The sequence below is a fragment of the Peromyscus eremicus genome, chromosome 16_21 (assembly GCF_949786415.1).
Source record: "Peromyscus eremicus chromosome 16_21, PerEre_H2_v1, whole genome shotgun sequence".
Taxonomy (NCBI): domain Eukaryota; kingdom Metazoa; phylum Chordata; class Mammalia; order Rodentia; family Cricetidae; genus Peromyscus; species Peromyscus eremicus.
This window is the reverse complement of record NC_081432.1, coordinates 32,710,757-32,854,935: the sequence shown is the minus strand read 5'-3', so window position 1 is coordinate 32,854,935 and position 144,179 is coordinate 32,710,757. Positions and strand designations below refer to the sequence as shown.

At 41.7% G+C, this 144,179-nt stretch overlaps 3 protein-coding genes across 3 annotated transcripts; all 3 read left to right on the top strand.

The window, feature by feature from the left end:
• The first annotated feature begins 47,195 nt into the window (after positions 1-47,195).
• On the top strand, positions 47,196-63,002 carry Il1rl1 (interleukin 1 receptor like 1). The gene is made up of 10 exons (XM_059282201.1): positions 47,196-47,310; positions 47,825-48,035; positions 49,018-49,192; positions 49,303-49,465; positions 50,920-50,988; positions 52,307-52,448; positions 52,982-53,127; positions 56,639-56,785; positions 58,178-58,345; positions 62,001-63,002. The coding sequence occupies exons 1-10, from the start codon at positions 47,250-47,252 to the stop codon at positions 62,402-62,404; spliced, it is 1,686 nt and encodes a 561-aa protein (XP_059138184.1). The 5' UTR covers positions 47,196-47,249; the 3' UTR covers positions 62,405-63,002.
• Positions 63,003-72,230: 9,228 nt separating this feature from the next.
• Il18r1 (interleukin 18 receptor 1) lies at positions 72,231-92,336 on the top strand. Its single transcript, XM_059282095.1, has 8 exons — positions 72,231-72,312; positions 75,053-75,299; positions 80,081-80,246; positions 82,711-82,855; positions 86,154-86,216; positions 88,662-88,779; positions 90,206-90,345; positions 92,162-92,336. Exons 1-8 carry the CDS (start codon positions 72,255-72,257, stop codon positions 92,332-92,334), a joined length of 1,110 nt encoding a protein of 369 aa, XP_059138078.1. The 5' UTR covers positions 72,231-72,254; the 3' UTR covers positions 92,335-92,336.
• Positions 92,337-116,203: 23,867 nt separating this feature from the next.
• Positions 116,204-141,243, top strand: Il18rap (interleukin 18 receptor accessory protein). The gene is made up of 10 exons (XM_059281294.1): positions 116,204-116,273; positions 116,679-116,997; positions 117,085-117,268; positions 125,820-125,970; positions 130,175-130,240; positions 132,060-132,183; positions 135,417-135,568; positions 136,530-136,667; positions 139,882-140,055; positions 140,783-141,243. The coding sequence occupies exons 1-10, from the start codon at positions 116,204-116,206 to the stop codon at positions 141,241-141,243; spliced, it is 1,839 nt and encodes a 612-aa protein (XP_059137277.1).
• The last annotated feature ends 2,936 nt before the right edge of the window (positions 141,244-144,179 follow it).

The window sequence follows — 144,179 nt, the reverse complement described above, 5'->3', positions numbered from 1 at the left end:
CTTGTTCCTTTAGCACATACCTAAGGTAATTAACTTACAAAACTATTCGGTCACAGTTTTGATGGTTTCACCCATGATACGCTAGTCTCCATTTCTTTGGGCATGTGGCAGTATACCATTGCAGGAGTGTGTCATCCCACAGAATTGCTCACTTCAAGACCAGGAAGTGGAATGGAGGTAATCTAGGTGTCTCATTTGTGGCTGAACACTCCACAGAAACTTGTTCTCTGCACTTTGATCGGTTGTGTGTTTCTGCATTAACCACTGTCTACAGTCCAAAGAAACTTTTTCTGATGAGATCTGAGAGCTGCACTAATCTATGGGTGTCAGGGTGGGGGTGGGGGAGAAAAAATTTAGAGGGCAATTTGATATTATGTTTATTTAGCTACATAATAGTAGGTTCATACCTGGGGCCTGGGAGCTCCTTGACTATGGTTCTCAGACAGTATCATATACTTGCCATTTTGAATTACTCTCCTACTCCCCTGAAAACTGATTTAGGTGGGTTTCACGACAACCATCTCACAAGCTCTGGATCCCCAAAGTTTACCACCATTTCCATGTTGATAAATTCAAAGGTTATTCCAAGTCTGCTTGAATTTCTGGCATTTCCTACTGTGGTTGGCCATCCCTTCCCCTTTATGCTATTCCTTACTTGGTTTCTAGACTCTATACATTACTGGGTTTCTTCCCATCTCAATGGTCTGTCTCTGTTTACATTATTGTTTTCCATCTGAGAGCCCTGGGACCATTTCTGTCACTTTCTCTATCCTGGTGATCTCGTGTAGTTATATGACTTACAGAATCAATATCATAATATCTCCTAAAGTTAGAATTTGGCCCTCCCCACTGACCTCTTGATAGTCAAATCAACATGATCTTTTTAGTACATAAGATTTTAGATCATACTACCCAAATCTCTAAAGGTGCCCATCCAACAGAAACAAAAATTAATACAGTTCTTCTATTAGCCAGCAAGGGCTTCCCTGCTGTACCCATCCCAGATGCAGACACAGTCCTTTTCTCTCCCCAGCTCCTGGTCTAAGGTCTAGTTGGAAACTCAGACAGAGTAGGGTTCACATCTGTAGATTCAAGCCACCACATATTAAAATGCTTAGAACAAAAATCCCTCCATCTTCTGGGGACTCCTTTCTGCACATTGAGCATCCCAGTGACTGTGATGCCAGCCCTCTGCATTTACCACGTATGCCTAAGTGCTTGACCTCATGGACAGTCTAATGTGCTCCTTTACAGTCTTTGGTTCTGCTCAAATATCTCCTTCCTCTTAGGGGCTTTTTCTAGATCCTTTTTTACAAATATGTTATCCTCAGGTTACACATACACACACACACATACACACACACACACACACACACACACACACACACACACACACAAAAGCAAAGGAGCAGATGGTGAGTTAGATGAATAGTTGAGTGGGTGAGTGGAGGGTCAGATGAGTGAATGGATAGGTGCATGGATGGACAGATAAGCGGATAGACAGATACGGAAGGACAGAAAGTGAGTGGGTAGAAAGGACAGATGAGTGGACAGACAGAAGAATGGATGAATAGCAGATCAGTGAATAGAATAGATGGGTGAACTTGTTCCCCTGTTCTAAAGTCTGCACTTAATCACCTGTGTTCTATTTGGAAACCTAGACAGCGACTGCAGGTCTCAAGGCATCCCAGGACCAAATATTTAGAACAAAAATACACCTGGGTCTTAGGGAGATGGCTCAGGGGGTAAAGTGCTTGCCACAAATCCCAAAGACCTGAGTCTGATCGTCTAGACCCATGTAAGAAAAGCTGCATGTTGTGGTTGGTACCTGTAATTCCAGCACTGGGGAGGCAGAGATGGCAGAGTTCCTCGTCAGCCAGTTTAGATGAACCCAGTTTTAGTGAGAGACACAAAATACTGACTTCTGGCCTCTAACTCACATGGACACACAAGCATATGTACCTGTATACACACACACACACACACACACACACACACACACACACACACACACAAATAAACGCTTCTGTACAAAGTCCTTGTCTTGTCATTTTTCCCTAAATAACACAGCACATCATTTTAGAAATACTCTAGAGATGGTTTAAAGTACATCAGGAGATATATATGCTATTTTATACAAGGAACTTGAGAATCCACAGATTTGGGTATCTGTGTAGGTCCCGGAACCACCACCCCCTCAGCCCTGATAATACTGAAGAAAGGTCACTGTGATGGCCTATTGTCACTGTTCACTTGGATGTACTTGGAATCAAATTAGGAGATACATCTCTGGGCAAGTTGGTGATGATATTTGTCCAGAGAGGAGTAATTCCAGGGATAAGATTCTCCCCTGCATGTGTGCTGTTTTCCAGTGGGAGACCCAGGTCTAAAGGGACCCCAGGAAACAGCGGTGTCACCTCAGCCTGCCTTCTCAACTTTCTGAGTGCATGCTTGCCTCATTGCTGTCTCCACCTCTAAAGATACCAGACTCTAGCTTCTTCTACTTTAGACTTGGGCTGAATAACAGCAGCAGTCCAGGAGGCTCTGAGTCTTCAGTGCTGGATTGGGGGTGCTGAGGCATCCAGCTTTGTGAACTGAGAAACTCTGGGGTTCCCATCTTCCTTAGTACACAAATGGACATGTTTGAACTACCCAGTCCTTATTGTGGAAGTCAATCTAATAAACCCCCTTTAATGCACACATATGCACACACACACACACACACACACACACACACACGCACACACTACTAGTTCATTTCTTCTAGAGAGCTCTGTCTAATACTGACTTTGATATCAGCAGTATTTCTAGAGAAACAGAATTTTAAGGATGATTTTTTTTCCTAGTGGGCTTGTAGTATCTGGAGCTGGCCCTCTTATTTACACCTAACAGTTCTTGTAGATTTTCCTGATAATATGGAGACTACTGGTAAGCCATGGTGTGAGCTGTTGAAAGCATTTCACAAGATGAATGCATTCACTACTCTATATAACACTTCTTGAACATTTCTAGAAAACTATGGAATATAATGCTGCTGGATGGTTGCTTCTAGCATCTTTGAGTAAAGTGATAAAGGAAAAGAAAGAATTCAGAGATGCAATTTCCCAGGTGCAGATACCCAGGAACTCCTTAAAATGTCCAAGTGCACTCTGGGAGAGAATCTTTTCTCCTGCCAGCCTCATCATCATGTGCTTGGCTGACTTAACAATGTAATTTAAAACTCAGCCTTAGGGCTTGTCTGCAGTTAAAGTAAGGGCACTGATTGGAAGAACAGGATCCTGTATCTTGGGACATGTTATGGGAGCACCCTGATGATAATGATGATGATGATTACGATGATGATGGTGATAGTGATGACGGTGGTGATAAACTGTGTATTGGTACAGTGGTACCCACCTTTAATCCTATCACTTGGGAAGCAGAGGCAAGTGTATGTTTGTAAGTTCAAGGCTGGTATGTTTGTAAGTTCAAGGCTGGTATGTTTGTAAGTTCAAGGCTGGTCTGATCTACATAGTGAGTTCCAGGCCAGTCAGAACTACATAATGAGACCCTATCTCAAATGAATAAATAAATAAATAAATCTCAGGAAAATTGGAGTGAGTGTGGATCAGTCATGTAAAACCCACTATTGCATCATGGGATGGTCCAGAAAATGTGCCCCTGTCCATCGATAGAAGAAAGAGTTATGAGAACAGCACTAGCACACTTAAAGATCCCTGTTATTGCTTTTCTGTGTGGGCCAATTACAGAGAGCATCACAGTTACTCAATTGGGTGACTTAACTGATGGGTCTAGTTTGATTCACAAGTGACAAGGAGTGAAGGGCAGCTGTTAGTCACTAAAGGAAGGGTGTGATGGTTAATTTTGTCAACTTGACACAAACTGGAGACACCTGGGAAGAAGAAACCTTGACTGAGGAATGCTCTCCATCATAGTGGCCCTTGGTCAAGAAAATGGGGGCATTTCTTGACTAATGATTGATGTGGGAGGACCCTGCTCACTGTGGGCAGTACCATCCTGTGCAGGTGACTTTGGGTATAAGAAAGTCAATTGAGCCAGGTGGTAGTGGTATATGCCTTTAATCCCAGCACTGGAGAGGCAGAGTCAGGTGGATCTCTGTGAGTTCAAGGCCAGCCTGGTCTACAGAGTGAGTATCAGGACATTCAGGGCTGTTACACAGAGAAACCCTGTCTTGGAAAAAAAGAAAAGAAAAAAAGAAAGTCAATTGAACTGTGCAGAGCAAGCCAATAGGCATCATTCATCCATGATCTTTGTTTCAGTTTTTGCCTCCAGGCACCTGCCTTGAGTTCCTGCTCTGGCTTCCTTCCATGATGGACTGTAAGTTGTAAGCCAAATAAAACCATTTCTCCCCCAGGTCAGTCATTGGTTTTGGTCAGCATTTTTACCACAGCAATGAAAAACAGCCACAGTCAAAGGATGAACATGCTTACTGTAATAGCAGAGACAAAGCACTAACCATGAGAGTCTGTAGATCATCAAAGCTGGCTCATCATTCATGATGTTCCCAGAAGTGAAGCAGAGAGGACTAAATTCCCAGAACAATTCAGAACAGGCTATCGGGAACCACAACAGCCGAGAACCATAACATTTCTTTCCAGTTCCAGACTGGAAGCCTTTTAGATGGTTCCTGTTATGCTTCTTTATTATTCATCTTCTGCTCATCTTACCCAAAGGACAGGCAAGAGGGAAATGAGTGACTACAGGCAATTTAGAAATACAGGGAATTATTGGGGAGGCAATGAATAGGATTGAAGACTAGACTAGACCTGTCTGGCCACTCAACATTTCTTTACTGGTGTTTAATGAAAGATATGGTTTACATTTTTCCCTTTCCCTTTCCCTTTTCTTGTATTTTTTCCCATCTCTTCTTCCCCCATCTCCCTGTTTGCCTCCCTCCATCCCTCCATATCTCTTCTCTTCCTCTTTCACTCTCCTTCTCTCTGCATCCCTCCCTCTCTCCCAGAACTTCATAGGTCACATGAAGTAGCTTCAGAACCAACCCCTCTCTGTGCTTTGAGGCTGGGATAGGAGAGAAACAAGATGAGGTTAGAGAGGCCTGGATTCCTGGATTCTAAGGTAGTTTCCAAGGCTTTCCAGTTTCTTTTCATCCAAAATGTTTAGCATGCCCAAGTATACTTTAGGTACTGTTTTCTGATGCCCTCTCATCATCAATGGTAAAGCACATTTAGTGAAACCTGCCATTCCATTCCCCCGGTTTCTATAAAGGCTCTTGATATTCAGTAGTAATTTTTAAAATGGGCATAGGAAGAAAGCTGTACTCTTGTCTTTCATCCGGATAAATTCTCAAGCTACTTTCAATCAATATATTTCAAGTATTGGCCATTAATAAATCCCTGAAACCGACTCTGCTTGTTGAGTGTGAACTAATGTCGGCAAATGTAAAATGGGGACAGTTCAGCTTTCCGTGCCCCAGCTGCTTTCTGCTCTGGAGACAGAGTTCTGCCGTCCCCGTTACTGGTGTCCTCAATCTGACAAGTAGGCTTGCCGGTCTCAAGGTGCTATGCACAAATGAGAGGCCATTGTCCGCCATGGTTGGTTCAGCAATCTGACATTGGTGTAAGGCTGCTGCATAGAGTGCTTGGAATGAAGCTGAAAGTGTGGGAAGGTGCTGTAAAAAGGAGCTCTCCTCAGTGGAACCGGATGGTCCTGCTGTAAAAGGGACCTCTCCTCAGTGGAACCAGATGGTCCTGCTGTAAAAGGGAGCTCTCCTCAGTGGAACCGGATGGTCCTGCACAATCAAATAGTGTGGTGCTTTGAATGCGAAATATTTCCCATAGGCCCACATATTTGAATATTTGGTCCCAGTTGATCGTGCTGTTCTGGGAACTGAAAGTGTAGTTTTGAGAATATATGGCTTCTCCTACCTCCTAGGACTGTTTATTCCTAGGAGAGCTTAGACTATAGTGCTATAGTTTGAGTTCATCTCCAGAAAAACTCCCATTAGACAATTTCTCTCTGTCACGGTACTGAGGTGGTGGGGCCTTTAAGAGAGGTGGTAGATTTTTTTGGAAAAGATCAATGTTTTCTCAAGGGAGTTCTAACTCTTGTGGGACAAGATTCTTGCTGTCAGCACAGGCTGTTATAAGAGAGAATGGCACCTCCTTTGAATCCCTCTGCTGTAGACACTTACCAGTATTGTGCATATTTTTGGACCTCCAAAAATTGAGCTAAATAAATTGCTTGGGCTCAGGTATTTGGATGAAGACTTACTAAAAACATCTCAGGATTAACAGTCTTCCTGTTGCATCAAAAAGGGTAGTTCCTCTTGGTGGCACTTTTCATTATGACCAAACATTTTGCACACATTTCCCCATGTATCACTATGATAATCTTGCAAAGCCATAATGGTGATGTCCATTTTACAGATAAGGAAACAGAGGTTTAGAGAGCTGAAGAACTGAATGAAATAGCTGAAATGACAGCTGAATAGCTGTAAACAGAGATTAAACTTCTGGAAAACCCTGCTGAGATTCTAGCACAGGTCACCTGGCTGACTGGCTTGTTAGCTCCTGCTGAGTGTGGCCAAGAGCTCAAGTTCCCTTAGACTTTCCCGTTCTTTGACATTTCCTGTTCTAATCTGCAGGAGATTCCCTTCTTGCAGGTTAACTCAGAGGTAGGTCAGAGAACTGAAGATGATGTAATAGAATTTGCATAGTTGTGGGCAGCTTAAAGGATATCAGATCTGAAAAGAAAAAAAAAAGCTAAAATAAAATGCTTTGATCGACATCGGTAAAACAGCTACCTTGGGTTTCCAAAAACAACCACAGAAATGTCAGTAGGCGGAGCTAACTGGTGCTTCATCCAGGGTATTGGTACCACTGGGCCCGTACAAACTTGGAGCATCTCCAGATTTTCAAGAGGACATTTTGGTCTACCAAAGGCTTTACTCTATTCTAAGTGGCAGTGACAGAATTTAAGTACATGAGCTCAACTTCTCTAAGTATTTTTTCCAACTGGTGTTGTGAAAGCTGCCTGTACTAAAATGAATCCATAGCAACATGTGTACATTTATCTGTTTCAAGTAAAGTGGAGCTAATGGAACTTGAAGTCCATGTTCCCCGTCATTCCTGTACTTAGAGGAACCAAGAGCATGGCTTAAGGAATTCCTGGTTATGTTTCCTTTTTCAAAAATTTTGTTCCATGCTTTGTTGTTGTTATGTTTTGTGTTTTAGAAAAATATCTACAGTGTTGAAACATATCCACCTTCCTTGGTTTTTTGCTAGATATACAATGTCAAAGGCAACAATCTCACCTTTGTGGTTCAGGGCTGGATGTTTTCCTTGATGCTCGGGGATTTGTTTCTCTTCTCTAGGGGTTTTGAAAATCTTGACAATTTCTGGGCATGTTCAGAGTACATGATCAATTCTGCAGTCTCGGAGAGCATGAAAGCGGATGGAAGACGTGAGAAAGGTTCTATTCCACCCCTTAGGCACGAGATCATTGCAGGTACTATAATCACCTGCTATAGCTTCAAGCAGAAATTTCCCAGACACAGTACGCCGAATCTGTATTTGGTTAAGGAGTGAGTCTCCTGCCATTCTTGGTGTTGTGGTCTTTGCGTGGCAGTCAACTCATGTCTTGCTGGAATCTTCATTTTTCTCTTTCTTCATTGTCGTGGGCACAAGGTCCTGATTAGTTAGGTCTGGTGCATCTTCCTCTATCTTCTATAAAAATTAACCCTCCCCTTTAACAAATTTCACTCCCATCTGTTTTTTTTTAACAGCATATCCATGAGACCTGCATTACTTAAAAAGAAAAATAATTTGTCATGCTATTTATACCTCTACTGACCACAGGGCCATAAGCCATTTTCCAATGCTACCTATTGTTTATTTATTTGTATGTGTGTGTGTCTGTCTATCTATCTATCTATCTATCTATCTATCTATCTATCTATCTATCTATCTATCTATCTCTATCTCTGTCTCTATATCTATATATGCATGTTTGTGTGTTGGTGGGCATGGAGTTGGGTGTACATATCAACATGCATGTGAAAAGCAAAGGACAGCCTCAGGTGTCTTTCATCAGGGGATGTCCATGTTTTTTGATACAGGGTTTCTCATTAGCTTGTAGCCAGTTAACTGGCTAGGCTGGCTGGTCATGAGCGCCAGTGCTCTACATGTCTTTGTCTTTTGAGTTATGGAATTATAAATCTGTGCTAGCAAACCTTTTTTTTTTCTTTTAACATGGGTTCTGGGTATCTAGCTCAGCTCCTTGTACTGGAAAGGCAAGCACCCTACCAGCTGAGCAATGTCACCCACCTTATTTATGGATTTCGACTTTGCTTACCAAGTGCCATTGTTTCTTAGTCTCCGGGCTAGCGATATTCGAAGAAACAGTGCAAGTCCTTTGTGATTTCCTTTAGAGTTCTTGCTGATGTTTTTTTCCTTTTGTATGTTTCTTTTGTTTGACCCCAAAAGATAATTGACTTATTATGCGATAATGTCATCAAACTCTTTATCTGTTCTGAGATAAAAGAACAACCGCCTCCAGGGGCGGAGCCCACAGGTTGGGTTCCTGAAACCAATCTTTACCAGAAATTACGCATTTGGTGGTCTAGAACAACATCGGGTTGTAAGGCAGAGAGCACTCCTCTCAGCAGGACCTTATGTGCAGATACTGAAACCGGAAGCCCTCTCCCAACAGGAAGCCCTCCTTTTCTATTATAAAGAGGCCCATGCTGCCACCCAGCTAGCTCTTGTGGAGGATGGTGATGCCGCCATCCAGCTGGGTCCTGTGGCGGTCCATAGAGAGGCTAGTGAAGGTACCACCATGCACACTTCAGGCGAGGTCCATCAGGATGTCACTAAGCAGTCTCCCATTGAAGTCTGTGAGGCTGCCCGCCCCGCCCAGCAGCACTCTGTGGAGTTCTCTGAGGTGGTTCTTGGCTGGCGTGGGGGTGGGGGTGGGTGAGGGTGGGGGATGGGGGGATGTACCTGGGGAGAGTACCTAGAGTTGTCTAGTGGAGAACCATGAGACTGGAGCCCAGCAGTTTTTGGATTTTAGTATGAGCCTCCAAAGGCTGCCTGGGAACCAGTTACCACCTTATAAAGGTGACTCAGCCAGGATAAATGTACACACCTCTAATCCCAGCACCAGGAGGCAGAGGCAGAGGCAGGGGCAGGGGGTCCCTAGTTCCAGCCTAGTCTGGGATGAGTTGAGGCAGTGATCTTTAATCCCGGCCGAAGTCTCCAGACATCTTTTTCTGATTGTTTTCGCCCTAGAAGTTGGAAGAATGGAGGAGGACCGTTTGTTTTCCCCTTGTGTTCAATGTTTGCAAACACAATTGAAAATATATATTCCAATAAAGAATTGCACCCCCCCCCCAAAAAAAAAGAGGCCCAGAGTATGGGCAGGACACCCAGCACTGCCTGTGCTCATCTCCTGTCCCACCCACCGCCAGGATGGAGCAGAAGGACTGGTGCCCTATGGCACTTACAACAACCCATTCATTAGACCCAGAATAAGAAGAAATTAAATAGGTTCCTGCCCCATGTTTCTCACACTGGTGACCCTAGGTTTTCTCCTATGATTCCTAGGTGGCGGAGCAGGCAACAACATTTTGAGACGCTTGCAGGAAATACATCCTACTGATTTTGGAATGTGTGGTCTCACAGAAAGAAGTTTAAAGGTGACACCCGTGAGGTGTGGATTCCTAGGGGTCCACATACCCAGGCCATGCTGTCTCCAGAAGGTTTTTGTCTCTCCAATGTCTCATTTGTCACTTGTTTGTCAGTTTTGTTTTTTGATTGACATAGTTTATGATCTATATGACTGATAGAGCTTTAAAAGAGCTCTCTGAGTTCAAAGACAAGGCGCACATTTGGACCCATTCTCCCCTCCAGATTGTGGCAAGTGCCATGTCATCATCACCCTCTATAGGAAGGACTTCCCCCGAAAGTGGAGCTCAGAGGCTGATGACAGAGAGTAAGGGTCCCTAACACTGGTGTGTCTTGACAACAAGAGATGGTCACTTTTTCTTAGCGTTTTCTTTCAACGCTCCTTCCCTCGAGTGAACCATTTTTTAGGGCTTTTGGAAGGTGTGCGTTTGGAATGTGTGGGCCCCTGGCTCTGGGGTCTTACACTTGATCCTCTTTATTCATAGCTTCCATATTTACAAGTGTGTAAATTTTATTACAGCCCATAAATCAGGGCTTTCTATGGCTATGCATAGGCAAAGAGAAAGGCAAGCAATTTGAGCTGATCAACTACGCTCGTTCTCGGCCTAGGTTGGGGAAGTTCCTGACCCTTGTTTCAACTTTATGGAGTAAACAACTCCTTCTCATGCCCACTTTGTTTTATTTGTATTTTTTTACTTTATTTGTATTTTTTTTCTGTTGTTGTTGTTGGTGGTGATTTAACTGTTCAAGTAGCATCAAGTGCTGTCTCATGTTCCTAAGCAACAACTGGCCTCATGGAGAGACTACGTAGTCCGGCTGGCTTCAAATCCAATGCTAAGAAATCAACACTATATAAGAACTATAACAGGTGTACACACTGACCACTTAGTCAACATCTGGTGAAGAGGTTCAGAGTCACCTAATACGGCATGCCTCCTTGGTGTTGTGGTACAGCATTCAGTCATTTGGTGCCTATGGCAACTTATGTACACAACTACTGTGACTAACGTCTGGCCTTGACTGGGAGAAGAGTTTTCTAAATTTATTTTCTGACTTCTCTGGAATTGAGTGGGCTTAATGACGTAATGCTTGGGACATCTGGGGAAAACGGAATACACAAAGAATGAGATTGCAGGAAATAACCTTAGCAGGGATAAGATGGACTGAAGACATTCAAGGCTCATCTGGCCGAGTTTCACAATGATACCCAAGGAGGAGAGAACTTTGGTCTTTAAGTCACCTGTAATTTTAATTCAGCCACAACTTTAATTTCCCCTTCATATTTTAATGGTGTAAGACATTTAAGTTGGATTGTCTTAGGGGAATAGGGTAGTATTATACCATCATTGGATTTGTTGCTCAGTTTCTTTTGGTTCATCTGTAGACTGGAATTGAGCACCATTGGAGATTAGAAAGTGATTGGGCTGTCTCAGTTGTAGGGATATAGTTGATTTGTCCTGTGCCAATTGCTAGTTGAGCCATTTGTGGAACAAACCTGGATTCTTCTCTTTTGGAACAGGGGTGGAGCGGGAGCTTCTCTGGCCTCAAAGCAGGAGTATGACTTTCCAATTAGCTGCTGCCTTCCTCTCCCAGGGAGGACAATCACAGCCAAGACAGTGAGAATCTGGGCTAGTAAGCCCAATGAGTAGAGAACTAGCCTTGAAGGACTGTTAGGACCTCATCTCTGTTTCTTCTTGGATCCCACGGAGGCTCCTGTTATTCATGAGACCGGATGAGCATCTCCTTACTGAAGTGGTGGGGCTATTACACTCTTTTTCCTAACTCTCCCCTTGTGAATCTAATCACTCCCATGGATCAGGGAGGGGTTCAGAATTCCAGGCTTGTGTTTAAGGACAGAGGCAGGAAGTTCTGCTCACTTTGTCGACCAGGCTGGTCTCAAACTCAGAGATCTGCCAGCCTCTGCTTCCCGAGTGCTGGGATTAAAGGAGTGCACCACCACTGCCCTGGTGAGCAATGGGTTTTTATTTCCTCTTTTATATGGAGTTCATAAGTGTCATATGTTATGTTATGTTTTATGACATGGCTAACATCCATATCTTATTTCTATATATTTTATGAATCATTTTATATTCAGGAAAATTTTAATTAATAAAACAACTGGGATATTACAGAAAGTAGCAATGGCATGATACTTTGATACATTTCTTGGGTAATAGAAACTTAAAATTTGGGGTCTAAAGTTTTTAGAGGGAGATGAAAATTTGGTCTCTACGTGAACAGCTCAATGGAAAATTAAAACCAAGCAGTGCAGTTCTCCAGCTTGAATGTCACACAGATCAATGGTTGGCACATGACTCTAAGTTGACTTTCAGCTTTCCAAGTCAACATGTAGATATAAAATCAGGCAAAGCACTGGAACAACTAGAAGAAGTATTGGTGGTATCGGTGAATGACAATTGGTTCATAAAGATTAAGATGTTTAGGGTTCCGGCATTCCTTTAAAGAGCTCTTTGTAACAGAAATAACTCTGAAAAGGAACACCAAAATAATAATATACAAAAAAGGAAACATTAACCAGAGTACTTTTTAATACCCATTTGGGAAAATTGTGCGTCATAGAACTCTTGAGATTAGCATGGATGGCATGGCTTTTTCTTTGGAATTAAACCGCAGACCTATTGATAATCCAATTCTGTTCCCAAGGAATGAACTTGACCTACTATTTGGGTTTCTGGTCATTCTTCCTGACATACTGCAAATAGCGCTGGCCAATCATGGTGCTCTGAAGCCACAGATTCCTGAAGCTTTCTCATCACAGTGCTCTAGGCACGAATCCCAGAGCATCATCACCAAGTGATCAGAGTCGGCAACAGTGGGATTGCATTAGTCATTATTTTCTTTAGTCTTCTCTTTCTGTTTGAAGCAACCTACCACACTGTAGTACAGTAACATGAGAAAGTACTACAGGGAGCCTTGCTTGTGGTTCTTAGCATTGCATTATGTGTGACATTGGATGTGGCAACTAAGACCATAGAATAGTAGGGTCATACAGGAAGCTTCCCTGTGTGGGCACACAGGAAAAGAAGCAGGATGGGGGAGTCAGGAAGCAGGGAGGTAACAGGAAGTAGAAGATGACATCAGATTCTGATCTATAGGGAACTAGAAACAGAGAACCCTGGTCAGTGTGCAGGAATGATTTAAGTTAGCATGGGATGTGCTAACTTGCTAGCGCCAGCAGGCAACTGTGTGTGGGATCTTTAAACTAGAAATGGAGGCTTGGGAAGAGGGAGAAGTACCTGGGATGAAGAAGTGCTCAGGACAGTGTCTACCAGGCAGGTGTGAAATTCCAAGGTAAGTGTGGCCATGCCTGGGGCATGTGCAGGAGGGAATGGGGCTGCAGAGTGGATACCAAACTAATGGAACCCCAAGGTTTACTCACAGGTTAACGGAAGGTAGAGGAAAAGCAGGAAATGAAGTGGATGAAAATTGCCTGGGAAATATTTGGTTTGTAGAGACCTATGAAGGGTAAAACAGAGTTACAGTCTTTAGTGAAGGCAGGGTGGGTAAAGTAAGAAGACAGCAGATATAGCACTCAATGGATTTGGCCGAGTTGGGGCCACTGGTTATGAAGTTTCAAACCTGGGACAAAAGGCTGAGTTCCCTATTTAACAACCCAAAGTGGACCTGACCTCCAGGTTCTCCCAGCATCCTCCAGTCTCTCCCTGTTACAAGGTATGGCTGGCATACCCTGCCCTCTACCCTGAACTCTCCAGCCCAGGGGCTGGGCTGCCCTTCCCCTAGAGGTTTTTCCCTATATAATCTAGACATTTTGGTTATCCGCCCCTTTGGGACCTTTGGCCTTCTAGCTGCTGCACCTATTTCTCCCCCTCCCCCCATCCCCACATGGTGCAGCTCAGTCTGGTCCTGTCCACTCAGGACTCTCCCACATGTCCCTGCCTCTGGCCACTCTCTCCCTTTTATGGACAATAAATATCCTCCTCCACCATATGTAAGAGCAGTCATGTCCTTTACTTTTTATTTATTTTTTTCATCCACTGGTCGTCATAGGATGAAAGCGTTGAGTATCTTTCTAGGTCCCCTGCACACAGGCTTCCTCCGTTTCTCACTTGCTATGATATACACATTAAAGGAGCAATGCCGGGGTCACCTCACAACGCTCTATCCTCGGACTTCTCCGGCTGGCTGAGCATCAGCAAGGCAGCGATCTTCTTCTTTAACTGTCTTTCCCTTGGCTTGAGTTGAAATCTAATGCTACCCTTGCTTCTCTCTGAACCCCTTCATCGATCTTTCTGCCACCTCTCGTCTACCTCTCCTCTTCGCCTGCTTCCCTGTGACTGAAAAAGTTGGGCCGAATCTTATGTGTGTTTATTTATTTATTTTTCTCTCCCTTTATATTTTTTCTCTGACACAGTTTTAAACAGCAACGATGCCCACATTGACATCTATAACGCTTAGTTTTGAGGTCCTATGTTCAGCTGCCTACTAGACCTTTGGCTCGGATGTCTTAAACATTTCCATTCAACAGTTCTCAAACAAAGTTCAGACTAGCCTTACCACCAATTACAGTTGGCAAATCAGACCCTATTCCCCATTCTGTAGCACCAAGCATGCCAATCCTTTCTGTAGTTAAAGCCTAGAACACAGGCGTCGTCCATCCTTACCATCCACCCTTTCTCTCTCTGCTATTAACTTAATCAGAAAGTTCTGCTACTTTTATGTACCTAGTACCCTTTCCCAAACTCTGCTACTGCCTGTCTTTGTTCAAGATTCTCTCACTTATTACCATCTCCATGGCAAGGGATTTTATCAACCATTTTATTATTTCAAACAGTGCCTCACGGTCTCGGATGCATTTCCCACTGAATAGTGGTCTGCAGCCCATTTCTCTTGAATCTCAGAGAATCCAAGTGTGCTGACCAAAGAAGCATTATTGAAGTAGCCCCAGGTATCTTTGGAGCAAGGTCACCAAAGCATGGCAGCCTTGCTTTGTTTGCTGGGCTACTCAGGTTGGGCTCCATGACAACCCAGCCATATAGGGGAACAGCGTGTGGACAACCTAGGTGGTAGTTCTAGCCACTGAGTCACCAAGGCACAAGCAGTGAGTGAGACAGTGATTCTATCCTTTAACCAGCCATTCACTCCATTCTTCCTACCTAAAGCTCCTAACCTTATACAGTGGCCCTAAGTCATTCATTCTCTTTTCCTGTGTTCCAGCCCCGAATGCCTGTCTACATCCCAGGAAGATTTACTCCTTTGGCACGATATAAAAAAAAATTACTCTAATCTGGTGACTTTTGGAGGCAGTTTGGTATACAGCAATAGTAACTGACTCGTGGACATATCTCGTTTATTTTCACATATTTTTAACCTACTAGAGTAACCTCCTTATTTAAAACTGCTAAGTCTATCTCACTGCTCTACTGCTCTTGGCTAAGAATCAGAATTCTTTTTCTTTTTTTTCCAGAGACACGGTGTCTTTGTGTAGCCTGGGATGTTCTGGAACTTGCTCTGTAGACCAGGCTGGCCTCGAACTCACAAAGATCTGCCTGCCTCTGCTTCCTGAGTGCTGGGATTAAAGATGTGTGCCACCGCCACCTGGCAGGATCAGAATTCTGAATGTGATACCCAGGACACTGCAATGTGTCTCCACCCTCGTCTTGCAGCATACACACGGCCTTTGCTCAGTTCTCCGGCCACGCCGGCTGCCCTTCAGTTCTCTGAATCGACTCTGTTCCCTTCTGCCCTAACAATTCCTCTGGGTGCCACTCTCCTCATGCCCCTGTGCTCACCTTTCATGACTGTCCACCCAACACAGATCATCCCAGATCAGTCAGGCTTCCACACAGAGGCCCGTTTGACCACACACTCAAGGTCAGACTCCCTGTCGTTTTCCCTCATGGTCCCCTGTGCATTTCCAATATGACTCTTGTCACTGTGGCAGGGACTTTGTACTTCTCCCTGAAGGCTAGAGCAAGGCACAGAATGGCTTGTATTCAACATTTGTTGTATTAATCTAGTGAAAGGATATAAAATGCATTGAATTAAGAATCATGAATACATTTTTACACATTGGGGGTTCTTGCTACTCAGCGTTCTGTTTCTGTGACGAACACCTGAATCATCAGTTCCTAAGGAGGAAATGTCTGTTATTGTGCAAGGGTTTGAGCTATAACTGCCTGGTGCTATTGCTTTTGGACTGTGGTGAGGGAACACATTGTGGTGGGGAGCGTGATGGAGAAGAAGGTACTTAGGTCATGGTGGTTGGTGTTTTCTAGAGAGATGGAACCAATAGAAAGGACATATGTTACAAAGGAGATGGATTTGATTGGCTTATGTGATACAGGCTGAGTAGTTTAATAAGGATGCTCTACAGAGTGGAGATGTAACATACTCAGGAGCCTACCAGGATGGATGACTCATCAGTGCCAATCTGGGGTTGAAGACCTAGAGCAGTGGTTCTCAACTTTCCCAAGGCTGCGACCCTTTAATACAATTCTTCACACTGTGTTGGCTGCCAACCATCAAATTATTTCATTGCTACCTCATAACTGTAGTTTTACTACTGTTATGAATCGTAATGTAAATATCTGATATGCAGAATATCTGATATGTGACCCCAAAGGGATTGAGAGCCACAGGTTGAGAACCACCGACCTAGAGGATTTCTGGAGAGCCAATGGTTTTCCTTTTCCATTGGGAGACCAAAGAAGCTGGGTTCCCATGGCAACAAAGGATGGCAACAACAGCAGTATAGATGGACTGAGTAGTAAGGAGCAAAGGTGAGTTCTTCCCTCGGACCTCTGTATATCTGCTGGAAGGTTCTGTCCATTTTAGGGAAGGACTTCACTTCTCAGTTAATCCTTTCAGGAAATACCATCCCAGATACCATATCCAATAAAACTAACAACTAAAATTAGCCATTGTAAGTTCACTCCCATGTCAGCTTGATACCCAACAACACCATGTGTTTTGCTTAATTTTCAAATGAAAAAAAAATCAGGTCATCATTCTGCCTAATATAATATAATATAATATAATATAATATAATATAATATAATATAATATAATATAATAGAATAGAATAGAATAATATAATATAATATAATATAATATAATATAATATAATATAAACACTACCTGTAACTAAAAGATGCACAATTCTTCTTCTAGAACAGATGACAAAATCTCTTTTAAACACAGTTATTTTTATGTGCATGTGTGTGTGCCTGAGTGTATGGCATGTGCACCACATATGTCCAGGAGCCCAAGAAGGTCAGAAGGGGCATCAGATCCCCTAGAACTGGAGCCACAGATAGCACTGAAACGTAGATACTGGAAACTGAACTTGGGTCCTCTGCAAGAGCAGTAAGCACTGTTAACCACTGAGCTCTCTCTCTAGTCCAGATGGCTCTTGAGGAAATAGACTCATAACAGTTAACTACCGATATCTCAGTTGATGCCACATTACATGATAAAGAACTAGGGGAAAGAAAACACACATTTGCTTAATGTTTGTATAAAAAAAGCACAGATACAACAAAAGGGGTGATCATAATCCTCCTTCCTGTAACTGGACATGTGGCATTAGTTGGTATCTATAATACCCTTCCTCTACTACCTAGTGTGTATTTCTTCCACCTTTAGCAAGCACCTCACGAGATCTTGCTTCTCTGCCTGGAAGAGTGGCTCACACATTCATTCTGGGGAGTCTAGGGCATTTATCATCCTGCCTGGATTGGGTTGTTGTGGTTTTCCTGTTGCTCTTAATCACAGGACATGGAAAAATCCTGAAGAATCTGTTACACTCCAGATATTCTTTTGTGGAGAAGCAGTCCAATTCTCCCCTCCACCTCCCTCCACCAGTAGTTTGAATCAGTCACTCTTGGTAGCAATGTAACTCCTTTCTTAACTGGTTGACTCTTGGCTAGTAGGAGCCTGTAGTGCCTAGAGGAAGTCTGAAGTCTTATCTTTTAGTTCAATGGAATATTTGTTGTACCCCTGACAGGAGTCCCCATCAGCAAAGCATATACCAACAGGAACAGGATGCAAAAGTATTACTCGTGGGTAACTAAGGATGGTGATGGGTTGTATCATTCTCATTTTTACTCCTGGCTGTAGGAGAAACTGCATCATGTGTAGGACGCTGATGTAGAATATACATAGCCTTTTGGGGAATCTGCCCCAGGCCTCCAGGCTTTTGCCACTTGTCAGTACTGTAACTATATCTTTAAAAGTCCACTTCACCATTCTTTCAGACAGTCTGCTCCAGGATGGCCAGTGGATTCTGTGAGCATGGGTCCACTGTTGTACTTCTCTGTGAAACAAGTTCCTTTTTCAGGAGTAATGCTGTATGGAATAGCACTATGGGGGATAAGGCATTCTGTAAAGTCCATGGATGGTTATTTTGGCTGAAGCATTACACACAGGAGAGGCAAAACCGTACCAAGAATAAGTGTGCCGGTGAAGACAAAATATTGCACTTTCCTTGGTGGAAGTAGGCTAAGTTCATCAACCTGACACCAAATTTCTGACAAGGAACTATGTAAAATGCCATATTGGCAGCTGAGTACTGGTCTCTGCTGTTGGTAGATCTGGCTGTAGCCTGGTCAGCCTTGGGAAGTGGAAGTCCATGTTGTTGGTTCTATGTATAACCTCCAACCTTGCCACCATGGCTACTTGTTCATAGGTCCACTGGGAAATGACAGGGATGGTCATTGGGTAGCATTCGTATGAAACGCAAGTAACTTTATATCCTTTGACCATTTGCTAACCTTGGACCTTTCCTCCATATGTATGGCTCATCAATTTTCCAATCATTCTTCTAAGCCACAAACAACTGGTTACAGCTCATGAGTCAGTATATAATCACGCATCTGGCCAGTTTCCTGGGAAACAAAGTAAGAAATGGGTAGTATATCAGCATCTCACAGTTCCATTGGGGGCATGTCTTCCATGATATGACTCCCTCCCTCCAGTCAACACCTTTTAAAAGGTTCTAGTACCTCCTTATCATGCTGCCAGATAACTAGTGACCAAACCTTTAACACATGGCTCTCTGGGGGACCGTTATCTTACAACAGCAGGTGCTTGTTTGTTTGTCTGATTGATTGATTGATTGATTGACGTCTGTTTCCCATATAGGCAGTCAGCATCTCTAGGGAAGAGGCCATGGCTATTTTTGTGTTGTTTCCAGCAATGTTCTTGTTGTAGTGCACGTTACATATAACAGAATGTATTTGTAGGAATAAACAAGCCTTAGCAGCCAACTGAAAGGGCCCTTCCTTAAAAGGACTTCTTAACTAATGGGCTATATTTAGTAGCTTGAGAAATGGGGAAGACGGAAAGACAAAGCAACTATAAGTATCCTCTTGAGGAAATTGCTGTATCGTTGGAGAAATAAGACAAATTTTTAAATAGCCCTCCAGGCTAGCTAAGCTTCCGTTCTGATAGTCACTGTGATGGGCACTTCCACTCTTCTGGTTTGCCCTCCAAATCCCAACCAGACAAGAACTGTTGTAATTCTTTTTCTTTTTCTTTCTTTCTTTTCTTTTTTTCCTTTCTTACTTTCCTTTTTCTTTTTTTTCTTTCTTTTTTCTTTTTTCTTTTTCTTTTCTTCTTTTTTTTTTGATTTTTCAAGACAGGGTTTCTCTGTGTAGTTTTGGTGCCTGTCCTGGATCTCACTCTGTAGACCAGGCTGGCCTCGAACTCACAGAGATCCACCTGGCTCTGTCTCCCGAGTGCTGGGATTAAAGGTGTATGCCACCACCGCCCAGCCTGTAATTCTTATTTTTCAATGGAAGAACTGAGGTTTACAGAGATCAGATAACTAGACCATGATTCTATAGTTACTAAGTGGCTAGGCATGATTTGAACCATGGAATTTTATTGGAATAACTGGCATGAGAACAGGGTGATGTTTTTCACACGCCATGTTTTGGGAAGAGGAGAAGTAGGAAATGAAGCAGGTTAGATTACTATATATATATATATATATATATATATATATATATATATATATATATATACAGGTTGGATTACCTTTTATATATATATTACCTTATATATAAGGTAATATATATATATACCTTTCATAAAATATATATATTTTTTAATGTATTTAAATAGCAAGCTTACAGGAACAGCACAGAAGACAGACAACATTAAAAACATGTACTTGCATGTAGGACAACTCAGGTAGAAAAGTATCGTGAATAGATGGAATCTACTGTATGATAAAAATGCTACAAACACCATTTAGTTGCCATCAATAAGAAATTTATTTATTTTAAAATAATCCAAATGCTGTCATTGTCCAGAAAATTATAACAGGTTTATTTATAATTGTTATAAAGTTGAACTGTTAAAATGTGTTCACTGAAACATTTTGCTTGCATTAATGCTTTACATCTTGCATTTATATTAAAAATCCACACACAAATGAAAATGAAAAAACAGCAATACCTGATTGCGAGTGGAAAAATAGGGGACAGAAATCAGGTATAGGATTACCTTTTCAGGGCTTGCAATTTTCCCTGTTTGTATGCAGTAGTGATCTCCTAAATAATCTTGAGAGTACTGTGATTAAAGTGAAGCCCTTGGCACCTAGAGGAGATCAACTGATATTACATTTGACCTGTTACTGTAAACGTTTGAAAAATGGAATAGGGACGTTCACAGGGTAAGGTAATAGGTAACAAGACAGAGTACTCTAGACCCTGGTGCAGCCATGTCCAAAAGCTTTCAGAGGACCGTGGTGAGTGGTCTTTACTAGACTAAGATGCAAAATGCAAAGAGAACAACAGAATTCAGAAATACAGTAACTCCACATCCAAAATACCCAACATGCAATTTTGATCACCTGACATTCAGAGGCAGGAGAATATGATTCCTAAGTCAAGAGGGGAACTATTAAGTGGAAACAAACACAGATCACAGAGATAATGGAATCAGGAGACAAAAATTGTATATATGTATTTTAATTCTGTTGAAGATTCAAAGAAATGATAATAAGGTTCATGTAAGGCATCTAACGGAAATGGAAGTAAATAAACCCAAAAAACAAATGAAAACTGGCATAACTAAAAAAAAAATACAATATCTATATTGAAAAAGTGAGTGGATTAGGGGAAACAGCAGTGAAACTGAGTAGAAGAAAAATACTAAGGGCCTGGAAGACAGGGTAAGACAACTAACAGTTAGATTACACAGAAGAAAAAACCCAGGGGACTTGAGGATATGGTAATAGAGATTAGGAAGCCATAGTAGAGATAGGGAGAAAGGCTGAAAAACTGAAACAACACAGTCGGGGATTTATGACACAGTACTGAACAGTCTCACATACACGCAGTGGCAGGTGGCCTGAACCTCTGAGAAGAGAGCAAAGTACCTTATAAAAAAGAGGAAGCAGGTAAAGAGGCAATTGAGTTGAAAAATGCAGGGAAATGTGGATTTTTTTTTTTAATCCCATAGAAGCAGATGCAGGCTGGTCCTGCTGATAGGGTGTGGCTTGGTGCTTGAGCTGATAGAAGAAATGTGGATGAGGATTCCATCCAGAGATAAAACAAAGGAGAGTCAGATGTGGTGGCTGGTTAATGGAGATAACCAGTACAAAGCAGCTAAGGCAGAGCCACTAGGAAGGAAGTAGGGCAGGTGGGTCAGCACCCATCCTCCTGCAGATCTCCAAGGACCCACCTTGACACAGGCATTCTGAGAGACTTTAAAACCAGTTGCTACAACTACCCCCAACCTATGCTCTGTGCATAGATAAACCCTAGAGGGCCTGCCAAGATCCCAGGGAGACTTTACTTCATCAAAGAAGAACCCACAGTCCCTTCTGGTTTACCTCTGCCCAGATGAAATGCCTCCCAAAGTGGAGAACACGCAGTTCCTGTGATCAATGATGCTAGAAAGAAGAGATCTGTGGTGTGTACGACTCCCTAGGTCCTGAACCCCACGTATATACCAGTCCAAGCAGGGAAGAGGATGGTGCTTGCCAGTGGCCTGCTATGGGCTGAGGCCTTGGGGGGTTGTGGAAGAAAGTTGGCTGAGCTCAGTGTTTTCTTCAAAGTAACACTGGGGCTGGAAAGTTTGACGCCTCCTCTGGTTGTATTTTGCTTTTGCCACGGATGAGATCTTTCTCTTTCTGGAAATGCTAGTGTGGGACAGGCTTGAGGCAGAGTTGTGGAATAGAAGCTTTTCAGGAAGCTTTTTCTTACACATGATCTCACTTGGCCTGAGAATATTTTGTTGAGCAATACTGCTCCGAGAGTCCATTCCGCCAACACTTCTTTCATCTAGACAAAGAACGTGTCAGGCAGAGCAATTCAGACTAGAATGTGAATGTGAACAGATCCCGATAATATCACAATGCCTAGTTCCATTTGTGCAGGGATGTACCTTCATGTTTGAGGAGCTGGTGAGGTTCCCAAGTGACAGAGGGAAGCACAGCTTGTGCTCTGTGAGGGATGGGGAACTGTTATCTCCAACAGGAAAAGGTTGTTTTGATTAAAGCTCACCTTCTCCCCCCAGTTGTTAAAATACCAGCATTGTTCGTCAATTTTGATTTCTTTCAAGGCAGTGAGGTAGTAGCCACACCCATGACCACACAACTCTAATTTCATAAAGTGTTCTTTGTACAGGGTATCACTACACCTTTCTCCATACTCTTCGGGATACCTCCATCATATTTCTACTGCAAATCCTGGTTTAGAAAGAGTCGTTTGCTCTGCTGTTTGGCATAGCCAGGTCGGCAGCCCCAGTCATTTCTTCTCTGAACTAAGTCTTTCGGTATCTTCTGTTTCCTTGGACTTGGTTACCTACTTGGTGAAACTTCTTCAGACTCATCCTTCCTCCTCCTGCTTTAAGAACCACCATGTTTAACCCACCAGGCATTTTCTCCTCCATAGAGATCATAATCTCAAGTGTTATGCTGTATCTCATGTACCTAGCCAGATTTGTAGTATAGGTTCTAAATTCATGCTGAGAAAGATGACTTTGTTTTTATTGGGGAAAGGTATGACGGAGAGCAACGACAGCTGTTTTTTAGCAACTTTGAAAAAAATGAGATAAGGGATAGAAGAAAGGGAGCCTCCAGTCATTGCAGCTGGAGGGGTGGGGGTGTGTAGGGGATGATAACAGCCATCTAGGAGGGGAGGGAGGAACAGATGTGGTGGGAGAGGAGTTGAGAGCCAGCTTGGGAGCCCAGGTGAGCTGTGGATGGAAACCTTCCAGCAGAGTGGAGTGAGGTACTGCAATCCCCAGGTTACAAAGCCGTGTTTGAGCTGAAGGATTCTAAGCCAACCACTGACTTCTTAGAGGAAGTAGTCCTGTGGTGTGTGCTGCATGGGAAGTGCAATGTGATATCATCAGGGAGAGGCACTTCCTGTCCGTTGAAGCTTCAAGCTTTTCTCTTGGAGGGTTTGGTATCAAAGCCGACCCCTGCTGCTGGATGTGAAGAGCATTTGCTCTGAAATGCAGTGCCTGCCCTCTCTGCAGGGCAATAGGAAATGCTCCACAGGGGCAGAGCCATTGATGGGAGGGGCAAAAAGGCAGAGCTTTGGTGAGTTATGTTTGACTCCATCTTCACAGTGTTGGGAAATGGGGAGCAGACAGACCCTGTGCTTATCCAGGAATTGGACATCGTCTTCTGATCTCTGAGGGTCACTGCACACATGTGGTGCACATACATACATACATACATACATCATACATACATCATACATACATACATACATACATCATACATACATACATACATACATACATACATACATACATCATACATATATACATACATACATACATACATACATACATACTCAGGCACACAATACACATAAATAAGTACATAAATATTGTAAGTTCCTTTGAGGACAGACCTAGAGGTAGAAAACATGGATTTATCTTAGTTTCAACATTAATACTCAAATTTTCAAAGTTAAATTTCAAGCAGAAGATCAGATTAAAATAATATAGCAACTGGGCAGTGGTGGCACACACCTTTAATCCCAGCACTTGGGAGTCAGAGGCAGGCGGATCACTGTGAGTTCGAGGCCAACCTGATCTACAGAGTGAGTTCTAAGACAGCCAGTACTGTTAGACAGAGGAACCCTGTCTCAAAAAAACAAAAATAATAGTAATAATATGACAATTTTAAGTCTAGCACATTTAAAAAAACTTATAACACATGGTTATCCCATTTACAAGTTTATCAGGCCAAACATCTCTAACTAATTTAAACACTACTTATTAATTTAATGTATCTGGTTTTTCCTTCTTAAGTACTTTGACCAAAACCCTCCCAGGTTATGAATTAATTCTTACAAAGTTACTTTTCCTTGGGAATTTCAATGTTACAGATAGGCTTAGAAATTATATATAAAATTAGTAAGGATTTTACTTAAAACTGCAAATCTAATTACACTGTTAAAAAAGGAAGATTTGAAGGAGACAGGGATGGATTTTTCTTGATTTTTTTTCACTGTTGTTATAAAACAAGGCAATTCTGGGATTGTGAGATAGCTCACATGTTGCTTTTCTGGCAAGGAACCCAAATTTAAGTCCCCCCACACACGTGGCGGTTCACAGCCATCTGTAATTCCACTTCCAAGAGGGATTCAGTGCCCTCTCTGGTCTCTGAAGGCCCCTTCTTGTGGTGTCTATAAACTCATGCAGGTTCACACACATAAATAAAAATGAAGCCAGTTAAAAAATAACAAGATAATTCTATTGAAAAACTTCACAAAGTGTACATCGTATTCCCATACTGTTTATTTTTTAGCACATTTTCAGACTTTGTTAGTGGATCCTTTTGAATCCTACATAATAGCTTGAGTTAGAAAAGGTCCAGCTACTGCACTGGGATACTGACTGAGATACTGACTACTATCTTTACTAACTACTGTCTTCAAGGTATTCAGAGATCTTCTGAACACCATGTGACCTTAGAATCAAGATGTTAGCACAGAACAAGCAAAATGAGGTTGCGGACCACCCTCATGCAGCGTGCCTTGGGCTGTTAGAAGCTGAAGTAGCACGGCCCCTAATGTGGTCTTGCAAAGTTTCCACAAAAACCAAGTGCTCACAGAGGTAGCTTGTGTCTGTCCTGGAGGCATTTGCCTGTAACCTCAGCACTCAGGAAGCTGAGGAAGGGGGATCCTGAGTTTGAGGACTGAAGCACATAGCTAAGCCCATCTTCAACGAAGCCAAGTAAAGCAAAACAAAACAACAACAAACCCTCAAACTAGGTGGGAAGGAGAATGAGACATTATGGAATAAATCATTCTTTTCATCTCCTAAGTCGCAATCATTTCCTTTCCTCTAGCACACATAAGTAGGGAGAAGAGTCTAGACAGTGGCTGGGAAAACAGTCCTTCATATTGTCAGTCTTGACCAGCAATCTCAAGTCACTGTGTCTACATGATACTTTGTACATTAGTCTAGGCTGAGAAAGGCAGTGTAAAGCCATTGGCTTAAACAAGATTTCAATCTAACTTCCTCCTCTCAGGCCTGGGTAGGCAGGTAGTTGTGGAATAGTAGATGGAGCTGGATCATGAGGTCACTCAGACTTCTAGGTCCTGCTAGCTCATTGCTCCTCATTCCTTTGGAGTGTGGCCCTTATTGTTGTGGTTGAAACTGGCCTGGCAAGGTCAGTATGTTACAGTGCTCAAGAGGAGAATACATTCAGTAAAGATGTGCTTCTTGTATAGCTCCATGACTAGGACAAAGATTTTTGCTTGCTGAATGAGAAACTATCCTATGCCTGGCCAGAGGTAAGATCCATGTGCTGTTGTTGCACTGGATGCCAAGGGAGCTTTTCCTTAAAATACTCATCTGCATTTCTACCACTAACTGTTCAACTTGCATGTATTCGTTATGTCTCCATCTCCTTGAGCAATGGAAAAGAACAAACACTTATTTTGGCTCATGGGTGTTTGGCCCCATGTGCTTGGGCAGAAAATCATGGTGATAAGAGTATGTGGTAGAGATGCTACTTCACCTCATTCGTAGGAAACAGACAGAGGAGGATACAGGAAAGGCCTCAGGCAAGAAGTAGCTCCAAAGACATACCCCAAGGACCTACTTCCTCCAAAGATGCTGTGTGTGAGTTTTTACCATCTTCCCAATAAGGCCATCATACTATGAATGGACCCAGGATTCAATCGTCAATGAGGCCAGAGTCCTTGTCATTTTACTATTGTTGGGAAGGCCCTCATAGACAGACACACTCTGAGCTGTGCTTCACTAATCTAGGTATTTCTTAGTAATCCAATCAAGTTGACAATCATTAAAAGAGCCTATTTCCCAACGTTTTCCTTTTGTCTTCTGTGGAGGGACCGTAGGGCGTCATTAGCTTGACTCTATAATCTGAGTTTCAGAAAGGTTAGCACACAGTTATTTGGGGCTGATTTCTTATTAAAGGGTCTATTACTGCCCAACATTGTCAGTGCTTGTCACAATGTGATTGCATTCACACCACTTAAACACTTTGTAGATCTTTCTGCAGATAAAGCACCCATGGCATATTTAGAATTTATGTGATTTTCCCCAAAGACTGGACAGAAGTCTTCTGGGTGAAATAGTGGTTCTAGGAGGGAAATGGGTTGAAAGACAAAATGAGCAATTTTATGTAAAGGTCCCTTCTTACCTCTGGGCTGTGTCTGAGTTGCTTGTGAATTGTCTGTGTGGCTTTGGACATGCCCCATCCCGCTTTCTCAGGCATCAGTATCTGCCCTGACGAAATGAAGGAGGTAGAGATGGATGTGCTCTTAAGAGGTTCTTTCCTTTCACGTTTGCCCTTTAGCTCTCTCAACTTTGACTTCTGCGGCAAACGTTGCACGAACTGATCTAACCCTCCTCACCAGCTACCGAGAAACTTATCTGATCTGGCAACACATCGGCTGATTTTCAAAAAGTAAGTATCGTAGTTACTTTTTATCGACAGGATGCTATTTGATACTGACCTTTGGCCTCATGTGCCAGGAGATGTACGGGAAGTATAGACGCTCTTAGCCGGTGGGACTTTGGTGAAGGAGCCTCAGAATTCCTCTCCGATTTCACCTTCTAACCAAATACAGGACCTGGAAAATAAATTCATTTGCTCAGCAGCTGAACATGAAGTCCTTCTGTTTTTTCATCAGTTTGGTAGAAAATGTAGTGAGTCTAAAATGCATTTTTATTATGAGGGTGCAGAGTATACAGAATTTTTATGTGTTTTTGGCCATTTGTGATTTTTATTTTGTATACTGTGTTTTTTATCATTACTTTTTTTATTGACTGACATAAATCTCTTAATTTGTTAGGGGTATTAAAAGTTGACACAGGTCAAGAACTTCTCTCCAGCTGTCATATAAGCTTTAATTTGTGTAAGAATTAATTTGTCATTCTAGGAGGAAGATTTCTATTCGTACGATTTTTATTAACCTACAGAATTTAAAACTATCACGTGGAAAGACTATACGTTTTCTTTGATGATTTCTTGTATATTTTATCACATTTCTTTGTCTAGGTGCCTAGTGCCATGAAGACAGGAATTATGTGCTATTTTCACATCACTATCTTAATCTCAGGCACATGACTTGAAATGCAAAACATGCTTATAACTGTTTCTCAAACTAAAACAGCAAAACACCATCATGGGAGATAGCTCAGTGGTAAAGCAAGCATGGGACCTGAGTTAGCCACCTAGAAATCTGCAAGTAGTAGCCTACTTTTGTCATCCAGTACCGAGGAAGAGAAGTAGGTAGATTCCTGGGCTCACTGGCCAGCCTATCGTAGCCTACTTGGCCAGTTCCAGGCCACAGAGAGACTTTGTCTCAAAACCAACGTGGACAATGTCCTGAGGAACAATATCTGAAGTTGATCTCTGACCTCATCTGGCTTCCATATACATGCATACACACATGTATACACACACACACACACACACACACACACACACACACACACAGAGTTTACAGTATAAAGAGCATGTGGGGAGCAAATGTGCTGATTAGATATTGCATACCCTGATTAACTAATTGGGATCAATGTTCATACCTGCACTCTGCAAATGGAGGCTGGGACCATCTGGGATGCAGACTACCGGTAATGGACAGTCCGTGTTAAAGTTACACCGAAACACTGGAGATCACATCTATGGAATTCTCATAAATGGTCATAAGACATTGCCAGGGAAAGCACTTCTGTCTCAGGAAGAATAGATGTTTCAGCTTGTACTGAGGCACACATTATGCCATTGTTCTTCTCCATGTCTCTTTAAAGATCCAGAGTCACTGAATTACACTAAATGTTACTAAGGAAAAAGATTGGCCAGGAATACAGTACATGCCTGTGACCCCATCACTCAAGAGGCAGAGCTAGATAAACCTGTCAGTCCCTGGAATTATCTGGAACATGGCTATCTGTTCACCTTGAAATCCTGGAGCCAAATTTAGAATCTTGTCAATAATAAGTCTCACTGAGCCTGTCTCAAAAATCTCTCTTCTCCCTCTCTCTGTCTCTCTGTCAGTCCTTCTCTGTCTCTCTCTGTCTCTGTCTCTCTCTTTGTCTCTGTCAATGTCTGTCTCTGTGCTTCTGTTCCTCTGTCTCTCTGTTTGTCTCTGTCTCTCTGTGTCTGTCTGTCTGTCTCGTTCCCTCCCTCTGTCTTATCTCTGGCTTTAGGACATTTGGTTTTGAGTCACTTTTGAAGTCTGTGCTGTTTTTACAGGGATGCATCCTTGCTTTGGATTCCGGGAACGCGCATCAGGGTCTCACACACGCAGCAGCACTCTGCTGCGGAGCATCTCCCCAGACATTCTACTTGAGAAGTGTTAACTGTGGGCTTCTTCTGTGCTCTAGAGTCTGCCTTGATACAGTAATAATGATCTGTTTTTCCACATTGGAGATTGGAAGTGATCATCATTACCATTCTATAGAACTAATATAGCAATGTGAGTGTTATAGCAAATGCCAGCAAATTGATGGCATAAACACATTTGCTGGAATCTATGTTTATACACTGAACATTCCATTTTTGGAAATAGTAAATCCAGAGCAGTGAAATCAAGGGAAAAATCCACCTACCATCTTACCCTTGTAGATGTACATTGCCATCAATTTGGGATTCTTGGTTTTTAGACATTTTCTACCATGTAAGTGTTCATATGCTGTACATATGCATTTGTTGACCTGTGTATGTATTGTATACATTAAGGTCATGGCATAAGCTACTTTTTAAAATATTTGTAGGTTATGCAGCTTTATTGAGATATAACTGACATGATAAGTTGCACATTCTTAAGTTGAACAATCTGGCCAGTTTTGACACAGATATATATTCTTGTGAAACTATCACCACGATGGAGACAAGTTGCTCTGATGTTTCCACATAGTTTTGTGAAGAACTCATTTCCTCTTGTCTCCCACTGAAGCACCTACGTTTGTCATTGTAAGTCAGTAGGGATTTTGCAGAGCTTTATGGAAGGGACCACACCAGCATGTGCTCTGTCTCATTTGGTTCTTTCATTCCCCACCGCTATTTTTTAAATTTACTCAATGTGTTGCACGTATCAGTGTGTCTCTCTGTTCTCTTTACTGTTTGTGGTAGTCTCTTTTCAACACCCCTAGGAACTGAATATTGGCGATGTTTTTCCTCCTGACACGGGACACTTGTGTCTTCCTCCTTTTTTCTCTTCGACCACCGTGGCTAGAGGGGGACTGATCAACTTTCATGATCTCAAAACAAGCCAGTTTTGGACGTCATTGATTTGTATCAATTGTTTTCCTGTGTCCTCTTTGATTTTTTTTTCTGTCCTGATACTACTTCCTTTCTTCTGATGTTTTTGAAATTTCATCATTCACGTTTTTTTTTTTCATGTCTTAGATGGTAATCAGTATCCTTCATTTGCATCCCCCATTCTCTCCTAATCCCAGCAGTCAGTGCTGTGACTTCCTCCTCATTGATCTTGTCATTTTTGATACCTGTGTAGATTTTGTTTCAATTTAATTCAAAATGTATCTTCAATCTCCGAGTTGCATATTGGCTAAAGCTATATTATTTAGTTTGATTAATACTTCCAATTTGTATATACATTTCTGTTACTGATTTTATGATTTGACTATTGCCATGTGACATCTTTTTGCTTATTGGCTAAAGGTATGTTATTTAATTTATGAATATTTCTGTTTGTGTATGCCTTATGTTGCTAATTTTATGACTTAATTTGACTATTGTCACATGACATCTTTTGCAATTATTGTGTGGAAAATTCTTTGTCTGTTTTGTTCTGTCAATGTCAGTTATGCGACCTTGGGTGATAGTGTTTTTAAATCTTCTGTGTTCATACTGGTTTTCTATCTAGTCTATCAACTATTGAAAGAAGAATGTTAAAATGTCTGGCTGTGATTCAAGATTCTTGTATCTTCCTTTGACATTTCGAGTTTTCTACTCCTATTTCAAAGCTCTGAGATTAGGACCAAAATATGTATGTTTATTATAGTCTTAGATAGATTGATTCTTTATCATTATTTAGTAGCTCTCTTTATTCCAGAACACACACACACACACACACACACACACACACACACACACACACACAATCTACTTTGAGAAAAATGAATATAGTATCCAAGTGTGAGGGCTCAAGCTTGCAATTCCAACACTTGGAAGGGTATGGCAGGTGGTAGAGGACACATGATACAATACTTCTTTCCACGATGAAATGAATTTGGTTCTGTCAAATATGTAGAACAAACACGTAACAAGAGCACGCTTTATCTCATCAGAATGGGTCACATGCCTTTGAAGAGGGGTGGAACAACCACCGAGAACGGAAGCCTCTGATAATAGAAACCCCAATGCTGCCAGCTTCCTGAGGCCGCAGATGTCACAAGGCCCGCTGAGTAGAAGTTGAGCTTTTGACCTCGTTTGTCAGGGTAATAGAGCGGGGAAAAAAAAAAAAGCAAGAAGGAAAGAGGAGTCAAGTCATTCCATCCTAGCAGGTACCCTTGGCTTCTACATCCTAGGCCATCCACAAGGAAACCAGCTGTGGGTTTCCATGGTAACAAGGATTCATTACTTGTCTCTTGCAACAGCGTCATCAACTACTTTAAAATGTAGCAGCTTAGACAACAAACATTACTATTTCACACGGTTCCTGAGAGTCTGGAATTAGAGTGAATTAGGTGGTGTTTCTGCCTCAGGGCCCATCTCTGAAGACTTGAGTGGACCCGGAGAATTCACATCTATGCTCATAGAGAAGCTTGTAGCTCAGAAGCTCTTGTACCTGCCTGTCCAAGCACTCCACTGAGATCTCAAGATGGAGCATCTCTGAGAGTGAGTGAGTGCCAGAGGAGAGAGACTAGATGGTGTCGTGTGATTGCTGCAACCCAGCTTTGTGATGGTCAAGCATTTCAGTTCATATTGGTCACACTGATGTACTCTGGTACAGTGTTGGGAGGTGGCTAGAAGGAGTAAACAGGAGAATTCGTCTGGAACCGTCTTAGAGACTTGCTAACACACCTGTTAAAGGCACCTTTCCTGGAGAGCTCGTGCTTAGCTTCCCAAGTGCTCATTCTTTCCTTAATCTAAGAATAGGCAGAGACGAGAATCTTATTAAAATGTGGAAAGATTTTTGCAAGATTCATAGAGACCATTAAACTTGAAGAGGTCCATATGTTTCCTTCCCCTCCCCTCCCCTCCACCCTCTCTCTATCTCCCCATCTCTTTCTGTCTCTCTTCAAGATAGAGGATGTAAAAATAAAAAATTTCAGATTGAGATTATCTTTTTCCAAGTGAGCATGCCCTTTGAGCATGACTCCTATCCTTCAAAACTCACAAGAAATGCCTATGTTAACTCACATTCAACAGGATTTCTTCTGAACTTTGGAGCAGGAGTATGAGCGAAGGGTGGAGCCCTAGATTTCTTGCGGGATTGTAAATTGTAACTCTTTAAAGATGGGGGAAGGAGAGCCTGGCGGTGGTGGCGCACGCCTTTAATCCCAGCACTTGAGAGGCAGAGCCAGGCGGATCTCTGTGAGTTTGAGGCCAGCCTGGACTACCAAGTGAGTTCCAGGAGAGGCGCAAAGCTACACAGAGAAACCCTGTCTCGAAAAACCAAAAAAAAAAAAAAAAAAAAAAGATGGGGGAAGGAGTTACTGCAGAGCATTCTTTCCTCTGAAGATCAGGTTAGCAAACTAGAGTTCAGTAAAGCAAGGAAGGACTCTGTCAAAGGCAAGGAAAGCCAGTTCAAGTCCTGAACACAGGGAGATGTCCCCCTATTGTGGAATTGTAGCAGTTCCAGATAAATTTACTACTACGCTGTAAGCACAAAACGGAGCCGAGGTTTGATTCTCTGTGGAACATTCTTGGAGAGGGTGTCATTAATTGGTGATTTGTTACAGATGCATCTCTGCTTTGCTTTCTTGTGCGTTTTCTCTCCCTCAACTCCCGAAACTCCTGGCTTATCTTTGATGTAAGGATATTTGGTCTTGAGACACTTATTAAGTCTGTGCTTTTTTTTTTTTTTTTGGCCAGGTTGTGTCTTCAATTGTTTGTTTTTGATACTAAGATGGTGTGTGTGTGTGTGTGTGTGTGTGTGTGTGTGTGTGTGTGTGCGCGCCTATGCATGCACACATACAACAGAATACCTAGGGAGACCAGAGGACAGCGTATGGAGGAGTCAGTTCTTTTCTTCCCCCATGTCCATCCTGGGGATATAACTCAGGTTTTCAGGCTTAGGGACAAGTGCCTTCATCCACTGAGCCATCTGACCATCCTCAGAAATGTCTTTGATTGTTTCTGTTTTCATTAAGGAGAGCTAGCTTTAAGAGGTACAGTTTTTTCTACTGGATGGAAAAATGAGGGTATATCAGACTGGGTAGGGGCATCTAAGACCTTCTGGTCTGAGAAAATTTTCCAAGGTAGCTGGGCTAGACCCTCCTTGTGAGGTGGATATGATTCAGCAGTCTCTGAGAGTTACACTTTTCAAAGCCTTTACAAATAGACACATACCAAAGCCACATTAGATTTCTAATATATATTTTTTCCAATATGATCTTTTATTGCTAGTCCTGGGGGACCTCAACATTGTTCTCTCTGGATTTTGATGAGGGCATTTAAAATACCACTACTCATGTAGACAGTACCAAACACGTAAGTGTGAAGGATTAATAAAGACTGTTCTGAAGATAAATGACCACAGCAGAGATGGACCAGGTTTTTAAACACTGTTACTATCATACTCTTATGATAGTAAATGATATAAAGAGACCTAGAACTAGGGTAGAACCATAGGACAACCACATCAGCAGGTGGGGTAAAGTTCCCCTCACGAGGAAAGACTATCATATTAGCTTGCTCTCTGTTGCTGTGGTAAACACCACGGCAAAGAGAATCTTGGGGAGGAAAGGGTTTATTTCATCTTCTACTTCTCTGTCACAGTTCATCACTGAGGAAAGTCAGGACAAGAACTCAATCAGGAGCCTGGAGGCAAGAACTGAAGTAGAGGCCATGGAGAAATGCTGCTTATTGGCTCCCTCTCCGTATTTGCTCAGACTGCTTTCTTATACAACCCAGGACTGCCTGTCTAGGGGTGATGCCACTCACAGTGGCTAGATATTCCCATATCAATCATTAAACAAGAAGATGCCCCAAAGGCTTGTCCACAGGCCACTATGATGAAGGCATTTCTCATTTGAGGTTTCTTCTTTCCAGATGACTCTAGCTTGAGTCAAGTTGAGAAAAACAAAACAAAATAAAAACTATCCAATACAACCATAGTTTTACAACAAGCCATTCTAAATTTTAAAAAGATTTTGGTTGTTGCAAATATCTTAATTGGAATCCTAAATTTTCATACCTATGACATATCCCTCTCCACACACAATTCTATGGTGTTGCATCCTATGAGTCCAAGAATGTGTCTCATCCTTGTGTATCTTTGAATGTCTGGCACAATGTTGGGCATATCAGTTAGTGGGTGGTATGTGGTCAATTGCTTGTGTGTGATTTCTCCATTTCTCTAGCAGTGGAAATGGTAGGTGATACCACAAACGGTCACACTGCACGTGGAGACATGGGGTAAGCAGTCGGGTTCTGCCATCATTCGCTTGCTGCCTTTTCAGCTTTTACTTATGATGCCCTTAACTGCAGAGGTAATTTGGTTGAAATGGGGGTAACTGGTTTCTCCACACAAGGGCAAAAGAATTGAGTGAGATCAAAACTCAGGCTCTACCCCAGACTTGTTACTGACCTGACCAGACGTGACATCTGCTGAGTTTTCAAGAGCTCAGCCTGGTCAAATAAGTTCAAAGGGTTTTTATTTTGTCCATGTGTTTCATTTTGTTAGTTTTTTTTTTTAATGTAGTTGTGCCAAGTGGAATGTACATGTACAAGGCAGAAAATCTTTAGTATTTATTAATGTAGATTACATTTACACAAGTTTTTTAATAGCAACAATACCCTTTGCATAAGAGATTTTTTTGAGAGATAAAAAAGGTCCCCCCCCCCGAATTACACAATAAAGTAAAAGAAAAACCAGATTGTACCTAAAGCTCACATTCTTTCTCCATATGGAGGACTTTGGTTAATTATACATTCCAATGGCTTAAAAGCTACTATTGTTTCAGAAAAAAACAGTTGTCTAGATAATTAAAGTCTGCTTATCCAGTATTCTAGAACCATTAAAGTGAATCCATAAAATCTTTACTACAAGGATTTGAGAGGCCACTTGGGAAAAAGGTGGAACAAGCCCAGGTATGTGGGCTTCAGATTCTGTCTCTGCTTGTGTAAGCCAATGGCCTGGGTAAGATAATTACCCTCTGAGCATCCTGTGGCAATGGCCAGGGATAGCATGAGCCCAGTCAGCTCGCAAAGAGCTGGTTGCACACACCGAAGTTCCATCTGACATGTGCCAGAGTCTTCAAAACCTTGACACAAAAGTGTCAACGGTAAAACCAGCTGCAGAAATGTGCACTGTCACTCTCAGAGCACAACTGTAGGGAATTCGTGTCTATCTACCTGCTCTCGAAGGACATCGAGAGACCTACCACCTAGCAGGAACTGGGCTGGTTTTCCTGAGTCCTCACCAAGGAATGTAAATATACAGTTGAGATGATATGTGAACATTCATGGAGATAAGGTTAAAAGTGGAAGTACATTGGGTCAAATCTCTCTAAAACAGGAGAACCAGCAGGGATGGTAACAGCTATTTCCTAGTTACCGGAGTCAGTTTCTGCCTTTCAGTAACTGGGTTCCTGTATCTTAACTGATAAGAAAACTGGGAGGTTTTAAAAGATAGGGTGGCTACCATATTTGCATAAAGCTACTAGAGAAATTACCTTTTAGAATTGAGACGTTTTGGTGGTGGGAAGCTGAGGAAGAAAGATGTCTAGAATCTCTGGCTAAAGGTGAGTGCCTTGGAGGTGTTTTTTAAAATAAAAAATAGGCTTATCTCAAAGGGAAAAGGTCATTTGCTTGTGAGAAAAACAGTATTATTAATGGAGGGGAACCCCAAGTTACAGAGTAACTTGGTAGAGATCCTGAATTCTAGCATTTGAGATGGGATTTTTGTTCTAAAGTAGCGAAGAGGGCTGGGATGAAGTTGTGAAAGGCTAGGAAACTTTAGAGCACACATCTAGAGTGTGCATGGGTTCCTGAATCACCTCTGGAACCCACATTATTCTAGCAATGAAGTGATGAAGTGTTCCTGTCTGAAAGCATTGTGTGAGAGGCTGTGGGGTAAGGAGGATGGATGTAAGAGGGACAACGAGGGATGGTGAGGAGGTGAGATGGTGTGGACCAGTCTATCTGGGAGTCAGGGAATCACTGAGGAATCCCTTGTGCCTGCTTCGACACCCTGGTTGACAGGCCCCCATCTTGTTTTGCTGAGGTTGTCAGGAAGTGTGTGTACAGAAAAAATATGTCTGAACTGGTCCTAAAACTTTCCCATTGGACATTTATTTTCCATTGTGATTTTTTTCAAACACTAAAAACAAACAAGAAACCAGATAGGAAGTGCACCTCTCTGCAGTCTCTTACCAGATCTTCAAGCCAGACTATGGGCACACCATAGTCCCCCTATGCACATCTGGATCCAACATTATCTATGGATAGTAGCTGAGACAGACACGTATGCCAACCTGCATTTAATCCGTTTTCTTATTTTATTTATTTATTTATTTATTTATTTATTTATTTATTTATTTATTTATTTATTTATGTCTACTATGTGTGTGTATGGGGTAAACCTAGGACCTCATACATGTCGGTCAAGTGCTCTATCACTGAGCCACTCCACACCTCAGTGTTTAACTCCTGTTCTTGTACTTACTTGCTGTAGGACTCTAGGCAACTTGATTCTCTTTGTCAATTCTTGGGTTCCTTCTCTTGAAAGCGAGCATGTTGGTACTAGCACCAAGCTCAGTGGGTGGTTCCTAAAGACAAATTGGGTTTCTAAAGACAAAGAGTCCTTAGTGTTGTGCTAACAGTGAGCAGTAAGTGATGTCAGAATTCATCACTGGTATTTTTTCCCTTTCCTGCTCTGGCCATGTTCATCTATTTGTATAGCCATCTGGGTGCTGGAGCTGCTGATTTGAAGCTATGGATCTCCCAGAGGGGAATGGGCTTCTCCCTATTTCTGATTAAGTTGTTGAGGGGAAGAGTTTGGTCCTAAGGTGTTTTCCTACCTGGGTGCCTACGTTTTTGTGGACCCATAGCTAAACCGAATCTATAGGAAGAGTAATGAGCAGAAGTGGTGTGTCTCTGGTTTTAATTGCCCCAATGATAACAAATATTTATTGACCACACACTAGTAAAAACTAGTACATGATGGATTCTGGTCTTTATAAATGTTTGGATGTGTATCTGCTGTGTTTTCATCGGTTCATTGGTTCGGTTGGTTGGTTCATTCCCTCCTTTCTTCTGTCCTTCCCCTTCTTTCTTTCACTTCTTCCCACTCTCCTTCTCTCTTTCTCCCTCTCTCTCTCTCTCTCTCTCTCTCTCTCTCTCTCTTCCTCCCTCCCTCCCCCCTCTCTCTCTCTTCTTTCATCCACATCTCTCTGTTTCCTTTCCTTTCCTTTTGAGACAGAGCCTTGCTATGTATCCCAGACTGACCTTGAACAGCTGATCCTCTTGCTTCAGCCTCTCAGGTACTAATACCACAGTCCTGGCTCTTTTCTCTTTTATATGCAGCATATTCTTACACAATCTGGGAAGTGGGGATATAGCTCAGTAGTCAAGCACATGCTTATCACATCTGATGACCTGTTCAACTTCCAACATCCCTAAATAAAACCAATTCAAATGCAAACGACAGTCTTTTCTCTTTTTGTTCATCTTTTTTCTAACTAACTGTCAAAGGACAGATTTTCAAAGCAAACCTACATTCCTAAATGTTGATGAGTTGGGTATTGTTCTACATTATTTCCTTTTGCTCCACGAAGCAAATATATTTCCTGCCTCCACACTTACTTCTAACCTTCATCTCGGTGTCCTTAAAAACATCCTCATTATTCGGAATATTCTAGAACCTACATCAAAATGCAAACCTGTGCCTAAAATCTGCTTTGGTTTCCCTCCACTAAATTAGTGTGAACATGCTCAGGAATCAAGAGATTTGATTGACCTTCTTCTTCTTCTTCTTCTTCTTCTTCTTCTTCTTCTTCTTCTTCTTCTTCTTCTTCTTCTTCTTCTTCTTCTTCTTCTCCTTCTTCTTCTCCTTCTTCTTCTCCTTCTTCTTCTCCTTCTTCTTCTCCTTCTTCTTCTCCTTCTTCTTCTCCTTCTTCTTCTCCTTCTTCTTCTCCTTCTTCTTCTTCTTCTTCTTCTCCTTCTTCTCCTTCTTCTTCTCCTTCTTCTCCTTCTTCTCCTTCTTCTCCTTCTTCTCCTTCTTCTCCTTCTTCTTCTTCTTCTTCTTCTTCTTCTTCTTCTTCTTCTTCTTCTTCTTCTTCTTCTCTTTTTGGTGTTTTGAGGCAGGGTTTCTCTGTGTACTTTTGGTGCCTGTCCTGGATCTTGCTTTGGAGACCAGGCTGGCCTGGAACTCACAGAGATCCTCCTGGCTCTGCCTCCCGAGTGCTGGGATTAAAGGCGTGCGCCGCCGCCGCCACCGCCCGGTTTTCTCTGACCTTCTTTTATGTCTCCATCATTCCTTGCTTCACTGGGGCCTCTCTGATTCTCAAGTCTGAGACATTCTTCTTCAGCAGGGCTCCAGGTTGGTCTGGTCCTCCCGTCTGGGCTATGTTTCTGTTGTTTTCTGAAGCACACTTCTCTAGGTAGCTTCTTCTCAGATCATCTGTCTCCAAATTCCACTCCTCTAGCCCTTTCTCTTTCCCCTTAAACGTACCATGAGCTAAATCTTTCATAAGTACCTTTTATTTACTTAGTTGTTTATTATCTCTTTTCTCTAGGGCATAAACTTTATAACAGCGTGAGGTTTTGTATTCCTCTGTTCTGTCTGATACACTGCAGTATCTGAAACAATAACCCGTTTATAACCCCCATAGCAGTCTGAGGTTGAACATGTTGAGGTTGAAAGCTTGTTTGATGTAGAGTTGGTGTATTTCATTGTACAAAAGGCTAAGGTGTGGAAACCCTGACTTACCCCTGAGACACTAGTCCTGCTCAGTCTCTGAATACTCCCCAAGATCCTCCCTTGGGACTACATCAAAATCTGGAAGCTATAGGCATGGCTTGATCTGACTCCCTTATAATGGCTGATATCTCCTTCCATCCCCTATTATCTCATAACATTTATTTCAACATATTTGACTTTTAAATATGTGGAGTCACTAAAAGTGGATGCTTGTTTCCATTAGGACGGGTCTTCTCACTTCAATTAACCCAATTTAGGAAGTATCCAGATTGTACCTCGAGGCTCATCTCTTAGCTAGCTCTAGCTCTTCTAATGTTAGCAGTCATTATTAGCCACCACAATGCTGAGGAGCACAAACATAGGAAGGTAGCATGGTGGAAATAGAGGAGTCACTCTCTTAAACCAGTCATGCCCTATTTAGAGTCACAAATCCCTCGAGTATTGCATCTCCTAAACAAAGTAACTTATAGAAATCAAAGTCAGCCTGGGCTATTGAAATATCAGCATGCATAGAAAATAAGCATATATTCTTTTCAACAGTATAGTATGGAAATGAAAACTTGGAAGAAAATTACATTATTATCAGGTGCTCAAAGTAATTAGTCTATGATTTACCAGTTACATTAATAATCTGAGACCAAACAACTCCAGTCAGATTCGTTTGGTTACTGATACATGTTGTGTTAGTAGTCTCTGGAGCAGCAGAGCTGATAGAAACACATCTGTCTACCTTGCATCGGCCACTTTGTGCCCTCCTTTTCTTTCCAAATTGACTAATATGAATATGGGATCTTGCAAGTACAGAATCCATAAGTCAGTCTGGTGGGCTTCAACCTGAGGAATTGATATGACCATCTTAAATCTGATCCTAAAGAGCAGCAGGTTGGAAAATGAGGCAGGATTCTATCACAGAAAAGGCACAGTGTGTTCTTCAGGAGTCTCATCTGTGCCCGTCTGGGTGTCATCTGATGGATGAGATCTGTCCTTTACCCCGGAGAGTTGTCATTCTGGCTTCTCAGTACTTATCTGGTGGACCTGGTGAGTATTTTAATCAGCAATCTGGCTGATTGCTCTTAATTTTAAGGAGAAAACTGAAAAAAAAAGTAAGAGGAAACTTACCCAAAGGTTTGAAGAGGGAAAATACAGATCAAGAGGGGCTGACGAGATGGCTCCAAAGGTGAGGGCGCTTGTTGTCCCAACCTGATGGCCTGAGTTCAATTCCCAGTCCCCAGGTAAAGGTGGGAAAATAAATTGACTCCATAAAAGTTATCCTTTGATGACCTCCCGTATGCTGTCACATCATATACAACAACAATAATAATCAATTAAAAACATGAGTCAAGAGCATTCATCCACAAACAACTTGTTTGTGGAATTTTTATGCAAAGAGTCACCCCCATTTCCTCCTGAGGCCGTGAGAAGAGGAGGTAAAGTGCTGCTGAGATCACCCGTGGGGTTTTCTCATGCTGTGACAGATCCCAGAAATGACTTCAGTGCTATGACCTCCTGTCACATGTGGAGAAGAATGTCTCCAATCAAGTAAAACACTCAGTTGAATGAAATTTGACCCTGCCTCTATCCACTGAGCTCACATCCAGCACAGCCTATATTTTTTCTTCCCAGGAAACAGACCCTTGTCCCCCACCCTGTGTTCCAGTGAAATGTCCATGTAGCCTCTAGTTTCCATCATAATAATTTGTCATCCTCATTGCTCAGGATCACATAAAGATAACACGTACTATTCTTGGGATAGTACTTGTACTATGCTTGGGATATCTTGAGAAAGAACTCCCCCCCCCCTTTTTTTTACTCTGAAACAATTCCATATTTTTAGAACATGCTGTCTTTTAAGATTCATCAGTTCATCATATCCTTATACCAGTAATTCCTTCCTTCTATTACTGACTATTTATACTTTTCCCTTACCAATTCTGTTGATAGATTTCTGAGTCGTTTTCAGATTTGGTGTTATGGATGGGGCTCATTTGTGGACATGTGATTGCATTTTCTAGGAATTAAAGTACTGAGAAACGTGATAGATGGTTTTGTTAGCAGTATTATCTTGTTCATCTTAGTTCATCTAATATGCAAAGTATATACACTTTACGCTTGAAGTTTGGTAAGTTTCCACAAATGTCTAGCTATGAGCCTCATATCAATTAAGATGTCGCCCCATGTATTTCTCACATCCTCCTTTATAGATAATCAGACCCTCTCATCTCCCACACCACCTAATCTTTTATAGTTTTGAAACACCGTATCCATGGGCTGCACAGCATAGGTGCGGTTTCTTTCATCCAGTATAATGTTTCTTGGATTAATTCATGTTGCACAAGGTGGTGATTTGTTCTTTCTTACTGCTAAGCAGTGTTCCATGAACACAGAAGGTTGCTCATGTACGTATTGGTGGACATTGCTGCGTGTCTGGTATTTGCTATATAAAATCAAGCCACTCTGAGCATTCACAGAGCAGTCTTTTTGTGTGCATACATTTTATTTTTTCTTAGGTCAGTGCATGGGGGGAAATCCTGGGTTCTACAGCAAATGCTTATTCATAGATGACTGAATTGTATCGCAGTCACGGTGTGACTTTACACTCTCATCAGCTAGCTGTACAGGTGCCGCGTCTGAGAGCTGTGATTGCTTCTAGCCTTGCCAACACTTGGTCTTGCCAGTCGTTTTCTTAAATGTTGGACTTGAAATAGAATTATATAGTGTTTTCCTTACATTATGTCTGTAATAACTGACAACTCCGAATACTTGTTTTCAGGAGTTGATTGTCAAATGATGAGGTTTTTCTTTTATTAAATTCACTTTAGATCTTTTTCTCATTTTTGAATTGACTTTTTCATGTTCTTCATATTGGCTTAATTGGCTTAAAAGAGAATTTTATCAATTACAGGGTATACAAGTCCTTCTTTAGATGTGTGGATTTTAATTTATCAGAAACTTTGGGTTACCATATTTAAGTTCAATATCTTTTGAAGAACAGACAATCTAACTTTTGGCGAGGTCCAAGTGACTCATTTTTCTTTCATGATTAGTGAAATCATTTATGTGTCAGTTTAATTTTTTTCTTGTACTAAGTTATGGAGATTTTATGTTATTAATTTTTTTCTTGTACTAAGTTATGGAGATTTTATGTTATAAAATACTATTGATTTTATTTTCTTCATGCAATTTTTCCACATAGCCAATTTTTCCATTGTCACATGTTGGAAAAATTTATTTTTCCCATATACTTATTTGTATACTTTCATCAAATGCCAGTTCACCCTCCACTTGAGTCTATTTCTAGGTGATCCTTGGCTACTATTCTAATTCTGTGCCAACACCACACTGCTACAGTTATTTCAGCTCTTAATGTCAGGTTGTTCATGTTCTCCAACTGTGTTCCTTTTCTTTTGAGACAGTGTTTTAGACATTCTAAATACTTAGACTTTTTATGAAAACCAATTCCCCTAAATACTATAAAAAATAAAAAATCAGTTCAGATGCTGTGAAAAATCAAAGCCATAGTGACCTTTTTTCAAAGGAAGAGACACCTGAACTCGATTAGGGTATGACAAATTCATATCCCGGTAACAGATGGTGAGGGGTATGTGAGGCTTTAACTGCCCTGAGGCCTTCAAGGCTCTTATTTATGTCTTAGTCACTGCACATGTGCAAACACTTAACACTGCTGGTTGTTTTTCACATGACTGCCACCCCAACTCCATTCAATCTACAGAGGTCTTTCTTGCTGATGACACTTCCCTTTGCCAAGATTTCCTGATGGATCTTCCCAGCATGACTCGGGCCTGACCTAACATGAGAGAATAGAAAAGACAGTGTTCCAGGAGAGCTAAGATTGCTGGGCAGACGTACCTATAACTGAACGTTTTCCTGGTCCCATCTGGCTCTTGTGGCCCCACAGTCCTGCAGATGCTCAGACCCAAATGAACACACAGAGGCTTGTATTAATTATGAACTGTATGGCCTAATGGCTCAGGCTTCATGTTAGCTAGCTCTTACATCTTAAATTAACCCATTTCAATAAATCTATACTTGGCCATGTGGCTTGTGGCTTACCAGTATCTTTACATCTTGCTTCTCCTGGCAGCAGCTAGCGGCATCTCCTCTCTGTTCTGTCTTTCTCCTTCCTCTCTCTCTAGTTAGAATGTCCCGCCTAACCTTATTCTGCCTCACCATTGGCCAAACAGCTTTATTTACCAACCAATCAGAGCAACACATATTCACAGCATACAGAATGACATCACCCATCAGGTACCACTTTCCTGCTGTGATCTACACACCGAGGCTTGAGTGCTCAGACCCCAAACTCTCTCTCCTTAGCTATCTTGGTTCAGTTGACTAATATTTTTTTGTGTGACAAACCCTTTTTCACACACACACACACACACACACACACACACACATACACACACACACACCCCACAGTAATGTAAATGTCAAAATACCTTGCCTTCTAGAGCTTATATTCCAGGGGAAGGTAATCAGAAAATGAACCAATACAGCTCATACATGGGTAGTTAGAAAGTGACAAATGCCCCAGAGAAAGTCTAAAGTGGGTCAGGAGATAGGAAATATGAAGGGGATATGACAATTTAAAGTTGGTGGGCCAGGTACTCAAAAGGGCACTGGGTCAATACTTTCAGAGTTTCCACGAAGCAGAAACAGTCCAAATGTCATAACTGGATATATAGGTGATCAAATATGTTACATAAGCCCAGTTGAATGTTATCTATCCATTAAAAGGAATGGCAGCTAATCCATGTTCATCATGGGGGAATCTTGAAATCGTCGTGTTAAGTGGAAAGAAACCAGACAGACAGATGAAGATATATTGTATCACTCTGTTGATGGGAAATATTCAGACTAGTCAAATACATGCAGATACATAAAGGGTCAGTCCTTGTTCTGAAGGATGAGGGGAGAGGGACAGGGAATGACTGTTACAGGTACAAGGCTTACTTGGGAGGAGACGAAAAGGCATTGGAGTTAGTGTTGATGATCGTACAGCACCGTGAGGGCAGTGCCCGGGGGTAGTGCATTTTAAGCACTGCATTTCATGTTATGTGAATCCACCTCAAAATCAGGAGCAACGAAAGAAAAGAAAATTGAAGAGTTAAAAATGCCAGAAGGGTTGGTGAGGTGGCCCAGCAGGGAAAGACTCTTGCTGCCATGCCTGACAACCTGAGCTTGATCCCTAGAATGCACATGTCGGAATGAAAGAATTGACTTCTGGGTGAGGTTCTGTGACTGCCACATGTGTTTCATGGCATTCATGCTTCCTCAAACATGCATGCATGCATACATACATACATTCATGAATGACTAAATAAATACACAAGAAAACTAGAAGCAAAGGAAATGAAGGAAGAACAGAAGAGAAAAGAGAAAAAAAGGGAAGAAATGGAGTCTCTAGGTATACTGGTTAGTTTTTATTGACTTGATACAAACTAGAGTCACCTGGAAAGAAGGAACTTTAATTATGAAATTGCCTCCATCAGACTGGTCTGTGGGATATTTTTATTGCTATTTGATGCAAGAGGGCCCCTACTCACTGTGGGTAGTGCTCTCCCAGGGCAGGTGGGCCCGGACTGTATAAGAATAGCTGAGCAAGCCAGGAAAAGCAAGCCAGTCAGCAGCACTCCTCTATAGACTCTGCTAATGCTTCTGCTTTCAGGTTCCTGCTTTGAGCTTTTTCTGGGGCTTCCCTCAATGATGGATTGTAACCTGTGAGCCAAATAAACCTATTCCTTCCCCCAAGTCAGAGAGTTCCGTTGCTCTGTTGGTCAAGTCAAATGAATAAGCTTTGCATAATATCCCATGACAAAACGTGCCCGTGCCACAGTTTAAATGGAAGGGACTGACTGCTCCCCCAGCAATATCAGAGTGATTTGTTTTAATTGGCTTCATAGCAGAAATGTCAGGGAAGCAGATCACAAACATATGGTTTCAAAACTGTAACCCCAAATCAAGGGAATTAGTGCAAAATTATGTTAGATTTTTTACTAGGTTGATTTTGAAAGCAAGATAGTTTGCAGACTTCGTAAGTGGGCATTTTTTCCCCAGAAAAGTTGACAGATGCTGGACCGATTCTGATGGACTTGGCTACTTGAACTACCCTGTTTGATTTATTGATTGGAGACCCTCCTCATTTACACATGCCTTTGTCCTTGAGCTGCCGTGGAGGCTAACTGGCCTAGACTGTGGGGGCTGACTCAGTGGTCCAGGCTTTCACATTGACCCATGCTCTAGTTCTAAATTGGTGAGGGGTCACAGACAGTAAACAATTGGCTGCACCTAGAGCGGTCAGAGTACATGCAGAAAGGGAGCTACTGCAAGGACTATGTCTTTTGTTCATGGCCCTCCCAAGAACTGCTTCCTCAAATCTCAGGAAACTGAAATTGAGGCTTGATCTCTGAGAGAAGACTGAGCAGCCTGTTATGGCGTCTGCTTGGTCCTTTCAGTACCAAATAATACTGTCTTGGATTTTCCCAGACTCATGGTGCGATCCTGATAATAAGACTCAAGTGTAGCAAAGAGCAGATGAGGTTCAAGGTCAGTCTCCCAGCCAGCAAAAGGCTTGGATCTCCACCTTGCAGAGTGTGTCACCAGTGCCTAAGAGCTGACTGAGCCTCTGGGCAGAGAAGAGAGGTCAGGGGCAGGTAGTTCCAGCCACCAAGATGAACCACAGAAGAGTGACTCATAGCCAACAGCACCTCCACGATCGGCACCCAGCTCAGTTCGATTTGGGTTAATCTAGTCTTTGGAGCCAGCCTGCTTGGGTTTTAATTCTCTTAACACTGTGTTGTTTGGACCCCTTACTTAATCTCAGTGCCTCAGCGTCGTCACTTGAACTGTGTTGAGAACGACAGTGTGGCATTGGCTGCCTTGGGGAATGGAGTTGATGATACAGGCGAGTCACAGAGAGCTGCATAAGGCATAAGCAAGGTTCCATATAAAGATTTGAATTCGTTTTCTATTGGTGGGCTGGTCTGGGGATGGTCCTCTAATCTTTCCTTTGTATGAAGACTTCAAAGGAAGCCTCATAGTAAAGCCAAGGCAATGATGCATAGTAAAAATCAAAATCAACCAGCAATTTTTGTTTTATGTGAAGCCCCTAAAGGTGATGACCTCCTTGAAGTTTGGTTATTTATATCCCAGCTGAGAGTCTGAAATCGGAGGTGCTAGACCATGCCCGAGGTACTCTCTCCGTTATAGAACATTTTCCTTCCTTCCTTCCTTCCTTCCTTCCTTCCTTCCTTCCTTCCTTCCTTCCTTCCTTCCTTCCCTCCTTCCTTCCTTTCCTCCCTCCCTCCCTTCTTTCTCTCTCTCTCTCTTTCTTTCTTTCTTTCTTTCTTTCTTTCTTTCTTTCTTTCTTTCTTTCTTTCTTTCTTTCTTTTGTTCTATGTTCAAGACAAAGTTTCTCTGTGTGTAAGAGCCCCGGCTGTCCTGGAACTTATTTTGTAGACCAGGCTGGCCTCAAGCTCACAGAGATCTATCGGCCACTGCCTCCCAAGTGCCGGAATTAAAGGCATGTGCCACCACTGCCCGGCTCTTTGAGAACATTTCTAAGCACCCATGAAGCAGGAAGTCCTCCTTCATCTCAGGGCTTACCTCCCTGCCCTCCCCTACCTACCACCTGTGGTGGTTTGTGAAATTGCCTATACCACAAAAGCTGACTGTGCCCCCCTGACTGGTGTCAGGCAGAGGTCATGTCAGGGAGTATCTGAAGGACAGTCTGGTGTGTGTGTGTGTCATTTGGACTGAATGTTGAGACATCGAGGAAAGAGACAGCATTGTTTATCTCATCTGGAGCGACCACGCTAGCTAAAACAGGGGGAAGTAATTTAAGCAGTTCTCCTGAAATAGATTATAACGTCCTTACGGTTAAATATTTATGTGGTAAGTTTAAGAATTCTTAGTGAGTGATACAGCAGCAGTTTTGGACAAGTCATGGATTTTGGCTGTAATTCAAATTTCATGGTGGGTGGGGTAGAAAATTACAAGATGTCGGTGTATTTAAAATGGAAGAGGCAGTGTGTCCACATGGGTACTCTACAGAAACGAGACAGGAGAGCTCCAAGGGCTGGGAGGTAGTCTCAGTGCCCTGAACTTACTCTCCCCAGCCCTTCATTTGGGGTAAGGATTGATGACTATCTGAAGTCTGTAAAAGAAAAAGTATCTACCATTCAAAGAAAAGCGCTCTCTTGAAATTACTGAAGATTCTCATATTTATTCCTACCTGTATCCCTCTCCTGGTGTCTGAAGAGAAAAGCTACATTAATTGATTCTTTTGTCCAAAAGCAAAAGCAAGGGGTTTAATTGCTGTTTTTAGACCTCCAGCAAACCTCTGTGGCTCCAGAACAAGCTGGGGCAGTGACAAGTTTTTCAAAGTTTTGGAGGACAGTCTTGGATGGCTTTTTGGCTCAAGTTTTCGTTCAAAGTTTTCCTTTCTTCATGCTTTGGTGATGGCTATCTGTGTGTACTGAAGTGTAAAACAACAGACGTGTGTATGTTGCCTCCAGCCTGCTACATGCCTGTGGTTTTGCATAACACTGTGTTTTCTAGCATCTACTCAATCTTATGGTTCTGATTTTTTTCAAATGTAAAAATTTGTTTTCTTTCCTCTTAATTTAGCTTCTTTCTGGGAATGCTCAAGAGACTGGTAAGATACAATTGTGAAATAATCTAGTCATCATGAGAGCCCCTCTCTTGTTCCAAGTTCAGTAGGAATGAATGTAACACCATATACCTGAAACCTACTCGTATGCATAAGTGAACTTAACAAATATCTGTTAATTGATTCTCCTTTATGGTCTTAAGTAAGTAAAAAACAGGGCAAGATAAATATTTTACTGTGGCTGTATATGATTTCTTTTCAGTAGCTACGCTGACTTCTCTTCTGGACCCTAAGTCAGACAGTCCTCACCAAACACGTCGTGAAGACAGCATTTCCATTCTGTGTCACTGACCCATCCGAGGGACCTCCGCAATCAGTCACCAGCCCGCGATTGAGAAACGGAGAATGGGGCTTTGGGCTTTGGCGATTCTGACAGTTCCCATGTATTTCACAGTAACAAAGAGCAGTAAGTACTGATTCACAGAGAAGTTGTACGTTTTTGAACTTAAGTAATTCTGGGCGCATTTGCTGCATTTCAGTTGCTTGCTTTAGGTCATTTGGGGCTGAATTGTGTGCTCCAAAGTGATTTCCTCTTCATTCAGTCTTTATCATAAATCTCTCAGAAGGAATTCCCTATGGTGAGTGGGTCGTAATATTTGAGTTACATAAATCAAGATTTAACACAGTACCTGCCTGTGGGAAGCTTTATGGGCATTTATTGACTTACAATGTGTTCGGGTGCATATAGGTGCTTTCTTCTTGGAACAAAAGGGAACATAACCTGAAATTGATTCCTTAGTTTATTGTACCATGTAGCACATTTAGTAAAGGCTTTTAATTGTTGACTTATTATTTCTCAAAGCATCACAACAGATGATCTATTTAATAATCTAATCGTGAATGGAAACATTAAGTTGGATAAAGGAACTGTGGTCTTTTCACACGGTCATTTCAGGATCATGTTCATACTTTATCTGTAGGTAAACCATTCTGGGGTCTGGAAAATGAGGCTTTAATTGTGAGATGCCCCGTAAGCAGCGGCTCCCTTTATCCCGTGGAATGGTATTACTTAAATACAAATGAAAGTATTCCTACTCAAAAAAGAAATCGAATCTTTGTCTCAAGAGATCGTCTGAAGTTCCTACCAGCCAGAGTGGAGGACTCTGGGATTTATGCTTGCATTTTCAGAAGGTATTGTGCAGGAAACCATTATCAGCTTTGTGCCTGCTCCCTTTTCATTAATGATTGACAGCCCAGCTGTCCTTGCTTTCTCTCTGCTCTGCCCCTCAGTGGAATGGTTAAATTTATAAAGTGATTTGAACAAGAAAGTACACCAGAGAAGGCCAGCAGCTTGAAAGGAGATGAGCTATTGGATATACCACAGCCAGGGCATATATATATATATATATATCCTAATTAGAAAAATGCCTGGCTTTTCTAGTGACCCAAGAACAAGGAGTAATCGCTAACTGTTGTCTGGGAGTAAGAATAAACCAGCATAACAAATGGAAGCCCGGACATTTGGCATCACAAAGATCTGTGTTGGGTGAAAAGGTGTAGATGCCAGAGCTCAAGACAAAAAGAGGTAGACTGCAGAGACCCAGGGTCTAAGTAAATCCTTCAGTCTGAACTGTAATTGCCCCATGCTTAGATTTCACACCATCTTTGGTACTCACACGGTGTCAAAATAGCCTAGGTATAGTCTGATGCCTAGGTTTGGAGACTAGTTTCCAATTCATACCCTTCTCCCAGTTTGGTGTGTGGTGCTACCATGTGACTTCTCTGTCTCTCAGGGTCTCATCTCTAAAATTCATACAGTTGTATCAGTATGATCCCCAAAACATTGCTATGAGAATAACATGATGAAATCCATGAAGCATGCTTAACTCTGCATGTGGCTCAAGAACACTAACATATATTTGAGTTAGGATCCTAGCATTACAGTAGGTGTGATGCATGAGGACCTGGTGAAGCTGTTTCCAGAGCTTTGCTTCATCTCAAGGGTAACAAAAGCAATCTTTGAAGGCTTGAGATTTTAATGATTATTTTTCAGTAAGAGAAGAACCATATACATCATTTTTGGCCCGAGCAAGACTGTGCAAGGGATAGGGTTGGATGAAACTATCTCACGGTAGTAAGGATCCCTTTCTAAATGCTTGCCTTCTTTCAATAGTCCCAACTTGAATACGACTGGATACATGAATGTCACCATACATAGACAGCCACCAGGCTGCAATATTCCCGATTATTTGATGTACTCAACAGTAGCTGGATCAGAAAAAAATTCCAAGATAACTTGTCCAACGATTAGACTCTATACCAGGACAGCACCTGTTCAATGGTTTAAGGTAAAAGTTTGAAATTTGGGGAGAAGACATAGAATTTGCACAATCGATGTAGTTGAAAGTGAAAAGGTCAGGGGAAGAGGAATGGATTGTTTTTCTTGTCATTGCTTCAGAACTGCAGAGCTCTGCAAGGGCCGAGGTACAGGGCGCATGGAGCATACTTGTTTATTAACAACGTGAGGCAAGATGATGAAGGAGATTACACGTGTAAATTCACACACACTGAGAATGGAACCACTTACGTTGTGACTGCAACCAGATCATTCACAGTGGAAGGTAAGCTCCTGGCTTCAACCAGGTTCAAGATTCAAACAAAAACAAGAAGGAAGAACTGAGTACTTCCTTCCCGTTGCCTTTCCTATCCACTATCCATATTCCACTCCTTTCTGTTTCCCGTCCACATACTCTACTGTGACAGGAAGTTGCTGCTGCACAAAAGATTTGAGAACTCCAGAGAAAGATATGATATTATTGAACCAAAGCCATGGATAGCTATTTTTTTTTTTTTTGAGATTGATTTTCAAGGGCAACCCAGTCTAAATTTTCTTTTTTTTGGGACTGATTTCCAGAATGTGGATGTAACTAAATACTGGATGCTCCAGTTTTACACATTTTCTCAGAAGTTACTCATCTCCTCAGCTCTACCTCATCTCTAGATTGCTGGCAATAACTCGTGTAATGCTGCATAAACAGGTGTACTGCCTGGGAGGGACTAATGACAAGGGGAAGGTTTGCACAACATTTAGCAAAGAAGTGACTAATGTCTATGTATAGCTGGTTGTGTTCACGGGTGTAGAAGCCACAGACAGAGGCCTGAGTGTAACAGGCACAGTGACCTTTATACACGGTGCTGAGTGGATTTCAGTCATGGTTTACGATGCTTTTGATATCATCAGCATCTTTGAAACAGGCCATTTGTTTACAAAAGAACTGTTCCCAAATATATTGTCAGTAGTATAGAAGCCACTTGAGGGGAGGATTTCCTAATCACACCTGAGGGAATTTCCAGAATTGAGGTCTTTTAGGCACAGTTTCCTTTGCAGAGGAGATGAGGGTCTCACCATCCAAGTGGTAATGAACAGGAAAAGGACTAAGCAACACTGAAGAAAACCTTTTGTTTAGAGCCTTTTCAATACTCCATTGCAGGAGCAGAAGGGTCATCAGACCACAGTTGTGTTTGTCTCTCATTGTTTAATGTCTACTCCTGCAATGTTTCTTAATCTCAGCACCCAGAAATAAATGAGCACCCAGGGATGAAGGATTCATCCATGCTCCAAGAGACCTCCTGCTTCCCTCTGTCTCAGCCTCAGTGGTCATAGGAAGGAGACCTCCTGAGGATGAACACTGGTGGAGGGTGGTGAGCAGCAGACCTGTGGGCTCATGAATGTGTCCCTTCCACGAGTCCATTGGCTTCCTCTTCTCAGTACGTTCATGCCTATTCTACAGAATCATGGTTTACACATAATTGTTAAGTCACACAATCAGTGGGTTAGACCAGTATTTGTCTTCATGATATAGAAGACATCAAAAAAGATCATAGCAATCAGAAAAAGTGTTGCTTAAATTATTTGTTTGATTTGCGTGTGCGCGTGCATTGCCAAAGGTTATTTTCAAAACAGTTGACACAATGCCGTGAAACGAAATAGAAATATGAAAAAGGCTAGCTTTATATTGATGACCAATCAATGTATTAATAATACTTATATTCTATTTCTGTTTTTAATTTTAAGACAAAGGCTTTTCTGTGTTTCCAGTAATTACTGCTCCTCCACACAACAAAACAATAGAAGTGGAAATGGGTAAGAAATTTTAAACAACTCCCTGTTAGCCTGGAAAATATTTACTTATGACTTGGGGTCTGGTTTCCTATGGAAGAAGGGTCATGTAATTAGCAGAAGGGAACCTGGGGGTCATGTGAGGTGGCAGTATGGAAACACCTGTCCCCGTCATAGCAAAATGCAACACTGCATTTGTATTGAGTCTTGGAGTTCATGGCTCATGCTTAAACATCTCTTGTTATGGTCACGTCTACCCAACAGGCAGATGTCCTCACTTACTTTTGTGTAACTTAGGTTCAAAGATGCTCAAAGGCACCCCATAGGTTGTAGATGAGTGATAGCAAAAGAATACAGATATCTAAGTCTCTATGTCTCTTCTCTGGTTGGTTCCGTTTGAAGCTGGATACAATGACAGCCACTTGGTGCCTGAAACACCATAATGAGTCATGCCTCTCTCATCACACATCTGTAACCTCTAACTATAAATACCACACTCCTGGCCTCAGTGTATCACTCTCTGATGAGTGATGGTTTCTGCATTCTTCCTTACTATGCCCACACTGGTATTCCTCATTTCTGGAGAGTAAGATCATATAAAACCTCCTGTTTGTAATCCTTCCTGCCACCCTCTTCCTGGCCAAAGAACAACATTTGACTCTGTATCCTCAGCTCAAGTCTTGGCTACTACCATTTCCATCTATAGTGTGGTAGCCTCTAGTCCTTTCTCCTTAGTTTTGCTGTTCCAGAGACTTTTAGGTCCTCATGTCAATTATGTGCATCATTTTAGACAAGCTCCTGGTGGGAACCTGTAGTTCAGGGAGGGAGGGCTGAATGTGTAACTGTGACCAAAATCAGCTCTGATGTTTTCACTTCCGAAAGAACATCTTGAGTTGAAGGGCTTGGGATGGAACACTGGAGAGTACTCTTTGTGAATGTTTACATCCAGGATAATAGTTGGGCTGGGTAGAGCAGTTTTATCTCCAACGGCAGCTCATGGAGAGACCAGGGGAATTCTATAGGAAGAGAAAGACATGGAAGGGACCAGTGGAAAAAAAGAAACTCACATTTCAACTATCAGCAACTCTTTCATGATGATGTGAGGCTGTGAAGGCACAACAAGCTTAGTGTTCCCTGAGGTGAGAGGGTGGTGGGACTATGAGAAAAATGGAGATGCTAGGGGGGGGGGCAGGGGTGGGTAGAGAGCAAAGGAGGAAAGGAGGCACCGGAAGGAGTTGAGGAAGGGAAGTGAGCAGAACTGCAGAAGGTTACTACATTCGGTGAAACTGATGCCACTTGCAGAATTTCATTTTCCTCGTGAATCTCTTCACCTCACATCTAGGAAAAACAGTGAACATCACCTGCTCAGCTTGCTTCGGTAAAGGCTCTCAGTTCTTGACTGATGTCCTGTGGCAGATTAATAAAAGGAATGTTGAAAATTTTGGCGAAGAAAGAATTCAAGAGGAGAAAGAACAAAATCAAAGGTATTTAATCTGTCTATCTATCTATCTATCTATCTATCTATCTATCTATCTATCCATCCATCCATCCATCCACCCACCTACCCATCCATACATCCATCCATCCATCCATCCATCCATCCATCCATCCATCCTCTCATCCATCCATCCATCCATCCATCCATCCATCCACCCATCCTCTCATCCATCCATCCATCCATCCATCCATCCATCCATCATCCATCCATCCATCCATCTATCTATCTATCTATCTATCTATCTATCTATCTATCTATCTATCTATCTATCTATCTATTCATCCATCTATTTATCTATTGAGACAGGATTTTACTATGTAGTTCTGGCTAGCCTGCAGCTTACTGTTTAGACCAGGCTAGCCTCAAACTCACAGAGATCCTTCTGCTTCTTGAAAGATGGGGTTAGAGCTTGTATCACCATGCCCAGATAATTCTATATTGGAATTGAAAATCCCCCGCTCCCTCCTCATGGCTGGCACTTGCCAGGAAAACATTATCAGTAACACACTGCCTTCTCAGTTCCAGCAATGACATGGATTGTTTAACCTCAGTGTTAAGAATAACTGATGTGACAGACAAGGATTTGTCCCTGAAATATGACTGTATGGCCCTGAACCATCATGGCATCATAAGGCACACTGTGAGACTGAGAAGAAAACCGACAAGTAAGGAATGTTGCTCACACTTAGCTGGACTAAATTGCCTGAATCAACTGTAAACTGCGGTTCTCAGAGGACTGTGTGTTGCAGTTTGGTCCTGGAATCCAGGACTAGTTGGCTAGTCTCATGAGATGTGCTTCTCTTGTTGAGGATGCTCTTTAAATCTGGTCTTTCCAGGATGTTTCTGTCTCCCAGGAGGACTCTGGGCCACTGTATTCCCCCTCCTCCTTTTTCTCCCCATAGTCCTCTTTCCTCTCCTCCCCGTTCTTTGCATGTTCTCCCTCCTCTTTCCTCCCCTTCTCTCTAGGCTCCTTTTCACCTGTTAGTGGCTTCCTCAGTCATCCTTTACACAGTCTACAAGGGACACTGGTGCTTCTCTTGGGTTCAAAGGAATAAATCTGTTGTGTTTCTTTGTGTAATCTTGTCACAGAAAACAACTTATAAACTTTTCATCCAGAGCACTTATCAATTTCTTTGCTTGGTCTTTGAGTTTACACCTACAGTCATCCTGATGGGTAGATGACCAGTTTGATTCCTTAAGAGTGGACAGAAAACATTTTTACCCTTATCACTCTCTTTTATGATACTTACCACTCCCTTAATGGTAATACAACTAAGGTAAAAAAAAAAAAATCAAGAGGGTAGGGGAGGGAGAGAGATATTGGCTCTAAGCTCATAGCAATATGTGGAGCATTTGTTTGGATGAATACATTGATTAAAAAGATAGGGTGGGGGTACCAATTTGATATAGTCATGTTGTGTCTCTGCCTGATGGGGTACTTGGGATTTTTGTTGGTTTTCCTATGTAGACCAATCTGGCCTTGGACTCATAGAGTTCTACCTGCCTTTGCCTCCCAAGTGCTGGGATTAAAGATATGTGTCACTGTACTCAATCAGAATTTTTCTTGTTTTGGTTTTGATTTTAGCCTCTGACTTGTAAATTAAAAAAAAAAAAAAGAGTTGTGATTCGTAGGTAACCAGAGTTGTGATGACCAGACTCATAGGTAACTCTTAGTGCTGTCGTGTTCAGCAAGACGTCACGCATCTGCCTCGATAATGGTGCTGCTCAGGATGACCATGGACCATAGCACTGTGTTATAGGGTGGTTGTGGGAACAGTGAATTCCACAGGGAAAGGGAAACCACATCCCTGTCCTCACCCAGCAAGACCTTAGGTCCTTATTGCTCTCCTCTGCTAACAGTATTTTTTGTCTAGATTTCTGAATCTTTTCTAGTTACGTTTCTATTGGAATTATATTTGTACTATCTGGAGTTTTATATTTGTTTTGTTTGTGTGTGATTTTGTACTCTTTAGTTTATTTTTAATTCACCTGTTAACATTCAAATCAACGTGTTTATACTGTTTCGACAACTCAGCATATTAAATAAAAATTGTCTTTATTGTTGTTAAATTATCATATTGGATTCCTTTGTTTCTGAAATTCTGGTATTTCTTAAATTTGAATAACAAAAGCTTAAAAAGCCTCCCTCTGCATATTCCTAAACACTGTTCGGTGCAAATTTAGGGTCTGTGATAACAACAGTACATGCACATATTCAGTGTTTCCTGTGTTCAGGCCGGATCTAATTTCTTTCCCTTGAAGTTATCGTTTATCTTCTCGGCACCACACCTGTACTATCTGTTAACTTCACTCACTAAGTGAGGAAGCGAGGGTAGAGTGACCCTAAGGGATTGCCAAGTATCCTTGACCCAGGACTCAACACAGATGACATTTTCCTGTTTATAAACACTGACAAGAAGCACTTGTGTCTAGTCATTGACGAGAAAATTGATGATGACGTTACAAATTCAGAAGCACTTAGACAGATGTTGAACATCAACTTTCAGGGACATCTTGAATTAAAGGCTTGCCTCTTGTTGAATATGTTCAGGTATCCACATAGATACTTTACCAACAATAGTCCCCGTGAAGATGTAGACTTTCCACCCTTTCTTAGCACCTATCCAGCTGGACTTTTAGACAGTTCTTCCAAATGAGCTCCTTGGGAAGTTCTTACTTAAGTCTAGAGAAATAAATACAGCAACCTCTGGCCTGTTTTGAGCTCTCTCCTCATCTTTGGATCACCAGACTTTGGTGTCTTGAGTTCATTGTCCTGGATACACACAGATGATGAACTAGCAGAGGTGGTAGAGGAAGTGGTAGCTATTAGTAAAGACGTTCATGTCAGATCTTGGAGCCTCTGCGTGGGGACTTACAAATAAGATTAAAAAAAAGAACCACTTACTAGGTCAAACTGGAGATTATTTTCCTAATCAGGTGTAAGTAGCACCACTTCTAATAAGTCTATGAGGATCATAAAGTTAAAACTGCCAAGAGTACCATGAATGGTAACTTGTACATGTGTCTTACAAGTTCCTGAACTTGGAAGCCATGTTGCTTGTGTGTTTTGTGAAACAAGAAATGTGGGACCAAGCTCAGAGATAGCTGAAGGAAGTTCTCAACAGGGGAAGGCCCCAGCATGATAGAACCCAGCCATCTGACTTCTCCATTATTGATACTCAGTGACCTGCAGCCCTCTTTTCTTTTCTTTTTTTTTTCTTTTTTGTTTTTTCGAGACAGGGTTTCTCTGTGTAGTTTTGGTGCCTGTCCTGGATCTCGCTCTGTAGACCAGGCTGGCCTCGAACTCACAGAGATCCTCCTGGCTCTGCCTCCCAAGGGCTGGGATTAAAGGTGTGCGCCACCACTGCCCGGCCTAGCAGCCCTCTTCTCTATATCCCCCACCATCTAGATGCAATAAGCCCCCGACCTGCTGACTCACGCTCCTTAGCATTGCCAATGAATACTGACCTTGCCAGTTCCCTTCTCATTTCATGAGTTCAGATATTCATCTTCCCCTCAGGTACTCACTCTATTGTATTCATTCAATGTACCATCTCTTCCCATAAGAACAAGCCTTCCACTACTATCAGTTTAATCTTGGTAAAAAGAATTTTCATCTTCAACCCTCCATTCCTTCATATTATGACAAATTTCATAGCAAGAGTTTCTGATCAAACACAGGCCTGACCACATCTTTCACTAATTCCCCAAACTGAATTGCTATAGTTCTCAGAACACACACTCCCATCTCTGCATATGTCCTCCGCATCCTCTCTAGTCTAGAGGGGTTTGCCTTTTCTAGATCTTTCTGAATCCTCTCCATCCTTTAGTGATCTCATTCTTCAGGAAGCCTTCTTTACTTATACTAGCATAGAGCAAGCTCGCTTCAAAATGTCTCTGTCAGCTGAAATCCCTTTTTATCTCCTATCTTACTTGGGTTCACAAGTGTCTGTATGTCTCCCTTACACTGTGGTACCGAGCCTCAAGATTTTCACAGAGTATAGGCTAAAAAAATTGATTTGTTGATTTTGAAAGTATTCATGAAAACTCCATGTTGGTTTATTGGGTGAGAATGTCTCGTGATTTCAAGGGATATCAACATTCATGCATCCATCCATTCTATCTTATTTTACTAATACTAATGATAGTTTTTCTCATCTCCCCATCTCTTGATAGCTGATCATCAAAGCACCTACTACATAGTTGCGGGATGTAGTGTATTGCTAATGCTTGTCAATGTCTTGGTGATAGTCTTAAAAGTGTTCTGGATTGAGATTGCTCTGTTCTGGAGGGACATAGCAACACCTTACAAAACTCAAAATGGTGAGTATCAAGTTCAAGATTCTCTTTACAAGAGAAAGTCCCGCAGTGACTGTTATTTGTCTATTGATGTTATGCTGCTTAACCCAATTTCCGTTTTCTTTGTAACCTCATCAGCAAGATCTTGGTGTCTACACAGGTCATTTTCCATGTTTCTCCTGTCACTCCTTGTACTCTTGATAGTCATCTCAAATATTCTTGACATTCATCCTAAATATTCTCCTTGGTAGAATTACTATTCTTAGTGAGTTCCTGATAACAGACTCTGCCGAGACCCAGATAGGTTTCAATGTTTTGGGAAATATGTATTGAGAAAACTTTATGAAAGGACAACAATAAAATCATCCCTGCTTTTCAGATTTGAGCAAGTTATAGATGAGCACAGAGCACATGCTGATTTTCCCATGAATTCCATGCATACACAGTTGCACAAACTTTATACATGCAAAAAGAGTTCTGGTGAAACGGAAACATTTGCCTTCATTTGAACGTTAATACATTAGGTATTTGTGATGAAGCAATCAATTAGCTGGTGGTTGTTTGATTTGTGGGAAATTCAGGCCCCTTTTGAAATTTTACTTCCTTGTCAATATTAGCATGAGCATATGAACTTCTTCTGATGAAGTATTGTCGTTTCCGTATGTCCTTGATTTTGATTTCTGGGGTTTCAGTTACCCACCCACTAGTCAGTGACTATATTAGTTGACAGGTTTACTATTGAAGTACCACAGTGCTTCAGTTGTTTTCCTTTGAGATAAGGGCCATAAAGTGCTAGACCAGTGATTCTGCCAATTTTGTTGTAGTCCATTGTTCCATTTTGGTTACTAGTTATGGCTGTTAAACTCTTACTGTGCCAAGTTTATAAATTAGTCTTAGGTATGTGTGTGTAGGAGACAATGTGGAATAGAGGGCTTAGTACTATCCATGGCTTCGGGTATCCACTGGAGGCCTTTGAACTTGGGCCATGTGCTTAAGTGGGAAATGCTGTGTGGGGAAAATGTAACAGGCACAGGAGGTGCCATCCATGACGATAAATACTTATAGCTTAAAAACAATCTTGAAGTATCCTGAACAGTCTCTCTGTTCTCTATCATTCAAACTAAGATTTTGAAAACCATCCACCCACCCATCCATCCATCCATCCATCCATCCATCCATCCATCCAACCAACCAACCAACCAATCAACCAGACAAACAAACCTTTGGCCCAGGTCTATTATTTCCTGGTCACATTTTATAACTGTGGATTGTTGGTGTCTCTTGATTTTAAGAGTATTTGGGAGAATGAAGCATATTCAGTAACAGCCATAGAACTTGGTGAGAACTGTCTCTCAATAGCCAGATGAGAGCTTTTAGAGCTAGTAACGAAGTGGTACTTCTTGGTTTCATTCTCAGATGGCAAGCTTTATGATGCTTACGTCATTTACCCACGGGTCTTCAGGGGCGGCTCAGCAGGAACCAGCTCTGTGGAGTACTTTGTTCATCACACTCTGCCTGACGTTCTTGAAAATAAATGTGGCTACAAGTTATGCATTTATGGGAGAGACCTGCTGCCCGGACAAGGTAAAGCTGCCACCGCAGGTCAAGGATTGAAACTCACTGAAAATAAAATTCTGGAAAGGAGACCAAGAGAGGGTAATGTTAGGTAGTGAGGAAGGATGCGGGTGGGGAAAAGGGCACATGGAATGGAAAAGAGGAGAAGAACCTGGGACAGCTATAAGGGGTGTGAGAACACAAAGGGGTGGGAGAGACAAGGAAAAGAGAGAGAGCCACAGAAACATACTTTGTTAAAAAATGTTGTTATGGCATTTGACATATTACACAACAGTTTAAAAATTTTAAGTATAAAAAACTATATGATGTATGTAGTGAGAGTTATATGTTTGCATTAACATTTTAATTTATCAGGTGAACTATATGCATCATTTCCTACGCTGCATTTTTAAACTTAGCATTCTGTTTTGAAGATCATTTCATAGTAACGAGAGAGGTAATTCTCATTTTCATAATGTGTAAGTTGTAATAGGGAATTTAGCTTAGACTATTTAGTTTGTAATAAGCAAATACATGAACAAAAAGAATTCATGTAAAGAGACTTGGCCTCCTTGGTGATTGGTGAAGGACTTTCATTGATTGATGAAATATTTTGAGACAAGGTCTTTCCTGGTTCCCCTGGCTGGCCTAGAACTCACCATGTAGCACAGGCTGGCTTCAAACACATGACATGTGTTATGACTTATGAACTACCATGTTTGGCTAAGACAAGAGATATTTATTAATTACATTAATTTTGTGTGTGCCACACATGTGTATGACAGCCAGAGGTCAACTTGCAAAGGGCCAGTTCTAGTTCTCCCTCCTACCATGTGGGTCTTGGGGATCAAACTCGGGTCCTGAGACTTGATGTCAAGCACCTTTACTTACTGAGCTTTTAGACTGTTTCTTGGGAGATGCTCATCATTTCTCTTCTCATCCCAGCCCTCTCCTGACAGTGAGATGTTCGCAGCAGTGTGGATGGAACATGGTGGGATCAGTCAGGGCCTTCACCTGTGCACTAGCTGCCAATGCCCCAGCTTCATTCCTTTGCATTCCACTAGAATAACAGTGAAACTTTCAAAATTGAAACATTACATCATCCCCCTTTTCCTCCTGCCTTCCAATCCTTCCCCCTTGCTCTTTCTTGAAATCATGGCCTTTTTTTCTTTGTTATTGCTGCACACGCACCCATACATACATACACACACACACACACACACACACACACACACACACACACACACACACACACACACACAATAACTCGTCCCGTCCCATTTCATGTTACTTGTATGTAAATGATTTCAGGGTTGACCACTTGGTATAGTATAATCAATCAGAGGGCTCATCCCAAGGAACTTTTCTACTCTCAACATTCCTTAGTTGTCATTTAGGTTTCTCTTTTTGTTTGTTTGTTTTTTGTTTTTGTTTTTGTCTATGGTTGGGGCCCCATGAGATTTCCCCTTCTGTGCTAGCATATCTATTCACGTTGTACATTTTCAGGTCTTGTTTAGGCAGCCATATTGTTGAGGTATCATGGGTGAAGCTGCTTTGTCATTTCTAGAAGACATACCTCACAGCAGCTGACCTGGTCTTTGGGCTCTTACAATCTTTCCACCCCCTCTTCCCTTATATCCCCTGAGCCTTAGGGGAAGGAGTCTTGATGTAGACTTCCAACTGTGGCTTGGTGCCCCACACGTGCTTGCTCTCTGTTTTTTTGACCAGTTGTAATTTCCTATAATGGTCTCCAACTACATTTCTGTGTCCCATGGGCTAGCTAGAGGATCTCTGGCAGGAAGGGTCTGGAGTCTCCAGAGTTATGAAGTGGGGAGAAGGTCACAGTCTTTTACCGTTGGGCACAGCTATCTCTGAAACTTTCTGTTTTCTCTAGGAGACCTAACAAAAAAAATCAAGGAAAAGATTTTGACTCTGATATCCATAGCCTATAGCGAAGATATTTGAAAGAGCTGAGAAAGTCCTGCTGGTTTTCCTCAAGCTGATGAAACAGTTTGCAAATTTGTATTCTCAGGGCAGCGGACCAATGGCTTCTGTTTCTTAGTATTCTTAGCCAATCTCACATACTTTTGATTGTTTTATCACAACACCAGCCATTTCAAGAGATTGTTTATCCCCTCCCTCTATATATGTAGGCCAAGAGTTTTCTAATTTTCCCTGACAACTTTTCTTTGATTCCTCAGAGGTCAACCATGGTTTGGAGTGAGAATGGGGACAGAAAATTGTAAGCATATTGCCTAGTAAAGTTCACATTTACTAACTTTTTAAATTAATGTGTCTACTAAAGGAGAGGAGCTTAAGTACACTAGATTAACAGGCATGTGCACAGAGCAATCTGATTTCTTCTCAAATATCTGATCAATGCTGAAGCTGTTATAAGAGACCTGAAGTTATGAGGGGGCAATCTTAATCTTCTTAGGGGGTCCTCTCTGCTTTGCCAGCTCTGCCTCAGACTGTTGCATGGATAGAAAATAGTGGGCAATGGTCACTAGTGCCCTTTCTGTGTCTCAAATCTGTTCAAGGCTTTGTAGGACCTCTACCTGTCTATGGTGGTATGCCTAGTTGCCAGATCTTCATATCTTCTTTCCTCTTCATCCAGCTAATTTCTATTAACACTTCCTTATCAACCAAACTCAGAAGTTTGGATGCTCTCTGAGGATCTAGCTTGTATTGTTCTTGTCGGATGGCAGCACTGTCCTTTGGATGGTTTGCTCTTCCCCTCCCTCAGTGCATGAACCCTGATCTTTCCTCAACCCAGGGACAGCAAAGCCCACAGAACACCACTCTTCCCTTAGAGAAAGTTAGTAGCTGTCCGGTGCACTGTGCTTAGGTTCTTGCTAGGTATGTTCCACTCTCCTTTGATATCCACTCTGCATCTCTTTCCATCCAGAAAAATTCCAACCAACACAAGGATCCATCTGTCACCATTTCACAACATTTTCTCATTCCAGCTGATTAGAAGTAACCACAGCTCTCTAAGAAGATCTTGAGTTGTTCACAGTTTCACTACTTTCATGTAACTTTCACCCTCTGCAGTGAGTGCTAGGCGGGACTTTTTTTTTTTTTTAAGTCTACTCAGAGCTAACTGCCTCCATCACCTTGGCCTTGGCTCAGGCACAAAGGTTGACTTTGAAAGGAGATACGACTTTTCTTAGGATTATTTTTTAAAGCATGAATTGAATCAGCTCTCCTAACAGAGATCATTGTGGGGTAAAATGACCCAGGACTTCTCTTGTAGCATTGGTCAGTTGAGAGGACCAATGCTTGCTGAGTTTGCACCCTACGGTGTATGAATTAAAATGTTGACCATCTTGACAACATGCCAATAGCCAGCTTAAGATGATAAGAGACTAAGAATTAAATTCTAATGAATGAATTCTAAGCCCCCCATGAAATGGTAGATTAAGGGACCTTCACTTTTCCAGGTAGCTCGGAAGGACTTTATATTAGCATTGGTTTATCTGGCTAAACAGAAGGCCCTTGGACAGATATTCTTGTAGTGAAAATCAGTAATGTCATTTCTGGTTTCTGAATATGACTCCATCAGCTTAGAATCTCCCAACAGATTACAACAAAAAGAACTTTTAAATATCCAGGACGTTCATGATTCAGACATTAAATGTACAAAAGGAATGATAGGAGGTCTCTATCCGTCTCCTGACTGTAGATGCAGCCACTGTAGTGGAAAGCAGTATCCAGAGCAGCAGAAGACAGATATTTGTCCTGGCCCCTCGCATGATGCACAGCAAAGAGTTTGCTTACGAACAGGAGGTTGCCCTGCACAGCGCCCTCATCCAGAACAACTCCAAGGTGATTCTTATTGAAATGGAGCCTCTGGGTAAAGCCAGCCGACTACAGGTTGGGGACCTTCAAGATTCGCTCCAGCACCTTGTGAAAATACAGGGGACCATCAAATGGAGGGAAGACCACGTGGCCAACAAACAGTCTCTAAGCTCCAAATTTTGGAAGCATGTGAGGTACCAAATGCCAGTGCCAACCAGACTCCCCAAGTTGGCATCCGGTGCGGCTCCTCTGCGTGACAAGACATGCTTGGACCTGAAACACTTCTGAGTTGTGGACCTGACCAACCAGAGCTGGGTGTGTCCCAGGAGCAGGCAGCGGAGTGGAGCTGTGAAGACTTGGGATGTCAAGCGTCGCAGCCTCAGGTCCCAGCTAACAGACTACGCTAGTTCATTTTCCTATTTGTGGATGGGACCATACCTCCCTTCTCTGTGCTTTCCTTTGTCCATGTCATCTGTTTGTGGCACAACATCATCCCCTGTGCCTTTTCTTTTCTTTCATTTCTCTTTTTATTCCTTCTTTTTAATCCTCATCAGTAATCTGCTTTCTGAGTATCAAGCTGATGTTCTTGCATAAAATTTTGATTCATTTCAAAGAGCATTCTCATGCCCAGATGGAGAATACCAGCAGTAAATCACATTCCCAACACACCAGAATTCCTTTCTTATCTTTTTTGGCAGTTACACAGTTTTGTCGTGTCAATATTGCCAAATTTGTTAGAATTCCTTGTCCAAATCGCTATTACAATCAAGTTTTTTTTCAGTTGTAAATGTCTTTCATGTGTTTTTATTCTCTTTAGAAATATTTTCTCACTATAAAAGTAATAAAGGTATATTTGAAAACAGAAGGTATGAAAGAAAATATAATAAAAAGCAATTATAACCCTGTCATCTTAAGATTAATTTTGGCAAGTAAGGCTGTATTTTAAAATATGATTAATATACATATATATATATATATATGATTTATATAGCTGGGATTGTACAATACTGACTTTGCATTTTTCCTATTTCTTACCATAATGAAAATCTATGGCACATTACTGAGCTTCTTTAACATCACAGGTATTCAGAATGTCTCATGTTAGCTTGTGCTGCAGACTCCAGCTAAAGTGGCCACTATGAGAAACAAGTCTGCCGTGTTACATGATTGCATCTTTTACCTAACGACTCAAATACGTTTGTCACCATGAGACAACTTACTTTTTGTGATATTTCTATGATATGTGTAGGGAATTTGGACAGAATAGACAATCTGTAGTCAAAGGTTCTCTGGAAAGTCTTCTTCAGGAGAACACACATGCTTTGGGGTCATAGACACCCAGGAGTGGATCCAGAGCCAGGGCAGGTGTCTTATTGGCACCTCGAGTTTTGCTGGTGGAGATGAGCCATGCCTTAGTTGGGTTACTCACTAAGTGATGGGATTCCACACTAAAATGAGAATGAAAACAAAATATATAGACTCTTGAAATGGAGAGCAATTTTGAACTCATGGCCAACATATATTTCAGAGTAATGGCTGCAGAGAAATCATATACCCAGAAGTCTGTGTAAAGGATCTAGAAACCCTTCCTTCTAGGGATCCCGTGCTCTTAATCTGTACTCTTAAGTTGGCTTGCTAGGTAAACATTCCCTAAAGTTCAATTATAAAGGCTGAAGTTTTAGCTGAAGATGATCTGGAATTCAAATTTACCTCTGCATCTATCCTGTGGTTGTCCACTTGCCCTATTGTAGTAGAGTGCTGTGTTCTTACATAGCATTATCTACTTTTATTGACTTGCCCAAACTGACCCATGAAAGGCATGCTTTGTATATAACTAGTTCACACAGTAGAATGTGGGACCAGGAAGAAATCCCTGCTTTGGATAACCAGCTCCATGACTGTGAGTAAGTTCCTTAATGTCCTCAAATAAAAGTTTTCTTAGCTCAGATGAAATGCAATATCACACTAGATTCTTTTGCTAGTAGAAAATAGAAGAACTTGGACTTCAGAAACAATTCAGTAAATACTCATATTTGTAATTATAAAATCTCATTGTACAACATGTGAGTTGACTGTATTCCATGATTTATCTTAATGATGACCTCTAAAAATAAAATCCTCTCCAGTCTCCTACCTGGGAATAGATGATTCATTATCCCTGCTATCTTACCCACCTAAAGTGACCCAAGAAAACTATTGTTTGTTCCTTTTCAAGACTATTCTGACAATTTTAAACTATTTGCATTTTCATATATACATTTTAGAGACATATTCTTAGTTTCTTAGAAAATTCTACCTAAGGTTTGGATATTATTGTATATAGAACCCATAACATAGAGTCTGAAGTGTGTTCTATATCAATTGAACTGTAGGCAATGTTTCTCTGTGTCCAGGCAGTGGGCTCTGTACCACCAGCCAGCTCCCAAATAACTGCACTGAGACTTATTATTAATTATAAATGCTTGGCTAATAGCTTAGGCTTGTTACTATCTCTTACAACTTTAATTAACCCATAATTCTGTTCTACCACGTGACACGGTACCTTATCTCAGTAAGGCAAGTTCATCTTCAAGGACTCCACTCTTCTTCCCAGCATTCTCTCTGCCCTGAAAATCCTGCCTAGCTATTGGCCAGTTACTTCTTTACTAACAATGAGAGCAACACATCTTCGTATTGTACGGAAGGATTATCCCACAACATGGAACCATGAGTTGAAAGTAGATAACCAGACAGAAATGACTTTCAGTCCATGCACTTGGTATCCATCTCCATCTGTGCAGCTTTTTCATTGCTCTCGCATGCTCTTCAGTTGCCCAAGTACAGAGGATGAGTCTTTCGAAGGATTAATGCTTTGTTTCACGCTGCTGTAATTGGCTCCCTTACCAGATTTCCTGCTTCAGTTCGATCACTAATATAGAAACCTATAACTGATATTTCTGAAGTGAACCTGTATCTGACGATTTTGCTAAACTCAAGATAGTAGTTTTATTGAATTGTTTTGATAGGTTTAAAGGGTGACCCACCTAGAAAATAGCTTCTGTGGAAGCCAGTACTTCCATTTCACCCTTTCCTACCCTTATAGTTGCAAAATTTTTCTTCAAAGTGCTTGTGCAGGTGAGAGCAGACATCATTTTCTGGTTACTAGTCACAGGAAAACAAAACATTTCTCCACGCGGCTGCTTGCTAACATCCTTTATCAGATTAGGGAGGGAATAATGACCCTTCCTGTGTCCAATTTGTGTGTCATAGAAGGAGTGTTAAAGTTTGTTAAAGACGTGTTTTCCGTTTATCCCAGCAAAATTATGCTTTTCCTATTTATATATGCTGAATTATTTTTTGATTGGGCAAAAATAATTGTGTCATTGACTCTGTGAGCATTCTCTTCGTGTGTGTTTGAAGAGTTCTAAGGTTATAAAAATCTAGAAATACCGTTCGTTTTACTTTTCTTTTGACCAATTAAAAATTTCTCCATTACGTCCCAATTGTGAATTCCGACTCATTCTGGAGGCTGGGCATCCTGGGCTGGTACTGGTTCCCTGTTGGCTCTGGGAGCCTGGCAGTCTTAAGGACTCTCTTCCAAGGGCCTCCACCCTCTCTTCTTTCCAGGCCTCACCGCCCTCCCTCAGTGCAGAAGTCCTGGGTTTTTAGCGCCCTCTGCCAGAAGGGTGCGGTGTGGTGCACAGGTGATTCTTTTTTGTTTGTTTTGTTTTGTTTTGTTTTGTTTTACAAGACAGGGTTTTTCTGTGTAATAGCTCAGGTTATCCTGGAACTCACTCTGTAGACCAGGCTGACCTCGAACTCACAGAGATCCACCTGCCTCTATCTCCCGAGTGCTGGGATTGAAGGCGTGCTCCGTCACCACCAGGCTATGGACTCTACCACCGGTAGAGAGTAGATGTAGCTGCGCAGGTCCCGGGAAGCTGGAGGTGGTGGCTGAAGGTGGTGGCGATGCGTCTTCGGGAGGTCCGGGGCGGCGGAGAGTCGGTGGAGACCAGGAAGCTCCACGGACTTTCCCACGGCGCCAGGGTCTATCGCCTCGAGGGCTTTAGCTCCGGGAACTGGGGAGCTTACAGGTAGGTGAGCGGAGGCGGAGGTGAGGGGAGAAATCAGCACAGGCTTGGGCGGGGAGCGGGGAGCGCAGGGCATCCCAGACTGGAAACCTCAAGAGCTCCTGAGTGGAGCAGCCCACTTTTGGGAGAGCCCTAGACTTCAGTCCCCAGCTCACAACTCGGAGCCTGGAGCGCCTTCCACCCCGGGCGGTGCCCACCTATAGCCTTAACTTTTCTTTTCACTGTTCTGTTCTTCCCCACCCCCGCATCTTTGTCTTTTTTCCCCCGCACAGCCATCCAGGTCGTTTGATCTCTTTAGTCACGCTCTCCTAGCCCAGCCTCACTGCACACCCGCAACTCCCCCATCTCTTTCTGGCTTCACAGTTGTAGACTGGGAGGGATCACTCTTTCTCACCTGCTGTGTGAGTTCTGCTTCTCAGATATAAGTGAAGGACAGACCACTGCCCAGCCCTGCCTCTGAGACACCTCTCTGAAGGTAAGGACTGGTTCTGATGGCCCTCCTCACTCCTTGCTGCTGCCTGGAGCCAAGGGGAAGGGGCCGCCCACTCTTAGGGGGCAAAGATCCTGAAAACAAGATCAATTGTGAGCCGTGTGTGTGTGTGTGTGTGTGTGTGTGTGTGTGTGTGTGTGTGTGTGTGTGTGTACACGGATAACTAGAGTACAGGTTTATAGTTCCTTTGCAGAGAGATGTGAAGAGCTGAAATACAGCAACAGTTGATTTTATTTAGGGCTTACCCCCCTGCTGACAGTGTACAAAGCCTTTCTTAGGCTGTGTTACAGTTGCTTAATCCTCCTAGGAAAGCAATAAAATAGGCGTCATCATCAGGTTTAATAAATGAGGGCGGTAGAGAGGTTCAGGATTTACCTAAAGGACATCCATCTAGTAATAGATTGGAGATTCACATTATGTTTTCTTGATTCCAAAATCTTTGTGTTTAATCAAGGGGCTTCCAGAGGTGAGAAGTCCCAGCAGGTTATATCACAATTATCACATCAATTAATGACGGGGGTGGGGGGATGAGGGGGGTGAGGGGGAGAGCTGATATATGCAGGCCTTGGGGATAGCAAGCCCATGAATGCATTCATGTGCACACACACACACACACACAAACACACACACACACACACACACACACACACACACACACACACACACCAGGGACCTCTGCAGAAAGTGGAGGTTGGGGGGGGGGGCGCAGGGAGGGAGGGATGGAGATGTCATGAGGTAGGGTAGGCTTGGACTGGCAAATTCCTGGGGAAGCCAAACACTTTGCAAGGACTATAGGGGTCCTGGAGAAGAGGAGGGGTAGGGAACATGGTCTGTATGTCTGGATCCACACTTGGGAAAAGTGTGGAGATAATAGCAGCAGATAATTTTTAGGTCAAGCACTGTGAGGTGGCAGTGATTTTCTGGATGTGTTAAAGATCACGTTTGCTAGTTACACCTAGCTGTTTCGCCTCTTTGTAGATGAAGTCAAACACTTACGCATTTGAAACTATAGAGAAAGGATTGTGTGTTAAAAAAAAAAAAAAATCACAGATAGCCCAGCTCAGTGCTAGAGTGCTTGCCTAGCCTATCTCCAGTTCTCAACGTGGAGAAAATGAAAAACTTCATGGGGCATTGCAACTTCCATCAAGGCACTCTGTGTTAAGGATCTGTCAGTGCTAGGTTGTGCTAAGGAATGGGTGACACTGAGGTAATGTGTTGACCTGTGAGTCAGTGAAACTCACTGTCATGAGCTTGGCTGTTTCCTACTCTGGAAAACAGGTTCTTCACTGGGAAGTTTTGAAGGGGCTTAACATCCATGTATATGATGGACTATTTTTCTAGAATATGGTCCGTTTCCTCATGGTGAGGCCCCAAAAGGGGATGGGACAGAATCAGGAACTCAGCACATGACCATTTTGAAATCCTGAAAGGTTATTCTGAAAGTGCACCCTTGCCTGGGGGTGAGGGGGCAAAGATACTGGTCACCTTGCATCTGGCCTTCATTCTAGGCCATCAGGTCGAATAACTTTTGGAAGAGAACCTCTTTAGTCTAGAGAAAATTTTATATCATTGGGTAATTGAGTTTGTAACTACTCTTTGTATTCATGGGTACACACAAACATACTTGCACATGTATTAACTTTATATTTTCATATTACATTAACTTTGAATGAATGTATCTCTTATGAAATGTACTTTTCTGAGTGAACAGGTAAGTCCTCTAGATGGGTGGCTTTCCATTTGTTTGCACACTGGAATCAGCAGGGAGTGTGGAAGATTCAGGGGCCCAGGCTGTCCCCTGACAGCTGTGTGGAGCCCAGGCTTCTTTATCTTTTTAAAAGCTCCATGCTATGCTTATTGGGCATCACTTGTCAAAACAAACTTTTGAAGATGTCATACTTTAAAATGTAGAAGATGATTCAGGTGTGGAATGAGTTGAATAATCACTCAGGACTCCCATCTATCTGTATTTTATGCATTTGGTTTATTCGCCCATTCAGCAAATAACCCAGCAAGCAGACATAAAGTGGCCCATTCCAATTAGTAGCAATTACTAGGGATAAGCAAAGCGAGAACAGAGAGAAAGTGAGTATGTGCATGCTTGCACACATTTGCCCCTGGGCAAGCATCCTGTGCTGGATTTTTCCCAGATACTCTGAGAGAGCTTGTACACTGTAAGTAGATATCCGCAGACTTCAAGAGAAGTTGGGAACTACTTGACTAGACAGAGAAATAATTCATAGTTATTTTGGAAGTGGAAATTTATTTAGGTTCTATTTTCATGGTAAACAAAATTAATATTTGTAAATTTAAAAATAAGTCAAATGTAAAAATAATAATGAGGCCATAAAAGTGAAGAGAATATCGTTAATCATTTGTTTACCTCTGAGGAAAAAAAAAGGAATGATCATAATAGAAAACACACACACACACACACACACACACACACACGCGCACACACAAGAGTCTTGGCTTGAGTGGACTGATATAAAAAATTTCCAAATGCTCATGTGCTAAAGGAGAAATTAAAGTAAGCTTAACAAGTTGGATAAAATTCCAAACATTTTGCTATGAAAAGATTCATAAGCATGAAATAAAACAGTTAATATTATGTAATTATTTGCTTTGTTTATAAAAATAAAGAAAACACGAATTCAAATAAATAAGAGAGAGGCCCTGTCCCCCTTAAACAGCCGAGTTAGATTTGAAAAATCAAGGCCAGGTGTGCTGTCCTGGGCGTGGTAGAAAGTGCTTTGCATCCTTGAGTGAGGAAATAGAAGCTGCTGAGAGGTTTCTGGAATGTGGTTGGGCAGCATGCATTCTTCTTGCCTTGGACTCTTCCCCTGTCTCACGGTATCACAACACCAATAAAACGACAAGAAATAAAAACAACCAACGGTAACAGCCAACATTTAGATGACACTTACTATTCTCTGGACATTTTGGGTAGGACCACTTAGAGCACCCTGTCAGCCCTGGGAGGTAGAACTGCCATTCCCTTCTGTGGATCAAGGACTCAGAGTACAGCTCTCTCGGTGTTGCCTATGATTGCTAAGCTAGAAAAGGAAAGAGTGAAGATTCAGATCCAGTCAAGCTGGTGCCAGCAGTTGGGCTCCATAAAACTGAGCTATACTGCCTTATGAACAAAGACGGTCACGGCTATTGCGTCATACAGTTCATTCTGGAAGTGATAGGACACACACAGGAGGGAGTCTGAGGTGGCAATGAGAATAGCGAGAACAGAGAAAAGTGTAAGGTAGGAAAAACCTTCAGGGCTTAATTATCAAGAGGAAGTACAAGACGCGAAACTAATTAGACATCGTTTCATGATTGTAAATGTATTACAAAAAGTACCAGAAGAATGTGAAAATATTAGGCATGTTGAGAATAGCTTCTTTTTCCTCAGTCTTTGTTTTGGAAATAGTGTATGTTGGACAGACATTGCTTTGCAAATTAGAAAAAAAGAAACTGATTGAAGAAGGAAGGAAAGATGCCTCAAGGTTACTGGGAAGCAAAACAAACCAAAACAAAACTCAGGAACAAGGGACACGAAAGCTAACAACCCTTAAAATTCCTACGTGCAAGGAATGTAATGTCCCTGCCCACCACATCTGCTCTATCATTGCTCTGCTAGCTGGCCTGTGACAGGACATGACAGCACTCTTCACAATAGCTCTTTATCTGAAAGTGAATTTTGATAGTTAGTAAAACACCAAAGAAGCCATGTAGTGGTGGCACACACCTTTAATCCCAGCACTCGGGAGATAGAGCCAGGTGGATCTCTGTGAGTTCAAGACTAGCCTGGTCAACAGAGCGAGGACAGGCATCAAAACTACACAGAGAAAGTACTATACACTCCTCCACTCACAAAGCTGTGTGGATAGCATCTTTTTTTTTTTTTTTTTAAATACTGAGTTCTTAACTTGACTCACACTGAAAAATCATACCTTATGGGAATGCTGAATAACTATGTGATTTTATTTCTTGTGAGGGCTTAAAATGGAAAAAGAAAAAGAAAAATTAGTTCCTCTTGCAAGTCTGTGATAGCCTTAGTTGCAGAAATGGTATAGAGGAAATCACACATCACATTCCGTTCGAGACAGAAATATTAGACAGTGATAAAAGGCGTGGGAGTGGGTGACTGGAGGTTTGAATTTGACTCTGAATGGTTGGTACTTTCCATGAACAGATATCCTTTTGGTTTTTAGACTATTCAGTATCATCTCTTGCAGATTAGTAGGTGGTTTTGGTAGCTGTATCATAAAAGGCTTCTCCCAGGTTGGCTAGTTAGGATGGGAGGTGAGCGGCACTTGGGGTATTGCTCTAGGTTATGAGGCTGTCATGCCCTCAGAAGTCTTCGTTAGCATTAGGTACTGTGATTCCTCAAGATTCTGGGGGAAACTGGTTTGCCCTTGGTGTTTTGGCAATGAGCTACTTATTTTATTTGCCCAAGGTCCACAGCTCACTGACTGGTATTCTAGTCAGTTTTGTATGCCTCTGGAAAGAAACCAACTTCTTTATGTCCAGCTGTGTTCTGTGTGACCAGTGTTCCTTTGAGGCAGTGGGGTGGAGGCAGTAGGCTTTTCAGTAAACAAGAGATGTGGGATTGTTTGTGAAATGTCTAGACTTAATGCGGGACTCCACCAAGGAAGAGCCTTCTTCCACTCCGCTCTTGTTGCTCATAATCAGAAAGGTAAAGGTTGGGATGTTCTAGGATCAGAGTTCAAAGCAGCAAGATCCGTGACCTGGGGTCACAGTCAGTGTAAGGAGGGTCAGTGTAACTACGGAAGCCTGCCACTTACTTTCTCCATTTCCCTAAAGGAAACACAGCACCAGGGTAGCCGATGCTGACTCATGCCTCAGGTACACACACCTCTTCTTCAATGAAGGTGGTTACTGTGTGCCGGGCATTGTGAGAGCTTTACTGACGGGCAGGAAAACATAGTTCTTAGACTTGTGAGACTTGCCAGAAATCTCTGAAACTGTGAGTCAAAGTGAGGATTTTCTCTTTATGTGGTGATTATCTCACATACTTAGAACAGTTATGGAATTTCTCTCTCTCTCTCTCTCTCTCTCTCTCTCTCTCTCTCTCTCTCTCTCTCTCACACACACACACACACACACACACACATAAGTACACATGAACAAACACACATGCATGCACGCATGCACAAACGTACATGTGCCTGCATAGGTGGAACTGAATTCCTCAATACGCCATGGATTGTTTAATCTGTAGAATCATATTTTTTTTTCTAGATATTTACTTTGACTCCAGGGGCAAGATTTGGTGCATCAAGCTAAATATCAAGGGCTCTATTCTATTAAAAATGTTAAATAATTATGTTTTATGAGAGCTAAAATTTGTTGCCTTAAAATTTATTCACTGTATGGCATTAAAGTCTGGCAAATTGGTGACTATTTTAAGAGATATGAAACATTGCTAGTCTGCTTTTTGTTTATGTGTAGGAGAGTTTTTAAACTTTCTTTTTAAGGTGGAATTGGTTTGTTTGAGGGCTTAAGTTTAAATTTGTATTATTCTTTGTCTAGGGACACCAGTCGAAGCAGAAACCTAACCATGCATCGTGGAGAATTATTCTTGGTATTCTGTGTTCTCACTGTTACAAGTGCCTCAAGTAAGTGATTTATAAACATTTGCAAATAGACTTCATTAGAAAGCTAGAGGGAAATTGTGGAGTTTTTTTTTTTCTTTATAGCTGATATGGTTACTGAAGATGTTGAATTTATTTAACATTTCATGACTTCAAATTTTACTTTGGAAGATTGGGAAATATTTGGTGTTCTTGGGCTAGAGAATGGAAGAATGTCAGGAATGGGCCAAATAAAGGTGTGCAGAGCAGTCTACAGAGAGGCAGGGGCATATCAACAACACTTTAGAAGAAAATTGCTTCATTTCATTTGAAATAAAAGAAGAAAACAATTGTCTTTTTTATGGGTTTTAGGCAATTTTATACATTTTCTCTTTCCTGACAGGATTGAAAGGATTCATTCATCTCTAAAAGGAAATTCAAAAGAGAGTAAATAGAAAAATCCTTCACCAAGTGCTAGAAATATAAGAAAGAGACAGGCTGGATTAGAAGCTACAGCAGGCATCAGAACACGCCGAATGTCAACTTTCACTTATTAGTCGTGGTCCTTTGGTGCTCTTCTCCTCATGGGGAAGGGCTTGAAGGTCCTATTCTTGGAGAGAATTTCCACAGTTGAGGACCATTTGCACAGGACTTGGAGGAGAAAGGGAGCAAGCCAGTTAATTTACTTCAGAATGTTACCCACCAAAGGGAACACTGGGGCCCAGATCCCTTACTTTGGGAACCACTGTGAAAGGAAAACAGAGATTAGCTCTTAAGGCTTTCACATACTACATGTCCAGTCTGGAGGTGTGCTTGTGAACAGACCCAAGTGCTGTTGGAATGCTACCTACCACCCAGTGCAGTGCTACCCAGATGTTGAAGACTGCTCATCCCTCTCTTCTCATATGAAATGATTTGTCAGGGAGTACTGAGAAAAACAGCCAAGTACAGGAAGATGTGTGTCATGTATTCCATGCTCCATAGATAAACGTCACTCGATGCTAATTGCCGTGAAACAACCTTGGCACAAAACCAGCTCTGCAGCCTGTCTGGTCTGAAGCTCAGGTTCTAGCTCCCTGTTCCTCTGAGGGCTTAGAGAACACCTTTCAGGAATGGGAATTGTAGCCATATGCAGCAATATTCATGTGTGGGATTCATCTGACTTGTTGGTGCTGGCCTCACACAGTTGTCTACTTCGGACACTGTAAACCACTAACTTTGGCCAAGGAAGAACTGAACTGTCTGTTCAGAGTCCACACACTTTGACCTCTGTCCATTTATATAACCAAAGACCATTTCTAAAGACCATCATATTAATCAACAAAGCAAGCCTGTAATGCTAAACATAGGAAAAGGCATCTTAAGACATGAGGTTCCTCGTATTTATAGATTTTCAACTCCCCACCACCCATTATTTTGTTTTTCAAACCAAGTTCATCTGAAAGAGGAATTCAATTTATCAATCAAAGCATAAGAAGGTTTTTTTTTTTTTTTTTTTTTTAGTGAATCAACACTTGGACACCTAAAGTAACTTCAAATATCCAATAGATTCTTTTACAATAATCCAAATCCCCAACATGCATAAAATGAATAGTTAGACCACAGCATGGCTGAGCACCACATAAGAATGAGGAAAGAACACATTACTGCTACATGTAGGAAACTACTGAACGGTCATCGTAGACTTGTTGTGCAAAAGGATAGAGACACAAGAGAACAAGCACCGTATGAGCTGTACATTTTATTACACATGACTCTGTAAGGCAGGAAAGTTACTGACATGTTAAGGACTTACTCTTGTTTTGACTGTCAAGGAAAAACTGCATTGGGGAATTGAAATTTAAAATAGACAATGTTACAACCACCAGCAAGAAGCTGTTCTGTATCGTTCATGCGCTTTGCAGTAGATCTGACATTTGAGACACTTCCTCTTTCTGCTGTGGTTAGTGTCATGTTAAAGCCAGAATGTTGCTCAGAGCAATCAACTCTAACTACAGAGACAACATTTTGTATATCGTCTTAAGGAAATATTCCATTTACTTAAGAGATTGTAATTTTCTGAATGAAGATTAAGGGCATTCCAAGCCACGAGGGTATGGGGTTGAGAACTGTTCAACAATTCCAATTTAGAATGGAGGTCCACTCTGTGTAGATGGAAAAAAAAAAGTTAAAATTCTAAAGACCGTACTTGAGCTGAGAAACAGGGAGATGGAAAGAGAAAGAGATCTAGTATCAGGAGTGATCTATGTCAATCAGTTCTTGGTTAGTCACATGGAAACATGTAGGGGCTTCGCTGCCCAGGAGCTCTGTTATGTCTCCCGAACCTTCCTAAAATCGAGTAGACAGACTGGTTGGGCACAAGGGACATGAGGCTTTTTGTGATATAGATGGAGAATGTATATATAGATGTCTTGTCTTTTCTGTGGAGAGTTCACAGTGGTGACATTTGGAGGCAATGTGGTGACGCTAGGACTTCTGTGTCTTTCCTTAACAGTAAGTTGTAAAGCATCATGCTTTTAAGATGTGGCCACAGCGCATTGTCTTGAGTGAGGAAGGCTGGCTACGCTCTCATAGCTAGCTTTTGGTCTAGGGAGGCATCTGTTTTATCTTCATTCCTCTTCTGAAAGTGTCTTATCTCTAGGAAGTCTTCTTTCAGACAAATGCCAGCACAGGCATGTGATGCTGAGATTCCTTGTAGCTTTCTCACTGATCTTACGTTTCCTGGAAGGGTGAAAAATCACATTTGTCCTGTTTTCTCTCTCTTTCCTTGACTAATCTGCTGTAGAAACTTGCATTAACCGCCCCCAAATTCATGCAATGGAGGGAGAACCTTTTTATTTCAAGTTCTGTGGAACATCTTCATCCATGGACAAGAACAAAACAGCCACTATAAAATGGTTCAAAGGCGATGCTTTCCGTGAACATGTGGAGTTGAACACTGAAAGTTCATCCAGAATTACTTTCAATGGTTATGATTTGGAATTCTGGCCAGTTGAGCTGCAGGACAAGGGAACATACTTTTCCCAAGTGGGGTGAGTAAACCATTTTGTTTCAACATATTTCCTAGGCCTCTTGGCTTTGTCTCAGCAACCCAAGTACACATTTGTAAGCTCAGATAACTCATGCATTTTTTTCTCCCCTGCTCTTACTTCAACAGGAAACAAACATTTCATTGCAGAAAAATTGAGCCAATCACTTTGTATTTATCTTCTTAGTGACCTTAGTGAACGATTATATTAATGATTAATCCTTTTAGGGCATCCTAAATAATGATAAGTAGAGATGGGATTCAGGCATGTTTTAAAGTTCTATAGCAAGGATTTCAGGATGATACGGCACTTGAGAAAGGAGCAGCAGGGGCAGCCTCCCACATGGAGTCATCAGACTTTATAGAAAGGGTAGGATTTATGGAATAACCCCAGTCTACTGTTCAGAGGTTACTGGGAAAAAAGAAGCAGGGTTATAGGGGAAAAGGAATCATTGTTACCCAGCCACAAGCTAACAGCCAAAGTGAGCGAGAGACCGAGAGAGAACATGCCTGTACATATTTATGCACATAGAGGCACATGCACACGTGGGATTATTTTTTGAACTCTGGGGATCTTGCAGGAATTCCAGTCGTTAGTAGTGACAATGAGGATGAACAAGATTTTAGTTCAAAGGACAATCTTGTTTCTTCAGTTCATACTGATGATAGTTTGGAAGTAGAGAGAAGAGCCTCTCATCACGAATCAGACAGTGACAATGAAATACAAATTCAAAATAAATTAAAAAAAGACTTTCCTAAACAGTTTGATCAGGTTTCTGTCTTTAAAGCAATACGAAAAGATTTTTGTTTAGTAAGAGAAAACAGCAAAGAGACATTTTCTGGAAAGGAGAAAAATAGAGATGTAACTTATCATGAACGTGAAAAATGGTTGGATAAACCCCATAAAGGTTTGGATTCAAGGTTGAAAAGCAGTTTTTTTGATAAAGCAGCTAATCAAGTTGAAGAAACATTACATACTCATTTACCACAAACTCCAGAAACAAACTTTAGGGACACATTTGCCAATAAAGAATCCATTGGTTCGGAACTGGGGAATTCCTTTGCATCAAATATTAGAATTAAAGAAGAACCTCGGCAGGGCAGGCCTGAGTTGTTTGTAACACTGGCTTTAAGCCAGTAGCTCGAGGTTGGTCCGGCCTGAGGCCAAGCCGACCTGGGCCCGGGCTAGGGAGCCGGCCGCCCTGGCAGGAAACCGGACCTGCCGCCAAGCCAAGTTAAGCGGTTTTTAATGGATTCTTGTCACGTTGGGCGCCAAATGTAGATGTAACCAACCGTCTTATTAAATAAGAAACACAGAACCGATTCAGAGAAGAAAGCCAAGAGGTCAGAACTAAGAGCCTTACCCTTCCTGCTTCAGCAATCCTGCTTCAGCCAAGAGAGCTCTTCGAAAAGGGGCCTACTTCCTGTGTGTATGTCTTTATATAGTCTAGATGTTCTGCCTTCTCATTGGTTGTAAACCTAAACACGTGACTGCCTTGTCACTGCCTGTATGTACCGCCCTCCAGGTCCTTAAAGGCGTGAGCCACCACCGCCATGCACTTGCTATGGCTCTAAAACTCTGACCCCCAGGCAACTTTATTTATTAACATACAATTAAAATCACATTTCAGTACAAGTAAAATACCACCACACAAAGCAGTATGACAAATCTTTTATTTATAAAGATTTGACATTGACCTGTAAAAACTCACTGAGAGCTAGCTGGGTGGTACCCACTGTGCTGTGAGATGTCGAAGATTTCTTTGAGAAAGCTCTCTTTATTCTAGGGTGAGTCCTGATTGTTATCAGTGCGCTTTAGAGAGAGAAGTGAGATTTCGCAGCAAAGCCTCTTTTTCACTCCTGTGGTTTTTCACAAAATGAGGTCATAGATGTTTATGAGACACAGAAGCTTCCTAGCCTCAGAAATAAGTTGTAGAACTGTTGTTGCTGTTTTTAACAGTGCAGTTCATATGCACTGTTTTAAGAGGGATAATTAGAATAAATTGGTGGCAACTGGATCTTTCTAGAGCAAGTTAAAAAGATGGATGGGGAGGCAAAACAACTCATGTCCTCCCTGTTTTAGTTGCATAGACATGACTTAAAGACACGGGCGTCCTGGATAAGGTGGAAGGAGCCATTTGAGGGGAAGAGGCACCTATGGCCATTGTGGGGAGTAGATGGAGACAGAGGGAGTTTGCTCTCCATTTTTCTCATGTGGAGGGCAGAGAGCACAGCCTGAGTTAGGAAGCAACCGAAGGATGAAAGAGCAGCATGGAGACACAAGAAGAGTTCAGAAACAACCCCTGAAGTATGTTGGAAGGTGGTGAGTCAGATGAGCACGACCTCATGACAAGGAAGAGGCTTTGACAATGGCTTTGAGGGTCATCAAGCTTCCGCGTGGAAGCAGGAACCCTTGAGCATCTTCAGATACAGTGCAAGGAGAAGACGAACCCCATGTCTGTGCCATAGTCTAAGGAGGAAATCAGTGCGGAGGAGGCGGCCCGGTGTGTTTGAGAGCACTGGAGGCTGGAGAGAGGGAGCTTCGTGGTTAAGAAAATGCATTGCTGTTGCAGAAGACCTGAGTTCACTTTCCAGCACCCATGTGGGGTGACTCCTAACCACCTGTAACTCCAGATCTAGGCACCAACACCCTCTTCCGGGCTGTGCAGGCACCGATACCTCTATATGCACAGACATACATACTTGCCTCCACACTGAATTTTAAAAATTGAAAGCTTTTAAAAAGGGAGAAAAATCAACTAAGAAGGAAGGTCTTACAGAAGAGAGAATTTTTCTGTGGTAGAGGTGGGGAAATGAAGGAAGGAGCCCAAGGCTGATGCACAAAAAGCCTATCTTGGAGCCAGAGAGAAGAAAATAGCAGTCCTTCCATTTTTATTCCCTCCCTCCCTCCCTTCCTCCCTTCTCTCTCTCTTTCTTTCTCTTCCTCCTTCCCTCTTCTCTTTTATCTCTCCCTCTCCTTTCTTTTCTTCCTTCATCTTGTTTTAGCTTACTGCTGTTGGTACCCAATATTATGTACATGTTAGGCAGGTGTTCTACAACTAAGCAATCAGTCTTTGGGCTCTTTTTTTTTTTTTTTTTTTTTTTGGTTTTTCGAGACAGGGTTTCTCTGTGTAGCTTTGCGCCTTTCCTGGAACTCGCTTTGTAGACCAGGCTGGCCTCGAACTCACAGAGATCCGCCTGCTTGTGGTGGCTCTTTTTTTTTTTTTTAAAACCCACTCAGAACTCAGCCAGAGGGGCCACTGTAATCAGAGTGCCTACAGGGAAGTGGGGATCCTAGATTTTGACTCCCTTGGTCTCAACTTCACTCCAGTCTTGGTGCTCACTCTTTGCCAGCAAGTGCAGAGGGTTGCTTGGTTCTGCATTCCTAAGGGGTTCCCGAACCCAAACCTGGCAGGCACTGTCAAGATTTGCTGAGTGTTAGGAATTGAGAATCACAGAGGTGGAAAACAATGTGGTCTACCAAGAAGAATCTTAAGAAGAGGATTCTGCCAATGGGAATGTGAGCCCCTTTCAAGGCCAAGCTCGGTTATGCTCCATGGCCACCTACTCACTGCTTTTCAGCATGTGACAGTCGGTTACCCTCTCTAGCCCTGGCTGGTTTTCTCTGTGTTCAACACAAGGTAAAGAGCGAGACTGCGTGGAGTGTGAAAATGAAGTATTATGCCAGCCAACCACTCCTGCCCCTTAGGGTTAAACCAATGTAAACCAATGTGCATTTACACCCTTTTCCCATCCAGTATAACACACACACACACACACACACACACACACACACACACACACACCTGTATGACCATGGGCAAGTTATTTGGTTCCTTGAAGACTTGCCTTTCTCATCTGAACATGAGGGAAATGGTCAGTCTCCCCTTTACCCACATTGTAAAATATCTGGGAGTCCGGTGAGCAACAGACTACTTCATTCTCTTCTATCCAGCTTGTCAGAGTTGTAAAGGGGACCTGGGAAAGCTCAGGGGTACATGTTTCCCAGGTCACAGGACACTGTAACAGCATGATAGCTATTTTTAGGATGTGCACTGATATGTCCTATGCATGGTGTGAACAAACATAAAATTGCCAATGTTTTTTACTTTTTAAAACACTGTTGTTTAAAGATAAGCCATTTATCACCATCTTCAAGATGGCTGATTTCTGAGATGAGAACTCAGAGGCAAAAGAGATACTGAAGTTCACCTTTGTTCAGTTGGGCAAGGGCTGTGCCAACCTCCAGTTTATTCAACGGTAAGGAGAAAGACCACAGAATAAACCACCCTGAGAAAAGGAACACACAGTGCCTATGCATACACATTGAGGAGACTAGGTCAGCAGTTCTCTTGAAACTCAGGCTACCCTTCTATCCTGGTTCGTGCGTCTCTGAATTTCTCCAGCACTGAAGATAAAGTTTAAATCATTTGTTGCTCTACTATCCATGTTGTATGGATGGCTGTATGTAGTATGTTTGGTATGTATGTGTGGTGTGTGTATGTCATATGCATATGTGTGTGTGTGTGTGTGTGTGTGTGTGTGTGTGTGTGTGTGTGTATGTGTGTTGTGATGGTGAGTGTATGTCTAGACTGCTCTGGAGTGTAGTCTTTCACCCCATGACAATTGTAAACTTTCTGATCTGAGCTAAGGGGTGGCAGAGAAAAGTTTATGCATCAATGAATAAATCTCTTCATATAGAAATTAGGGTAAAACTAGAAGATTGGAAGTAGCTGCAAAACTTCTCTAGTAATTATAAAGTCCCTCTGTACCTTTGTTTCATAGAAAGGAGTATCAAAATTGGACCCTAACTGTCATCCAAAGAAACGAACACAGCTGTTTTTCTGAAAAACTTGTGACAAATAGAAATGTGGAAGTCAAGAAAGCTTTGCACATATCATGTGAAAATCTTAACTACAGTGAGCTGATCAACCACACATCACTATATAAGGTAACAAGTTGAAAGCACTTCCACTTAAGACTCCATAGGAAAGATAGCAATCCACACGGAGGATAGGAAGACTGCGGACCACTTTGCCCTCATCAAAAGCAAGTGGTCCAACTTCCCACGGCTTACCTGTGTGAGAAACTGTCCCATAAGGTTGCTGTAAAGCGCCAATTTGTACAATGTGTGTAGCATGGTAGCCACCCTGTATTGTAGTAGGTCTTCAGTACACAATCACAGCTTCTTCTCTACGGCTCTTCCTTCATTTTCCTTCTATTAAAAAACCACACACACACATTTCTGGGAATGCTAGTTTAGGGTTTTTCATTTTCTTTTTCCACATCCATTCAAACACAATTGCATATATTTTCTGAATATATGAGTTCATTTTATAAAGCTGGAAGACAGAAAGTGAAAAAAAAAATGAAAAAAGTGAAAAATCACCCCTAATCCCACAGATGTATTTGTTTCCTTACCTAGATAAACATCTTTCCATAAAAGTGACTTGTTTGATGGTCTTTTTTTTCCTGATTGAAATGATGTGGTTATTCACCCATGCCTTTGAACAGCTTTCTTTCAAACAGGGAACTGCATTTTGTATGGATTTGATTTAAACTAACTGATCTGTCTCATTGTTATGAGACGTGTGCGAGTTTCCTGTGTCCTACTGTTATTTGCATATTATAATGAATGATAGTTATATAAATTTTTTGGGTGCTTATTTGATTAACCCTTCATGAAAATCACTAGATGTAGGATTACACGACCAGGGAGAAGTTAATTGATCGGCTTTTGATACACATTACTTAACTCTGCTTCCCCTCTCCCTTATACTATCCCAACATGGGAAATAATACTTTCAGAAAGTTAAAAATCTGACAGCAAACGTTTCAGAAACTCAGCATTTATTCCTGTCATTCTCTTAGAAATGATAAGTGTGTGAACTAAATTATAGTAGGACTTCTTTTGTGGATAGCCTTGTGTGTTTTCTGTTTGCTTCATTGATGGGCCTTTTCCTTACTGGGTTGTAAGAGCTCTTTGAAAAGGTGCCATGGGGGAGCTATTCACACTTGTGTCTCATGTATATCATGTATAAAATTGTGTATGTATTCACATCCATGAACACATGCAACATGATCTATATTGTGTGTGTAGAAGAGAAAATCTGAGCTGCTGACCCCATCAAAAATCTGGACAGGGGAACTCCAGCAAGCTGAGCCATTGAAGATTTCTTTGAAGTGTGCTGGTAGCTCTTGCTGTAACAGTGTTTATGTGTGAGTCGTCAAGGAGACTTCTTATCTGAAATGTTTTCTAAACATATAATTCAGTCTTGGATTGACTTGCCTTCTTTTCCTGTCAAATATACACACTTTGTGGTACATGTAAATTAGGGAGGCTTGGTTGCTGGGTTTGACGAAACCCCAATATACAGATACCTAAATTTAGAAGATGTATGTTCTGGGTCTATTTATGGCTGAACAGCTGACCACAAGACCAAGCATGCTCAGCTTGTGGACTGTCCCTGACCTTATTGAGGGGAATGGTGCAGGACAGGTGAATCAGAAAAGGTCTGATTGGGACTGCAAATGAAAACCTTCTGGCATTTTGTCTACATTGGAAAGAATTTGCTTAGGTTTAGAAGATTCTACTTATATTCAGAAACACTTTGCCAATATGAGGTACACATGGGCACTTTGGAAGACATTTGGCTAATGGCTTGGGCCTAGCTTCGGAGACCACCAGCAGTGACCAGCATGAGGCAAAGTCTGTGGGCACTAGATTCTCCTTGTTAGGCATATGGAGGAACAGAGTCACACGGTCAAAGTTAGCCAGTCAGCTTTCCTGTTCTCACAGTGTCTACACTTGTCAGAATTTACAAGTGGATGACTGAAGGCTAGTTTGTAGACAGTGGCTTTACTATTGTTATTATAGATTACTGTGATATATGTGGAAAGAAATGGAAAGATTGAAGTATGCCTATGGATTTGGTCATCTATGCCCTTAGGTATAGGACATCAAAAATCCAGAGTGGACAACTTCTACTCAGTCCTCTGGGTCATTCTGTCCACATTTCCATGGTCCAACCCCTTAAATACAGAATTGGACCCAAAGTTGTCATGCAGTAGAGTTGCATTTCGTAGACAGCCTTCACCTAAGCAGGACTTCGTTATTCGAGTATTCTGTCTCTGTTTCTGTTTGTCTGTCTCTCTCTTTGTGTGTGAACAATAGATCAAGATAAAACGATAATAGTGGTGGTAAGGCCCCTCTCTTTGTTAGTGGCAATGATGATAACAGAGCACATCACTGCTCCAGTAGAAGGAGGATGAGTTGCTGGGACATGTACTTACGGGTTTCTGGTTTTCTGTTTTGTTTCCCTTTATCTCTAAAGATCTTGGAAATGTGAATGATTTTGACAAGAATACTGCCCTTCCTAACTTAAAGTATTTTTCACTTCCCTTTAAAAAACCAGAACTGCAAGGAAATCATCAATCCCCCAATGATCCAGAAGGATGCTGAATTTGGAGATGCGGGTTATTACTCTTGTGTGTTTTCTGTCCTCCATAATGGGAAACAGTACAACATCACCAAGACCACCAATATAACAGTTATTGAAAGTAAGAGAAAGTTTTTGGAAGAGATAAAGGCATATGAGAAAAGCAGAAGCTTTCTTTCATTGTGAAGTTACTTGGGAATGGAGAGGGTATCTCCTTGGGGTTGAGAATATTGTTGTTTTAACTTTGGCACAGTGGCTGTGCCTCAATCTACTGCTATCTCAGGCAGCAATTACAACTCCATGGTTACCAGCCTGCTTCTCTAGCAGTGGCCTGGCTGCTCAGGTGGCAACCTGGCAAGAATTCTGCTCCTGCAGGCACCGACCCTATCGTTGCTGCTAAAGGTAGCTTTAACTAAATCTCTTTCATTCTACTTATGAATAAGACTTGAGATTTGAAGGCTGGGGTGAAAACCTGTGAGCTCAGAGAGGCTGAGTTGCAACTAGCTAGCTAACCCTCTCTGCTTGCTGGTATCCACAGAAGACCCTTCCTTCCATTTTACCAAACCAGAAAAACCTACACCACTCCAAATCCCATCCTACTATTTCCTGTGTCTCTCTGTCCCTCCCAGATGCCCTCTGAGGCTCTATGATTACTTTCTGTCAACTAGTTGCTAATGAAGCCTCTTGACCCAAGGTTAATTTTGTTTAACTAATGCAAATGCAAACTCAGGGTTCACAGTGTGATTGAATATCCCCCAACAGAATACAACGCTACTTCAGATCTTAGGTTTAAAATCTTTATTGGGCTCCCACCAAACTGGCTAAAAACATATTCTCTTTAGGAGCAGATGAAAGTTTACATGGGTGAACCTTTCGTAAATCAGCTTGTTCTTGTTTAGAATTGGAGTAAACTGTAGAGTCTTGTTAAGCTTACATTTTCGCTTAACAAATATTTATTGTGATTACAAATATTTATTGGTGGCTCTATTCAATAAGCTGTACTTAGTATTCAGGGGCAAAGGACACAAGAAATGTCCTACAGTGATGAATACAGTGTACTTGAGAAGTTTTCTAAGGATCTGGAGAGACAGTAAGCACAAAAGCTGCAACTATACGAAAGAGGTTGTGAGAGAGGGTGAAGGATGCGATGTGTAGTTGAAAGAAAGACAAATGGTGAAGACTTGGCCAGCTCTGGATCTGGAAGGGACAGCATCACGAAGGGGCAGAGCACACAGATGGAACAGCTGTCCCAGGGGCAAAGCAAGGACACAGAGTGGTAGCTGGAGGGGGAGTATTGCATGGAGCCTGATTTGCCCTGAGCCCAGAGACCAAACAAAGAGCTAGAATTCTGTTGTAGCAGTGACCTGAGAAGTAGTTTAATTGAACCACACCCCATGGAGGTATCCTGCAGTGGCACAGACAATAATAACTCAACATCAGTCCCTTCTTGGGAACTTACAGGGAAATTATCAAATCACAGCACGGCTAAGTACAGATTTCAATATCTGAGCGTGGAACAATATTTGTGTTTTTTTTTTTTTCCCTAGAGTCTATTTTGCCTTCTTTAGCTTTTACAGACTGCTTTTCATTTACTGTCAACAACTTCACAGATTATCTGTTCCCTTCCTGTATGAAAGTTCCTCCAGTTGTTCGAAGATCTGTGGTATGACCATGACCATAATTATGACCTTCTCCACCATCATCCCCCTAAACCAGAAAACCAGTGTTGATGACACATTTAACCAGATACACAAGCTCACAGATGCTCCAACATGTCTACTCCAGTGACGTCTTTCTTCAGTACTTCACCTTAAGCTTGCATTGCTGCCCATGTGCTGTGATTACAGCAAACCATCCCAAGACTTAGTGTCCTGAACACACCGTGACTTAGAGTTCTGGAGGTCATGTGTCTGAATAAGTTCACTAGGCTCAAGTCAAGGTTTCAGCAGCATTGTATAGTTTTGGAGATTATGGGGGAGAATATATTCCTCTGCCATTTGCCCATATCCAGAGGCTGCCCATAGCATACTTCATCTTCAAAACCAAACACACACTATCTGCCAGTCTTTCTATTTTTTCCTTCTTCTCATTATTATTTCTTCTTCTCCTTCTTCTCCCCCCACCCCCGCACCCATTCCATCATTACATGCATTTCCCCGAGTCTGACCTTTCTGACTTTCTTTTGAGAACACATTAACAGCCCACTTAGATAGTGCAAGATAATTTCCCCTTCTCCAGGTCCTTAAGCAATCACAGCTACAAAATTCTTTTGGCCATATTCTTCTGCTAGAACAGAGTGCCATGGACTGAGTAAATTAGAAACCATAGAAGTTTATTTGGCTGGCCATTCTGGAAAATCTCAGGTCAAAGGGCCACCTATGAGTGTATATCTATGATGTGCTGTGTGGTTCAGGACACTAGATGTCTTTCTCTATCACCCTGCCCACTGCTTTGAGATAGGATCTTTAGCTAAAGAAGGAGTTTACTAATATGGCTAGACTAACTGGCTGGTGAGCTTCCAAGATCTGCCTGTCTCTTCCCCAAGTGCTGGGCTTACAGGTATCTACACTCACACTCAGCTTGCTGCATGGGTTTTAGAGATTCAAATCCAGGTCCTATTCTAGTGCATTAAGTTCTCCCACCCACTTTTGTTCCTTGAAGAAATGATAAGAATCTTCATCATTAACATGCACACTATCCAGGGACGGCACCTTCTTTCTGCTCTAATAGGAACATCTCATACATTCAGTACGGAAAATGAAGCTGGGTTAATAAAATGTTAATAAAAGCATGGCACAAGTAAATATATAGCAATGATTGCAGTTGCCCACAGATACAACTCCAGACTTAGCAGGTATCTGCCACCATGAGTGGAACCAAACCTGATATATGCTCTGTTCCTGTATACACACAATCCTATAGTAAAATTAAGTTTATAAATTAGACACAAGAGAATAACAACAATAATTAATAATAAAACTTAACAATATGTTGAAACAAAATTGTCAGTATCACTACTTTATTGCTTTGTGGCCTTGATGAAATAGAGTAATTGATATTTGAACCTAAATATCACGATACCATGATAATTGGGCTGATAGTATATAATGAATGAATGTGCTGAACAAGGGGGTAATTCATGGCCCAGTTTGGATGGAGCGGGATGGAAAAACTTAGAATGGCGTACAATTTAAAAATTACAAGTTGATTATTTTAAGTTTTTTTTCTATTTAACATTTTGGGGCCACAGTTGGATTACAGTAACTTAAACTGAAGAAAATATAATCATGGGTAAGTGAGAGGTGCTATGTTGGAATCTTTATCACATGAAATGACCATGTTACAATGTATGTGTGTCCTAGATAAGCTCAACGTAATTCTAATGCTTTTTTCATTTGTTTGTTTTGCTTTGATTTTAGGGAACAGTAAAATAACTCCGGCTATTTTGGGACGAAAGTTTGAGACTGTGGAAGTAGAACTAGGTATGTTTTACAATGTGTGTTTTCTGAATTTGCAAATGGAGCCGTTATTGAATTTACAAAGACCGAATCTGCTCCCTGGTTGATTGATACAGCCCATTATATACCTATTGAAGAATATTACAAAATGAGGAAAAGCATGTCATTGTTTGACTATTGCTACTTTAGACTAGTTAAATTACACTTCTGTTCAAAAGTCAATGGGACTGTCTGTGGTTTGTAGACTAGGGTCTCTGCCATGTCTTTTCTAATTTTCTTTATTGACCTTTCAAGGTAGGAAAATTTTGGGGAGGTATGATTCAAACTTGTTCCATAGTTTGAATATTTGGCCATGGATGGAATTGGCTGTACTTTTAGGATTTGTCTAGGCAACTGGTTCTCAACCTTCCTAATGCCATGACCCTTTAATGCAGGTTCCTCATGTTGTGGTGAGCCCTGAACCATAAAATTGCTTTCATTGTTGCTTCATAACTACAATTTTTCTACTGTTATCTGATGTGCAGGATGGGCCGAAGGAGTCATGACCTATAGATTGAGAACCACTGGTCTAGACAGATCTTAAGAATCAGTGTGCACAATTAGGTAATTTCTTTCAAAAATAAAAGCAAAAAGGAATGAAATAAATTTGCATATGCTAAACCAGATATTGAGCTAAGCGGTTTGAGAATTTTGAGATGCATTCTCCAACCAAGGTAGAGGGATAGTGTCTCCATGGTATGCGTGGAATAACTGACACACAGGTCAAGTACCCATAATTATCTCAGTCTGCTGAGAACTTAGCTGGGGTGGCTGGATATGCTATATCCAATGCACCTTGCATTTAAATAACTGGGCTTGGAGAGAATACTGCAGGTATGTTGGATGCAGACTTGCTTTGCTGCTAGAACACATGAGTTGAGACCACATATGAGACTGTATAAGGGAATGTAGGGGCCCTGAAAATCTTGACAAAAGTAATAGGTTTCTGAACACACAATGGCAGAAAATTTGAAATCAAAGGCATAAAGGAGCCAAGATGTTTCCAGGAGCAATGACCAGAGTTGTCTTGTACAGCTCCACTGCAGCCTCAGCTCTGAACACACAATGTGCACACTGTGCACTGAGCATGCCTTCTTCCCAAGTACCACATGGAAGAGGACTGAAATGCCTTGTCCCAGGTTCAAGCCTTGCATGTGTTAGGAGGCGCAATCTTTTTACTGTGCATATAAAGGTTTCTGGTCTTAATTACAGAAGACAAAAGCCTTTAGTGTTTTCCTCTTGCCATTTCTCAGCTTGTATCAAACTGCTGAACCTTTGGACTATATTGTGTCAGAGTGTTTTGTTTTAAAATTGGCTGTTTGAGTTGCAGACTTGAATTTTATTTAAAAAATTGTTGGAGGAATTTTAAATTTTAGTTTGGGATCAGGATAGAATTGCTGGAATGACCCTAAATATACTTCTGTCATTTTGTATTACATATTTATGTAAAATGGTCTCAGCTTTGATGGTGATAAAATCAAAATTTGAACATTTCAAAATAACGTTGAAGATTTTTCACATCACAAATTACCAATCATTCAGCCAATATTTAATTCCTTACATAAAAACAAAACAAGCATACCATCTCATTAGCATGCTTTTGTCTTTAATAAATGGTAAAATTATATGCATAACAAAGAATCACTTTAAAAAAATTTCCTCATGTCTTATTTTCAGTCAATGCTTAATTTATATACTAGACTTGTACACTCAAGTCACCACAAAAATGTGTTGGCTGCAAGGGAGCAGTGAATGGAGGAAGTTTAGGACATCCTGGTAGAGCAATGCTTGCTCTCCTGTGGTCCATGGGCCCATGGGAAACGTCACCAAGTCTCTGCAGCCTCATGCTAGCCAAGCTCTTCCTGATATTCCTGTGAGCTGTGCAGCTGCTCCCAGACCCTCCAGGACTGGACTATGCTTTATGAGACTGCTGCTCATTTCAGTTCCAAGATACTCCATATAAATACGATAACTGCTCATGTTTACTGACATGGAAGGGATCCTTCTTAATCACACTTTTAGTTTCGACATTTCTCGTTCTTTTCCCTGGGCTACAATCCTTTTCCTTTTTTTAAGTAGTTGGTTTGGATGCTATATCCATTTTGTTTTCTTAGTAGTTCAAGAGAGACATTAGTTTCACACTGTCTACTAAATTGAAGATTGAAAAAAAATCTACTGACCCCCTAAATTTTGATCATTGATCTAATAGTGAATATTTAAGTAGAAGTTAGTTCATTGTTTGATGAAGACTAGTCATTGCTGCATAATTCTTCTCCTTAATTGTAATTTTTAAAAATCTAAAATGAAGCATCTCTTCCATTTTTTTCTGGATGTGGTGGTATTTTTACATTCAATTATCATACATTGACTGTATTTGAAACTTTTAGTGCATTCCTGAATTCGAAACTGAGATTGTCCACTTCTACCTAGGAAAAGATGTGGAACTTAACTGCACTGCTTTACTGAATAAAAATGATATGTTTTATTGGAACATCCTGAACAACAATTCAGATCCTAATGTGCATGAAGATGTGAACAAGACAACTTGGTATGCGTATGTGACATGTAAGAGATGTGGTGGTGCATGCTGTAAAAACTCTCGTGTGCATACAACAGAAGAGAGGCTGGGCTCCTGCGTGGCTGCTGGGATATTTCAATTAGCTTATCATTATCATTACCATGTTACAAGGTGACAGACATTTACTGTTAGGATCTAAGCTTGAAAAAGAAGACTCATGAGAATGTTAGTGAAAATTTTTTAGCATCACTTTATCAAGGTACTGCTTAGTCATGACGTAAGACACCAAACTTCTTCTAAAAGAGCAATCAAATGGGGCCATTGTTTCTTGAACTTTGAAAATGATGTCAAGTGCTTTATTCTTATTAATGTGTCACAAAAGTACAAATGGCACACATGATCAAACTCAGGTCTTCTGTAAGAGCAGTCCCTTCTCTTAGCCACTGAGCAATGCACAGTTGATGTGGTTTGGATGTGATTTGTTATAACTTGAACTCCTTCAGGAGTGTGACCCCCAATGTCTTTCAAATGTATTGAGAATGGAGGATTAAACCAACTGTGTCATTAAGAGGGTGAGTCCTTCAAAATGTAGTTTGACTGGGTTATATAGTTGTCTTAGTGTTTTATTGATGTGAAAAGACACTATGATCGTGAAAACTCATATTTAAAAAACAGCATTTAATTGAGGCTTGCTTACAGTTTCAAAGGCTTAGTCCATTATCTTCATGGCAGGGAGTACAGGGGCATACAGGGAGACATGGTGTTGGAGAAGTAGTTGAAAGTTCTACATCTGGATCCACAGGCAGCAGGAAGAGAGAAACTCTGGGTTTGGAGTGAGCTCTTTGAAACCTAAAAGCCCATCCGCAATGACACACTTCCTCCCACAAGGCCACACCTCCTAATCCTTTCAAATAGTGCCACTCCCTGGTGACCAACTATTCAAATCTATGTATGAGCCCATTGGGACCATTCTTATTTAAACCACCACAACAGTGGAGTTCCTGTGATTGAATTCTGATGGCTTTATAGCATGGGAGAGAGAGAGAGAGAGACCATCCACAAATAGATAGTTGCTGCTGCCATGATATGGTGTAGCTCAGGGGCCCTGCCAAAGTCTGTGTCATAAACCTTTTTTTTTTCATAGAGTCTGGCTGTCCAAGAATTCACTTATAGCAATGAAAGATTCCAAATACAAAACTAGCTGGCCATAGTTAGAAGAGGTGACAGTGTAGGATGAATTCCAAGTAGTTAGGAGGGAGAAACAGAAGGGGCAGGGAGGAGTGCCTTCCTGTGAATTCTGTTGCTCCTAGGGGGACTGGGAAAGCTAATTTTCATTCATAGCAGAAGCAGAAGACACAGCTGATGCTTCCTTTAAATATTTTAGGCATATAAATCTCCTCAGTAGATTTGCAGTCACAAACTAAGCCTGTTGATCAATTATTTTCTTACATTACAGGATTTTTGAAGGCAAACTGCATGCTTTTAAAATATTGAGAATTGGGAATATTACTGAAAAGAATCTCAGTGTTTTATATAATTGCACAGTGGCCAATGAAGAAGCCACGGACACCAAAAGCTTCAGTTTGGTGAGGAAAGGTAAGGGACACATTGCTCTTCTTGACAGCTTCTGCTAGCTCTCTCTTGGATGTCACCCAGTCTCTACAAGAAGCTTTCATGGGTGAAAAAACCCATCCAAGGTCACAAAGCAAGAGAAGGTGATGAATCTCTCAGCTTGTAGGTCTGGACCCACGTGCTTCCTTTTCATGGGGATTGCCTCTGTTGTCCCTCTAGTCACCTGAGTATCAATTATGTGGTCTGTGTGTTTATGAAGCAGAGGCACTCCAACCTGCTGCTTTGGGTATCTGATGCTATGTTTGTATTTCCTGGGCACTGCTCAACACCAGACATCCTTGTGACCAGTCTGTCCCGCCTCTGAAGCTTCTCCCTCCGCCCCCCCCCCCCGCCCCCCGCATTGTCCTTCTTAATTCACAAATGTCACCTGGAGAATGAGATCTCCCTATGTCTGGTGCATCAGGAATCCATAGATCTTTCAAAGATGGAGGACCCCCAGTGCATGGCTTCTAAGAGTTAGCTAATTAAATATACATAATTGCATACTTAATAGAATGGCTGGTTTTACTGGAAAAAAAATGATCTCTTAAAAAGTATACTTCGTAAGAGGGCAAAAGCTTCAGTCATGCTTATACTGTCTGGTGTGGAAATCCCCACATCATTAGTATCCCTTCTTGAAAAGATGCAAAAAAAGAAAAGAAAGAGAAAAAGGAAAAAAGAAAGAAAAAAGGTAGTAAGGTAATGTATATATAGATAGTCACTGTAGCATTGTGTAAACATAAATAATTGGAATCATTATAAAGATGTATATTGTGAATCAGTAAAATGATTTTGGTCTAATGAGGAAATATAGTGTTATTACTATATAATCTCAGTTAAATAAAAATTTCAGGGTCAAAATTGATTGATTTATTTTTGTTTATGTGTATGAGTGGTAAACATGTTCACCATACCTGAGCCTGGTGTCCACAGAAGCCAGACAAGAGAGTCAAATTCCCTGGAACTAGAGTTACAGATGGTTGTGAGCCTCCATGGAGATGTTGGGAACCAAATCCAGGTCTTCTGCAAGAGTACCAAGTCCCCTTAACCACCGAGTCAGCTCTCCAGCCTCCCCAGAAGGTTTTGATACTGTAAGGCCATTACCGCCTTCTTGGAGGGCTGCTAAGAATTATTTTATTCTTTATACTCTTCTGTGGTCTTTCATGTTTATCTATGGTGAACACAAACTGAATCAATCCAGGGGATATACTTGTCTTGAAGGGCGTATTGCCTAGAATTTTTCTAAAACCCTGAGTGTTGTGTACAAAGCACTGGTAAGCACTCTGTGGAGTATCTTGTTCATCAGCAACTGTAAATGAAGCAGGAGGTTCATTTATTATTTTCACTTTGCACAAGAAGATATTAGGAATTAGAAGCCTCAAGGACCTGATGGAGCCAGTGGAAACCCAGACTTCTCTGTCCAGTACATCCCAGCTGAAGATCATGTACTGTTTGCTCATTCCACGAACTGTGATTCATGTTGGAGTCCTTTGTGTCCTACCCTAGCATCTTATTGCTTCAGAAATGGAAATTCCACAGATACAGATGGGCTGAGTGGCCATGCTTTTACTTCATGTCTCTGGGTATCCTTGCATACATTTATAAGTTGGAGTAGAAAGACCCCCACTGCAGACTACCAGAAGTGTGGGGGACTCGGGGGAATATGGAAGCACTTGGGGAGACAGATATTCAAATCAGAGTGCAGGGCAAAACTGACAATGTGATAGTGGGAAATCCTAGCCACATTGCTTTGATTCATGATTTCCTATTTCTCTCTCCCTCCTCTCTTTTTTCCCTGCAGAAATGGTTGATATCCCAGGCCATGTCTTTAGGAGAGGAATAGTCATGGCAGTTTTGATCTCTGTGGCAGTCGTGTGTGGGGTGACTTTGTGTGTCATTTATAAAGTCGACTTGGTTCTATTCTATAGACGCTTGGTGGAAAGAGATGAGACATTAACAGGTAACATACTGTGAAACCGGGGTATCCATCCTGTGTTACGTGTTCGTGCCTAAATCCAATAAAGGAAACATGAATCTTCGTCTAATTTTGACAACACACGGCTAACAATCTGTGGGATAGGCTCCCAGTCTGGGGGCGGGGGTTACTCTATAGGTAACATGGGTGCTGTGCAATCTTGTGCTTGTTTGTGATGTTCCAGATGTTTTTCTTTTGGTGTTTCGTGTTTGTGCACTGTCTTCTCCTAGACACCCCGTGCTATCGATCTGGTTGTGTTTATACACACACTGCTGCATACTTTATATCCCCCACACACTCAATAAAGTTGGTTTACATTGAATTTTCTGTCATCCTTGTTCATTATTTTAACTGGGAAAAGGAGGCCATATACTTTACCTGGCAGAACTGTGGAAGCCAAATAATCTCAATTTTAGTCTGCTAGACCCACCAGCTGTTAGCTGCTACTGTGTCTATTGGGCTATGTTTATCAATATTTTTAAAAGTGATGAGAAATCTCCAAATTTCAAGATAAATTATGTCCTTAAAAGGTTAGCCTAAATCATTGCTTTTGTTTATGTATGCATGTGTTGTGAGTGTTTATAGGGGAAAAATAACAACCTTTATAGTGATAAAATTCAAAATTTGTAAATATATAGCAGGAGACCTTCTCTCGTCCTGTCCATGTCTCTGATTCCCATAATGTCCCCTCCTACTACTACATCCAATAGACTCTTGACACGGATTCTTCCTTCGTGTTGCCTTCAAAAACCAGATCTTGGTTTAGTTACCCTATGTCTCTGTTTTCAGTTTTGCCTTATGATTTCTTGTGTGTCTGTCCATGTCATTGAAGAAATGCCTCATCTTTTAGGGTTGCTCAAGTGCTGCCTGCCTGCCTGCCTGCCTTCTGTCTTTGAGGCAGAGTCTCATGTTGTCCCAGCTGGCCTCTCTATAATTGTGTATCATCCTTCCTCCATCTCCCAAGTGCAGGGGTTCCAGGTGTGTGCTCTCACACTCAGTGGTCCTCAGTAACTCATTTCTGTGTAAGCGTTACTCTTTATTTACTCTTCTTCCGATGGGTGTTGGGGATCTTGCTTATTTTGCTATTATGGGGATGCTGTGATGAATGAAATCATCCATTCACGGATTCCTACTCATGCTGTATTGCCAGAGGGAAGTTTTTCTCAATGGAATTTTGGTAATGCACAGCGGGGTGGTGCAGCTGCTGCTTCGATAGGTCTTGCCGTTTTTGCCTTCCACACTGCTATATTCCATGCCACCTACAAAGGGCGACATCAACTTTTCCGCATAGCCTCAACCTCACACTTTTGGATTCCTGCCAGTTTGATATATGAGGATTTGAGTGGTTTTAATTTGTATTTCATTTTGTGATGTTGCAAAACACAAGCAACCTTTCCATTCATTTAAAATTTATTTGTGTCTCCTTTTTCAACATATCCACTCTTGGCCCATTTTGTCACTGGGCTTTCTTTTTTTCCTTCTCATTTGCTGGCATTATTTATGTCATAGGTGGGGTTACCCTAGTATCTATAATGTGAAAGGTAAGTATCCCCATGTTGTCATTTGTCTTTGTTTGGTGTGGTGTGCTTATGTGGGAGAGCCAAATATATCTTTATTTTTTTGGTACCTAATTTTGGGATTGTAAATACAAAGGACTCCCCCATTAACCTCATGATACAAAGTGATTCTCACATCAGCTCTTCTGGGATTTTTAAAACTTATTTATTTAGTTTTTAGATCACAATAGAATTACATCATCATTTTTTGTGCTTAGAGCTTTTAATATTAATATCTAGCAGGCACGGGGAATTTGGCTGTCGGTCTGGGTGTATCATCTTGCTTTGAAAAGACATGAGGCAGAGAAGTGGAAAGTCTGTATACAGTATTTTCTGAATGGCCTTTCTCAGAAAGACTAATATTTGTATTTGATTGGACATTGAATACCCCCTTTGCTTTTGATTTTCTGTAATATTTTTGACCCAACTTACACATTATTTTTTTAATTGCTTAAGCTCATTGGTTTTGGTTTATATGTGTGCCTGAGTGTATGTATGTGCACCACATGTGTGCAAGAGCCCGCAGAAGTCAGAAGAGGGCATCAGATCCCTTGGAACTGGAGCTGTAGATGGTTGTAAATCACCATCTGAGTGCTGGGACTTGAACCCGGGTTTTCACCAAGAACAATGAGAACTCACAGTCACTAAGCCATCTTTTCAGCCCCAGTAATTTTTTCAAATCATACTCTTAACAGTTAGTGTAGCAGCACACAGAAACATTCAGGAATGTTTTAATTTAAGCGGTTTTAATCAAAATGAAGTCCACAAAGAGGTACAGTCCGTGGCAAGGATAGAAATGAAGAAGTGTCTAGAAAGTAAAACTTTTTAGCAGTTACAGCACTGGTTGCCAGAGTATGCTTGGTGTTGGTCTCTAAAGGAACAGAGATGAAAAGAACCCATCAGCCGAAGAGTATAAAACACAGCCAGCTGATGGACATACTTTGTCCAGCTGACTCATTATTATCCTAGATAGCCATTTATATAATGATAGTTTCATTAATTAGAGATCAAAAATACTATTCCATTATTAGTGTCTTCCAGACCTAATAGGACTGTTCCATATATGAGTTCACAGAGACTGCAACAGCACACAGAAGACCTCCATGGGTTCAAAACAGGCAAAGTTCCAACACTGAAAAGGGGAAGTGGACACAAAGTCCTACCCCTAACCAAGGTGCTGCTTGCAATTGATACCTGCTGGGAAGTGGGCAATTTTCTAAACATCTATTTTAAGCATCTGCTTTGAGACTCTCACTATGGAGAGGGGTAGGGGGTAGTGATCAGGACACTGAGGCATATAAACACAGTAAGATACCTTTGATGAGCATATGATTCTGTAATCTTTATCAAAGTTTTCTCATCCATGTAATTCATGCAATTCTGCACAAACAGTTGCTTTATGTCAGCTGTAAATCCTGACTTAAATCGGTGAAGCAGGGTACTGTGAAAAGACTTGAGCAAGCTTTTGCTAGAAAGGGAAAGCATTGTTTTTCAAGCTTGAACATGAAGAAATAGGGCTGGGCCATTGGGCATGGCATATAAATGCATAGACCCAGAGCTGTTCCATCCCATCTTATTTTAATAAAAGACCCAAATATGTCTACCCTTCAATTCAGTCAGTACAGATCCAACTCCTTGGCCAACTACTAAGTTTTCATGTGATAGACATAAAACAAACAATACCACCACCCTGCTCCCCCATCTATAACAACTGCATTATTGAAGACATCACTCAAAACTTCCCTTGTTCAGAAAGCATGACTATTGATGTCCCTCCTCTTCCACTAGCCAGGCTATTTCATTCATCTTTGTCTGCATCATAGGATTTTTCATCTGTTAATGTGTCGCTTTCAATTCTTCTCAAGTTGTACTTGTTTCCTCTGTCTCCTCAACAGATTGCATGAAGCTAAAGGGATGTCACATATATATTTCGGTAACCCGGTGGGGAGAAGGAATTGTCTTTGTTAGCTAGGCAACATGTTTTCTTCTTCATTGTTCTCTCAGCCATCTAAATATTTCTCCTGTATCAAGAATTTGATGGGAGCACACTTGAGGATCACTGCCAAGCTTTCAATGGATCATAGGTTTTCCTTTTGACATTTGATACCCTAGGGGCGTGTGTGTGTGTGTGTGTGTGTGTGTGTGTGTGTGTGTGTGTGTGTGTGTGTTATGATATAATTACAACTTCAGACTCTCCCATATACTTCTCAATGCTCTCTTTTAAATCCATAGTCTCTTTTTCCATTGTTGCTAGCATCTTGTTCCAAGTATCCTTATGATTTCTTCCCCTCTCTGGGGTATGGTCTCTGTTTTATTTGTGTCTCTTGCTTTACTTTGTTTTGACTTTACTTTTTAAAGGTCTTTAAAGAGTAAAACCCAAGGTTGTGGTGTGATAGAGTTGAATGAAATGAACGATCCAAAGTGTGACTTACTTCCTCGTGGAATGAGGGTCTTCTGGGCTCTGTAATATCTTATTGTGTTTACATGCCTCAATGTCCTGATCACTATCCACCACCCCTCTCCATGGTGAGAATCTCAAAGCAGATGCTTAGAATAGATGTTGAGAAAATTGTTTGCTTTGTGTGCATCTGAGATTTGAAAACCAATAATTTTACTCTCTTTATATATAACTTTGACACAAATTTTTACTTAAAATTTTTTTCTTAATCATGAATTAAGAGTCCACCTTATCTCCTAGATGGCAAAACATACGATGCTTTTGTGTCTTACCCAAAAGAGTGCCATCCTGAGAATGGAGAAGAATACACTTTTGCTGTGGAGACGTTACCCAGGGTCCTGGAGAAACAATTTGGGTATAAGTTATGCATATTTGAAAGAGATGTGGTGCCTGGTGGAGGTAAGAAAGGGAATCCTGGACAGACAGCTAATGGAGAGAAGTCTTTAATGAGATGACTGATCGTTTTGCCTTAAAAATGTACAAATGGCCAAAGTCCTTTAAGCAGCAGAGGTCAGTCGATCGCTAGTTATTAATTAATTGTGTCAGTCTGGTTAACCAACTTTTCACTGTCACAGTAAGAAATATTGAGAAAATAACTCCAGCCTTTCCTTTTGGGCCCTTTTCATTTTGCGTCGCAAGTCTGACACCCGAGGAAAGGCACAGGCATCTCCTTTTCTGAGACCCTGCCTCAATAAACAAAGTGGAAGGCAATGGAGGAAGGCACCCAGTGTTGAACTCTGACCTCCATGTGCATGTGCACACATACATGTGTGGCACATATGCATGTTAAAAAATTAACTGATGAGGAGAAGGAGGAAGAGAGGAAGTAGAGGAAAGGAGGAGGAAGAAGGAGAAGCAGGGGGACCAGGAGGAGTAGGAGGAAGAGGGAAGGAGAACACAATGTCATTATGTCACTATCCATCCCATATTTATTGTGTGCCATGGTTATTCAGTTAGACTAGAAAGAAAATATGTCAGTAAATAAGAAATAACTTTCCTTTTTCCTCACACCACAACTTGGAAAGGGAAAATGTCTTTAAGTGAGAAGTATAGGCACAGGTTAGATTAGTGTAGTGGTAAACTACTTCTTACTAGGTGAGACACAGGCCACACTGATATGTTTGGTATCTAGAAGGTACATCATTATTTCAAAAGTATGGGCCCATATTTTTACTACCATTTTATTGTATTTCTTTTGATTTCTTCTAAGTTCCTAGGGAAGAATACAAGTTTTTGTTTGTTTGTTTTGTGTGGGGCGTTTACCCACCAACCCCACAGCTCCCCAGAGTTTTCTTGAGTGCGAGCAGCAGGAAATATTAGAAAGAAGGATTTATTGCAGAGAATCTTGCAGAGATAAACAGATAGAAAATAAAGGATAGTCTCGAGAGGGCCTGGAACCTTTTCCAACGGGCCCAAATGTTTCTGCCCCAGGGTTTTTATAGAGATGCCAAGGGGTGGAACAAAAGACCTCCTCCCCCAGCACAGCCAAGTGCAGACCATCTCAGACACCTGCACTCAGGCCCGTGGTCCAATCATCCTCTATGCGGACCTGCTGGGTAAAGCCATGAGGAACCCGAGAATGGGCTCCAACAGTTTTGTTTTTATGGTGAACTGTCATGAGGCTTGGTTGAACTCCCTGGGGTCTAGAACAAGCTTTGGCATGTATGGTTAGCCATACATATATTTACCTAGTCGCAGCCACATAAAGCCATTTGTGCGTTATCTCTGTGAGCTGTTGGGGTAGGAAAGAAGAATGTGCCTGAGTGTTTACTTCCCACCCCTTTAGGGAGAAGACCTGCCTCTGGTCTAAAATAATGGGTGTTTTTGGCTAGTTTAGGTTATTGTTTTGTTTTCATCTGGGTTAAGTCTGCCTGTCACTCACCAGCTGTGTGATGCCGGCAAATTCTTCATTGTTCTGTGCTTTGGCAAAATGGGGGCCACAACAATACCTTTCTATGAGGTGGTTGTAATGGTGAAATGAATCAACATACATAAAACTGTAAAGACGTTATAGTGTCGGTAAGTGCTAAGCGGGTGCTCACTATTATTGCTATTTAGACGGTTATTTTGCCGGGTGTCTATAACAGACAAAAAATGACTTATTTTAAAGAAAACCTTGTTAGTGCAGCCAAAAGATAAACACTGTTAAATAAAAGTGTGTGATAGTTTTTCCTCCGTGCCCACCCTGCAGTCGGCTGAACTGACGCCAGTCTTGCTCTTCCAGCCGTTGTTGATGAGATCCATTCACTGATAGAGAAAAGCCGGAGGCTCATCATCATCCTCAGCAAAAGCTACCTGACTAACGAGACCAGGCTCGAACTTGAGAGTGGACTCCACGAAGCGCTGGTGGAGAGGAAGATTAAAATCATCTTAATCGAGTTTACTCCAACCAACAGCTGCACTTTCCTGCCCCCATCGCTGAAGCTCCTGAAGCCTTACAGAGTTCTGAAATGGAAAGCTGACAAGTCCCGTTCTTACAACTCGAGGTTCTGGAAGAATCTTCTTTACTTGATGCCGGCCAAGGCCATCAAGCCATGGAGAGAAGAGTCTGAAGCATTGCCGGTTCTTTTGGAACTTTGATCTTCAGCAAAGCTGGGTGTCAAAAGGAACTGAGGCACCGCTTGGGGCCGTGTGTGTGTGTGTGTGTGTGTGTGTGTGTGTGTGTGTGTGTGCATTTTCACAACAGGGGCTGTCGTGCAAAATACTGAATTCCATGATCATCCCTCCTATTTTTAGTTAGAAGATAAGATTTGTCATTGGGTCATCATAGATGAAACAAAATCTAAACTCCCAGAAGACCTTGGGATTCGCACGAAATCATTCTGTTATTCTTCCTTCCCCTAGAGCAGTGGTTGTCAACCTGTGGGTCCAGAACCCTTTAGCAAACCTCTGTCTTCAAAAATATTTACATTATGATTCATAGCAGTGGCAAATTTTCAGTTGTGAAGTAGCAATGAAAATAATTTTATGGTTTGATGTTGCCACAAGATGAGGAACTATATTAAAAGGTCTCAGCTTTAGGAAGGTTAAGAACCACTGCCCTAGAGCTATCTGCACATTTAACCCCATATTCAGCAAGGGTGGGGCTTGACACTCAAACTGATTTATGCCCAGAACAAGGCATTTTCTATGAACCAGTCTTTTTTACATCTCAAGGGGACATAGCTCCCTACCGGGCTTGGGAGGTGGACGGAGGTGGTGGAAGAGCCATATGCAGACACAGGGAAACAAGGTGGAACCTAGGGACTTGGCTTCAGGATGAGTTTAGTGTTGCAAGGCATTTCTTAGAAGTTCAGTGAGAGACATCAGGCAAGATGTCTCACTTCTTATTTAGACCTTTCATGAAACCTTTGAAAGGGGAACCCTAAACACCTTTGTATAGTCCATGTAAGACAAAGATTTCAATTCAGGGAACTCAGTGGGACGTTCAACTTTAGTGGCCTAAGGCTTCTGTTGACTTTATGTAGGTCTTTATATATAGGATCATATAAGCTACTAAGCTGCAACACACAAACAACAATTGCTTGTTGTTTTTATCAGCTCTTTCAAATGGGGGGCAGTTCAGCGTGGTGGTTGAGAGTGTGACCTGGCCTGTTCAGCCAAATTTGAGTGACAATCTTGGGTTTTCTGCTTCTTTTATGACTTCTGGACTTTCACCCAACTTCTCATACTTGAGTTTCCTCATCTCTAAAATCACAGTTGAAAGTAAGTATTCCTTCTTCACAAGGGGACTAACGAGCACTCTGTGAATGTGGCTCTTCTTTTTTTTTTTTTAATTTTATAATTTAATTTAATTTCACATATCAGCCACGGATTCCCCTGTCCTCCCTCCTCCCACCCACCCCTGCCTTCCCTCCAATCCAGCCCCCATTCCCATCTCCTCCAGGGCAAGGACTCCCCTGGGGATTCAGCTCAGCCTGGTAGATTCAGTCGAGGCAGGTCCTGTCCCCTCTTCCCTACACCAAGTCTGAGCAAAGTGTCCCTGCATAGGCCCCAGGCTCCAAAAAGCCAGCCCATGCACCAAGGACAGGTCCCAGTCCCACTGTCTGGGGGCCTCCCAGGCAGTTCAAACTAATCAGCTGTCTCATTTATCCAGAGGGCCTGATCCAGTTGGGGGCTCCTCAGCTATTGGTTCATAGTTCATGTGTTTCCAGAGTGTGGCTCTTCTTATTGGTGGCAGTAACTGCCCTCATTCATGCTTGGTTCTGTGACTTAACATTGGAGCAACTGGGAGCCAGAGTTAAGGTGGGAAAACAGGACTGAGGAGGGAAGCTTCTCTGGCTTGAGTAGCAAATTGAGAGAAGGGCACAGTAGAGACATAGCAAAACAAAACACACACACACACACACACACACACACACACACACACACACACCATCTCTCTATTGGAATGCACATCTCTTGGGCACTGGAAGACACTTCTCTCTAAAGGGAGCTGTCACCCTGGGGCCTTCTTGTGGTTCAAAACAATGGGTGTCTGTGGGAATTATTTGTCTGTGTGTGTGTGTGTGTGTGTGTGTGTGTGTGTGTCTATGTGTGTCTCTGTGTGAATGTGTGTGTGTGTGTGTGTGTGTGTGTGTGTATGTGTGTGTGTGTGTATGTTGACCTTGCATGGGAAGATACAAAGAAGATTCAGGGAAGTCCAAAGCTATCTGTTTGCAAGCTTGCAAATGCTAGAGTACACCAGGAATGTTCTAGAAAAGTCTAGAGCAAAGACTGTTTAGAACAGATATAGTAGATTTTGAAAGAAAGGGGAAAAAAAACAAAAAGAATGGGGATTCTGAAGTAATTTTTGTATCTCATGACTTCACATGCTAATTGGCTGGCAAAAAAAGGATAAATTCAACAAATGCTTTATATCCTATGTGTGAAAGTACAGAATCAGAAAAAATTTTGTTGTTTTGAGAATTTTTGGTAAATAAAATTACTTTGCTTTATTTTTTATTACTCATGCTCTGACACATGAAGTTTATTTTATATGAAATATATTTTACATTAAATCTGCTAAATGCATTCATTAGATGTGAAATGTCTCTTGACTCCTTTTCTTTTATTTTAAGACTCCACTCCTTCATTCACAACATAGATTTCCACTGGTTTTAAGGAGGCAAGGGAAATTCAACATGGCCCTCCCACAGCTATCTTTTTTTTTTTTTTTTTTTTTTTGACATAGAGTTTCTCTGTGTAGCCCTGGCTGTCTTGGAACTCACTCTGTAGACCAGGCTGGCCTCAAACTCAGAGAAATCTGCTTGCCTCTCCCTCCTGAGTGCTGGGATTAAAGGTGTGCACCACCACCACCTGGCCAGCTATCATGTTTTAATGCCAGTTGTGTTGTGTGTATCTTTTTGAAAAATTTATTCTTTAAGAGTTTCATATGTGTATACAATGAAATATAATTTGCTTCCTCTACCTCTTCCTATTCTCCAGCACATTTCCCATGTAATTCTTGTCCTCATTTTAAAAATAATCCACTAAGTTCAGTCAGTGCTACCTGTATGTACATGGATTGGGCCATCTACTAGAACATGTGTAAACTTACTAGTAAGCACATCCCCAAAGAAGAACGATCCTTTCTCCTCTAGCAGCTATCAACTGCCAACAGCTCTTCAGTTAGGGCTAAATCCTCACGACCTCCTCCATGATCCATGCTGGAATTTTCACTGGTTCGATCTTATGCATGTTATGTGCAGGTATCCACAGCTGCAGTGAATTCAGAGTGCAATGGCCATGTCATGTCCAGAAGACAGCATTGCACAGCTCTCCTCTCCCATCCTCCACCTCTTACGTTATTTCTGCTTCCTCTTCCAGTATGTCCCCTGGGCCTTGGCAGGAGGCAGGGAGGAGTTAAAGATGTCTTATTTAGGGCTGAGCACTTTTAGTCACCTATTCTAAGGACCATTATGAGTCTTTGAATTGACTGTCACTCATTAAAACAAAAAACAAAAAGCAAACAACAACAACAAAACAAGCTTCTTTGATCAAGGTTGAGAGAAGCCCAGATCTATAGGCCTAAACACAGATATTTAGAAGAAATTTTGACAATATATCCATTTAGCAATGACAATAATTGGTTCCACTCAAGTACTATGCCCTCCCTACCCATGGGCTTTTGACCATGCTGGTAATACCAGGTATGAATTCCCTCTTGTAGAGTGATCTTGACATACATTCTGAAAGTGGTTGGTTACTCCATACACTTATGCCACTAATGCATCAGTAGTCAGACTTTGTGTGGTATGTCAGTATTTTAGCATGTAGGTTCCAGTACTGGGTAAGGGTATTTATGTCTTTTCTTCTGCAGCAGTCTGCATAGCACCAATCACCATGAACACTGGTCAGTAGGGAGGAAGAATAAGGTAACTCAAATCTAGAAAGATAAACGTTTCATGTTTTTTCTCATATATAGATCTTGGATTCAAACCTTTGACATTTCTATACCTATAATGTGGAATATAAATGTATAACTTTTACTTTTAACTTTCATGCAGAGTAAGGACAGAATTCTATCCCATTCCTCCCCAGGCCACACAATATTAAATTCAAGAACTTAAACACAGTTGACCCTCACATGCCAGTTAACAAATGTTCATCTTTTAAAATTAATTTAGGTATTTGAGCATCTTTCTCTTCTATAATTTCTGATGTCCTTAATCTGGGAAATCAATTTTAAACTATCAGAATGACCCTCTCTTTCAAGGATACAAGGAACTCTTCACCTATTGCTCTGTTAGAAGTATTTATTAAATTAGAATGACAGTTACTCAAAGAATCCTGAAGTTCCATGACCCACATATTTCATGGAACTTGAGACCTGTTATGTCCAGGAACATTATCACAGTACCATGCCTGACTCTTCCATGAGGCCAAGACAGAAAGGGACATGTTTACTCTTCAGCATTGCTTGTTGGAAAGTGAGGTTGCAGATAAACATTTTGAAGGCTTTGGGCACTTTTCTGGGAAGGCAGCATATACCACAAATGCACAAAGCAGGCTTCACAAATAGGAAGCTGGCTGTTTAGGAAAGGTCCAGAGTTGGGGAAGAGCAAGGGAGTATTCAGGATGCCTTCTAAGCCATTCAGACTGGGGCAAAAAGACAAAGCTAGATGGAAGTACACATTTGGCTGAGGCATGACCGTATATATAGCTTCTCCAAGATACAAGGAGGGAAGACCAGAGAAGTTCTGTACAGATGCTCAGTGGCAAGCCAAGTGGACTGGCCAAGGTGCTTTGAAAAAGTGTGAGAAGGGGCAGGCACTGACATGTTGTCAGAACAGGAACGTTAACAAAGCCGAGTAGAATTGTACTTTTAAATGCTCCAGTGCAGAGGGTGGTAAGGAGGACCTATCGCTGTCTCTTGAAGTGTGTCTCTGAAGAAGAGACCAAAGCTGGAAAAAGTCATATTTTCAGGAAGAAACTGCCCTGAGTGTGAGATCTCTAGCGCAGCAGGGCAGGCTGGGGGAGGGAGACTCTTCAGAGTGACCAAGCCACAGAGCTAACAGGAAATGATATATGTGTGTTCTGTGTGAAGGACAGGGGCCCCTTCTGCTGCATCTGCATGCCACAGTGATAGCAATCAGAACACCTGGGCTGGGAGCTTTCAGCCAACACCTATGGTTTTTTTGTAATATATTTTTGCTGTCTCTTGTGGCTGACGTATACTCAGAGAATACCGCTCCTTGCTTATGTAATTGCTACAGCTTGGTGTGTGTGAACTCAGTAATGGATCACATACATGTCAATAGGCTTTGATTGTAGGAGACACCTGATGTTAACCATATACACATGCATAGGTATCTGTGAACACACACAAATACACACACACAAGCACACACTCACCCATGCAAGTGCACCACATGCACGTTAAACCATTGTTCCGTGATGAAAGATGACCAGACTCCACCACCGCCACTTAAAGCCACATGGGTACACCATTTAAAGTGATCTCAATTTGCACCTGATGACATTACACTGATTCTTAATCATGTTACTCAGAAAGAAAAGTATCATATAAAGGCCCAGACCTTATTTGCTTGGATCCACTGCCAGATGCTGGGAGCTTCCATGCTGGAGGAAGCAAAGGGATCTTAGACAGCAATGATTAAGCCTATTAACACTAGCTTGAAGATTGATCGGGAAGAGACTATGCTGCTGTACATTGGATGAGGGAGGTAGTCCTTTCCTTCAATGTAGATATCTAAATAACACTGACCAGTAACCAGGATGAACTCCTAAAACACCTGCCAATACCCTCAGGATATACAAAGTCTGAAAGCTGAGCAGCAGCCCTGTGGTACTCTGCATCTTTAATTTCCTGTTGTGCATGCCAGCAGGCCTGCAGAGTCCTCACTGTGGACCAACCTGAATACCATCACCAGGAAAAGCTGAAGTTGTAGCACGAATCTTAAAAGGTCTTATTAATAAAAACAAACCTGGAGCCAGGTATAGGGGTGAATGCTGAAAAGATCAGAGAAGCATAACCAGCCACAGCTACCTCACCTCTCCAATTCCTCAGCTGATTTCGTTTCCTCAAACTGGAAGCCTCTGTGTCTTCATCCGAATGGATCTCAGCTGAACTGCTGCTCAAAAGCCTAGAAGCTTAACAGACTCTAGTTCCTGGTTTCCACGCCTTATATACCTTTCTGCTTTTCTGCTTCCTGTAATCACTTCCTGGGATTAGAGGCATGTGTCACCATGCCTGGCTATTTCCAGTGTGGCTTTGAGCTCAGAGATCTGGATGGATCTCTGCCTCCAGAATGCTAGGATTAAAGGTGTGTGTGTGCCATTTCCTGGCCTCTATGTCTATCTAGTGGCTGTTCTGTTCTCTGACCCCAGATAAATTTATTAAGGTGCACAGTATATTGGGGAACACAATATCACAACATGAATTCCGTGCTAGTTAAGGCAGCTGCTCTAGTCACCTTCATGTGGACATCCTAAGCTGAGTTTTTGACAAACACACACAAAATGTATTTTTGGGTAGGGGCTGTCTCTTTCAAACTACCTGCCTAAGCAGATCACCCAGTTTCTAAAATGATTTCTTGGTGTGGACTATTACTTTAAGTAGGCAAAGATGTGTTACGTTGGTTTGTGCTGTGGAATATTACTTTAACGATGGGAAGGAGTGTCATTTGTTTCTGTTGCCTTGGTTCACAAGGTAAAGATAAAGATGTGTTACATTTGTTTGTGTTGCATTTGTTACATAAAGACGTCCTGATTTGTTTTTGCTAAGGAAGCTGATTGGTCTAATAAAAAGCTGGACAGCCAATAGCTAGGCAGGAGAGGGATAGGCGGGGCTGGTGGGCGGAGAAAATAAATAGGAGAGGGTATGAGGAGAAGGAGGTGAGAACAAGGGAGAAAGGAAGGGACATGCCCAGGGTGAGAAGCCAGGCAGCTGCCATCCAGCCAGACACAAGAAGCAGTGGAAGCAGGGTACATGGAAGGAAAGAAAGGAGAACAGCCCTGAGGCAAAATGTAGATGAAAAGAAACTGGTTAACTTATAAGAGCTGCTGGGACAAGCCTAAGATAAAGCCGAACATTCATAACTAATAAGAAGTCTTCGTGTCATGATTTGGGAGCTGATTGGTAGCCCAAAAAGGAAAAAGCCTGTTACAGTTTCTAAATTGTTTCTCTCTGTATTCACCGTTACTGCAATTCATTCAAATCATGAAATTAGCAAAGTAAAATATGGCAAAAATGAAATCCATACTTAGATTAAAGAAGAGCAACAAAAGGAACCTAGCTTTTACCTTTATTTATTAAAGGTTGATAACAAAACAGTTCAAACATAGATAGCAGGAGGAACATACAACAAATACCCAAATATCTAAAATCCAGATTCAAAATGTAAATAGCTTCCTGTGCTTAGCCTGTCTCGCAGTGTATCCTGGGCTGTTTTTGCTCTGTCTTTTTATATTATGACATCACCATGCACATCACAACATGTGTCATAAGAAATGAGTGTTTGTCTATACACAGCACTTTACAAATTGACAATAGTCTGCTGACACTCAAATTGTCCATCTTTGGCCATTTTCAAGTTGATGTCTGTGTCCTTTGGTATTGCTGCTGAGTTTCGATCACTTCCTTTTTCTGTTATTGTTGTTTACTGACACCAGAAGACGCTCTGGGCTTAAGTTGTTCTAGCCTTTTTCTTAGACAGCTCTCTGTGAAGCTGTATCTCTTTCCAGGGGGAAAATCATATTCAGAGTCCACAAACCAGCCTTAGATTTAGTGAGTCTTAGTTTACCAAGTTTTTCTAAAGTAGACAGAGAAAGGACACACACACACACACACACACACACGAGAGAGAGAGAGAGAGAGAGAGAGAGAGAGAGAGAGAGAGAGAGAGAGAGAGAGAGGGAGAGAGAGAGAGAGAGAGAGAGAGAGAGAGAGAGAGAGAATGAGAAAGAGAGAGAGAAATGAATTTTTGAATCTTGAAACAACACCGAAAGGACAATTTCATTCAAGACTGAAAGTTTTAGTCATCAATTTTATATTGGTATGTATCATTTGCATGCAGAAGATTCCAGTTCTTGACAATATTAATATAATTATTAATTTTCTTTAATGTAGAGTAGCTATAATAGCCTCAGAATAATTTCAATACTTCAACTTAATAATTCAACAATAGGTTTTTTTTTAACTAAAAGCAATTTGAGATTTTTTAAAGTTGTTTTCCCTCTTGAGAAGATTTCATTAAAAGATAAAGTCAAGTGTTGTATTCTCAAGTCATTTGAAATTATCTTTAGATAGTGTTTTGTTGACTCAATGTGTTAGTTTCATTCTTCATATTTTTATTTGTAGAGATTGTTTCTTAAATTTTTTTTTTTTTGGTTTTTTGAGACAGGGTTTCTCTGTGGAGCTTTGTGCCTTTCCTGGAACTCACAGAGATCTGCCTGGCTCTGCCTCCCGAGTGCTGGGATTAAAGGCGTGCGCCACCACTGCCTGGCCTTAAAATTTTATTTTGCATGAAAAATTACTTGCGTTCTTTTAAGAGCAAATCTGCAAAATAAAGTCCATATAGAATTCACTTTTCATTCCTCTCTCCATTACCTGTTTATTCTGCACCTGATAGTAAACATTTAAAAAACTGACATTGACTTACATTTCCATATTTTAATATAAATAAATATGCATGGATATTTATATCTTTCATCTCTCACAGATAAATGGTAATGATAACAACCAGTTTTCCAACTTAATTTTCTTGAAACTATTTTAGTAACTACTCCATAATTATATATGAAACTAGTTCTCACTACCTCATGCAAGTACCTGGAACATTCTTATGTTATTGTTTATTCAACCAGTACTAAGAGTTCCCAGTATTTTGCTCTTACATGTGACATTATGAAAGACAATATTATTCAAACACCTCTTCACATTTTTTGCTTGAATATTTTTTTGAGGTCATGTCCAAGATGCAGGATTGCTGTGTCAGCAAACACACATATGTGATTTGGGTCCATATTGCCTTATTTCTCCCTACAGAGACTGTGCCATCTCCCATCCCCGACAGCAATGTAAGGAACAGGTTCTATGCCTTCTGCTAACATGTTTTGGAGGTGTTCGATCTTATTTCCACTGCTGGAAGATCTTACCACATTAGAGATGACAAGATTTCATAATGTAAATTACAAATCTTTTCTTTTACTTTATTTTTGTATTTACTTATTCCCAGGCCATAAAGAATTAAACTAAGCTTCTAGTAGTTGTATAGATTAACTTTTTCACACTTTAAATCCCAGTCCATTTGGAACACAGTCTGTTGTGTAGTGTGAGGAAAAGATTCATTGCTTAGTTTTCCATATGGCTACCCCATTACCCACACTATAGCTATCAAAGGTCATCTAATTTGTGATGCCCTTTTCTATTTTTAATAAATTTCCATGTATAGTTAGGTGTTTCTGCACCATCTCTTCTGTTCCAATGGCATTTTTCTACCCATGAGATAGCACCACAATGTTTCAATTGTACAACGTGTTAAACATATTTGAATTTCCTGTAGTGACTAACCCTTCATCTCTTCTCAAATCTCCTATTGTTAGCAATTTCCTGCTTTTCTCTTCCAAATGCAATTTATGAATGATATGTTAAACTTTGGGAAAAGAGCTGTTGATAGATTCACTTTAGAAAACCCTCTGGACAATAACTTCAGACTCAACTTTAAGGTCTATGTCAGGGTCTCTGAGATTTGATGAGGACACTCCCCAATCCCCGGGTATCTCTAATGTACTTCAACATTTACTAAACACCCATCACGAACAATGTCCTATTTTTTCCTCTTCCCTTTATCCTCTCCATTCCTCTTTCAAGCCCTTCTAGGTTTTTATTCCCAGTACTGTCTCTGCAGAACCCTGTGAGCCTAGAGTTCATGTGCCTCATGTCTTTTCTGCTGAAACTGTTACATACTGCAGTAGGCTGTAAGAAAATCTCACATTCTCATGGAATTCTAGATAGGTCCATGACTAACATGGACACATGTCTTTGATGGCTTAGACCTGTTTTCAGTTGCTGGTTCGTCTTGAAGCCTTCCACTTTCACTGCAGATAAGCACTCTTTGCCCTCACTCTGACACGAGCTTCGTCTCTATTTATGTTCAACGCTCTCCTCCAGTCTTGTACAGACATAACCCTTGTGCCTTGCTGTGCTCATCTGCTTCAGCTTTATCTTCATGGCAATAGTAGTCTCTTGAGGGAGGATGATAATGTGGTTAATTAAGATGCTTTACAGATAGTATTCCTTGTGACTAGTGTGGTCTCTTGGTGCTCCAAATTGTTCTAATTATAGTGGAGTTCTTAATTATGCATTCTAAGGTTTCCTTTTAATGCACAACTACATAAATTAGCTCCAATGACTTTCAATTTTAAGATTATTTCATTTTCTTTATTAGTGAATTGTTGCTTTATATAAGCAATATTGGTGAGATGGACACTTAAAAGTTCATTAGAAGAAAGCCTTTAAGTTTGAAAGTAAAGGCAATGATGGTGATCCTAATTTTATAAGATGAAGGAGAGAAAGAGAGAGAGAGAAAAAGAGAACTCTCCTGTTGAGAAGTGGTGTTGAGTGTTAAAGATTCTGTACAGGAAATTCCCGTAAAGGAAGCAGGCTTACTCACCATTTCAACTAAACCTAACCACAAGCCTTTTCTTTTCTTGTCAAGGAGGCTGGCCAGAGAACAGCTTTAAATGTTTCATTTCAGGGGCTTTTCTTCTGTGGACAGAGGTAGTTTACTTGATTTTCCTTTATTATGACCGTGCTTTTTCCAACGCCAGTGGTCCTTTACAAATTACAAGGGTTTTCTTTTTTTCTGTCCAGGTCTAACTCATTATTTCCAGACTGTATGAGTTGGATAATTCTTCCATCTTCTCCGACTTACTCTCTTGCTAAGAAAAAAATATATAGTAGAATTCTTTGAAGATGGCTGTTTTTCACACTTTTCTTCAGATGCACAAGCCAGCAGTCATTGATATAAAGACATGAAGTTCCTTGTTTTTGTGTTTATAAGAACAGGAAACAAAGGTAAGACAATAGAACATCCTTTCGCTAGATTTCCTGACCTCAAATAATTTTTAAAATGACTTTAAAAATAAATTGCTAAACAGTTGCTGTTTTATGGAATATTTTTAATAACAAATGTGCAACATTTGTATCTCGGTGTATTTTTGAATCTTCACTTGAAAAAAATGATTAATTACAGTGCATTTTACTGGAAGGGTTATAAGTAGAGGGATTCAAAATGCATGCCAAATTTGAATGACCACTCTCACTTGTCTACCCTTGAAGGTAAGCGCTGAACAAGCTACCGTGGACCATATGAGCATCATCCTAATATTCTTTGAATACTGGAACTATTTGACTAGTCCACATCTCTTTTTTTTAGTTTGTGTTGTAAGGGTGTGAACAGGATTGAGTGTCTTTTCCTGGTGATTTATTCAGAATTTTCACCTTCCTCCTCTCAGCAATAGCTTTGTTCGTTGAAAGACTTAGTATACTATTACTGTAAAATATGGTTGAGCGTGTGTCTTTGAATGACTTCAGGGTAGATCTTCTGCCTCTGAGAAAAAGACAGTTTTGTTTTTTTTATAAAGCTCTCCTGGAAATTTTTAGGAAAGAGACCTTGTAGATTTCCAGATCATCCCATTGGCCTCCTGCCTCCTTCCGTGGAGGATGGCATATAAGGATGGAAATGAGAAGTTTTGAAAGCCTTTCCATCTAGATATGACTCTCTCTTCTACTACTGCACAGGTATGTGGTCTTCATTTAATAATGGGTGCCATTGCTATGAGCGATGAGACCTTTGGTTATCAATTGGGAAAGGAGAAATACATCACATGTGTTTTCCAGAATGGCAAATGTAAATAAGTGATACATTCAGTGCCACCTGTCAATTATTTGTTATCTCAAAAAACACTCCTGTATTAGCTGTTTTTTTTTTGTTTGTTTGTTTTTGTTTTTGTTTTTGTTTTTGTTTTTCGAGACAGAGTTTCTCTGTGTAGCTTTGCTCCTTTCCTGGAACTCACTTGGTAGCCCAGGCTGGCCTCGAACTCACAGAGATCCGCCTGGCTCTGCCTCCCTAGTGCTGGGATTAAAGGCGTGCGCCACCACCGCCCGGCTTTTTTTTTTTTTTTTTTTTTTTTTTTTTTTTAGTTTTTGTTTTTGTTGGTTTTTTTTTTTTCTGTGATAAAACACCATGACCAAGGCAATATACAGAACTGCAATATACAGTTCCCAGGAGCAGAATCTGCAGCCTTGTTTGGTTTAAGTTGGCCAATGCTCAACAAGTAAGGTACTTTACACTTGAATGATTTCTTCTGAATCCCTGAAGTGTTTGGGTGATGGTACAATGAAAAGTAATACTTAGATATTAGGAGGTCTTTTAAAAGCAGACATTGGGAGATAAGAGCTTGTAGTGTTGTTCCATGTAAATGGACCATTCAAAATGGGTTTGTTCTGGTGTTGTTATGTGGCCAACAGCAATGGTGGTAACTACTATAACTGCTGAGAATACTGTATATTCTGAAACTTTTAGATGGAATAATCTATAGATGTCTGTTAAGCCCTTTTGATCTATGGTGCAGGTTAATGCCAAGGTTTGTTTGTTGATGTTTTGTCTGGATGATCTAGTATTGATGAAAATGGGATGTTCAAATAATTCTCTGTTCTTGTAATTGAGTCTGTTTCTGTATGTCCAGTAATGTTTTTAAAATGAAATTTGGTACCCCAATGTTCTGCACATCTACAGTAATTCTATTTTCATGATGAATCGCTTTCTTTATTAATGTGCATTAACTTTCTTTATATTTTCTCATTATGGCAATGGAGCCTATTTCATCAGATGTAACTACTCCCGTTTGTTTTTGGCTTCGATTGGCCTGAAACATTGACTTTTATTGTCTCACCTTCAGTCTGTGTGTGGTCTTTGCCAGTGAGGTGGTTTGCATGAGATGCCGACTCAGACATTTGACTCTTTGATCCTCAGTTGATGGTGGTGCTCGGGTAGGTTTAGGAGATGTGGTCTTGTTGGAGGAAAGAATTTGAAGATTTGTGCCATTCCCAGTTTATGTTCTCTGCTTTGTGCTTATAGTTCAAGATGTGAGCCCCCAGCTTCCTGTTCCTGCCATGATGTTTCACTCTGCCACTGTGGACTCTAACCCTCTGGGGCCATAAGCTCAAATAAACTCTTCTGTATATTGCCTTGGTCATGGTGTTTTATCACAGAAAAAAAAAACAACAAAAACAATAACAAAAAAAATTCAGCTAATACAGGAGTGTTTTTTGAGATAAATAATTGGCTCCTACTTTTTAATCTCTTCATCCAGTTTGAGTGATTTAATTAGCAAATTAAAACCATTTTCACTTAGGGTTATTATTGAAAATGATTTGTTGACTCTTATGCTATTGTTGATTGTTTTCCTGTTGATTTAATTGTTTTTCTCCTCTTTTGTGTTAGAGATTAGGTGGTTTACTGAATTGGAAATGCCTGAGCCATTCTCTCTCTCTCTCTCTCTTTCTCTCTCTTAGATTTATTTATTTTTATTTTATGTGTATTGATGTTTTGCCTTCATATATGGCTGTGTGAGGGTGCCAGATTCCCTGGAACTGGAGTTACAGACAGTTGTGAGCTGCCATGTGGATGCTGGGAATTGAACCCAGGTCCTCTGGAAGAGTAGTCAGTGCTCTTAACTGCTGAGCTATCAACTGAGTCGTTCCTAATTCTCCTTTGTCTATTTGTTCTTCTCATGAAACTTATTCTTTCCTGTGTTTTCATTATTAAGACTCATTGTTCCTTCTAACATGTAGGATCCCCCTAAGTGTCTTTCACAATGATCTAGAAGTCACAAGTTACTTTCCAGTGTGCTTCTCTTGGCTTGTTTTATTTCTTCCTGATTTTAAGATAAATGTACTGAAAGTGGTAATTTCTACTGCCATGTACCCCCTTTCACTGCTTGTGATACATCATCACATACTTTCCTTCAGATTTTATACCAAGATGCAATATTTTTCTGGTATATTTGCCTTAGTAATAAGTTGATAACTTTTCTTTTGCAGCTTGTAATATTGTTTCTTTCTTTTGAACTTTGCCATTTTGACTCCAATGTGTCCAATGTTGTGACTCATTCTTTGGTCTGTCTGGGGTTCTAAATATGTCTTGGACTTACATGTCTTTTCCTTAACAGTAATTAGCAACTGTTTTGTTCCAATTTTTGTGAATGTTTTCTGTATCTTGTTGTACACTATATATTTCTACTCTGCTAATGCCTGAGTGCCGTATTTCCTTGTCCTCTACCTCTGATATTCTGCTTCATTTGGTCTACTGGCTATGATTTCTACTACCAAAATTTTACTGAGTTTTTCATTTATGTATTTTTTCCCAAAACTTTGATTTTTTTTCCTGAATGTCTTATGCAAGGTTCATTTTCTTGTCTGCATCCTGAATTTATTACTTCATTTTAGTGTTTGTTTCCTCTTTGAAGTAACTAATTATTTTTACACACTGACTTTTGAATTGTATGTCCAGCATGTCATTCATTTCATTGGCCTTATGTTTAGTAACTGAGGTGCTATCATTACTCGGGTGTGTAATAATACCTAGTCATGTTTATTGAGTTTCTCTGTTGTAATTTGCTAATTTTTTGGTTTAGATCTCTCTTTTGGTTTTATTTGAGGATCTCCTGAGGTGAAGCTTCCCCAGGACCATTCAAAGAAGAGTAGACCAACCACAAAGCAGAGAAAAGTATAGCCATACACTTAAAATCAATGAAAACAAATTACTACACCAGCAATAACCATAGAACACAAAATGGCACAATATTAATGTAGAATATGGTATGAAGCCAATTATTATTTTACACAAAAGTAAAAGTAGCAAATGAAAGAAGTAAGGCAAGACAGCAAGGAAAGAGTGAGAAGAAAGGGGAAGAAAGTTATATGAAGTTAAACAAAAAGATCTGAGAACATTATGAAAAAGGAGAGGAAAGTGTAAGTGAGTAAAAAATGAATTTGATCACACAGTAAGGGAATAATGTTTGAATAGGTTTAGGTAATTATGAGGAGGATAGAAATATTAAAACTCTTTAAGAAATAGAGTTAAAATACTACTAAAAGTTTAATAAAAAGAAAAAATGGATCATGAGCGGCATAAAAAATGATGACGTGTTGGAGCAACTTCTGAAATCAGAGTCTATAGGAAAGGAAAAAGAGGCTCAGGTGAATTTGGGTTTCCTATGTATCCTACCATTTAAGATAGTACTGAATTTGAACTATCCAAATGTCCAGCATCCACCAGAGTTGTCTTCCATTTGAGAACTTCTCTGTTTGGGGTAGCGGGAGTCTGAGACGATACATTCCTACAGTCCATGTGCTGGGCAGTTTCTTCCACACCCTCAAGCACAGTGAAGGTAAGAGAAACAAAAACATTGACTTCTGTACATGATACCAGGCTCTGTGCTTTTCAAACCCACTCAGCATTATATGCCTTGCTAAAGAGACGAGCCTGTGGAAGTCAGATCTGTTCCTGGCGTCTCAGAGGCCTGCCAACAACGAACCTTGCAGCAGATAACTGGCTCCGGTGACTAACTTCAAGCTTGGGGCTATCAGACTATACAATTAACCTTGAGGAGATAAGATCAGCTTCCAGGAAGAGAAAGTGAGATCCCCTGTATGTTACTATCCCTTTTGCTGCCGGAGGCCAGCCTCCAACCCCCTACACTTCTCAGCAAGTCTGTATGCATTCCTCATTCTCTCTACAACTGCCTTGCACAGGTATCTTCCATCCGGAGAAGGTGGCAAATTGATTCCAGGCTCCATGACTCGTGATTCTTCCTTGTGATCATGTTCTGTGGGTAGCTCAACCTTTAACAGTAAGTTCTCTTTTTAAGATCTATCTAGCTACAGCTTCCTAGTACTTAGTGGGATAACAACACAACACCACGGGCCTCCTTTCCACTAAGGACCTCCTCCTCAGGAGGGGTCACCATCTCACCAAAGCTCCCAAGTAAATTGGAGTCTTTGCAAGAACTGTGAGCTGTCTTGAACAGCTCTTGAAGTCTTGAAGAACTGTCTTCAGCCCAGGGCTTCCTGGCTTAGCCTTTGAATGAGGCTGATGTTGCTTTCCCTCCAACTGGGGAACTACAGCTACTGACACTGATGTATACTATCCCTCCCTTTCTTTATCATTCTATTTCTGGCTCTCCAATTGTCCCATCATCCTCTCTGTGCTTCCCCATAACCCCCCCCCCCATTTTCTGACCTTCTGTTTGAATGGAAGGGCTCATATTTGCTCCCCTGACTTTTCTCATTCACCATATCACATGTAGCAGGTTCTTGCCTATTGTTTTATCCATGAGGTCCCTACTGTCTTTTCGTCCTGGGATTTTATTTTTTACCCTTTTACTCTGGTTGCTCAACTCTTAGTAGCCACACCAAATATATAATCATCTCAATTGCTGGGCAGATTTGACATTTGAATATAATCTATCCTCCAAATTTTGTTCATTTTCAATATCAGCATAGACAATACTGCCCTATAATGAAACATCTTATTTTCTGCTCAAAATTGAACACTTGACAAATTTACGCTTTCCAAGTCCCTAGCTCTCATTGTTTATAAGTTATTTGAAGGTTCTCAAGGTCACTCTCTCCACCGAGGAGGCAAACATTATGAACCCAGCCCAGGTCTGTCTGATTTTCCATTTTATGGACACACGCTCTCTACTTTTATATCTGAGAGGATCAATAGTGACATCTTCACGTCACAAGTTTCTACCCTTATTTATCGAATAGTTTTTGTTTTTAACTAGTGTTTAGTACCACGTATATACTCTCAGATTTTATAGATAGCAGGTCAATCACCAGCTTCCCTAACTGCGGAGAACCTGTCATTTTCATATAAACCAGGCCATGTTTTCAGGAAAAAAATCATTATTTTTCCAAATTACTGATAGAAACATACACCGTAGATGGGTAGATGGGAGCATTATAATAAAAAAGAAAGAAGAAGAATTCCATGAAGAGAGGTGGTATTAGAAGGTACTCCAGGGCTCATGTGAGGGCCTCGGGGAACTCTGCATGTGAGGAGTTCATCCTCTGAAGACACAAGAGATGACACATGGAGGAAGCTGCTTCATGCCCCTGAAAATACCCAGGCAGACTCTGGGCTTCTGAAAGCCTGTTTGGGTGGGATGTGCCCTTTCAGAGTTTCCTGTATTTCTTGAGACTTGGTCATGGGTTTTGATTTCTCCATTTCCTATTTCAAAAGTGAAGAGGATGCCAGAGAAAGAGCTTTGTGTCTCCACACACTCCACACTGGCAATGAGAAGTCACTGAAGCCATGACAGGAGTGAAGAAGAATCATGCTCTGTTTGGGCTGGGTGCTTCTTTGCTTTGTTGCAGGAGAGCAGACTGCAGGATTTGATGCTTCAGGTAGGGGGTTTTGCTTTGCATATTAACAGTGTGAGTCTTGTGGTCAAAGTCTAAAGTGACAGATAATCTGGTACATCAGCAGCCTGACCTATTAGTACACAGCATCTTCTCGCTGTTAAAAGGAGTAGGAGGAGAGTTTGTGACTCTTTCAGCAGATACCACATACAGTTGGGGGATCCCAGTGACCACAGCTGGGCATTCAGTGGGGACATCTAAAGAGTTAAGACACACGCCCATCGGGAGGGAATCAGAGCATGAGTCATTTTCATCTGTGAAATGGACATACTTCACAAGATAGGATAGAGAGCTGAATCCTTTGTTATACCGAGTCTATTTGTAAACGTTAGTGAGAATTCCACCTTCTAACATGTTTCTTTGTGTTGTTTTGTTTACTATAATTTTCAGCTTGTGCCACCAAAAGACTTGTGTGGACGTATTCTGTGAAGGGTGCAGAGGATTTTGTCCTGTTTTGTGATTTGCCAGAGCTTCGGAAGTCACAATTCTCCCATATAAGTCAACGGTCACCAACACAAGGCCCTGCCCACATACCTTGCAGCGGTAATCAGGACCTATCTGATGTCCAGTGGTACATGCAACCTCAGAGTGGAGGTCCATTAGAGGAGATCCGTAGGAACTCTTCTCATGTGCAGAACAAAGGCATGCTGCATATGCTGGCCTCACAGATGAACAACGTTCGGTCATATATCTGTAGACCCAGGATTAGGTATGTCCCAAAAGCATCCCAGTCTGAAAATAATCTCAAATTCTCTGTTACCTAGACAAGTGCTAACAGAACCTTCTCTATCTCCAGGAGTCCCCAGGATATGGCTTGTTGTGTCAAGACCATCTTAGAACTTAAGCCTCAGAGAAATGCATCCTGCGGGAAACCAGTAGAGAATGAGCAATACCTATTTCTTGGTAGCACTGGCTCCATTTATTGTCCTAGTCTCAGCTGCCAAAGTGATGTACAGAGTCCAGAGATGACCTGGTACCGGGTATGAATGGATTTTCTAAAACTAGTGTAAGAGTACTCTCATTATAGGCTCCTTATAGAAACATGAGGTAGAGAGCCTGAGGCCCAGAGCTCTAGGAAGACTGGTCTGTGCCTATGCAAAAGACCTACATTCTAAAGTAGTTTTGACCCTATGTAGAGTCCAGCTTGACATTCAGACTGATAGAGCTATGCTTTTGATCAATATCAGGGAAAAGTCCAACATGCGAGGATGCTACACTTGTGGGAAGGTGTGAACAAGCATCTTTGAATTCCGGACAGGTTAATTCATTTATATTGTGGACAGGTTAATTCATTTATATTGTGGACAGGTTAATTCATTTATATTGTCATAGAGAGTAAAGGGCATTGCTAAGGAAGAGGAAGGCAGCTTCCTACAAGCAAGTCTTGAAGAAGTGTTAAAAGAAACAGAGGTGTGGAGTTTCTAAAGGGGAGGATGGTGAGGAAAACACAGCACATCACCACGTCACCATGTGACAAGTGACTTGTGCAGAGCTTGTGGGAGGGACTGAGTGAGTGCTAAGAGAAAGGGCGCAAGAGAAAGTTTATAAAGCTGTTGAGTAAACTGGTCAGCAAACGCAACAAAAACATTCCATGTTTTCATTGTGCTATAGTTTTTCCCAGTGCTTGTCCACACATGAATGCTCACCCATTAGAGCCCCTATCTGTGACACACCTCCTCCAATAAGGCCACACCTCTTAATCTTTCCCAAACAGTTCCACCAACTAGGGGTCAAGCTTTCAGATATATGAGCCTGTGGGGCCATTTTCAAACTGCTGTACATAGTGACTTCTGAATACATTATGTCCCTCCTTCCTGACTTGCAGGATTTCTGCTCAGAATTCGGCTGATAGCTATATTCATATACCCTCTAATGTGATATGTATCAACTCTTGCCGCTTTTAGTAATTTTTCCTTATGTTTCACTTTGGGCAGTTTATGATATATCTACAGAAATTCCTCCACGGATTGAATTTGATTAGAAAAGTGTGGTCCTTCTCTTGATTTGGGAAAGTATTAGCTGTTACTTCTCTGGATGTGCTCTTTGGTACTTTTGAAACTTCTGTTGAGCAAAGCTTAGTTCTCCTCATGGTACTCCATAACTCCCATAGGCCTTTTCATTATTGCTGACTCTCCACTCTCCTTGCTCTTCTGCTGGGTGATTTCAGATGTTCTACTCTTGAGATCTCGAGATTCCCCAGTTCTCACCTTTGCTGATCAAGTCCACTGTTAAACATCTTCAGGAATTTTTGCTTGTGAATATATTCTTTATTTATGAATTTTCATTTAAGAATCATTTCATTTATTTTTCCAACTTCTAATATTCGTTTTTTTTGTTTTGTTTTGTTTTGGTTTAGTTTTTTTCGAGGCAGGGTTTCTCTGTGTAGCTTTGCACTTTTCCTGGAACTCACTTTGTAGACCAGGCTAGCCTCGAACTCACAGAGATCTGCCTGCCTCTGCCTCCCAAGTGCTGGGATTAAAGGCGTGCACCACTACCACCTGGCACAACTTCTAATATTGTTAGGAATGGCTTTCAAGTTCTGTTTTTTCCCATCTGTATTTTCTTGCAGTTCTTCAAATTTAAAGCTGCTATGAGTGTTTTTTGCCCATCCTTTACACAAATAGATCTCTGTTGTTGGAATTTTATTCACTTCCTTTATAGTATTGTATGCCCTGGTTTTTCATAATTTTTATGCCCTTGCATTGCTGACTGCACACTGGAGGAAATAACACTGTTCTGTCCTTTATAAGTGTTCTTTGTTGGTGACAGATCTTCAAGATATAGTCTACCCTGGGATTCTGGATGGGGCTAGAGTAATAACTTCAGAGAACCTGGCCTTAAGTTGGATTCTCAGAAAAGGTTGAGACAATACCTGTCCTCTCAGATTGAAGGGAATTGCTAACTCACTCCATGCTCTGTTGAGATAATTGGCTGGACTCTGCAGTCAGACAAGCTAGTCGTTCTGGATGTCTGTGATCAGTTGGACTATCCTTCCTGGCTGGAAAGTGCTGTTGTTTGGAATCTGTGTTGAGCAGGACTCTGTGATAGGCTGCAGGGTTTAGTGGCATCTTTGGGTTGCAGCTCAGCTACTCAAGGTGAGTAAAGGCAGAGGCTGTGCTCCACAGACAAGTGTATACTTGGCCATGTCCCTGGGCCAAGGTTAACTAAAATAGTGAGGGTTGGATTGATGACTGCTCCATTGCCAGGGCTAAGCAGGGCTTCTGCGCACCAGTACTTTGCTTCCCTGCTTGGAGCAGGTTTCAGGAGAGCACTGGGGCCTGGTTGAGCACACTGTACTTGCATGTTCTTAATGATTTAATGATCGAAAATTCAGAATTCAAATAAAGTACCTGTTATTTTCTCTTCATTTTTGTCTAATTCCCAGAAATTCAATGAAAAGAAAAAATGTCCTTAACAAAACTGACTCCTTAAATGAAAGGCACTTGAATTTAAAAAGTTAGCATGTTTTGATGATCGTAGGCTAAGCAATTCTTTGACACAATGAAGAATTACAATAAAGAACAGAGGGAGTGTTTCTTTAGAAATGGCCTTGAACATCAGGATGGCTTTGGGACTGTTGTGACCTCTGGTTAGTAGGACCGGAGCATGAAGCTAAAATCCCAGTTGGTGTCTTAAGTCACCCTTACCAGGGCCAGGTTGGTTGGCTGCAGTGCTGACGTACATGGGTTTGGGATTGGTTCTCTCTCACTCCTGTGTTTCATGGAAGATCTGCCACTTCCCCTTCTCACTTCCGTTTGGTTTAGCTCTCACAGGGACTGGAATCTCTAGGTATTGTGTGAGCTACCCTGGAGAGCTGGTGAGCAGGCTGAGACTGGCCAGACTCATAAGTTAAAGTGTTTCTAAATAAGGACAATAAAGGATAGCTTCAATTATAGTTTTAGAAGCTGTTTTCAAGGTTGATCTATTGGCACATTCAGTTGTTCTCACTGCAAACATTTCCCCACATTCCTGGGTGGCTTTAAATACAGCTGGCCACTTGCTGGGCAGTGTGGATGCTGAAAGAGGAGGGACCCATTCCTTCTTCTGAACAGAATAGTGATACTGCTAGCAATTCCTTCAGCTTTGCAGTAACTCTAGAGTGTGGGATCACTCTATGGTGGAAAGTTAGCTTTTTTCATAAGAACTAGAGCCAGGCTATTTGAGGAGCATTCTCAATTGTGTGGCTAGGATTAGAGTTTGTAACTCATGTTCCTAACTGCACATTCACTCCTCTTTGATTCTAATACAGTAGTTTTAGCTCCTCATTCTGTGTGTTAAGAAATTGGAATTTTGATTTTATAATTTTGTAGCCCAGTGTATTAGCCATCATTCTCAGAGTTTTGAAGCTTAGAGAGAACATAAACATGGGCATGTGATTCTTTTTTTAATAGTTACATTTTTTGTTAGCATTTTTTTTTTACATACAATGTATTCTGATTATGGTTTCCCCACACCCAGCTCCTCCTAGGTTTTCCCCACCTTACCACCCATCCACATACACACCCTTTCTTTTTTCTCTCTCATTAGAAAACAACCTGGAAAATACAAAACCAAACCAGCATGTAGCTGGAGTTTTCTCCTGTCTTGTCCAGCCCCACGGACCCCACAACCACTTATAAAATAATCACTCAGAAGCTCATATTAATTAAACTGCTCGGCCGTTAGCTCAGGCCTACCACCGACTAGCTCTTACACTTATACTCAGCCCATTTCTGGTAATCTATATGTCGCCACATCTTCTGTGGCTTTACCTGCTGCTTTTACATGCTGCTCCCTGGACTGCAGGCTGGCGTCTCCTCCTTCAGCCTTCCACTTCCCAGAATTCTCTTTTCTGCTTTTCCCACCTATCCTATACTTCCTGCCTGGCTACTGGCCAATCAGTATTTTATTTATCAATCACTCAGAGCAACACATTCACAGCCTCCCCAGCACCAGCAAAACAAAGTAAGACAAAACAGCAAACAAACAAACACACAGGAAAAAAAAAAGAGCCAAAGAAAAAAGCACAAGAAACACATATAGATGCAGACACACATACACTGGCACACACAGAAATCTCTTAAAGACACAAAATCCTAAACTGTAATATGGAAGCAAAATTCACAAGGTAAAAAAAAAAAAGTGTGTGTAGTGTGTGTGTATGGAGGGGCTGTGATTCTTAAGGCAGTGTAAAACTGCAGAGCAAGCTTGTACTATGGAGTTCTCAGCTGTAGGTTCTGGAGGGACCCTTCTAGCTGCCCATTGCCATCACTTGGGGGTATTGCTGTTCAATTATCTGAAAAGGCACCCACATGGCTTATCATTCAGCTCATAAGGATCTTTGTGTTTAACAGGGAAATCACGAAAATATTTTCCAAATCACACTCTAGAGTCAAGATAGAACTTGTCTGCTGTATTCCTTGAGCCTCTACTCTACATTTTCAATTATACAGGAAAATGAGATGTGTTTCGTATGGTGGTAGTTAGTGAATACAAGCTGGCTGATAGTAACCACTACCTCCTCTCCAACTGCTCATTTATCCATCTGTTTAATAATTTACTCAGTACTTTGGCTAGGGGCTGACATTGGACCCGTCATTAAAATTTTCTGGTTTACCAATTTCCTAGCCTATATTAAAAGAAATGTCACCACATGATGGAAGAATAAGTTTAGCATTGCCAGGTGATTGGTGCAAGAGATTGTATGATTGTACTTACTAAGAAAGATTAACATTTTCTATCTAACAAAACTAGAACAGCAAGAAGTCTAATCAGTGAAAGATTAACAGATTACTCAGTGCGAGAGAAGCAGGGTTCTTGCATGGTATAAACTCTACTGGATTGCAAATAAAAAACATGGGTTGCTCATGAGGTATGGGGACTGGGGCCCTGCTGACATGTTTGAACTTTCCTTGTGTGCATTCTGAACCACAGAAGCAGCCATGGAAATAGAATGAAGGTAGGGGACATTTTCACAGAAGAAGAAGAATAATCTAATGCTTTGATAAGGGACCAGTTAAAGACACAATCATAATATTTTAGATTTTTTTCTGGCTTAAAATGTATTCAGGGTATTTATCAACTTGTAGAAAGTAAAAACAGATTCAATCATAGATAGCAAAGATAATGGTATACTCAAATCCAGACATGATTATGAGTTAACAGTAAGAAACCCTTTGAAGTTCATCAAGGAAAATGGGTGGAGGAAGCTCAGGTCGGCACTCTGGTGTTGCCTGACTTGACAGAGCACCATTTATAGGGTACCTACAGTTTTGGAGTGCTCCCTAGTGCTATGCTATCTGGTAGTAAAACTTCAGGATAGGACATTAAAAAATCTCAATGATTGCCCTCTTACTAAGGAATGACTTTGCTCTTCCCCTTACACGTACCCCTACACATCTGTTTTAGTGTCTTCACGTTTCTTACTTGTTCTTTCCAAGACTCCTGACTCTTTACACAGATCACACTATGGATGTTTCTCCTCTGTATTTTTGTTTTCTCATATTTCACCTCTGAGCATAACACAGTACTCTGGGTGGAGGCCTCTGCCTCTCTTTCCTGCCAGACTTGCATGCGATTGAATCATCTGATGAGTTTCCTATCTCTCTGCATGTGCTTCTTCTTTCCAGTTTCTTTTTCTTTGACATTTCTTTTGAGTTCTATTTCACAAAGCCTTTTAACGACATACACACACACAAGCCATGCTCACCATCTACAAAATGAGGAAGAGGTCTACTCGGTTACCCTCCACCCTCCTCAGTGGGTTGACTAAAGTGTTAGTGATGGTACACTGAGACCTCCCTCCATCAGTTTCTCAGCAGATTTCCTGCATGCCCACACTCTACGTTCTGTTCTTTGTATGCTCTTAATAGGTTTTCTGAAGATTTATCTCTGGACTTCCTTTCTTGCTCTTAGCTTCTGGCTGGAGTGTTCTTTATCTTTGCCACCATCTGATAAATATTTAAGCTGTCTGTCTCTGCCTCTTGCCCTGTCTCTTCATCCTGTCTTGAAGCTACTCCTAATGACTAGTGTGGCCCACTCGAGTTCTTTGACACTTTAGGGAAAGTTCTTTGTTGGGCCACAGGAACTGGCCCAGACACTAGCAGATGTGTATGTTTGGGGCAAGGCGGGGGGGGGGGGGGGGATTCCTGCTTCTACCTGTGTGAAGGCCGATGGAAGGGAAATTCCTCAGTCAGTAAATGAAACTTTTAGTCAGAAAAATTATGTTTGCTATTCAGTGCTCTCATTTACTAGGCATTCTCATGCTGACTTTCATTAAACTCTAAAGTATTTGTCTTCTCATTTGTAAAATGAAAGAAACACAATCCACGCAAATCCCAAGTCCTTTGGACAAGTGATGGGTTACATGGAGAAGAGCAGAGGTGGGTCAAGAGAGAGTCACACTGAGACAAATTGCTCTTTAGGTGAGCGCTTTACTAAGGGGGCAACGCCACAGACCACACTCAAGCTTCTGAAGAAAGAGTCACCAGTCTCCAAAGGCAAAGTGAGGTGTCCACTCCTAAAGATTTCTGAGGGAGGTGGTGTGCCCTCCACCAGGAGGCAGCAGGGCCCTTTTGGGAGAGCTGAGAGCTGAGAAATATTGAAGGTCACTGTAGGTTGGCTGATGTGTAAGGCAGTGGTATCTGGAAGGTTTGTGATCTAACCATAGCCATATAGGATCATACCTAAGAGAGAACTCTGCAATCTCTGTAGAAAACAGATTCTCGCCATTTTATCATTTCTATTATCTCTTTTCTTTTGCTTATAACTGTAAGAGATCTGTTCTTGGTACTCATGGGAAACTGGAAGGTCATGTTTCACTGAAACATCATCTGTGAGGTAGGCTGCAGGAGTTAGGGCAGTGATAACCAATCCTTCCACAGACATTGACTCAGCCCCTGCTGTGTCCTAACCCCTTGTGATGTGAAGGTGGTATGAAGTAGTCTATGCTTCAGGCTCCAGGAGCTCCATAGCCAGCTGCTAGTCACTCTTCTCAAAATGTCCTATTACAACGATTCTCCTGTTTGAAAACCTTTCTAGCATTGTGCGTTCCTCAATGCGCACATCCTTAGCAGAGCTGTTTACTAGAGAAACAAAGATCAAACGCATTCAGAGTCCACCTCAGCCTCATCTCCCACACACCCCCCCTTCACTTGACATTTTATGTCGTCCTAAAGTGGCCTTTCCCCTGAGCTGCTTCCTCTGTATTCTTCATAACTCTGCAGAGACTCCAGGAAGCAGCCCTGTTTTATGTAAGCTGAGAAATGCTGCCAAGTGTTCCCTGAGCACTCTGGAAGGTGTGATAGAAAAGGTAGACTCAGGGCCTGGAGGGCGTGGAGTCTGCTGAGAGAAGGGATTCGTGTTTATTCCTTTCCATGTACCCAGGATTTATTAGCTGCCTAGAAGCGATGACAGCATTCAGCCACTATGGACAAGGATATGGCCCATCACATACTTACTGTAAAATAGTAGTGCCAGTAATGGCCGTTTGCCTCCAAGATCCTGGATATGTGAAGTGGCAATTCTCCCGGGAGCAAGCGATGATTTTGTTCCCAAAAGCTGAGTCCTGTTGGAGCTGTGGCTGGAGCTGGAGCTTGTGCTCTGGGAAAGCAGTGGAAGATTTGCGAATCCAGGGATCCCATAGAGCAGGACTCCTCAGGGAAAGAAAGGTGTGTGAAGGGGTCATAGTGGAGAATGAGACCAGATTGGTTTTTGAGGAACCACAGACATCATCGGAAAGGCCAAATGCAGTCACTGAGGGATTCTGAGAGACGGCTTCTTGTTTGAGTTCAGAGTCAAATAATGATTTCTTAGTATTCTTTGGATTTGTTCTCTGTAATTATTATGTAGTCCAGTTTATTTATTTAGTATATTTTATTTATAATTTATTATTATATTCAAAATAAATCTTTGTTTGTTTTTGTTTTTGAAGACAGGGTTTCTCTTTGTAGCCTTGGCTGCCCTGGAACACCTTCTGTAGACCAGACTGGCCTTGAACTCAGAGATCCATCTGCCTCTGCCTCCTGAGTGCTGGGATCAAAGGTGTGTGCCACCATGCCTGGCTCTTCTATTCATATTAAATTTACTGAAGGAGAATAATTTATATATTGCTTTTACTGAAAACCTACAAGTTTCCCCAAGTGTACACATGCACACGCACACCACACACACACACACACACACATTGCCATTCTCAAGCATGTGCGCATATGACTTAGTTATGATTAAGTTAGGCATCATTCCTGAGAAAACTGGATATTCTAGAATACTCTTGGGCCCTGATTTATGCTCTAGCAAACACTCAGTCAGTAGCTCTTTGTGAGCTGATTGGAGGTAGTTTTCTTTACAATGTTAGGAAATGTTTCTTGTGTGACCTCAGACTCTTATACTACAGTATGGATTATGACATCCTCATCCTATGGGATACCTGGTTTTCAAACTGACCTATCTTCACCTGCTTCAAATCTGTGAAACTTTTCTTATGTGTGAAATGAATATTAATAAAAACTCTGAGGTTGCAGAAAGGTGATTAATTCTTGTCTTTTGGATTAGGATGGAAGACTCCTGCCTGAGTATAAGAACAATATCGTTAAGTTGGGTGCCGTCTATGATCATCACCAGGGCTTGTATGTGTGTGATTACACTCAGTCGGACAATGTGAGTTCTTGGACAGTCCGAGCTGTGGTTCAAGTGAGAACCATTGGTAAGTGAGGCTTTTTCTGAACTCTGGCTGACCAGTGAAAATCATCTTCCTTTGGTTAAGTAATTATTTCCCTTTAGAGAAGAAAAGAGATATTCACCTGCTGGCAACCTTTAAAGGGTTGCATGTTGGAATACACTGGTGCTTCCATCAGCTGAGGTCAAGTCCCACAAAAGGACTCAATTCTGGGTCATGTTCATACTGTTACAAGCTGGGATATCTATTCCTTTCTGGTTTATTCTTGCAATAAATTTAAATATGCATTAGATATTTCATAATTTAAATATGCATTAGATACTTCATCCTTGAAACATGAAGAGATATATGTGGGCCTGTTTAAAATGTGTTAATGTTTTTTCCACTTGTTTAAAATATTGTTCTTTTATAAAAGAGAAGGAACATTGCTGGTGCAGCTTGAGACTGTGTCCCATGCCCTTCCCCTGAGGTATCCATAGATTAAAGACTAGCCCAGTGGTTCTCAACCTTCCTAATGTGTGACCCTTTAATACAGTTCCTCATGTTGTGGTGACCCTCAACTACAAAATCATTTCATTGATACTTCATAAGTGTAATTTTGCCACTGTTAGGAATCGTAATGTAAATATTGGTGTTTTCAGATGGTCTTAGGTGACCTCTGAAAGAGTCATTTGACCCCGAAAGAACAGAGACCCACAGGTTGAGAACCACTGATCTAGATGCTTTGCATTCATCCCTTTGTGCTTTTCCCACACATGTATGCATCCATTGATAAATACAATATTGCCTTTTACGTCTTAAATACACACTATTATACTAAGTTAATGTTTGGCAGTTTGTACTCCTTATTAAGGATGAAAAAAACTTCAATATTCCTAAATAATATTGGGGGGTATGGGGCACTTTGGTGTCAGGTAGTGTTTGTTCCTAATTTATTCTTCCCTGACTAACACAGAAGTTAAATGTCTCCTCATCCTGTATTTGTCACCCTTTTGGATTGAGACTTCTGTAGCTCTTCCGTTGGGTCATTTTTTACCAGATCTACAAATAGCAGCACAACTAAATGGTAGTTTTAAGTAATTCAGCCTTGGCTTCCTGGGTTAAAACGTAACAGAATTAGTCATTCATACTTGTGCCAAAGAGAAACAGTGTAGTTGACTCAGTTCTCAGTGAAAACATTCATGAAGTTTACTTCTGGTTTTCTTGCTGCAAGATGCAGTCCAGTCGGAGTGCATTAAGATGGAGACACTTCTGCTTATTTCCTGGTCCTTGCTCTTGCATGTCTTTATTGCATAAGAGAGTGCTCGTTAAGAGAGAAGTTCCAGTTACAGACCATGCTGGAATCACTTTCTCCGGCAAGGGCAAGTGATGTGTAAATATTCTTTTACTCAGTCATGCACCAGCCCCTAAATTCTCAGTGATGGAATTTACTTTCCTCTTTTACTTGAAGGTCTGTCGCACCCATGCCTGTCATTCCTGTCTCGTCCATCACTGTACCTTCTCCTTCTCGTTTAATAGTTCCTCCCCACATTCCTACAGAAGAGATACCAAGCTTCCGTGGTAACTTTGGATTAAAAATTAGTGCCTGGACACTTTCTCTGACCTCTAAGAACTGACTATTTTATGGGTCAGAGAGACAGAAAACAGGAGGTCACCACCCAGTGTAGAAGGAGAAGAAGGGGCAGTGGATGTGTCTAAGGTCCACCAGGTCCAGCATTGGTGAAGCAAATCTAAGCAAGACCTCTGAGAAAAGAAGAGTGAACAATGACATTCACTCTACTGGGAAGAGAAGGGTAGGTGGTGCCATTCATTCTGGCAGAGGCGAAAGCACCATTGACATCAGGAATCATGAGAAAACAGGATACAGATCAGGGAGAGAAGATCAGAGAATGGGAGTGGGGGGTGGGACTCTGAGAGCAGGACCCACTTTATGCTCTAAGCTACTTAGTTTCCAGTTTTTATTTCATTCCTCAATATGTGGAAATTTTTTTTTTGTTGTTCATTTGTTTCCTTTTTCAAGACAAGGTCTCCTTGTGTATATCAGGCTAGCCTGTAATTCACATATAGCCTAAGCTGGCCTCAAACTTGTTATCTTTTGCCTCAGCTTCCTTAATGTTGGGATCATAGGTGTGTGTTACTACTTCTGACAAGTTTAAAGTTTGGAGTTTTATTTAAGGGACTATAGGGGACCACTCAAGTACTGTAATACATTATGAATGGATTTGTATCCAAGGTAAGTTTAACATGAAGAAATAATATTTTTGAGAGTAAGTATGGAGGCAGGAGAGACATTGTTAATTGCTAGTAGGGAAGTAACAAAGGGCATGAACTGAACGGGGTGTGTCTAGAAATACATAGGTGATGCTTCTATGGGAATTCAGGGCCTGGGAATAGGAAAAGCCAAAGATGAGTATAGCTGGAGTTTTCCTGTGTCCCACCCGGTCCACAGCTGCTCAGACCCAAGTAAACACACAGAGACCTATATTAATTAAAACTGCTCAGCCATTAGCTCAGGCCTACCACTGACTAGCACTTACATTTAAACTCGGCCCATTTCTATTAATCTATATGTTGCCATGTGTTCTGTGGCTTTACCTGTGTGCCATTACATGCTGTTTCCTGGACAGCAGGCTGGCATCTCCTGACTCAGCCTTCTTGTTCCCAGAATTCTCCTTGTCTATTTACCCTGCCTATACTTCCTGCCTGGCTACTGGCCCATCAGCTTTTTATTTATCAACCAATCAGAGCAACACATATTCACAGCACACAAAACATCCCACGGCAGATGAGAGTTAGGGTTGTGTTGTCTTCTGATATTGGGCAAGGTGGAGGTAGGGGGGATCAGCAAGCTTGATGGACAGTATCAAAAGATACCTCAGGAGGTGGGGGGAGTAGAGTTTATGAGTCAACAGAACAGGATGTGTTTTACAAAACAAATGAAGAGAAAACAGAGATTCTAGTTTTCTGAGGGGGTAAGTCAGTAAATACTAGCCCTGTTTAATAAGCATGAAGGACTAAGAGAAAGAGGAAGTCTGAGCAGGAGATGTAATGTGGAAGGACCTCAGTCATAACGTTGCAGTGAAGAGGTGGGTACTTAGGTGAATGATGGAGAAGCTGGGGCTGGAGATGGGAGTGTGAGTATGGTCAAGTGTGAAGAGGGGGTTGGGACTGAGTCCTGGGTTATATCCAACATGTAGAAAGAGAGTGGAGGAGTGAGAACTCCATGAAACATGCATGGGGAGAAGTTCATGGTGTGCTAGCGAAATGCCTTTGGAGGTCAAGACTGTCAGGAGGAGGATGGGGTGAGGAGTGTGGGTGCTGATGGCAAAGAGAGATGGGGTAGATGAGGAAGCCAATGAGAACTGAGAATTGAAGATGTTGCCCGCAGAGACCACCACTTTTACTGGTGGTAGAATAGCTTTAGAAGAAAGCAGAACAATGGAGGCACCTTTGAAACTCTGTGGCAGGAAAGAAAAAGGCAAAGGAAAATCAGAGGTTAGATGCCCTTTCATTCTAAGCTAAACCATGAGTTTAAGGTTGCGGGCTGGAGAGTTTTGAATCTCAGTTCCTTGGGCAGGTTGTCCCTCTTGGCTGATGACTCAGCCAAATGGCAACAAGAAGAAGTCTTCTTGTAGCTGCCACAGATGGAGGCTTAAGTCTCAAGTGTGGGTGTGGGCAGTTGGGTGTGTGTGCATATGTATGCATGGGTGTGTGCGTGTGTGCGTGTGTGTGTGTGTGTGTGTGTGTGTGTGTGTGTGTGTGTGTGTGTGTATAGGCCCAAGTACAAACTTGGGTTTTTATGTCTCAGGTATAATACATCATTTTTGTTGACACAGAGTTTCACACTACCCTGTAACTTGCCATGTGGGCCAGGCTGGCCAGCCAGCAAGCCCCAGCTATGTGTCTGGCTCTATCTCCTCACCCTAGAATTACAAGCATGTCCACCATGCCCATTTTTGGTTTATTTTGTGGGTTCCATGGATCAAACTCAGATCCCTGGGCTGTGTTGCCAGCCCTGTACTGGCAGAGCTACCTATCACTCCAGCCCTGAAGAGCATCTTTCTTAGTGGAAGTCTCAATTCCCAGATTCTTGCATGCTGGGTAAAATGAACAAACAAATGAACAGAGCACTAAAAACTTAAATCGGTGTTGAGCTAATACTCCCAAACCTCCAGCAAACAGGCCTCCAGACTTCTTAATGCAAAGGATGATTTTTGTTTTCCTCTTTCAGTTAAGGACACCAACCTGAAACCAGACATTCTGGATCCCATCACAGACACTCTGGAAGTAGAGCTTGGTAAGCTGCCTGTTATTACCATACCTGAATGACCCCTGTACTACAGGGAATAGACCAAAGTGTGACATGAAGGGTGATTAGACTTTCAAGCAAGAGCATTGGCTGTGAACTCTGGCTTGGTCCCAACTAGTTTTGTCACCGTACAAGGTTTCTATTATCCTTCTGAGTCCCAGTCATTAGAGCTGCCCCTCACTGTCACATGCTGATCTTCCATTGTGATAGAGTGAGGAAACATATTCTAGAGAACTAAACAAGAGGAACAGGTTTCATATTCTTCCCACCAAAACACATATACATATGCATATATGTGCATATGTTTCCATTTATGTTATGTGTATGAATTTACAAAGTTAGCATTAACTCTTATGAATATGACACTTGAGCTATTCTTTAGGAAAATTATAGCCCTGCAACTCTTGCTCAAATATATTCCGAAATGGTGCCTTCTTCTGGGGAGAGGAGAAATTGACCTTCATCCGATTGCCTTTTATTTTTGTTGAAGTCAACCTCTTATTACTCTACACACAGCCAGGTAGAAATTTTGTATTTGAAAGCAAATTGTGGTGTTTCAGTGCAATATTTACCATTTCAAATGCCAATGGAAGATTTAGTTTCGTACAAAGAAATGTAAACAAGTTGTTACTGCACTATAGGGTCAGTAGGTGGCGGTAGTGGCACATTCTGGGGCTAGAAATAGTGGTGAAGAGGAAAAACACAAACAAGGCACGAAGTAAAAACAATCCATTAAAAATATTCTGCCAAGTTGTGTACGGTACCAATGAATTTTAAAGTATTGCTGGTTGGAAAAGATCCAAAGAGGATCTTTCAAATGGATTCCTTACCCATTCGTCCAGAAGTCAGTTCCAAGAGGAGGATAGTCCTAATCCTCACAGGGTGGTAGGCAAAGGTTGGTCCAGTAACATTCATGGTTCACCCATGGTGCAGTATACAGAAGACAGCTGAGAGTCTAAACAATCTCTTCCCTAAATTACATGCTATAGCAATGTTGGAAGGAAAGTACACCTCTCACCTCAAAGGTGACAAGAGACAGTTTATTCTGGAGCCAGATATGAGTGACTGTGACCCGGGGAACATAGATTTGGGTTACCCCAAGTCCATGTTCCAATGTGGAAACAGTTTCATGGCAACGGGGGGGGGGGGCGGGGAGAGGGGAGACCTCAACTATAGTCCCAGATGCCATCACATGACAATTGAGCATTTTGGTTGATGGAAGCCAGTGGTCTGTCAAACTAATACATTCCAAAAAAAAATCTAATACATCCTGATAGTCATAAGGATGTTAAGTCAGCTACAGAGGTGGTCAAGGAATGCCTGTTAAGGAGGGTAAAAAAGGCCCAAGATAAATTGTGACAAGACTGTGGACCTGGAGTAGGCCAACCTTTTCACAGTCACTGAGGTTCTAACCATCAATTGGCCTTGCAGAAGGTTTGGCGTAAGGTCTGTGGGTTTGTTTTTTCAGAACTTTCCATTCATGGTAACCTCATGATGTTCATTCAATGTGTAAATATCAAATTAGTAAAATGATCTTTTTGATATATCTTACACGTCATCACTCATGTTAAAGACTGGGCTATTCACAGGGCTATAACTTTTCCCTAGGGATATGATGGTGAAATCCTGGGTTTGAGATACAAACATAACAGGAAGTATGTTGCTAACTGGGATGTGCTGTTGCTTAGCCATTCCTGGTACCCACTGCCTGACATCTGGCTACATTGCCGTGCAGCCTCTGGTCCTCCCCACGACATCAATGTTCTGATGTGCTTCCTTACTGTGTTCTTGACCTCTACATTTTCAGGAAAGTCTTTGGTGCTACCCTGCAAAGTACAATTTGGCTTCCAAAGACACTTTCAGCCAGTAATAAAGTGGTTTGTCAAAGAATCTACTCAGGAGCAGGAAATCAAAGAATTTAAGGAGAAAAGGTAAGAAAAAAATCTAGGTGAACTTAGTCATTGCAACCCAAACTAGATGTTATAATTTAAAAATGGTAGGCAGTGGTCTCGGCAGGTTGGAGCCAAGGGACCCCACAGAGTGTGGGAGAGAGACACACCATGTAGACAGTGCTCATGTAGAGGATTTATTGGAAGTGGGGAGAGAAGAGCTGGGGAGAGAAGAGGAAGAAGAAAAATAATAGAGAGGGGGAGAAGAAGAGAGAGGAAAGGGGGAAGAGAAAAGGTACAGATGTGGCCTCATGGGAAGAGAGAGAGAGAAAGAGAGAGACAGAGACAGAGAGACAGAGACAGAGAAACAGAGACAGAGAGAGACAGAGAGAAGGAGTGGAGAGGTTTGCTCTTAAAGGAGACTTTAATGCACAAATGGGCTACATAGGATGATGTTGTCAGGACTCTGAGTAAGCCAAAGTACTCTCTGCTTATTGGCCAGGTCCCCCAAGGGGCTGGCCAGGTAATACTTAAATGCTAAACACTAGATACTTTCAAACCTTTAGAAATTGCTAGAACAGATAGAGTTAATGGTTGTGGTAAAAATAAAAATACATATTATGTATCTATGTATCTATGTATCCATGTATCCATGTATGTATGTATGTATGTATGTATGTATGTATGTATGTATGTATCTATCTATCTATCTATCTATCTATCTATCTATCTATCATCTATGTATCTCTTATCTCTCATCTAGCATATTAATTTAAAGCCTGCAGGCACTCCATTTCTGAGGATACTATAAAGTGAACTTGGTATGCATAGCAGTTATTCAGTGATGGAACCATATATAATAATTGTCCCCTAAGACTGTATCACTTAGTGATGCTGGAGCCATCTTGCCTGTGTTAAGCACACAATGATGTTTGCACAGTGGTTTAAAATATCCTTGACGATGTTAAAGTGTTTTTAATTTAATTTAATTTTTTTGAGACAGCGTCTTGGGTGTTTCATACTGGCCTCAAACTCTCTATGTAGACGAGGATAATCTTGAACTTCTCAAGTGCTGGGATTACAGGCATATACCACCACACCTTCTCTATGTGGTGCTTGGGATCTAGCCCAGAGTTTCATGCATGCTAGGCCAGCACTCTACCCACTGAACTAACCACATCCAAAGCTCATTCACTCTTTCTTTCTTCCATGTTTTTTCCTTCTTTCTTTCTTTCTTTCTTTCTTTCTTTCTTTCTTTCTTTCTTTCCTTCCTTCCTTTTCCCTCCCTCCCTCCCTCCCCCCCCCCTCTCTTTCTGTCTTTCTTTCTTTCTTTCTTTGTTTTGTGTGCTGGGACGTTCAGTATGCTGAGCAGATACTCTATCACTAGCCCATGTCCTTAGCTCATAAAGGGTTTTGAAAGGTTACTGTTTTAAAAACTAAGATAAACTAGTAGATGGATACACTCACTTGGAGTGCTGGACTAGAACTAGCACATTCAAGAAATGGGAGATGGTGGTTCCTGTCCTCCCCAATCTTCAACTGTGCCTTCATCCAGTGTGTTAAGGAAATGGCACCATAACGCAGATTCTGACAAAAGAGAATTGGTAAAGCAGCTTACACTGGGGTGGAACCTTAGGAGGGAGCTGTATATCTCAGAAGACTAGCAGGCTGCAGCGTTTTATGATTATTAAACTTATTATTATTAGACTTCTTTTATTATTGTCTGTGACTAAGATAAACCTGGAATTTTATGGGTGAGAGAACTTGACCAGTTGAAAGGAAAGTTGTAGTCCTTCAGAGACAAGCCAGCCAATGTCTAGAAAAACAAGTCTCTAGTCCTAGAGTGAAAGACCTGGGGTCCCATCATGACCAGTTAGGCATGCCACTAGAAGATGTGTCCTCTCATTTCTACATGGGATGCAAAATAAGAATCTGCAGAAAGTTCCCTCTAGTTTTTTAAAACACTCCACTGAACAAATGTATACTTTGAAAACCACAGATGAAGAATAAAGGGAAGATTTTACTAAAGAAACTGAAATTTAGCAAGAAGCCGCTGGATCTTAGGTTGACCCTGCTCAGAGTCTGGGCAAGACAAGCATGACAGACACATGCTCTCAAGTCACCCACCTGCGGGTTCCAATCTGTTTCCCAGGAGTGGCAAGGTGACCCTGGTCCTCTGTGAGGCTCTGTTACCTATGTGTGCATTCTGTGACTGGATACCTTCACTTTGCAAGGTCACTGTCAGGGACAGATGCAGTAGAAACCATATGCATGTGACAATGTGGAACAGGCAGGAAACATTTGTGGGCTAACTGTAGACTCACAGAAGGGTAACCTAAAATACCCATTTGAACACAGTTCCTTAATGTGACAAACGGATGATGCAGTTTCAGACAATAGGAACTGAACAAATGTGGAGAATCACGATTTTCTGGGCAGGGCAGATTGGCAGAGATCTGGGAGCCAGGCTGGAGTCCAGACATATCCACAGGATGTTGTCACCATGGTGACCCAGTACTGCTCATCCATCCTCTGAGCCTTGCCCCTGGCACTACCAAGTTAAGATGTTCATGTCCCGACTCCTTAGGGTTTGTGTGCAGTGAGGCAGGAAGAGATTAGAGAATCCATAGTCAGTGCTCAGCAAAGTACCTGCCAGCAAACGGCAAGAGCAATTAGTTGTGTGTGTGTGTGGGCATGTGTTCATATGTGTGTGCAGGTATGTATACACATGTGTGTAACTGAGTATGGAGGGTAGGGGTGAATCTCATGCTTCATGCCACTAACCCTGTTTTTTGGTGGTGGTAGCAGGGGTGAGGGGGAGTGGAGGTGAGGGGTTGGCAGACTTTTGCTGACTAAGGTAGCCTGGCCAGCCAGGGAGCTACAGAGATCCACTCATTTCTGCCTTCCCAGTGCTGGGTTTACAAATACACGTTACCATGCCTAGCTTTTGACATGGGTTCTGGGGATTGAACTTCACGCTTGGGAAGCCAAAACTTTACAGACTGAGGTTATTCTTAAATTCTTAGTATTCCATATTCCCAGGGGGAATTCTTAGCATAAAGTTCAGATGAGGGCCACAGGTAACTTATTCCTTAGTGTAAATCCTTTGCAGAGTCCGTCACTTGATCAGGAACAAGAGCCTGCTCCATCTCTTCCTGCTCTCCCACTGTCTTCTGGTAAATTCCCACTGGCTCTTTGTCAGTCTCCCAAGCAGAGCCGGATGAAGGGCAGCTGATGTTACTGAGTGGGGCTGCCTTTTTTCCTTCCTTTCCCAGCATTCAGTCCAATTACAAGAACAAAGTCATCGAGCACACTGCCTTCCTGAGAGAAATCACTCCAAGAGATCTCAGCAAAAAGTTCGTTTGCTTTGCCCAGAACTCCGTCGGGAACACAACACGGACCATCCAGCTGAGGAAGAAGGAGGGGGGTAAGCCTAGCACTTTGTTCCTAAAGATGGATAGCTGTTCTTTCTGAAGGGGGGAGGGACATTTTGCCCAAAGAAGAGAGGCAATGTTTGCAGCGAACGCTATCCAGACATTGAAGCACTTTGCTATGCTAATTCATTTAAGACCTTGACCATGCATGATTTTGACCTAGGCTTCTTACCTGCTAAGCAGTGCATGAAAACACTTTTTACTCAACTCTCTCTCTACTCACACAGTTCACTCATCCCATCACCCTTTCATTTACCCCTTTCACTTCTTCATTCACTCACGCACTCAATTCTCTCATTCATTCCACTGGTACCTACAAGAATCTCCAGCCCCACCCACACCCACACCCACTGCGGCAGGACCAGTGTTCAGACACTGCTCTCTTGCTTGTTTGCCTTTGCTGGCTTCCAGAGAACATGATAACCTCTAGTAGAAATGTCCACCGAGGGACACATTGATCCTTAACAAGATGTCCAGAGATGAGGTTGGTATCAGTCATTCATGCCTCACTGAGTGGGTGATTGTAGCACAATCAAGCAAGTGTAACCATCTTCGAGCCATAGAGTGACAGTGTTCATGCTGGACCCTCACTATGTATATGGTAACAGTGGCTGTTCTCTGTAGATCCCTCATTTATAAGATGAATCACAGAGGGTGTGGAGTGAAGCTGAGGATGATAATATAAGATGATAATTTATAACAGGCAATGGGAGAGGTACAATTGAGGTGTGCAGACATTCATAGGTGTAAAAATAAGTAAAATGGCTAAGTATTGAAGGTCACCCCACCAGGAACTTCCCATGCCCCTTGGCTCTCTAAAATGAATTGTGGACAGTTCCATCCAGACTTAAGATGACCTCAGAGTCAAGATAAACGCCGGTAGCAGCAGGGATTTTATTGCGTAATGGGGCATGTTGGTCCATATGTACTTACTCATAGCTCTGTTTCCCTCAGTGGTGTTTGCATACATCCTCCTTGGCACAGTCATGATGCTGGTGGCCATTTTGGTCACAGCTGCCTTTCTCTACTGGTACTGGATTGAAATCGTCCTGCTGTGCCGAGCCTATAAGAGCAAGGATGAGACGCTGAGTGGTAAGATCACCCAACATGTTATTCTCTGACCTAGTGATAAGACAAGATACACATGACTTCCTACTTACCTTTTCTTAGAGTTGTCTTAGGTGTGGTTTCATATGCCTCCTGCTGGCCCGAGCAGCATGTGAGAGAGGAAGTTAGAGGAAGCTACTGCCTGATGCCTGGCTTCTTATCTCTCAGGTTTGATATCTTCTTCCAGCTCTGGCTTTACACCAGAGAAAACTGAAGAAACACTTCCATTCTACTTACCAGGAACTTTGAGGAAGACTTTTGTGGGATTTGTAGGGCTTGAAAGTATTCTCACTGCTAACCAACCTGAGGTGATACGGCAAGTGGCAGTTCCGTGCCTTAGGTTCCTCAGCCATAAAACAGGACTGTCACAGCAGCAGGCAGGGGACAGTGGTGTGAGCTCACTGAGATTAGGCATGGTATGCATTTAGAATGACACCTTAGTGCATAGAAACTCAGTTTGGTCAGCAACGGATGTCCCTTGAGGACTGGAGCTCATGCCTTGCCTGTGTATTGACCGTTGCCATTCTCACAGCCCCCTGAGGCAGAGGAGGACGAAGAGTAACCTTCAGATTAAAGCACTAGAAATGACTGTATCTTGGCCTTAAATCTATGTAGTCTGGCTTTAGGAAATCCCATCACTTGGGTTATCGTCATGTGAAAATAAGACATCCCAGGCCAGGGATTTGTCCCAAACGAATGGGAAGTTGCACGAAATACAAGTCCCATTATTAGTGATGAAGTTGCTGTCGATTTACTCACAAGACATGATCACAATACTCACCAGTGTCCTGTGGGACTAGATTACTGCTTTAACATTTGCTGGCCCCGGAAATACCTCAGGTTAGCATATCTACAGTTTCAGTGAAGGATTCTGCTGTTTGGAGCAGAAGTGCCTCCTGCTGGGTGCCAGAGAAAAACACTCTCTCCCTGGGAGGCTCCTCCTGGAGGCCCATGGCTTCTACAGAAGGAAGTATCATCATCCAGAAAGGGAAGTAAAAAATATGCCAGGTCCGAGTTCAACCCCAGACACCAGAAAACAGAAAAAATCACCCAGAACCAATCTAAGAAAACAGGAGAAAAAAGGCATACCTCACAGCTTTCTTTAGATTGATTATTGGTAACATCCTTTGAAATCCTTAAGCAAAGAGTATTTTCAGAATTTTTGTTTGTTTAATTAGCCTTTTTATTTGAATGGAACAAATGTCTCACCAATCTTCCCAGGTGATTCCACACTTCTTTCACTAAAATGTTTTTTTTTTTTTAAACTTAAGATCCTAGAGTTTATGAAGAAGAGTCAGTTGGTTGGGAAATACTCAAATTTGTCCTTTGTCATTTTACTTAACTACACAATAATTTGCGCTGCAGAATTGGGTTTTCAAACACAGTGATTTCGCGCCCTCTGCTGGTCAGACAGATGTTTGCCCGCAAAAAGAAAGCTTAAGAGTTTATTGTGACTATCACTTAATTTAGAAAGAAGTAGTGTTAGGAGGACATAAGCAGGTCCTCTAACACCACATTCCATAACTTCATTACTAAATAAGTTTATCTTTTGAACTATAGAAAAACCATGGGTTTTTAACAAGACTGTGGATGGAATAGAGGCAGCCATGGTGTGTTACATATTTAAACAAATCAACACTTACCTCCTCCTTCCTACATGGGCGATCAAGTAAAAAAGCAGCTTCTGGAACTTTGGATCTGTATCCTCTTTCTCGACATTTGGTTTTCCTTATGACTGGTAATCCCTAAGGCCTCTCATGGCATCCATATTGGGCTCACACTGCCAAACAGTCTGAGACACTAGTTACCGGTAACAACACCGTGGCTGGAGGTTATGAAATAGGCTGGATTTCAAACTCCAGGCACTCCATCCCAAAGCCTGTGAGTTAACTTGTGGGTTTTTTTGTCTTTTCTAGGTAGTTCTTTAACATGTCTCATGACTTGTCTGCCTTACAGGAACACAAGAGATCCTCATAAGAGACCTAAAATGATTTCTTTAAATGTAGCTTCTCGAATAGAAGGGAAGAGCCAGAGACTCGCACACAGCCTATGCATGACCTCATGTAACCCTTGACAGCCTACCGGGGAACCTCTACTGACCTCACCCTACACTCACAGATTCAGATACAAGTACTACCAAGTGCCACTTAATGGCAAATGTATCCTCTAGGCTACTTTCCTTTGTAGAAACAAAATATACTGTACTTGTATAAATCTAGATGGTATAGCCTACCACATACCAGGCTGTGGGCTCTCTGGAGAGTGTGCATATGTAAGTCTGTTACTACACATATATATGCTATTTATGTAGGTGTACAGATATATCCCTAATATTTCTAGGTCTGTGATGAGCAATACAGCCAACATTCAATTAAGCAGAAGAAAAAAATTATCCAATCAAGAGACTTGATAAATACCAGATCTCTGAGGCTGCTGGTGGTGTTTTAGAGCAAACGCTGTTTAGAAGTGGGCATGTATTCTACAGTAATGAGAAGTGTAGTACAATACATATATAGGCCAGTCACACAGTTATGCGCTATCAGCTGTCAAGTGTGACGCACTGGGCATGGTTGGACTGCTGTAGTTCTGTATGTTCAGCACATAGTGGACCACCCCAGCATCACAGTACACGGGAGAAATGGGATGCACTGTAATGTTATGGCTACAGCAGCATTGGGCCACGGGGATTACCTGTGCGTTATCATCTTACAGGACCTCCACTGTGCATGTGCCCATTATTGACTTGCTTGTGGTGCATGGTTTTAAGTGTGCCGTCATCTCTCAGATGGATACAAGTTCTGGTTTTAGCAGAACTTGCTTTCTGGTTATTATCATGCTGTAATGGAGCAGACTCCTCTTTGATGTGTAACTAATGAGCCAGAAACACTGCAGATGTAAAGAAAGGCGCCCTCCCGATCACACGTGATTCAATCATGGGAGGCCCCAGCTGTTTGATCTATCCCCAGCGAAGAAGACACAGGGGCGCTTCATAAATTAATCATTGGGTTTTATATGGACAATCAAAACCACTCGGTGGTGTGATTTTAAAATGGATGCATCTGCTGGGTTTGTTTTTAATTCGTTTTTGTGAGGATCCCAAATCTTATTTCTTATCCATTTAGCATATGGTCCAAGCATCTGGACATACCATGGTAGTTAAGAAAAAGGGCATAGGCTATGTGTTGTTCTTTTTCCTCAGACAAGAAGGAGTTTGACGCCTTTATATCCTATGCAAATCGGAGCTTTCCTGAGAGTGAAGCCACCGGATCACTGAGCGAGGAACACTTGGCCCTGAATCTTTTCCCCGAAGTGCTAGAAAACAAATATGGATACACTCTGTGTTTGCTTGAAAGGGATGTCACCCCAGGAGGAGGTAGGTCTTGCCTGCCAGGACACCAAGTAGGACACAAAGCTCAAAGCTTTTCCTATCATACTGTCCATGTGATAGACATCCTCTGGGATCTTCCGGGTTTGGTTTTTGTTGTTGTTTTATGAGCTTAGATCATCTTAGGCAAGAATACAGAAAAGTGTGTTCCAGAGACACGCTCTGTCTTCTAAAAATATCTATTTTCAGGAGAATAATAAAATAATAGAGGGCTCTGGGCAGGCCATCCAGGACAAAGGGGTTTCCCTGGATCCTCTGTGGGAAATAATCTCTCTCATCTCAAGCGGAAGGTTGTCCCACCTTCTAGAATTCTATTCCTCAAATTCTCAGCATGGGGTGCAGCAGGTCGGTCAGCTGGATGTCGCCCATGAAGCATCATGGCCTCAAATGGCCTGCTAACCTTCCCTGCCTCAGACACTTCCACAAGTAGCCCGGGATGTATCATATCCCTCCGTCACGTTCCAATCTGATTTAGGCGGTTTAGATGGTGATTTAGGGAGGCGGAATACAGGGACAGTCTCTGGGTACTGGTGTGTATCTTCAACAGTCCAGAGTGGCGACAATAAAAGGGGCAGAGAGAATTTTTCTCCTTATCTCTTTGCCCAACAATATTCAAATTAGAAGAAACCCACCAGGCATCTCTTGGAGGTACAAAGTTGTTGTGACTCAAGTTTTAATAGAATCAGTTGAAAGTCATTCATTAATTTGTTTCCAGTGTATGCAGACGACATTGTGAATATCATTAAGAAAAGCCGAAGAGGAATATTTATCCTGAGTCCCAGCTATGTCAACGGACCCTGTGTCTTTGAACTACAAGCAGCAGTGAACCTTGCCTTGGGTGATCAGACACTGAAATTAATTTTAATTAATTTCTCTTCCTTCCGAGTGCCAGAATCACTACCTTTTCTAGTCAAAAAGGCTCTTCGCGTTCTTCCCACAGTCACGTGGAGAGGCTTGAAATCAGTCCAACCCAGTTCCAGGTTCTGGACCCAGATATGTTATCACATGCCAGTGAAGAACTCCAACAGGTTTATGTGCAATCGGCTCAGAATTATCCGGAGGGCTTTTCCCCCTGAAAAGGACCTAGCAAGAGAGAAACCATCAGGAGGAGCATCCAGCTCAGAGAACAGCCACGGAGCCCAGAACCTCCTCTCCAGCCACCAGAAGAGGTGCTGATGGGTAGAACCTGCTGCGTGGATCAGGCTGGTAGAAAGTTGAGTCTGCCTTCTCTCCTCATCAAGCAAGCTTGACAGGCAGTGGAATGAAGCAGTGGCTGTGGTTCAGGGTCTGAGTTACTGGAATGGACACAGACAGAGTCTTCTACTCCAGACCTCTGCATGCACTCAGCACATGATACCCTCAGAGTTTCCAAGTAGCCTGAGCAGAATCAGCTGGGACAGCTGCTCCTGTGTGGCCATGGGCTGTCCTCTAAAGCACAGAGGGGAAACATAAAAGATGAGACTAACAGCACAAGATAAATAGGATCTCTTGGGTCCTGGTGGGAAACGAGCCTTTGGAGGCATGACGTGTTTCCAGACCTGCGGTTAGATAATGTGCATGAAATCCATTGCTGGCAGAAAATATCATGAGTCACAAATGCATTTCGTGAACTCATTCTGTGTCACAGTTTAGCAACAGGGTACCCTGTAGAGTGGTGACCATTTCCTTTGTGACTGAGTGACAGGTGTGCTTCCTGCCCTGCTCAGTACTGTCACAAGTCACTAGCTCCAGAAAAAAAAAAAAAAATACAAGGTCGACATCCACGGTTTGCATCAAGTTCTCCTAAGTTGTGCATAGCATAGAGGACACAGCCCTCCCACTGGTAGGGTGGAGTCTGAGCAAGATTTAGATTTAGGAACAGGATGGAGTTGATTTAAATTTCTCCTTGTTTCCTTGGCCAGAGACCTTTTTATGCAGAAATCAAAAGTAGATCATCTTACCCTAAGTAAGTAGGACTGCAAGTAGGGACTAATTAGACACAGATCATTCGTCCAACAAAGAGACTAGCAGTTGCCTACACACTGGAGAGGCAGCAATAGTGAAGCTGAGAGTCTGGTGGATAAATGCATGCATCCGTTGACAAGCAACAAGAATTGAATGGGTACCATACCGTTGTATGAGCCATTTGCCTGCTTAGGGTGGTCCCTCTGCATGCACACTGACTGAGTGGTCTTAGTTTAAGTCTTTCTTGGTAACAAGGTGATGCACTTAAGGGCCAGCCCATCATTTTGGTTAGCAAGGCAAATATGATTCTCATAAGTTGATCTGCAGCTAAAATAGGGTTCTAGTTTGGTGCAGATGTTTATGACCTTTGAACTCCACCTTCCCTGTCAGAACAGGGTGCCTGATCATGGGAGCAGTAAAGGACAGCACCTCATGAACTGATTCACATGTCATGAGTCTCATCTGCTGGGGACTGAATGAGATCCACATGCAGAGTGGGTCAGCTACTGCCATCTGGCCGCTTGGTGCCTGTGTGAAATGCTCTTCTGGTCCTTCTGCACAGGAGCACCACATCATAAGAACCACTGTGGCTTTGGCGCTAAGCAGCTTCCTTGCTGGAAATCTCAGAGTTAGAGAGGAGCCAAAAGGTATAAATTATGCCGGGAGGAAGCTTCTTGTGGGAAGGATCCCAGTGGGGCGGAACCCACACTTGTTGAACCGCTGCGCCCTGGCTATGGCCGGGTTTCCTGGGTTTCCTGCCAACCTCTTTCTGAGATCATAGACTCAGAAACCTCTTCTGGCCAGTACAGCCAGGTTTATCTTGTTCCAAGATAACTGTGCTCCCAAGGATCCACAGCCTTCTCTGCCTTTGGCTTCACTGTGTCTCGTGACTTGTACATACATGAAAGCAGAAATACCCAGTCCTTGTTTATAGAATGTTCTCTTTCCTGTAGCTAGGTCCAATGAAGATGGAAGATTTGCATTTAGGACAAAAAGTTATTTACCTCGTGCATATTAGACAAAACAAAGAGAATAATCAAAACAGATTTCCTATGTAGGAGATACTGCGGCTGAGCATTGAGACTCAGTAGAGTGAGAGCAAAGCACTATTTTCTGACTCACCATTTAGACAAGGTGGCCATGTATCCTGCCTCTTGTTTTGTATGTACTGAGCAAACACAACGGTCACAACACTTTATTTCACTATAAAAAAAGCATCCCCATTTAAATACAGGTGCTGTCCCTCCAGGACACACAGCCAACCTGTTCTTATCTACCCTGTGTGGTCTCCCAGATGGTTCTCACAGACAGTTCTCAATAACCTTCCTATTATTCCCAGGTTGACATGTCAAGTAAGATGAAATAAACACATACAATCCTGACTGCTTGTTTTAAGTCAGCTTGTTACAAACTAAATCATTTTGGAAGAGGGGACCTCGACGGAGAATGTGCCTCTATCAGGTTGGCCTGTGCCAAAGCCTGTGGGGCGTTTTCTTGATTGATGATCGATAGGGGAGGGCCCAGCTCACTGTGGGCAGCGTCACCCCTGGGCTGGTGGTCCTGGATGCTGTGAGGAAGCAGTACCCCCTCACTGCTCTGCTTCAGTTCCTGCCTTCAGGTTCCTGGCTAGTACTTCCTGGACAATGGACCTGAGGATTGTAAGATGGAATAAACCATTTCCTCCCCAATTTGTTTTTGGTCATGGTGTCTTATCACAGCAATAGAACCCCTAACTGAGATACTTTCCTTCTTGTTGCAGCCATAAAACCTGGAGACACGCCTAGAAAACCCACTTTGAGGGCTGCTGAGATGATGTAGTAGGTGACAACACTCTTAGTGCCCCCTGGTGACCCAACCTCAACCTCTGGAGCCCACATAAAGGCAGAAAGAGAATCAATTCTCAAAAGTTGTCCTCTGACCTCCCTGCATGCCGTATCATATGCATGTGTGCACACTCTTTCTCCCTCTCCCATACATTCACCCAACAAGGATAAATAAAATTACATTGAGAGGGTGAAAAATCAATTCCAGGGCTCTGAAAAGTAAATAAAAACAACTGGGTTAGAAAAGATAAGAATCTGAAGCTGACCAAATCCCCCCTCCCGCCTTTTTTTTTGGTATCTACTGATCTAGACCGCGAATTGGTCCAAGTCTTCTAAGTGTGTGAG

Coding starts and splice junctions, on each gene's coding strand:
- Il1rl1 (XM_059282201.1), top strand. CDS start 47,250: ATGGGGCTTTGGGCTTTGGCGATTCTGACAGTTCCCATGTATTTCACA. Junction 48,036..49,017: donor TATGCTTGCATTTTCAGAAG/GTATTGTGCAGG, acceptor TTCTTTCAATAG/TCCCAACTTGAATACGACTG. Junction 56,786..58,177: donor ACCTTACAAAACTCAAAATG/GTGAGTATCAAG, acceptor TTTCATTCTCAG/ATGGCAAGCTTTATGATGCT.
- Il18r1 (XM_059282095.1), top strand. CDS start 72,255: ATGCATCGTGGAGAATTATTCTTGGTATTCTGTGTTCTCACTGTTACA. Junction 82,856..86,153: donor CAATATAACAGTTATTGAAA/GTAAGAGAAAGT, acceptor CTTTGATTTTAG/GGAACAGTAAAATAACTCCG. Junction 86,217..88,661: donor GACTGTGGAAGTAGAACTAG/GTATGTTTTACA, acceptor ACTTCTACCTAG/GAAAAGATGTGGAACTTAAC.
- Il18rap (XM_059281294.1), top strand. CDS start 116,204: ATGCTCTGTTTGGGCTGGGTGCTTCTTTGCTTTGTTGCAGGAGAGCAG. Junction 132,184..135,416: donor AAAGAATTTAAGGAGAAAAG/GTAAGAAAAAAA, acceptor TTCCTTTCCCAG/CATTCAGTCCAATTACAAGA. Junction 140,056..140,782: donor GGATGTCACCCCAGGAGGAG/GTAGGTCTTGCC, acceptor ATTTGTTTCCAG/TGTATGCAGACGACATTGTG.